Raw genomic sequence first — 144,179 nt, forward strand, 5'->3', positions numbered from 1 at the left:
GCTTTTTATTTCCATTCGTACGAGACAAGACCGGGAATATTGTGTGTTATATGAACTTATGCTACGCGAATTCCTCTGAAGAAATTCATGCCGGGCGGTCTTGCCAGTGACCCCGTTCAAATACTCACACATGTAGCCTACGCGTATAGAGTTGTGCATGTGATAGGCTATGTTTGAGAAACGCGTTTTTACCAAGTTTATTTGAAATGCGGATGAAGAAAAAAGTGAAAGGGAAATGATTTTGACCTCTCCACACTGATTGATTACTCAGTCATCCATGCAGTTTAATGGGATCCATTCAATTGGGAAGGTGGAGCACTTGGATGAATTAACATATTCCTTTCCCCCCTCAATCTGTGTTGAAGTGTCTTTGAAAGGGGCAAGGAAAGGGGGTCGTGGCTTAACATTATAAAGGAAAAAAAAAATAAGACAGCATTGCCGTCTTGGTTGGTGTTGAATACGCGTCTTGACAGGCTTTTGTAAAAGCAAAAGACCGGGAAAGATCTCCAAAGACGAGCGCTATTTAGTATTTTGAAATAATCAAATCCCCTATCCATTGACAAAAAATCTCTTCTCTCCACTTGAAAATGAAACTTTTGCCCATTTACACTTGGCTCCTATGCCTTTTGCTTTTTATCGTGTGCTTGGGATCTGAGTGTGGGACTCCACGGCGAATTGCAAGGTCTAAAAGAGACTTGGTACGCATCAGGGAAGCCAGAAGTACCTTCCCAGGAGCTTGTGCCACACGCCTGCCTCGGGGCAAACGCTCACTTCCCGGGATAGATCGGCGCTCCCCTCGCCTGTCACAGGCGGGGGAAAACAGCCCAGGTCGGCGGAGGGCTGTTTACTTTACCGGTCGAGGAGACCAACTGCGTCTGAAACCCAATGCAGAGGTGCCAAGGGGTAATTTCACCCTGGAAATGTGGATAAAACCTGAGGGTGGTCAGCGCTCTCCAGCTGTTATCGGAGGTTTGATTTGCTTAATTATGACTTGCATTATATTCACTGCAGACATCATTTCATAGTGTAAGTGTAGCATGCCTGCGCTTCATAAATCACCTCCAGCTTTCGAATAGTTGCATAAACACTTGCCACTAACACTTCTTTATATCACTTTGACTATTTATGAGCATGTAGCCTACTGAGAATAGTTCACAATAACTGACCTCTCCAAAGACGGCATATGGAGATGCGCCTTTGCTGTTGTTTACTAGCAAAAACTCTCTTGGGTTTTTGCATGCGATTGGCAGGTTATCGCCACCCAACTTTTGGTTGCATCTTGTAGTTTTAACGTTGCTGATTTAAATTGCGTTTCTTGTTATCAATCTTTGGACGGTTCGTTGTAATATCGAGAGAAGCAATTGCAATACCCCAATATGTTGGTTTGATGTTTAAGTCTGTTACGAATGGCGTTTTAAGAATTGTATTTGTTTATTTATTTTTATTTTCATTTAATTTTGATTTTTTTTTACATCTTTAAAACGACAAAGTGTCTGCGAGAAAATTGCGATAGCGGCGTAGTCTGTAGATTTTTCTCTATGATGCTGTATGATTAAATGTCTGTCTCAGAAATCGCTTAAACAAATACGTCATCCCTTTGATGCATAGGCTACTGTGCTTCTTACGTGCGCTGCTCTGCATTAAATAGGCTACTACATATACACCCTATACCAAACTGACATTACAGCGGATTCTTATTTTTCTTTAGTCATAATGTATGCTTATTCTTAATTGTGTGTTTTATTTTAAATATGTCTTTTTCAAAGTATGTATTTCCCACTAACGAAGCGCTTATAGTTTATAATCGAATAACAAAATTCGTACGTTTATTTTTCTTGAAAGATATCCACTTAAGCACATTACGCATTATTCTTATGAGGATGGAGTAGCATATGTGGGCGTGTTAGTTGCTCGGTTGTTGTTTTTTTTTTTTTTTTTTTTTTTCTTCAAACAAATCTATGTGATTTCTTTTTTCCCCCTCATCCCTTCTCCAGCCAACAGAGAGCGTAATACCCGTGGAGTCGGTTTATGAATCCCGCGTGCACCCTATGAACCTCTATAGCACGCAGTTTTGTGGGAACATAAACGAAAATGTACTGTAATGACACAAATCAAATCATTCTTATTATCTCTCTAAAATGCTTGGGGTCACTAAAAGTCTAAATAAAAAGCAAAGCCACGTGTAGTTGTTGAAAATGTATGTAAATTAATAGATTTGTTAGCTGTAATTACCAGGCTCCCTGGTCTCTAATAGTTTCTCTAAAATGCCATTAGAAATCTACAACAGAACCACAGTGCTTAGTCTGTATTTTCACAAACACCGCATGTTTATGCTTATAGAAATTACATTTAAAAAGTACATTTTTTAAAAAAACATTACAAGATTAAAATTGTATAAATAATGAAATAAATCATTCTTAATTAATGAGACATGGACATGCAATTCAGAGGTAGATTTCAAGATGTATTATTTCACTTATAAATCATAGACTCAGGACACTGAAAATGAATGTTATTGCATACAGTTGGGTACATTGTCTTTAAATAAGCTTTATATCTCCAGAGAGCTGCATGCTAATGGATTGATTGAATACATCTTGTCAGTGAGTCATCTAAAATTAGTCCACTCCTCTGTCCTCACAATGATCTTCTTAGTCACAGTAACATTAAGAAGCAACGAGGGGGCGCTGGCAGAGTTTATATAGCTTCTCCTACTGCGCATCAAATACAGATGTTCAGCAAATTTCGCTTTAAACAAAGCATTAAATGTTTGTGGTCCATGCAACTAAGTTGTGGCCATCAGATTGACTGTTAGGTTTTAACCCACAAATATGCTTTATTTGTAATCAGGAGTCTTCAGGTATAGGAATAAGAGAAGGGAATGCTTTAAGTGTCAGTCCAGATGGAGGAAGCTATAAAATTAGTGCCTTGTCCATCCTTTCTTCAAGTGGTTTTGTTATTGCTTCTTCTTGTAAAGATATTACAGTCCTTGCCACAAAACATCATGGAATAGACTCGGCAGTGCAGTCAATCAGATCCTCAGATGCAAGAACGCTGAGCACACAGAGAGGCACTGAGCCTATTCTCAGACAGATGCCTTTTTTACTAGAAGTTTTACAGCATGTCTGCTGACGTTAAGCGGCGGCAACTGTTCATCTGAAATTTTACGCAGTCTGATTTTAAATAGAAATGTTTACACTTAACTTTTTCTTTCATTGTTGTCTTTGAGGTCTTATAGTACACAGTGGGATGGGATATTTTATGGCACATTACAATAAATTAATAAGCACCTCATAAAACTGTCAATAGCACCACTTAGAGGTTTGTAATGATGGCCATAAAAATGTAAATATTCAATTATCATGTTACCAAACAGGATGATTTATGTTTGTCTTACGTTGTTGTTAAATGATGTTTTATTAACAAAGTTCTGGAGGAGCACGTTCAAATAATCAAGCAAGCAATCAATCAACTCATCAAACAATTACCATGTCTACCCTATCAGCATGAGAGGAAGCATATATATATTCACTCTGTCAACTCACCTAACTTCCTTGACAGTTTTCAGCATCCCTCCACCACCCCGACTCCTCACTCTTGGCTTGTTCTTTCACAGCCAGGAATACGGGGGGAGTACTCTGGGTTCGGGCCAAATACCGAGCCCGGAGCCCTCTCCTCGGACAGCACGCCAAATACGCATTTATTCTATCTGACTTATTTGTAAGTGTGAACTCGTGAACAGGTATTTTATGTTTCTGTAATGGTAATGGATCCTTTAGGAGATTTGTAAAGATGTGAATTAATAATATAACTGTTAATAAATAAAAACATATTATATAATAAAAAAATATATATATTTTATATATAAAATCATTCATGTGTACTGATAAATAACAGTTTGTCTTAATTATAATGCATGATGTAAAATATAATAAATAAATAAAAATACTGCAATCTATTTTGTTTATTTTACTTGAGAAGGATATACTGACCCCATAGCCAACTTAAAACTAGTCTAAAAATTAATTATAGCCTTAAATGTTTTAATAAAGGTCTATAGACAGTACAGGTGTATATAAACTTTTCTAAACAATTGCTACGCTTGTGTCTTTCATTTCGTAATGCTCACTTTGTAGTGCTCTGTCCATGGTGCTGGATACTGAGATTGAATGAATTCAAAATGGATGCTTTCATGAAATATTGGAAAGGATTACAAGGTACACCATATTCGGCACAAGGAGCCAACTGCATTCATTTCCAAAATTTAATTTTTCAATGACTGGATTGATTTCATTAAGTTAATTCGCAAAGCAAGCAACATTATATTTGTGTGCAGGACTTTTCCCCCACTCTGTTTATCATACATTAGTATTTAATGCATTATCTTTAAACTATTTAAAGCTGTGGACTGTTGTTTTTAATGACATCTCTATGGTGATCAATATAAAATTAGCATTCTCTAGAGTTTCCATCCATCCATTTATTCATTGAACCCCCATCACTCTACCTACACTGAGCCCCTTGCATGTCTAAAGTTCGGGGCTGGCAAGAATCGTACCTGTTTGTTATTTCCAACTTAGTGGTCTCATTCCAGGATTTCACAGATTGTAATTTCCTCAGTTTTATGGCACAATTTATTTTTATAGATGTTGGCAGTGGTTCTGCTGGCAGCCTAGAAGTGAGAGGGAACTACATGCTCCTGTCTGCTCTTAAGTAAGGCGCTACCGAATGAATGATCTCTTTAAAGTGGTCAATCCTAGCGGTCAAAAGATCCTCTTGCTTTCAGCTTCACTTAAGGGGTTTTAAGCAATTCCATCCAGATGCATTTCCCAGTTGCAGAGGCATGTGTAAATTTGGAGTTATGTTACATATTGTGTGTACTGAAGTAGTAATGTGGTATAGTAATATTTTCCTCTGCTACCCTGGTAACGCTTTACTGCTTATTCGCCCTAACTGAGTTTCACCAATTACCGCTAACAAACACCGCTGTGGGAGATGAGAGATTTCCTCATGCAGAAGACTTAATGAGGGTCACTAGATCTTCACTTTCTGTCTTTGACTTCAGGTTTCATTGCTCAGCAAACTTACTGGATTAAGTAAGCACTGCTGTGTGGATTTGTAGGGCTTTTTGGTTAAACTTTTAGAATATGCACTGTATCTGATTTCTGCAGTGTTGAAGTACAATGATTCAAATTAAATCCTCTTTTACGCACTCTGGATGATTATGAAGGACGCGTACCCATTAAATGTAAGAATACGTTTCCTTCTGGAGCTCAGCATATGGTTTCCAAATGAAACAGGAAGAAAGGGTTTTAGAGCCCCAATCATAATACGCACTGTGCCGAAAAAGGACCATTTCTGATTTCAAACATCCCTACTGTTGAGGCACATTTCAAGAAAATAGACTGAAAATTCAAGTAACCTTTGCTCTGTTGATACAAGACCACACTGTCTGGGCCTGATTGCTAGCAGATGCTTCCTCGTAGGCCTGTAGTCCTTGGACTGGACTGTTGCAACGATTTGATCATGGGAACCACTGTGTGTTCCCCACTTTTCTGGACAAACACATAGTTTTTCGTCACTCTCCGCATCAGGCTGCGGTAACTTACGCGTTGTTGCGTCAGTCAGTTTGCTGAATTACAACTGTGCACCTTTTATTATACTTCAGGATAAATCAATATCTGCTAATTGTGTCTCTTGACCAGTAAATATCAGTACTGATAAAATATACAAGTCTAAAAGAACATGCAATTGAAAAGCTAATTTAAATCTAAATAAAAAGTTTTAGTATTTAGGGAAATTGAAAACAAAAAAATAATAATAATGAAAAATGTTAAATATTTAAACAAATTGGAAAGACATTGATACTTTTAACGCATAAGAAACTGAGAATTACTGAGACATTCTGAAATCTTTTCCCATTTTCACTCAAATAGTTTTGCTGATAATATGTTATGAAAAAATTGCGTTAAAATAAAAAAAAAGGTTATTTTGGACCCCACTGTTCTTAATCTGCTTATTCATGAATCTACTGCATGTCATTTTATTGCAGGTCTCTATGATAAATGTTTCTACGCGTCCAGTGATAGAGGATGGTTGTTTGGCATCAAAGCAGTCAGTGACCAAGCCAACCGTGACCCTCGCTTCTTCTTCTCCCTCAAGACGGACCGAGCCCACAAGCTCACCACGATTACCTCCAATGCACCTTACACTCCCAACCAATGGTCACACGTCGCAGTGACCTACAACGGTCTCTTTATGAAGCTGTACATTAACGGGGCACAGGTTGCTGTAAGCCGAGACCAATCCGGTGAGATTTTCAGCCCACTTACCAAGAAGTGCAAGGTGCTAATGATCGGTGGCAATGCACTGAACCACAACTACAGAGGTACAATGGAACGCTTGAGCTTGTGGCATCGGGCTCTGACTCAACGTGAGATCATTAGATACATGGATCACAGTTTGGGTCAGTTTGGTGACCTCTCTCAGCTAGTCATCCATGAGAACTTTGAGAACATGTCAAGAAGGTGGCTCACGGTGAAAGATGGTAGCTTCCCCAGGTTGGAGCATTCGGACCGAAGCCTGGCGGCTGACCTCAGTGACACCGCACTGAAACCTCCACCTTGCGGACAGACTGTATGTGACAACGTGGAGGTGATTACAAACTACTACCAGCTCTGGAGCTTTCGCAAGCCCAAGACTGTGCGCTACCGAGTGATAAACGTTTACGATGATGACGGACGCTGGCCGACGATTACCGAACACCAGATCAACCTTCAGCACCAGCACTTGAACAACGCTTTCCGCATCTACAACATTTCCTGGGAACGAACCGTTCACAACGTCTACAACTCGTCATTACGTAACCGCCTAATACTGGCCAACTGTGATATCAGCAAAGTGGGCGATGAAGAGTGTGATCCAGAATGTAACCATACCCTTACGGGATTCGATGCCGGATACTGTAAGAGGCAAATTGCTCGCTGTCCCGAATACAAGCAGGGGAATGGGGTTTGTGACCCAGAGTGTAACTGGGACAATTTCTATTACGATCATGGGGACTGCTGCAACCCTAACACCACTGATGTCACGAAGACCTGCTTTAATCCTGCGTCACCCCTCAGGTAATTCACAAACTGCTATTTCAAACCTATTCAGTGACAAACACAGAATATGGCATACAGATGAATTAGTTACATAATGCATTATTCATGCAAATATTAGACTATGGGCCAGATTTACTAACAGCTCTCACACTTATTTGCCCTGTTTAATAAATATGGCCCTAAATCATGGGCAAAAATCAACCCTGTTAAGCATGACATATAAAATAATAGTCAGAAATATTTATTTATTTTCTGATTATGAAACTTTTGCAAAAAAAAAAAAAATTGTGTTGAGTCTCATATTTAGTACATAAGGCTTTTATGGCTCATATAGTTTGATTTAGGAGAATATGGAGTTATAATCGAGGAGGAAAAAATTTAAACAAATTTATTCAGAGATGAAACCAGAAAATTATGCAATTTGGAGCAGTTGCTGATATATAGCTAAAAAGTTAGATGTAATGTTGTAATGTAAATCAATGAGATCTTTATAACAGTCTTGCAGACTACTAACATAAACTGCATATAAATGTCAGTTATCACTTTATATCTCCCAATAATTTGTCTTGTTATCACTTTATATCTCCCAATAATTTGTCTTAGTAGGATGATATTTAACTGCTTACTTTTATGATCCAAGCTCTGTAGTTTTTATGCATACCATGACCAGAAGGGGGGCATTTTTAGAATTATACTAAAAGTCCTTTTACCTGCTAAAAAGTATAAAGGTCAATCAGACGACAGAAGGCATGTAGTAGATTGTGTACAACAGGGTTTTCAGCAAAGTTTTGATCCTGTTCATAATTTAGATGCTTCAGAAATTTGTGTTTCAAATTGATCCTGTAGGCTTTACAGAAGGCATTTTTCACCAGCATGTATTCATTAAAAAAACAACAACTTTAAAATGCAATTCATACATACAGTGATTACCTCTTCTATAATGAGCATGTTTTTAATTTCTGAATTTAGATTTTTTTTTCATTTTCTTTACTTTTTTTAGGCATAAAGTAAAACATTTCAGAGTGATAACTGTCCTGATATCATTATAAAGAAAAAAAAGGCCTCATTAAAATAAATAAATTGTAATTACCTTTTTATATTGTAAAATTACATGTGGTGTGACTCCTTTTACTTGAAGAATTTTTTTTAACCTTTTTGAAAATATGAATGTGTCAAATGTATTAACGCATTCTGTATTCAAGGTGTATGGAAAATGTTACTTTTTCCTTGATGGTTACACGACATGACATTTTTAGAGTCATGTAATAAATGTTATTTTCAAAATCATATGAATCCAACATGAATGGCACAACTGGATTTGTCCCTTTCTTTATCTTTAGACACTCTTATTTGTCACTGAACCTTGTACAACAGTTCTTTCTTCTTCTTTTGAAGCTCAAGGTTAGAAGTTCATACCTGTTTAAAGATTTTGGAAGGGAACTCCAGGGCACTATAATTTTCATTCCTATGTGTGAATCTTTCAGCTATTTGAATTCCGTTCCATCAATGCATTATGGCGTGACGTCTTGAAAACGTCTTACTGTTTAACCGGAGTCACGAGTTTTGGAGCATGATTCAACGTATACAGGGATGGATGCAGTTTGAGGGACAATAAAACACCATGAAGGATGAGTCTCTGTCCTATGGTTTGGTGCGCACCGTTTGGTGTGTCTGTGCTAGTGAGTTTCAGGCCTGTGCTTTTGTGTTTCATGTATCCCCAGAGTCCGTTTTGGCACTGATTCAGAGCTCAGCAACCAATCACGTTTTACTCTGTGGGTGAAATTAACTACTCTCGTGGCGACCAGATGTGAAGACTGAGGAGATTCTAGACATAGTTCTCCTTTTTTGTAAGCTTATAAAAGTTATTTGATAGAGAGTAAGTGGGAATGGAAACTATGTCCCCCTGGACAAGCAGGGGAGCCAATCACAGCTTAAAGCAGAATCTCCAACACTATTACTTACAGCATTAGAGACTCTTCTGGGAGTCCTGCTCAGGAAAAAGAACCTTCCAGAAATATGTTGAGGTTGTGGGGGCACTGGATACTGTTAGGGTAAAGCACTGTATTTGTTCTCTAGATGGTGGGACAAACCAAAGATCTCTTTTCCGCTCTTCTCCTTTCTCAGCAAAGGCTCCTGTAACTGTTTTGTGACATACATTGAGGTTTAGAAGTCTGAGACTACTATGACAATCTGGAATTCAAAATTGGATTTAAATCTGGAAATAATCAAAGCTTTAGAATTTTGAAAAAAGTGAACAAAGAAACATTATGAATAAATGTTATAGTAAATATAAATATTTAAGATTCACCACTCACCAATCAAATATGTAATTGATCATGTGACTCAAATCAGACTAGAGAACATGATCATCCGGAAGTGCTGTCAATAAAGCAAAAGGGACTATACTAAAAACCTTCTGAAATTAATGTTACTTTTTCAATACAACTTTTCACTCAAATCATGCTGATAATATACGTAATTTGTTATAAATGTAATAAATGAAGCATTTTCACAGGTGGACTCTTTTGAAACCCACTTAATGTCTGCAGCAGATTCTTGAAAGCAAAACCGCTGATTATCATTTAGTGCAGTTTAGTGTATTTAATCAGAATAAACATGGACATTTAAGGACAACTAGAGATCTGTGCCAGATTAAAAAAAAAAGAAAAAAAGAAAGAAAGTCATGTCAAGGTCCAAGTCCAAGATGAAAGTTTTATTCTCTGGAAACAGTAACTGAATAGGGTTGAATGATTGCATATTTAATATCTGTAAATTGGAACAAATTAAATATAAAAGGCATCACTTACCTTTCAGATGTTCTATAAATTAAAATAGCCTATAGGTTCCAGGTTCATAACCTCATTGCATTGTGAAACTGCTCGTAAATTACATAATCGTATTGCTTCCTGTCCGTCTGTGGTTACAGATCCTTAGTTCACTGTAGTTGTTTTTTGGTTGCTGTAATTGCAGTTTGTCCTGTTGATGTTTGTGTGTTAGATGTGACTAGAGCCTGTGGTCAAGCGGAGAGCACTCCAACTTGTTTGTTGCTTGTTTTGATTTGATTATGGTATGTCTGGAGAGCTTTGCCGAAGGCTGCATAACGAAGTGATTTGACATTCCTTTTTGATTGTACAAGAATGCATGAACAAAGAGTTGTGCAAGAACAGAACAATGAAATAAAATGCTGTGGTGAATAGGCTATGTTTTTGCCTACAAATCATGCAGATGTCAACTTTAAAATCTGCCATTTTGTCCTTTTAATTAATAAGTTTAAAAATGTCAGGGTTTTATTAATCCTGTTTTTTCATATATGTATTGTTTCTGTAATGTATGTGATATATTGGGTTTTAGCTAATAATAACTTAGTTGCTTTTATCTTAAAACAAAAAACAAAAAATTTCAGTTACAGGTTGCTATTATAACATAGTGTTAGTTGTAACCAGACTCGGACTCGAGTCGCATTTTAATAGACTTCAGACTTGACTCGGACTCGACCTGAAATTACTTCAGACTTGACATGACAAAGTCTTGAAAAAAAAAACTCAAGTCTTTTATCATTAACTACTACTACATATATATTTCCTTACGTGTCATGTAGATCGGACCCTTGTAATAGAATTTGATTACGTATGTCTATGTATTGCACGTAAACTCCAAAATGTCGACATCGTAATTTTTTATGAGACATCGTATCCACAAAGGTTAGTCACATTAACACACACACTCTCAGAAAAAAAGGCAGAAAAGCTGTCACTGGAACGGTACCCCTTAAAAGGTTCTAATATGTACCATTTAGGTACTAATATGTACACTTTTGGTACCGATATGTACATTTGAGGTACTAATATGCACTCTTTACGTACAAATGTGAACTTTTTGAAATGGTACTGCCCCAGTGACCACTTTTGCACCTTTTTTCCTGAGAGTGTAGCTAGCTATACTGTGCTGTAGCTCCATGGCTCATTTGGAAAAATCTAGCCTTTAAACCTTGCACTATGTTTTATCAATCTTTTCGTAGTATATGCATCTTTTCTCTCTCTTAATGTGTCTATGAAAGAGATAGAAAGAGGTTGTGCTGCTTAATATGTTTGTGAAAACCATGATAGATTTTTTCAGGATTCTTTGATGAATCTAAAGTTCAGAAGAACAGCATTTATTTGAAAAATAAATCTTTTTTTATATTATACATGCCTTTACCATCACTTTTGATCAATTTAATGCATCATTGCAGAATAAAAATATAAATTTCATTAAAAACAGTAGTGCCTGATTACACAACGTTGTGTGGCTGTAAACAAAAATGGATGGCAGTGGTGTAGCAAAATGGACAATTGCCGGTAAACTAGCAATGACAAAAACGCTTCAGGTTACGTACGTAACCCTGGTTCCCTGATAGGGAACGAGACGCTGCGTTTGAGACGCTGTGGGAACGCCCTGCGTAATTGTGTCGTGAAGCACGTGTATAATCAGTCCAATGGAAAGACGAGATGTCATAGGTGGGTGACATCATCGACCAGGAAACTATAAAGCACCCCTGAAACCAGACCGCGTTAGCTTCTGGTAAGCCTGAAGCAAGTCGATCAGGGCATGCAGGAAGTGTGGCAGGCGAACGCAGCATCTCGTTCCCTATCAGGGAACCAGGGTTACATACGTAACCTGAGACGTTCCCTTTCAAGGGAACTCGAGCTGCATTTAAAACGCTGTGGGAACCCCATACCCACTACGCCATAATACCAAATGCTCGTTCTGTGTGAAGTCCTTGCGCACACTAAGAAGCAAGCAACCTAGCCCCAGGAGTGGAGAGGTCTAGATCATAAAATCTGACAAATGTATGTGGTGAGGACCAGCCCGCCGCATTACAAATATCCTGAAGAGAAACTCCCGAAATTAAAGCCTTAGAGGCAGCAATACTCCTCGTAGAATGGGCCCGAACAGCCAAGGGTGAAGGCTGTTCGGCCGCTTCATAAGCAAGACAGCCTCAACTACCCACTTGCTCATTACCTGTTTAGATGCAGGGCAACCTTTCTTATGTGACCCGAAGCAGACAAATAATTGCTCTGATTTACGCCACAGGGCAGCTCTGTGAACGTAAGCATCCAAAGCCCGAACGGGACATAACAGATTAAGGTGGAGGATAAAAGTCCTGCAGCACTATTTGGCCCGCAACATTAGTAGGGACCTTAGGGATGTAACCCGGTCTAGGGTGAAGAAATGCCTTCACCATACCAGGTGCAAATTCCAAACATGAAGGAGCAACCGACAAGGCTTGCAAATCTCCAATTCTCTTGATAGAAGAAATAGCGAGAAGAAATAAAGTTTTTAGAGTGAGGAACTTTTCTGAAACCTCAATGGGCTCGAAGGGAGCCAAAGCCAGGACCTCAAGTACAATGGCCAAATACCAAGCCGGTGCTCTAGAGTGTAATGCAGGTCTCAACCTCAATGTACCACAGAGAAAACGAATAATCAGAGGATCTCTCCCAAGAGAAGTGCCCCCCAGAGGGGTGTGGTAGGCCGATATAGCTGCCACATATACCTTTAAGGTAGAAGGGGATAATCCAGCAGAGAAACGGTCTTGCAAGAAATCAAGAACTGTACCAACAGGGCAGTTAAGAGGATCTAGGTGATGTTCACCACAGCAGGCAGAGAATAATTTCTATTTCAGTGCATAAAGTTTTCTCATAGAAGGTGCTCTGGAATGGAGAATGGTCTCAATGACCTCAGTCGAGAGACCGGATTCTATAAGCCAGGCCCCCTCAGAGGCCAGGCCCACAGTTTCCACAACTCCAGATAAGGGTGAAATATTGTGCACAATAAATTCTCCCATTGAATCTCCATGGGAGAACGGTCTAGAAGGGACACAAGGTCCGAGAACCACACTCGGGCCAGCCAGTAAGGGGCTACTAATAGCAGACGGGCCCCTTCCCGGCGAACACTCTCTAGAACACCCGGAAGCATGGATATCGGGGGAAATGCGTACAGTGCGTACAATGTGTACAATCGCATCCAGTCAGAGAGGAGCTGGGTGCCCAAGGGAGAACCACATGGGACAATGGGTTGTCTCTGGTCATGCGAACAGGTCGACTTGAGCTTGACCAAATTTCTCCCAAAGGAGCTCCACCACCTTGGGGTGAAGTCTCCACTCCCTGGGCCTCAGCCCCTGCCTCGACAGGATATCCGCTCCCAGATTCTGATGCCCCGGAATATATACTGCCCTGAGTGACAGCAATTTCCCCTGGGCCCATATCTGATGGGCCTGCTTGCATAGGTGACGTGACCTCAGACCCCCCTGATGGTTGATATAGGAAACCACCGATGTGTTGTCCGTGCGGACAAGCACATGGTGACCTCTCAGGTCTGGCAGGAAATATTTGAGTGCTCGAAATACCGCCATGATTTCTAGCCGATTTATGTGCCAAGAACATTGATGGTCAAGACCTTTCACCGAGCGGCCACTCATGACCGCCCCCCATCCCGTGAGGGAAGCATCTGTCGATAGCGTTACGCGTCGACAAGAAGCCCCCAGCACTGGGCCCTGGGCGAGAAACCAAGGTTTCTTCCACATGACCAAGGCACGTAGGCATCGCCGCGTGACCTTGATCGTGTGAAACGGATTTCCCCTCTGAGAAAACCCCTTGGTCCTAAGCCACCACTGCAGAGGTCTCATGTACAGAAGGACAAAAGTGATTACGTTGGACGCAGCTGCCATGAGCCCCAACAGTCTCTGAAACTGTTTCACAGTGAGTGACTGGCCTAGTTTTACCCCCTTTACGGCTGTGAGAATCGCAGAAATACGTGCAGGAGACAGACGTGCTTGCATTGTTGTCGAATCCCATATTACTCCCAGAAAAGTGGTCCTCTGTGCTGGGAGAAGCATACTCTTTTTGGCGTTGAGCCGCAACCCCAACCTCTTTATGTGAGACAGAACGACATCTTGATGCCGAACTGCCATCTGCTCGGACTGAGCTAGAATCAACCAATCGTCGATATAATTTAATACGCGAATGCCCTGGAGTCTCAGAGGAGCCAGAGCTGCATCCACGCATTTTGGATGGATAGATACATGGAAGTACGCGTCCTTCAAGTCTATTGTGACAAACCAGTCCTCGGACTGAATCTGTGATACAATCTGTTTGAGTGTAAGAATTCTGAACTTGAGTTTCTGAACTCTGCTGTTTAATTGACGCAGATCTAGAATAGGACGCAACCCCCCATCCTTCTTTGGAACAATGAAGTAACGGCTGTAAAACCCTGACTCTCTGCTGGGAGGAGAAACCCTTTCTATAGCCCCTTTTTGTAGAAGCGTCAGTACTTCCTGCTCCATAACCAGAGCCTGCTCGAGTCCACCACTGTGGGAAGGATCCCTTGAAATCTGGGCGGACGAGAACCGAACTGAATTCTGTTACCCTTTTCTATTATATGCTAGCCTGGGTGCCAGCTCGAACCCCGCCCACAACATTTCTTGGTCGGGAAGTTCGGTCTGGACTCGATCCATTGAGGAGTAATTATGCTCGGCTCCTAGAAGGCAGAGCCAATCAAATTGCCAGGGCGGGCTTTAATCGATGATGGACAGATGGTCTGCGGTTACGTCACCAAAGAGCGCTTGATTTGAATTAGTTTACAACAAAGACGACTGCAGCTGGAGAATTGAGATTTCACGAGTTCACATTTACAAATAAGTCAGATAGAATAAATGCGTAGGCTATATGAGATGTCATGAGTTCACACAAATAAGTTAGATAGAATAAATGCGTATATGACGTGCTGTCCGAGAGGGCTGTGGACTCGGTAGCCATACTCCCCCCGTGTTCCTGGTTGTGAGAGAACAAGACAAGAGTGAGGATTCGGGGTGGTGGAGGGACCGAGGGATGCTGAAAAACTGTCAAGGAGTGTTAGGTAAGTTGACAGAGTGAATATGCTTCCTCGGTAACGTTAGACATGGTATTGTTTGATGACAAGTTGATATTGGATTGATTATTTGTACGTGCTCCTCCCGAACTTTGTTTATGAAACATCATGTGTAGATTCCGCCATCGCGTCTGTTATAGAAGATATCGACAGCACATTAATTTTAAAAGAGGAACAGAGAGCGGCGCCCGCGACATTGTGTTGGTTGAAAATATGAATGAAGGACATGCGTCATTTACTCCGTTGCTCTGATTGGTTGTAGGTCTATCCAATTGAGTGCAGAGTTGTTGTTTTTTCCTAGTTCGGTTGAGACACGCCCCATAATCAAATCTCTATGGAGCGGTATCAGACTCACATTCTGACTAGAATATGAGTATGACGAAGTCAGGCTAATTATATGCAGGACCCACTGAGAAATATTTGGTAGTAGTTTCCACTCTGCCAGAAATTGTGCTAAGGGAACCAGTCTCTCGAGACTGGCCTCTGGATTTGGTTGAACAGTCATTTCGGTGCCCTGAAGCGGCGAAGCGGCAGGGAACAACCGAACTGACCGTTCTACGACCCTCCTCTGAGGATCGTATGGGGACGCTGACACCTCGGTGCTCTGAAACGGCGAACTGGCAGGGAAAACCGAAGTGGCAGCACTGCGACTCTCCTCAGAAAACAACCTTGGCGTCAGGACTTCTTCTTAGTCCAAGCCCTCTTAGAGATGACAGTCCTCAGATCTTGCCTACCCCTAACAGGCTTAGACTGTGACCGCCACCCAGGTTCCCCAGATTGTGGAGGAGCCCGAGCGGCAATGCTCTGTTTCTGTTGCACTCTGTGCTGTGAGGAGCTCGTAGATGGCCGAGACTGCTCAGATTTAATATTCATATTTAATATTCATATATTTAATATCTCGGGGACATTGGACCGGCGAGGAAGAAACCTCTGGAACGCCGCAGATTGTTTTTTCGTTTCTTGAAACCTATCGATGGCACAATTTATAGCGTCGCCGAACAGACTTGTAGGCAAAAGAGGCACGTCCAGAAGAACAGACCTATCTCTATCTTTAATATCTGAAAGATTTAACTAAAGATGACGTTCCGTGGCCACCAGGGCTGCCATAGAACGGCCCACAGATTTGTCCGTCTCTTTGGTGGCCCGGAGAGATAGATCTGTCAGCGCTAACTTCCTCACAATCGTCCATGTCCTTCAGCAGGTCAGCCTGGTATGCTTGGAGAATAGACATGGTGTGTAAACATGTCGCGGCTTGACCTGCTGCCGAATACGCTTTACCCACCAGCGAAGATGTAGCTTTTAAAGGCTTGGTGGGTAACGTCGGGGCTTCAGTGATGACGCTGACTCGGGGGAGAGATAGCTCGCAAGCATCTCTTCCGCCCGAGGCATTGTCATATAACCATAGTGTGATATACCCTTAATATTACTATAGTTGTGGGTTATACACTCTGAAAGACACCGGTTTATTCCACGATTTTGACACCTCGGTGTGGAGATCGGTAAAAAACGGGAGTTCCCGACGAGGAGGTTGTGATCTAGATGGCAAATATCGTTCATCTAAAAGACACTTTCTAGATTCGGTTTCAGCATCATCGGCTGGCCAGTCAATATTTAATTTAGCTACAGCACGAGTAAGAGACCTCCAATATCTCCTCATCAACAGAGGTATGAGCTGGCGAAGACTCATAATCCCCTGTATCAATACTAACGACATCCAGTTCCTCAGAACTGGATAGCCACAGCATTGGTGGTTCAACCTGGGAAGGAGAAGCCGCAGAGCGGGCTCCTTCCTGGGCAGAGGCACTGGATTCAGCAGGTAAGGGCTGAGAAAGGGCGGGGCCCGTCTCAAACCCCGCTACTAAATCCATCTGCGAACCCCAAGATAAAAGCCGCCGCTGTGCCTCGGCAGCTGCGGGACCAGCACCTCGGGGAACGCGAAGCGAACCGTCCTCCTCGAAGAACGCCCGGCGGGAGTGGAGCGTCCTCACGGACAGCTTCTCGCAATGCTCACAGTCAGCCCCCTCGAGTACTGACTGGGCATGCTCCACTCCCAAACAAGCAACACAAAGCTGATGTGTGTCTCCACCCATGATGTAACGGGGGCAGGGAACAACACAACGCTTAAAATCTTGCTTGCTCGCCATTATATATGATATATTGAACTTGACAGATAACAATAAATATGACAAGGACAGATATACAGAGAGTGCTTGCTGAAGGCACAGAAGCTAACGCGGTCTGGTTTCAGGGGTGCTTTATAGTTTCCTGGTCGATGACGTCACCCGCCTATGACGTCTTGTCTTTCCATTGGACTGATTATACACGTGCTTCACAACGCAATCACGCAGGGCGTTCCCACAGCGTCTCAAACGCAGCTCGAGTTCCCTTGAAAGGGAACATCATGTTTTTAACTATGCACTTTAAGCTGATGCATATATGTATATGATATAATGTGACATGATATGGGGTCACCCTAAGACCGCTGGCCTGGTGAAAAACTATGGTAATCAAGGCGGTATAAAAAACAAGACGAGTCAAAAAAAATAAAAATGAGTCAAGTCAGTATAATTGCATGAGTCAAGACCAGTATTTGGCTCATTTTCAAGCACTTGAGACGAGCTCTCAGTGTCAAAAAGATAGTGACATCATCAGTGCTTTAATAGCTAGCTGTTAGCTACCGTATGTCGATTTTATAAAAACCGGAATGTTTCAGGAGTAAATTCAATTGATTTGTGTTTGCCACTCATATAAATAACTGAACTATCTGTGTATGGAACTGGATTAAGTGCTCAGTCTGGCAGTGATGCCAGTATTTAGCTTCAGGGCAGGGCTTTCGCGGATCACTGATGATTCAAAGGTCACGACAACTTCAAGAGAGGAAAGAAAATGCATACAGTAGCTTTCCTTACAGCATACCTCAAGTGCATACTTGTTTGTCTCAGAGTAGTCAAAGGTATGTTGTACCGCTGTGCACTCTCTTTGCCCCCTGCTTTGTCCTTGAAAAGGGGATCCAACTCAAAAAATAAGAGGATCTCTATTAGCAGTGAAACTTCATTCTGTGACATAGTCTAAGTCACTTGGCTTGTAAACTAAGCTGGCTAATAGCTGGTTACCTTATCAAGGATTTGGACGCTCTTAGCACCTTTTTTTTCCTCTAGAGGCTTGTGAAACCACAAGCCTACAGAAGTGGCAACCTAAAAAAAGAGATTGAGATCTGTCTCCCTATTCATTGCATGCAATGGCACACACACATCGGCACACAACCACAAGGTCCAACCCCTAGTGTTTAGAAGTAGGTTTGGATAAAGAGTTAAGCCCTGGGGACAGAAGGATTTCCTCTTTTTAAACTGCAGCAATTAAGTAGTCCTTTAACATGCCACTGTGAGACCAGCTGATTCATTTGTGTGAGGAGGCCTTTTCACTGGGGACTTCCACTCCACCACATTAGCATCACTGGACACACACAACCTTATTCAATTTCAAAGAGATAGTTTCAGTTGTATTTCAAACATATTTGTCTCCTAAAATAATGCGAGGCATTCATGAGAACCAAATAATGCTGATGCTTTGTTGCAGCGTCTCTGTTTGTGTGTCTGGCTGTCCGCCTCAAATGTGATGGTACACAACTTATGTTGAGTCAGCATGAATGTAGTCCTGAGGATACAGCTCTCAATGTGTTTCAGCCTTTAATAGTTGATACATATCTCTTTATTTATGTATTTGCTCTGAAATGGCTCAAAGGGCTGTTTTTTTTTTTATCAGAAGAATAATAATTTTGAAACAGCTACTGTTGCCACATACATTTGCAATGTTTAATGTATAGCACAAAATATCTGATTAAAAATAACCAAGGCATATTTTTCACATTGTATTTTTCTGAGCTTCTAAGGGGACCTTGGAGGTGGGGAAAAAATAGATGGGATGAGAAATTATATGACAGTGCTTTTGCGTTCGCTCACCAAACTTTTGCATTCTCTTGTGAAAGTGTTGCGTTCCCCAGAGAAACTTTGGGATTGTTCGCAAAAACACTAAATGCGAAAGTTTTGCGAGATAACTCAAACTAAGTATTGAGATGATTTATGGTGATTCATTACAGCGGACCTTTTGAACTGTTTCGCGGAAAATAATTTAATGTTTATTAAAGGCTCAGCAGTATTTTTTTCAAACATAATGTAAAGTTTTAGTAAAATGTAAAAAAAAAAAAAAAAAAGTAAATCTTTTGTTCATTCCAAATTAGCAATATTTCTGAGAGTGAAAAATTGTGAAAGCAATATAACAAATGACATAATCTGGAAGTAATGGAGGATTTAGGAATATATAGTTCGGAATGTATGTATATATATATATATATATATATATATATATATATATATATATATATATATATATATATATATATATATATATATATATATATATATATATATATATATATATATATATATATATATATATATATACTGTATACACATACACAGATCGTGCACACTCTAATACAGTATGTCATTGAACCAGATGTTGATCGAATTTTATTCTCCCAAAAAAATATGTTTTTAAAATACTTTGTGCAGGTGTTTCCTGTGGAAAACTGTCTCAGAGATACATAGAAATATCCAACGCTCTACATTGCGCTCATTCTTCAGCGAGGCTACAGTGTTTACTGTATTATTTTCATCCAATATTTCTTATGTTTTATCTACTTCAGTTCTCTTTTCTTCATATATAAAACAGCCCCCATTTTTGATAGACCTTGCATAAACGAGTCCTCCTCTCTTCTAGTCCCTTTTATGGTAACTGTCTGTGAATTATATTATTCCTGTAGAGGTCAGCTACAAATTATCCCACGAGCCTGTGAACTTCACGCCTGGTTGTGCATGATGCTAATTGTATAGATGATTGATCACTCCTCTTATGTACTTGGAGCTGATGAAAAGATCCCTGAAAGGCTGAGAAAATTATAGCCCTCTCAGCCAACTGGTGAACACTGCCATGCCAACCCGCCCCGAGCAGCTCTACGCAAAACCACACTCAGTACATCTGGATGTAAGGCAGTCTTTACTGATTCAGATGAATAATACATGGGTGTAAATGGATGAAGCCATAATCACGCATTTAATAGGCATTAAATATAAATGCGTCAACACACCACTTGGAGCACTCTCAGTGTAGCCAGGCGGAACTGATCAGCAGTGACTTCTGCGCTTTCTCCCCCCTTTTTTGCTCATATAATGGACAGCATTCCCATGATACAAGCCTGTACTGTACATGTTGATATGTAAATGTGAATGGACTGACCTCTTTTAAGACGTTCTGCCCTGTGAGATTGGCACCAGACTATTCTGGCATTCATGAAGGTGATCACCACTAATGTCAGCCTAGTGATTCATTATGTGGCTTCAAACGTTGTACTGCCAGTGTCACCCTCTTCCCTACTCAGCAAAAAACCCTCAAATGATCCTGAGCAGAATTGTGCAATACATGACCACTGATGCCTGCATACTTTGGCTGGACATATGCATACTTTGGCCTGCTGTTTATGTAGTAGGCCTACGTCCACATCTGATTCGTGTTGTGTTTTTGTAAGTGAGCCAGTGGATTAAACTTAATTGAACTCAGATTAGGTGGCTTTGACCTACAGTAGTGGAATTTTTATTAAAGCAGAGGCCTGCGTTTTAAAAAAACAAGCTCTTTTTGCACTTACTCTATAGCTGACTTATTCATCTCATCATGAAACTCTCTGACCCCCTTTCCCCCTTCTGTACAGCCAAAAAGCCAGCCAAATATTTTCATAGGAAATAATGAAATTCCTGAAATTATTAGGAGGGAAACCTTATATCATCTGTTCTCCTGAGCTGGCTTCCACAAGCGAACCTCTGCCGCCTTTTGATTTCTTTTTCTTTCTTGTTTATAAAGGATGATGTCATTCTATTTATTACAATATTTATATACATATACATATACATATACTGTACATGTACATACAGGCCTGGACATTAACACCTGCCAAATACGGGTGGATTTTAGCAGTGCCATGTAATGCAGTCCCTCCTACTAGCCATATATCCATATATCGATACTGAAATATCTGAATCGCTAATAATACTAATTTTCCACAGAATAGATACACGATACTCAGTGCGCTTTCTCTGTCTCTCATCTGTCTGACAGCGAGTTGACACATAAATCCACCTCCCCTCATTTTCTCAGGATGAATACAGGGCTTGAACTTCGGCGTGGGATTTTGCGTATTGCGCATAATTTTACTCATTCCCACAGATTTTGTGCTCACACCCAAAGTGCATGCACATAAAGCAGCCTCTCTGTCATGATTCTGCCTTCGTGTCCTAGATTTCTCTTGTTTTGAGGCAGAATCATGACAGACCCATGTTTTGTGTGTAAGCACATGGCCATTTGTTTGGCCATGTGCTTGCGTTGTCTCGTCATGTAACCCCGCCCCCTTGTTACCCTTGTTTAGTCATTATTGCTTTACCCATTATCACCTGTGTTCCTGATTAGTTTTCTCCCTATTTAATCCCCTCATGTTTTCTGTCCTGTGTCGGTACACTGTCTAACATGATCTACACTGTGAGTACTTTGTCAGAGACCTGTTAATTCTGTATTGAGAGTTTGTTTCCCTTTATCGTCAAGTCAGAGTTTAGTCTTTGTTTGTTATCTTGTCTTAGTCTAAGTTACCTGTCCTCAGTCCTGTTTTGCCCCCTCGTGGGTTTTGTTTTCTGTTTTTGTGTATAAATAAACCTTGAGTGTCTGCATATCTTCGTCCGCTATTGGGTTCATCCTCCACATCCCATGACACTCTCAGTGCTAAATTGAGTTCTTTTTCGCTGCTTATTGAGCTTAAGCAGTCAAATACACCCAAAATAATGTCAAAATGCTGGTCTTGGCGAGAATTCACTTAAACACAGTCAGATATGTTTTAAGTGAACGTAAACGGTTGAGGAAGAGTGTAGCAGTATAATGGATCCGTGTCAGGTCTTAAAGTTACACCAGCCTTATGTACCTGCTGGCAAATTATGAGATAATATTAATTATTAATAATAATATTATTAATAATAATAATTATATATATATATATAGCATCATTGACACTCTAATACAGAATGTCATTGAACCAAATGTTGATTGAATTTTATTCCCCCAAAAATAAATAGATATTTTGACTGAGCATATTGTGCCTGATTGGTGTTATTTTAAATGTTAAACCAACATGCTTTATAAATAGTTTTATAAAAAAGTCAAGTCAATTCACCTTCATTTATATACCACTTTTTACAATACAGATTGTTTCAAAGCAGCTTGACAGTGATAATAGGAAATTAATGCAACAAAGATTGTTTTGGCTGGACAGCAGCTCTAGAAGAAAGTCATTGACCAGCTTAAGTTAGTTTTTGATTAATTAATTTCCATTGTAAAAATCATTAGTTATTAACTAAGGGGCTGCTTACACGACACCATTTCAACTGAGATCAAAAAACTTTTAATGCATTCTGGCCATTCCTTTACACAACAACAGCGTTTTGGTGGCCTGTGAACGCAAAATTTGAAACAGGTTTTAAAATGCAAGTTTTTGAAAACGAGGTTTGAAAGCGATACTGATAATTTCTGTGTAAACTTCAAAAACGTGTGAAAACGGTGACGGCATGCACGTGCGTATTACATGTTTATGCGCAATTGAATGTTATGTGTTTGTGTTTGTTTGGAAATGTATCCAGTACTTAAACACAAAAGTGTGTTTACTAGACTTAATTTCCTTCTTTTGAACTGTCATGCCTAACAGTTTATTTTCTTTTTTTTTAATCCTTTTTTTCTAAAGGATGATGTCTATTTATTGCAATATGTAGGTTTACTCATAGGCAGAGTTTCACTTTTGTGCTTGGGGGGATTTATTATTTATTATTAAGTAATTAAATAACTAAGGATTAAATGGATTTCAAGGGAATAAATAAAAAAAGTATGGTAAAAGTAGTTATAGTTCTACTAATTCAATTGTAGTTATGAAGTAATCAATTTAAACAATTTGCAAATAATATTTTATTTTACAATGTGCACACATTCACTCTTATTCTTATGTATAATATGTAGAAAACGCAAATGTTTCTTGTCTCGTCACATTCAGTTATGAATTACATGAACCATGATAGCATATTTTCAATTCAAAACGACAAAATTTCATAGAACGCTGAGTAGATACTACATTAGATGGGCAATTACTGTCGGTCGCTGAACATTTCTATCGAAAACAGTTATCTAATACTTACATCTACTTGCATCTTTCCATGAACTCTTGTTGCATTGTGACAGTGACAGTAAGACCCGCCTTCTTTGATTTGATTGGCCATCTCGATCATTTTGAAATTGACAAACACGGTTAGACAGTTGAAGCAGAGCAGCCTAAAAATGTAATCAACCTAAAAAATTTACTTTTAAAACTTTGTCATCCTAACAACAAACAGCTTTACTCGTTCTACACTAAAATAATAAGATAAGATAAATAAAATGAGAAAATATGAATTTCTTTTTTTTTATTCATAGCTCACTAATCTAGATAAACTAGATAAACTCATTTTTCAAAAGAGGATTATCTAGATCAAGATAAACCAGTGATATACTTGTCAAATTTCTCATAAGAGAGTCAAAGTGCTCATTCTTTACCCATAACAAGTTGAAATGATTATCACAGTAATGCCCCTTGTTATGTTCTATTCTATTTTGAGTTGTTTTCTGAATGTGTGTGGAATGAGGCAGGTTATTTGAGACCTGTACCACACAAGATGTTTCCACGCTGTGCTGCATCTCATTGGCAGCTGTGTTGGCTTGTAACGTCAACACCACAACTAATCATCAATGTTCTGCCTAGAGAACATCACACTCTCAGCCTTGGTTGTTCAATTTTGTGCAACATTATCACGCCTCTGTCCTTTCCATTCACTCACACAGAAGGGGTATTAGATGGGTCAATGAAATGACCCAGATGTTGACTGAATTTTATTCCCCCCAAAATGATTAGATATGCATTAGATTGGACTGAGCATATTGTCCCTGATTGGTGTTGTCGTTTTAAAAATGGGATGTACAATAACCAACATGCTTTATAAGTAGATTTTGTTTTTGATTGAAAATATGGTCTAGTACTTAAATGCAAACGTGTTTACTAGACTTACTTTTCTTTTGAACTGTCATGAGGCTTCTAGTGTTTCTCTTTTATGACAGTGAGTGATGACTTAACAAGACATAGTGCTATGGTATAAGGCTTACGAGAAAATAAATACCAGGAAATGGTCATCCTGTCTCCTAAGCCTGTGTCTTCCTTAGAAGGTTAATACATCAAAAAGCAGTACAAAGTAATACATTAATTTTCATAATGTCTAGGCTAACCCTGGGTTTAGCAGCATGACAACAGATACTGTGTTTGATTGGTCCTCGCGGTGAACTGGCTAGCAGATGTTGATCTTAAGATGAGGAATGAGACCTGGTGGGGTCCCCCCCCCCCCATTGAATAGTGGAGGTGGGTATTTACTACATTTAAAAGTGTCAGCGGTAGGAGCTCAGGACCGCTTGTATTCATTTTTGTTCCAGCATTTTTCAAAAGAGGATTAAGCAGGCCTCCCGTAAAGACAGAGGAGGTTAACAGAGAGGCGATATGAAATACTATACGTCTGCTCAAATATGAATATATGCATGGTTACATGCTGTTGTACTTATGGAAATGTATGTCTCCAGCAAGCCAGCATTCATCACTCCAGAGAGGCTTGTCTTTGTTTGACTTGCATGACAGTTATCACTGCAGGGGAAAGGCTTGCATGGGAATAACCCAGTGTGTTTGAGGTGAAATAATAAGCATTTTAAGGGGGCCGTCTTTGGAACTATCCAAATGACACAATGCATTCCTAACTAGACAGGGCCAATGACCTCTGACCTCAGCGCTGGCTGCAGAGCGGGGATCAGGTTTCCTTCCAAATACAAACTCTGTGTGACAGCCTCACTAGGGCCATTAAATTACAGAGCACTGCTTCTCTTGACAAACATTTACACACACATGCTCTTCGTGTATTTTCTGAATGGGCTCTCCCATCTGTCCAGAGACTGTTGTATTTCATGAATAAAAAATTCCTCAAAATGTGGTAATTATATTCACCCTTTAATTGGACATTTAGATAACCAAATCCATAAATGTACCGTTTGCATATCCAGTGATGCACGAAGATATACTGCTGCTCAAAAGTTTGAGATCAGTAAAAAAATTTTGTGTTTTAAAAGTCTCTTATGCTCACCAAGGCTGCATTTATTTGATTAAAAATGGGGAAAGAAAGAAGTAATATTGTGAAATATTATTACAATTTTAAATAACTGTTTTCTTTTTGAATATATTTTAAAATGTAATTTATTCCTGTGATGGCAAAGCTGAATTTTCATTACTCCAGTCCTCAGTGTCACATGATCCTACAGAAATCATTCTAATTGGCTGATTTACTGCTCAGTAAACATTTATTATTATTATTATTATTATTTATTATCAGTGTTGAAAACAGTTGTGTACATTGTTTCAGGATGCTTTGATGAATAGAATGTTCAAAAGAACTGTATTTATTTAAAATAGAACCTTTTGTGTTGACAACCTTTATTGTCACTTTTGATCAATGTAATGCATCCTTTGCTGAATAAAAGTATACATTTATTTTAATTTCTTACTGACCCCAAACTGTTGAATTACTTATTTTCAAACTTCTTAATGAATTAAATATACACAGATTCTAATTAAAGCTACTGAAGTTTTTCTGTAAATACAGTAGCAGTAGTAGTGATTTTCTCTTTGTCTTTTGTTGTTTAATTAACATTAATGATAGATGGCAGCAGTTTAATAGGGTGCTGTCACTTCAAGACCAAATGCACGGATGTACTATACTGATACACATCTGAACTGTTATTCACCCTCATGTAGTTACAAACCTGTAAGACTTTTGTTCATCTTCGGTGAAGATCTTTTTGATCAAATCTGAGAGCTTTCTGTGCCTCCATTGACAGCTACGCAAATACCACTTTGATGCTTCAAAAAATCTAATCCATATGAATTGAGTAGTTTATCCAAATTATTATCCCCCTCGTTGAAGCCAATACCTAATTGCCTAATCCTAACCCCCCCCCCCCCACACACACACACACACACACACACACACACCTAATCCTAAACCTACCTATACTAAGGACTGTATCTGGCAGGCGATCGCCAGCAACTGATCGAATGTGTAATGTAGAAAATTATGATTGTGGAGACATTTTAATCATTCACAATCTAAAATAGTCATATCGTATCTTACTTTTTTCTGTTTTGAACAAGTGGTGTTAAAAGTCTTGTTTTTTGTTCAACAGGGCTTACATGAACGTGAAGGAGCTGAAAGAGGTTTTGAATTTGGATGGATCCACACACTTGAACATATTCTTTGCTAACTCATCTGATGAAGACGTGGCTGGTGTGGGCACTTGGCCCTGGGATAAAGAAGCTTTAACACATTTGGGTAAATAAATACATGGACCACTAAAAAATGGATAACAACAATTGGATCAGCATCATATATTTAGCATATTTTAAGCATTTTAAAGTGCCCCTATTGTGCTATATTGGTTTGGAGGACTCTTACAATTGGATTACAAACATGCATCCAAGGTCAAAAACACTTTAACTTTCACGTAATATACATTGCACATCACTTCATTTCTCAAAGAGTTTAAAAATGTTTTAGTTTTTTTTCCGAAGATTCAGTCTCTGATATGTGAAATGAACAGTGATATGAACAGTAATGATGGTGACATTTTTTCTGCATCTACTGCAGCACAAGTCCCTCATCCTTCTGAAGAGCATACAAAGTGGATTCGCTGTGCTGAAAACAGTGTCTTCTCGATATGTCAACAACCCAAACCAAACTCTTCCAGGCCTCAGCTACAACTACATTTTTTGAGGGCAGGTCAAAGTAGATGTTGTTCGCGGGCAGCCAATGATGACCATAGGCTGGAATTATGCAAATTTCTTTCATTGTTACGTACAGTGGGGAGAACAAGTATTTGATACACTGCCGATTTTGCAGGTTTTCCCACTTACAAAGCATGTAGAAGTCTGTGATTTTTATCATAGGTACTCTTCAACTGTGAGTGACGGAATCTAAAACAAAAATCCAGAAATCACATTGTATGATTTTTAAGTAATTAATTTGCATTTTATTGCATGACATAAGAATTTGATCACCTACCAACCAGTAAGAATTCCGGCTTTCACAGACCTGTTAGTTTTTCTTTAAGAAGCCCTCCTGTTCTCCCCTCATTACCTGTATTAACTGCACCTGTTTGAACTTGTTTCCTGTATAAAAGACACCTGTCCACACACTCAATCAAACAGACTCCAACCTCTCCACAATGGCCAAGACCAGAGAGCTGTGTAAGGACATCAGGGATAAAATTGTAGACCTGCACAAGGCTGGGATGGGCTACAGGACAATAGGCAAGCAGCTTGGTGAGAAGGCAACAACTGTTGGCACAATTATTAGAAAATGGAAGAAGTTCAAGATGACGGTCAATCTCCCTCGGCCTGGGGCTCCATGCAAGATCTCACCTCGTGGGGCATCAGTGATCATGAGGAAGGTGAGGGATCAGCCCAGAACTACACGGCAGGACCTGGTCAATGACCTGAAGAGAGCTGGGACCACAGTCTCAAAGAAAACCATAAGTAACACACTACGCTGTCATGAATTAAAATCCTGCAGCACACGCAAGGTTCCCCTGCGCATGTCCAGGCCCGTCTGAAGTTTGTCAATTACCATCTGGATGATCCAGAGGAGGAATGGGAGAAGGCCATGTGGTCTGATGAGACAAAAATAGAGCTTTTTGGTCTAAACTCCACTCGCCGTGTTTGGAGGAAGAAGAAGGATGAGTACAACCCCAAGAACACCATCCCAACCGTGAACCATGGAGGTGGAAACATCATTCTTTGGGGATGCTTTTCTGCAAAGGGGCAGTACGACTGCACCGTATTGAGGGGAGGATGGATGGGGCCATGTATCGCGAGATCCTGGCCAACAACCTCCTTCCCTCAGTAAGAGCATTGAAGATGGGTCGTGGCTGGGTCTTCCAGCATGACAACGACCTGAAACACACAGCCAGGGCAACTAAGGAGTGGCTCCATAAGAAGCATCTCAAGGCCCTGGAGTGGCCTAGCCAGTCTCCAGACCTGAACCCAATACAAAATCTTTGGAGGGAGCTCAAACTCTCTCGTATTGCCCAGCGACAGCCCCGAAACCTGAAGGATCTGGAGAAGGTCTGTATGGAGGAGTGGGCCAAAATCCCTGCTGCAGTGTGTGCAAACCTGGTCAAGAACTACAGGAAACATTTAGGGCCCTATTTTAACGATCTGAAACGCAAGTGTCAAAGCGCAAAGCGCAAGTAACTTTGTGGGCGGGTCTTGGCGCTGTTGCTATTTTCCCGGCGGGATAAATTACTCTTGCGCCAGGCGCAAATCTAAAATGGGTTGGTCTGAAGTAGCTTCATTATTCATAGGTGTGGTTTGGGCGTAACGTGAAATAAACCAATCAGAGAGTCATCTCACATTCCCTTTAAGAGCAGGCGCGCTTGTTCTAAAGCGGATTCCTATTATAACGGCGGATTTGCCAGGCGCGCGCCAGGAGCGGTTCACAGCCGAGGAGAGCAACGCTCTCGTCAGGGACGTTGGGGATGGAGAAACCCACCCAAATTAACTTCGGTTAAAAAGGCGTATGATAATTTGGGTAAATGTGTAAGCTAGATGTATGCTTTTATAATAAACTGTCTATCTATCTATCTATCTATCTATCTATCTATCTATCTATCTATCTATCTATCTATCTATCTATCTATCTATCTATCTATCTATCTATCTATCTATCTATCTATCTATCTATCTATCTATCGTAATAATGTATGATTTGCAAAAATGCAAACTGCTGCTTCTGTGTAGATGAGAGAATCAAAGTGTATGCGCGTTGTGCACACGCTACATTGATTATGGCCAAGCATGCGCCCTTAAAATAGCATATGAATAACATGCGCAACGCGCCACTGACTTTAAACTATTTTTTCCTGGTTAGTGGCGCAATTGTTTTCTAAACCTGCAAAATACCATGAAGGAACGTTTGCGCCGGAACATGCCTCCTTTTTTGCGCTGAACTGCCCAGCTGAACCGCCCAATGTAGTTCATTCCCTAGTTTAGCGACGTGCTTCTGTGGAGGGAAAAGCGCGCTTTGCGCGGGTGCAAAATAGGAATGATACATGCGTCAGTGTACAAAGTCAATCGCGCTGGGTACAAGATAGGGCCCATGATCTCTGTAATTGCAAACAAAGGTTTCTGTACCAAATATTAAGTTCTGCTTTTCTGATGTATCAAATACTTTTGTCATGCAATAAAATGCAAATTAATTACTTAAATATCATACAATGTGATTTTCTGGATTTTTGTTTTAGATTCCGTCACTCACAGTTGAAGAGTACCTATGATAAAATTACAGACTTCTACATGCTTTGTAAGTTGGAAAACCTGCAAAATCGGCAGTGTATGAAATACTTGTTCTCCCCAATGTAGGTATATAACATGAAGTGAGACTGGAATTGCTGACGACTTGTTTTGGCAGTTCAGAATTGATTCTTTCTTTTAGGAGACAATAACTTCATTTGTTGTGCACTTTGATCTTTTAAAGTTTGCAGACATTTTACATTCACAAGTATCTATATTACACAATGGCCCGGTTTCACAGACAGGGCTTAGACTAAGCCAGGATTAGACCATAGATCAATTAGGACATTTAAGTAATTTTTATAAACATGCTTAGAAAAAAACATTACCGATGTGCATCTTAACTAAAAAGGCACTGATATATTTTTAAGATCAGTCAGTGCAAGTTTATTTCAGTGGAAACAGCTCAGACTTACATTTTAGTCTAGGACTAGTCTTAAGCCCTGTCTGTGAAACCAGAGGAATGCATTAAAAGGTAATATTCGAAAAACCATAATAGGGGCACTTTAAAGAGCAGTGACCCAAAAAGATCAGCAAAAGATTTCAGAGCTATGGCACAGTGGTTGCACACATCGTAATGACATATAAAGGAAGCAGGTTTGAGTCTGAATTGTCATTTCCTGTCAACTTTTATTGTCATCAGAAAACGTTCCAAAATGAACAGGTACCAAAAAAAATGATGCTTATGATACCTGTTCTTGCTTTCTTTTTTGAGGTGGGATTGTATTAAACCCTTCATTTTATGGTACGTTTGGCCACACTCACACCATGATCCATGAGATTGGCCACAGCCTCGGACTGTACCATGTCTTCAGGGGAATCTCAGAGGTGGAGTCCTGTAACGATGCCTGCTTGGAGACTGAGCCCTCTCTTGAGACTGGAGATCTGTGTGCAGATACTAATCCCACACCCAAGTACAAGTACTGCAGAGATCCTGAGCCAGGCAATGATACCTGTGGCAGACGTCATTTCAAAAACACCCCTTTCAACAATTACATGAGCTATGCTGGTAAGACATATTTATCAACTCTCAGGGTCCTATCATACACCTGGTGCAATGCAGCGCCAAGCGCGACGCAAGTGTTTTTTGCTAGTTTCAGCTTGACACAGTTATCATTTTCACATCCTGCGCCACGTTGTTTAAATAGCAAATACATTTGCGACCATGTGTGCGCCCATGGGCGTGCTGGTCTAAAAAAGAGGTGTGTTCAGGCGCATTGTTGGCGCATTGCTATTTTGAGGCAACTGAAATATACTGCTTATTTTACCAAAATATTTTTTTGTTATTTAAAGAGCGCGTTAGTAATGTGCGCCTATAGGCAGGTCCACAGCGTGTGTACACTCTGCTTATTACACACACAGGGACGCCCAGCAGCACACAAACTAGACAAATATTAAAAATAAAAAGATTTCAATATAATATATAATATCAATTAATATTGTGTACATAAAGATATGGTGGAATCCTTGACCCGTAGATGGTCTGCTTGCGTGTTTTAACAGGAGCAGATCCGTTTGCGCTCTTGCAAATTCTGCCATGTAAATAGCAAATCCGCCATGGCGCGAGTGCATCTGGCTTTTAAAGGGAACGGGAAATTACACTCTGATTGTTTTTTTGCACGTTACGCCCAAAACACACCCATTACTCATTAAGAGAATATAGAAAACCCTTTTAGACCATGCTCCGGGCGCGCCGACCATTTTTCCCATCGTTTAACTAGCAAAAGTTGATTCGGACATGGCCTTAGTGCACTTGTGCCCTGCGCTTTAAGACCAAGCGCTTAGATCATTAAAATAGGCCCCTCAATGTCTGTTGAGTTGAAGATTTTCTCTATTATTATTATTATTATTATTATTATTATGATTTTTTTTGCTTTTTCTGAGCTGATTCTTACAGGAAATTTGTGAAATGGATTTAAAATTAGTGTAACATCTGTGATTTCTTTGTTTGTTTTGTTCCCATAAAGATGATGACTGCACAAATTCCTTCACGCTGAACCAGGTGGCTCGGATGCACTGTTACCTAGATCTGATCTACCAGTCTTGGAGACCTGGCAGTAAACCAGCTCCTGTTCCTCTACCACCTCGAGTAACAGCGCAGGACCAAGACTCCCTTACTCTGGAATGGTTCCCTGCTCTCACTGGCCATTACTTAGACAGGTGAAAAGAACTATTAAAACATGTATTAAAATATTAATGTATAATTTTCCCCATTATGAAAAATTTAACATTTCTTAAAATTGTGAAACCCAAGAAGTAACTTTTTTTTGGTGTAGGAACATATTGAGAAGATATAAATGTATTAAGAAAAAAATTATCCTACAAAATTTTTTTAGTAAAAGATTTGTTTTTACAACATTTAGTTCAAAACAAGCTAGCTACTACTGATTTATATCTTAATTTAGTTTAAATTTGAAAAACCTGTTACCCAGTCTGGTGTTTTCAAAAATACTTTATTATTTAATTATGTTTTTAATTTCATTTTTATATCAGCCTAATCAGTTTATTTCTAGAAAATCACACACAATTTTTTTTAACTTTATATAAAAATGTCCCAACAAAAATGTTCTCATATAAATCTCAAAGAAAATGAAAATAAATTAAAACATTTAGTTATATTGACATCCTTGAAAAACAGCATTGTATGAAGGTTAAGCACCTCCTTCCATGTACATTCATTGAAAAGGGGAAGAAAAAGAAAAAAAAGTTTCATGCCCTGTACAATAAAAAGTGCCTAATATTAAACAAATGATAATCCCTGTAGAGAGGAGAAACCTGATACAAAATGATGTACACTACAATGAGATAGTGATGTTTTGAGTGTCTCCAAGACTTGTTTCAGTTGTTAATTGTCTCAAGTTTCATTAGGTTTTATTAGTTCATTCCAGAAATTAATATATTGTGTAAGTTCCCCAATAAAAATTGTTGGACAGATGCTAAACAAGTCAAGGTCAATCATGTCAATAACGATTAAAGTTTATGTAGTGCAGTAATGTACGTGACATCAAAAGATTGAAGTTGTAGTGGGCTGATGGAGAGGTTCGAGTCATGTACCAATTTCTCTCCCATCACCATAGTATTTCTTTCAACGGTTTTATTCATTTTTAGGGTGTGTTCACACTTGGCATGTTTGGTTCGATTAAAACTAATGTTGGTGTGTTTGCTCTGTTAGTCCGGTTCATTTGAATAAGTGTGAATGCTGCCAACCGAACCCTGGTGCGCACCAAAGAAGCGGACCGAGACCGCTGAAAAGATGGGTTTCGAATGAAATATGAGTGCAACATGGACCAAAGACATGTAAACAAACCCAAAACAGGACATGGTGTCACAAGATACGACCCAAAAATGACAGAATGCTCATGAATACCTGTTTTTTGAATATGAATCATGAATACCTGATGCATATACAGTTGTGGTTAGAATTATTGGCACCCCTGGTAATATGATCAAAGCTGGCTGTAAAAATAAATCTCCTTTGTTTATCCCTTTGATCTTTTATTAAAAAAATTAGCAAAAATCTAACCTTTCATTGAAGTAAAAGAATTGAAAGTGGGGGAAATCACATTATGAAATAAATGTTTTTCTCAAACACATTGTCCACAATTATTGGCACACTTTTATTAAATAGTTTTGGCAACCTCCTTTTGCCAAGATAACAGCTCCGAGTTTTCTCCTATAATGACTGATTAGTTTGGAGAACACCTGACAAGAGATCAGAGACCATTCCTCCATACAGAATCTTTCCAGATCCTTTAGATTCCCAGCTCCATGTTGGTGCTTCTTCTCTTCAGTTCACCCCACTCATTTTCTATAGGGTTCAGGTCAGGGAACTGGGATGGCCATGGCAGAAGCTTCATTTTGTGCTCAGTGACACATTTTTGTGTTGATTTTGATGTTTGTTTTGGATCATTATCCTGATGGACGATCCAACCACGGCCCGTACAATGCAACTGGCATTTAAAGGGAATGGGAGATGAGACTATGATTGGTTTAACGCACGTAAATCCCAGAACACACCCATTACTCATTATGAGAATAGGGACAACCCTTTTAGACCAACTAGGAAAAGTGGATTGGGATACGCCCTAAGTGAACTTTTGCCATGTGCTTTAGACCATGCGCTTGGACCAATGAAATAGGGCCCTAAAGATCCAGCAGTATATTTGACTGTGGGCATGGGGTACTTGTTATCCCATCTGGTGGGTTTGCTACCAAAAAGCTTTTTTTTTTGTTTCATTTGACCATAGAGTCCGGTCCCTTTTGAAGTTCCAGTCGTGTCTGACAACCAAATATGCTGGAGTTTATTTTTTGAGGAGCGAGGAGGATTTTTCTTGAAACCTTCCCAAACAACATGTGGTGATGAAGGGGTTGTTTGTTTATTTTTTAGGCTTTCTGACCCCCAAGACTCAAGTAATTTCTTCAATTCTCCATCTATGGAGAGTCTTTGGCCACTCAAACTTTCCTCCTCACCATGCAATAAGACAATATAGACACACATCCTCTTCCAGGCAGATTTGTAACATCTTTAGTTGATTGGAACGTCTTAATTTTTGCCCTGATGGTGGAAATGGGAATTTTTAATGCTTTAAAGGAGAACTCCGGTCAGTTTTAACATTGAGCTAATTTTTTTGTACATTTGGAGTGCTGTCAGTACAGAGAACAACGACAAAAATCGGTGTTGCCTACACCGTGTTATCCTGTTTTTAAAATTTGCACCCTGTTGACTTCAATGGGGCAAGTTTTAAACCAGCTTTTAGCCCCTTAACATCCTTGATGTGTCATTACAAGTGCACAGGTCATGTGAGTGATTCCTTCGGGGTGAACACGGGTGAATCTGACTGCAGTAGATGTGAAATATATGAATAAAAATGATGTTTATTATTAGTAATCGATTGTCGAGTTCACGCGCATAGGTTTAGTTACCTATGATCACGCGCGTGAACTCAACAATCGACTAATGTGGCCTTCGACCGAAAACAGGATGAAAATACAGGTATGTGCGCTGGCTGAACAAACATCATTTTTATTCATATCTTATCTACTGCAGTCAGATTAACCCGCGTTCACCCCGAAGGAATCACTCACATGACCTGTGCACTTGTAATGACACATCAAGGATGTTAAGAGGCTAAAAGCAGGTTTAAAACTTGCCCCATTGAAGTCAACAGGGTGCAAATTTTAAAAACAGGATAACACGGTGTAGGCAACACCGATTTTTGACGTTGTTCTCTGTACTGACAGCACTCCAAATGTACAAAAAAATTAGCTCAATGTTAAAACTGACCGGAGTTCTCCTTTAACTATTTTCTTACAGCCACTTTTTTGTGAAGTTAAACAATCTTTTGCTGCACATCAGAACTATATTCTTTGGTTTTATTCATTGTGATGGATGATTAAGGAAATTTGGCCTTTGTGTTTCCTAATTTTTATACTCCTGTAAAAACAAGAAGTCATAGCTAGACAATGTCATGTTCCTAGCCAACCTTGTATGCTAGAAAATGTTAATATTAATGGGAATATACTTAAGAGATATTTTTCTCATAAAAAATTCTAGGGGTGCCAATAATTGTGGCTATGCAATGTGTTTTGGAGAAAAACATTGTTCAAAATGTGATTCCCCCCCACTTTCAATTCTTTTACTACAATGAATATTTCAAAAGGATAAAAATGCAGGTTAATTTTTATAGCCATCTTTGATCAGGGGTGCCAATAATTCTGACCAAAACTGTCCTATCATATGTACGCACATACAGCGAGCGCATTTAGCCCAGCACACAGCATTGTTTTGGATGTTCCTGTCGCAAAATGTACATCATACATTTTTTTTACTTTAGGTTCGGTGACAGTGTGAACTCTAAGCAAACCAGGACTACATGTGGTATAGTCCAAACAACAAGTGTGAACACAACCTTAAAGGCATCAAGAGGTTATAAAAAAGTTGTGGTGTTGCTGTGTCTAAGTTGCTACTTTGGCTGTCTGTTGATTTCCTAGAGAAGTGGGATCAGTTTGTGACAGATGTACTGAAGTTGGGGTGCTCCTTCAGTATGCCTCGAACTCGTCCTCTCCCAGACCCTGCGCCCCCTCCGGCCACTGGAGCCCCCGTGAAGCCGAAGGTAAGACTCAGTAATCTTTAGACTAAAATATTATCCAAAAGCCTTACAACGGATGCCTTCTTAATTTGACTGATATGCATTTTGAAATCAGATTTTTGAAAGTAGAAACCTTACAAAAAACCTTTTGACCAGTCCAGGAAGATCAAAGGTAGAATCTTTTTTTGTTTTAAGAACCAATGCTTAAGTGATTTGAACTCTATCAGGTTTTTATCATTTTATTTGAGTGCTGTCCACAAGATGCTCTGGAACAATAACAACAGCATAATACGATTTTAACGGTTGAATTTACTATGACATTAAGCCATACTAATTCACATTGCATATGATGAGACTTACAGGCCATTTAATGGTTTTGTTAGTGGCCTACTTGAATTATTTTAGGATTCCTGTTTGGATTTTAGCTGACTGCTTTGGCAAAGTGAAAGGAACCTGTTTCTATTGACACTTGGAAATTGTGTTTAATTGGTGAGTGCCGTTCAGAACCATTAATGTGCAGTTTTATTGAGTGGGATAAATGATTAAGGCATTTCACCCAATGCACGATGCCAAGTGAGGCCAATATTGGATGGAACAGCAAAGTAATCTATGAGGAGAAGAACTAAAAAGTGTGGAAAAAATTAGTCATAGGGGTTGTCATAAATTTCGATTTTCTCATGTGTTTATTTTAAGGCTAGAAAAATGTGGACATATGGAAGAATTGGTCCATAGAGCTTTGTGCACATAAATGAATGTTTTTTACCACAGGGAATGAGTCATGTTTTCCTGTGCTGTATCAATGATCTTGCCCTCGTAGTTCAACCTTTGATCCGGTATCACATAACGAAGCCAAACTGACATAGTCAGGCTATTCTTATCGGAATTCTGAGGATTTTTTTTCTTTGGTTGTTCTTTTTGTATTTTATTATAAGTATGAAATATCTCTATAACTTACCTAAGCAATCAGGAAAAGCTCTAGGGCCTAACAGCCATGACATATGCCCACTATTTTTTGCTCGAACCACAAAAACTCTTGAAAAAGTGAATTGGTCTTGACATTGAAATGTTGAAAACAACTTCAGAGACCTACATTCCAGAGGCCGGCTGTTTTTCTGTTTAATTACTTAATCACTTCATTTGGGTTACTTTTAAAAATGGGTGAGTCAGACTTGTGGCGGGTACGGCCGTAAGTGCATGCTTGTATCCCTCAAAGCCAAGTTGGCCCAGCAGTGGCTACACGCAGTCAGCTGAGAAGGCATGCCCAGGCTTGCCATGGCCACATCGCTTTAACTATGCTTTGCACTTGGATGGATTCCCTGATGTACTCTATTGCCCTTGCCATCTTTCCACTGTTTACGATCGGATAAAAAACCTGACTTTGACGACCTGCAGCTGTCTTGAACCTCTGCCTTTTACCGCTCTCAGAAAATCACCTGCCTGCATTGCACACCTCATCTAATGCATGCCCCCTGTCCTCAATTATCTAGGTTAAAAAAGCCATTTCCCCCTGTTCAAGTGTCCTTAGTTGACTCTCTGGAAACAAGCATTATGGCAGGGTTGCCCTTATCGTGTTGCTGGAATTCAAGAAAAGAACAACACTGGCACAATAAATAGATGGATGAGTGCTGTGCAAAGTCAACTCGATTTGCTACCCAAATTGTGGTTTCTAGTGCTCATGAGAAGGCTCATGAGTTGACTGAAAACATGAAGAAGAGAATGAAAGTGAGGCACAAAATTAAGGAATGCTAGGAATGACTTGTTTCTCTGTCCCACTCTTACCTCAATGCATTCATTTGTCTGCTGTGTCTCCATTGCTAAGATACTGATTATGTCGGTAAGCTTTAATGATCGGCAAATGTTTCCAGTATGTCTATCAATAATCTTCAAGTGGATGTTTTTTTATTTTTTTAAGATGATGCAAATGTTTGGTTTGTTTGATGTGAGTTAATGCAAGGCTTGTGATTTATAACTTATTGGTTTGTTTTGGAAAGTCTAGTTCTGCTTGATCGCTTGCACTATTTCTGGCTTTGTCCTTTCTCCCATTTCCATCTAATATTTCTTCTAATATTCCCTTGATCAGCAGCTGAGGTACATGGGGGACCTATGTGGGAGACATTTTGCAAAGATTTGTGCATTTGATACTATAAAAATGCATCTAGTTTCAGAACATTCCAGTTTGTTTTGGCCATCTAACTGAGCAACAAATACCCACCTTAGAAAAATGGTGATATCAGAGTCAGACGTGCGAGGGAGGTTACCTAGATGCTTGGCTGAGGTCAACCAAATAAACATTTACAAAACTTTTGCCCAACTATTTTTCCATTTGTCATTTAACTTGTAGTCAGACTACATATGTTGCTTGACTGAGGTCAACCAAAATAAACGCTAAAGAAGCTTTTACCTCACCTTTTTTCCATTCGTCATGCAACCAGTCAGATCAAAAACCAAAATTATAAAAGCAACAGTGACCCCAAAATGGGACGCTTAAGCCACACTTAAAAATCTATAAATATCATGAAATTAAATAAAATTATTAAAATATCAACGTGAAATCACAAAACAAGAAAAAAAATGTGGTTGTAGTTTTTTTTTTTTGTGAAATTTTTCTAATCACAAGATGCACAATGATAAAGATTACACTCAACTGATTACAATAGATTACGCTGACCTTAACTCTAACTGGACAGAAACAGGGAATGGTTAAACTAACTAACTAACTAACTAACTAAATAAATAAATAAAAACAGCTCAGACATAAAATACAAAGGTACATTCTGTATAATATGAGTCACTGGGCATCTTCAAAAAAAAAGCTGTTCAAAATTAGGAAAATTAGGAAAAGCTGTTTACCCTGTTCAAAATTAGGGTAAAAAAGCATTTGGAAACCTTCTGGATGTGGTTACGTTAGCCTTAGTTAATCATGTTCATATGTGAACTAAAACAACTAACCACTAAACCCGTGGTTACTCTCCTAGGAAACATGCAAACTTGAGAAGAACTAACTCCATACCTCCACTTAAATCAATGCAACACCAGTTGGTCAAAAAGGTTCAGGAAAGGCTAGCATCATTTTTATTTACATATGCCAATTGGTTTGGTATTTTCTTTTCCAATGCAACCAAATACTTTTTGAGTTTATATGCTGTTCTGATATTACACATAGCATATTTTTTTTGCCATCTTTTTAGTGGTGTTTAAAAAATCCATGGCTGCATCTGAAAGCTTAAAAATGCTGCATTAGGATAAGGCATAAAGGCACATCCGAATCCAATGTTAGGTTCTCTTCCTGATACCTTCATTTGATCAATTTTTTAAGGTAGCATAGATGTATCCTTCTCTGCCTTTGATATCCCACAATCCTGTGTGTTTCATTCTGTGATAGTTGAGCTAGAAAAATAAAGAAAGTTGTGGTTGGTGATCAGTTTGTTTGTAAATGTACATTTTTGACCAAATGTACTTTTTTGTTTTTTACCAATGTTTTCCACTTTTGATGTCATTTCTAGCGAGAAAGTACTATTGTAGTAATTAAATATTCACATGTCTCACTGATACAGCAGTAAGACAACAAGCCAGTTGCCTAGGTTTTCTGACACAACCCATGTAGGATGAAGGACCATTCTCATCTGCTTGAGTATTTAAGATGTCCTCAGTGACTTTGTTCTGCATGCCAACAAAGGTTGCTGGAATCAAATAAATAATGCTCCACAGAAACTCATCATTATAATATAAAATAATTATTAAACTTTATTATCATTTATTATTATCCACAGCAAGCGTGTAGCTGTTAGCCACTGCTGTAGGTCCCGTTTTTAAGCACATTTTCCTTCAGAGCTTCAGTGGGGCCTCCCTGTCAAGCTCACCCCCTCTCCGGTCCCCTCCCCCTTCAGATGCCTCACAATGACCTCTTGACAGTTTATAAAAAGGAAAAACTGGGCCCAGGGCCAGAATTCTCCCTATGACCTCCTGCCATCTCACCGAAGAACATCATTTGGCCGTCTTAGAAACTGTTTGTTTTTGAACTGTCATTCATTAATCCAAGAACCCAATAATCATATGTAATAACAGAACGTAGTGCAATTGATATAATTCAGGATTGCTTCTACAGTCTTTTATGTTCATCTGTAAATAATTAGCGGTGCTTGCTAAGGCAAACATCAGTATTCCTATTGGTTATTCTTAGGTTTAAGGGTTTTCAACCTCTAGCAATTCCCTGGCAAGCACGCTACAGTGTAAAAAAAAAAAAAAGAACAGTAAAATACTGTAAAATTGCTACTCTAATAGTTCCCTTATACGGTAAACACTTTTAATAGATTTAACAGGACATTTTAAGTAGATTTACAGTAAAATAATGTACAGACTTTGGAATTAAAAACAAATAATCATCTTATAATTTAGATTGAAAATCCATAACTGATTTCCCCTGCATGAGACTTTATGTTTGATTGAATATTGTTTTAATAATTATGTTTCTTGTTATTTTTTTGTTATCAGTTATGAAACATTCTAGTTTTATGTCACATCTTATGTTATTTAATTAATGTTTATTACATTATTTTAGTGTTATGTGTTGTACTGTTTTGTATTTGTGTGCATGACACTGCACCTTATTAGTGAATTACAATAGTATGTGTCTATATTACACAACCAGTTAAAAAAAAAAAAATCCACAGATTTGACTTTGAGATGAAAATTAATTTAAAAATTACTTCACAACACAAAATACACTTTTAAAAAAATAAATACACTATTCTCATCATCTGTTTTTTTACCACCTGTATTATTGAGTTGGTTATCAGTATATTGTACATGTACAAAACAGAGTGGTAGGGTGTAATTTTATAACAATTAATGATATACAGGGTTTTTACCATAAAACCTTCAGTTCCGTGAAACCTAAAATGTTGCTACCATTTTTTTTTACGGTAAAGTTCTGGCAACCACAGCTGACATTTTTTACCATAAGTTTGATGAATTTGTTTAAAGGGCAAAGAAAATGCTTTGTGTGTGTGTGTGTGTGTGTGTGTGTGTGTGTGTGTGTGTGTGTGTGTGTGTGTGTGTGTGTGTGTGTGTGTGTGTGTGTGTGTGTGTGTGTGTGTGTGTGTGTGTGTGTGTGTGTGTGTGTGTGTGTGTGTGTGTGTGTGTGTGTGTGTGTGTGTGTGTGTGTGTGTGTGTGTGTGCGTGTGCGTGTGTGTTACCAAGTTTGAGACATGTTCTTAGTTTTCATCCTTTGCTTTCGTCCTTAGGTCCACCAGATGTAGAGCAGGCCTGTGAAGCGAGTGTCAGCACTTGGAGCCCAAACGCCGGCCTAGACTCGAGTAGTATTGGCTCAGCGTCCTGCCCACCCCAAGGCTGTATGCTCCAGCTCGAGTTTGCCTATCCGCTAGTACCTGACTCCCTCATTGTTTGGGTCACCTTCTTCTCCCTGGAGGAGACTGGACTGCCTGCAATCCACGACATCCTTCTGCTGACCCTTAGTGGTTACAACATCTCGCTGGGTCCACAGTATGCGTTCTGTGACACACCATTAACACTGAAGCTAGATGTGAAGGAGGAGGTGTATGGGGTGCAGTTCTTCACCATGGAGCAGCACTTGGAAATCGACGCCACATTGCTCGCCTCAAAGCCAGACAATCCTTTGTGCCGGTCGTGTCATCCTCTACACTATAGACTGATTCGCCAGCCACCATTTACACACTCACCACACGGGCTGATCCTTCAGGAACCCACCCTGAAATATGTGGACAGGTAAGGATTAGGAGTGTGAATCTAATGTTTCATTACAATACAGTGTTATTTTAGTAATAATTATATACTATTATAGTTTTTATGGTAACACTTTACAATAAGGTTCATTAGTTAACATTAGTTAACTACCTTAGTTAACATGAACTAAGAATGATCAATACTTCTTCAGCATTTATTAATGTTAGTTAATATTAATTTCAACATTTACTAATACGTTATTAAAATCAAAGGTTGTATTTGGTTAGATTAGTTAATGCACTTTGTACTCACATGAACAAACAATGAACAGCTGTATTTTTATTAACTAAAATTAACAAAGATTAAAACATTGTAACAAATATTTTTGTCATTGTTAGTTCATGTAAGTTAATACATCAATGTTAACTAATGAACCTTATTGTAAAGTGTTACCGTTTCATATATATATATATATATATATATATATATATATATATATAGAATTAGCTTTTATTTTTATACTTTCAGTTTTCATTTTAATTTAAGCATTTGGACAGTTTTGTGTTTTAGCTTTTATTTATTTAATTTCTAGTTAATAATTTTAGTGCTTCAAATTGAGCTCCTTCAAGTTTTTCAACTCACAAATGCAACAAAAATATAATATGAACAATTCATTGAACTCTCTGAAAACTGTAAATAACTCTCTGAAAATTGTAAATCCTGCGTCCCATATACATAACATGCATCACAAAAAATACACCTTAGAAAAGTAAATTATAAAAAGGATCAAGTTGCACATTAGATCATCAATTGTTTGATGACAGCTCATCACTGGGCAGTGCAATGAGAAACGCAATGACAACAGTCAAAAAAAGCCTTTCAGTCTTCTGCGCTTCTCATGACTTGAGTTCAGAACAGAATACATTGTCTTCATTTCTTTTGGCTGCCGTTTATGACAGTGCTGCTTTGTTCCTGCATCGTGATCATTTTCCTCCTGTAGAATTTAAAAGAAAATGTGCGCTATGAAGTAAATATGTAGAATGTAAATGTCAAAAAAAGGTGTTTCTAAAGGTGTATAAAATATATATTTTTATGCATTACATCGATACATGTCGTTAGTCATTTGATTGATGTAATGATACAATTGTAATGGCAAACTTAGATGAATGAACTCTTAAAGGGGCGTTGAAAATGTTTCCTTTTTGTGTGTCAACATGACTGGCAACATAAACAAAAGAGGACTGAATGACACTACACTATTCAAGACATTTCTAGGAACACGTGGTTTCTTTGCTTAAGCCATGTGTAGATGTGCTTTGCCGTTGTGTGGACGTCTTAGGTACTTTGTGTGAGGTCTTCAGGCATAGCCTTTACTCCTTGGGCTGGGGGTTCAGGTCAGCTCAAAGAATTTCACAGCCAGCTTGTTGTCTTCTAAGAGATACATGCCGAAGTGTTCCCAGGCAGTTTAACTTCATGGGATACTCATAAATTCGAAATGTCCACAAAACAGTTGGAGAGCGTTTGAAGAGCCTCTGCCTCTTTGATGACAGCAGAAACTGGCCGACAGTTTGACAGGCTGACAGATAGATTCCACCTCAGATAGATAAAATTGATGGATGGATGGATGGATGGTGTGCAGTATGCAAGGGTATTTAGGTGGAAAGACATTTCCAAATAATTTCAATTTTTTTCTCATGTTTGTTTTTTTCTCCAAACCTTTGTTGTGAACCTCTGCAATGAATTTGGGATACTTTCTTGAAATAACTACTGTATAAACATGAAACATGGATCCAATTTCAAAGGGCTTCATAAAAGCTGTAAAAAATGCCTATTGAGCACCCATTATTTCTTTCTGGCAAACATGCCTCTTATTAACAAACTTTTATCATTTAGTAGGCAGACATTGTCTCTGTTTCCTTTTGTGCATCAATTGTGTTGGCCTTCTTCTTTGTTTCTGAATGCTGGCCTCTCCGGCAGAACAAGACCATATACTTTAGTCGGCAGGCTGGCAATAATGTACATTGGCTTTCACAAAAAATCTAATCAGTGCATATAAACAAGACCCAGTGTGAACCCGCTGAACTTCACTGTCCTAACTCTGGGCTTTTTTGGGTGTCTTTTCTTGTTTCCAAAAAGTTGGCTGACAAGTGAAACTACAGTGAATACAGTGACAGCTGCAGCAGCAGTATATTAGGGAAAGACGTGAGGTCTTCATCTTAACAAATAAATGTCTAGATATTATATATATAATATACAGAAATGAAAAGAGTCTTAACAAATCGTTGCAGGATTAGAAAAGTAGTGTTTATACTGACATATCCAAACATACATTAAAGCTGTGTTTAGTTTGTAGTTGTAGTTGGGGAGGGGTTGGGTTTGTTTTATATATTAATGCTGCACAGTATTCACCAGATGGCGTGTAAATCAGTCAGTGTATCAGCAGGCTTGTACCGCTCTGGGATCAGCTAAAAACTTGAAATTCATTAACACAAAGCAAAAGTGATGTTGAGAAAGCTGTTCTGAGGAGTAATACAGGATATTTCAGAAAGACCTTCACTTCTGCTAAAAGCCAAATTCATTATTTAGTACCAGAACAAGTGATTCCTTGAGTTCGTATAAATTCCCCTTATGGGTATGAGTTTCTTTTTTTCTTTTTTTTCTTGAGTACTGATATTTTATTGCACTGAGGCTAGTCTAAAGGAATTCACAGCAGTAGTTGGATGGTATGAACATGTAATTCAGGGCTCAACAGTAAGTTCTGTATGGACTGATGGCTTGGGGTCACTCTGAGTTGAAAAAACAGTGTTGTGCTGCTCCTAAATCTTACATTATTTGACCTTATACATGTGTTTGACTTGGTGACTTCAACTTGTCACCAAGGTGACATTATTTCCTTTACTAAGTTTTTTGTCATAACTGTGACATAATTTTCCAGAAAATGTGTCCAAATTTTAAAATGTTTGTGCTGATTTATATTTTATGATGAATAGAAAGTTCAAAACAACAGCAACTATTTGAAATAGAAACTTACTTTTGTTACATTATCAAAAGTATTAATTTCTTAAAAAAAAAAAAAAAAAAAGATCCCAAAAGGCTGAATGGTAGAAAAATTTAAATATCATTTCTTTAAATATTATTATTTCTGAAATCACATAGTAGTACATTGCTAAAAAGTTATATATCTATTTCTAGATTTCTTCTATATATAAGTACTTACTACTTCTATATAAATATTTACGGAGCCAGTAAAAATGTTGGCAGGACAAAAACAGTAGAAAAACTCATAATTACTGTCATGTTATGTACTTGAGTTGAAGGTTGGGAGATGTTTACCAAACACTTACGACAAATGTTACTAAATTAACAGTAATCATTTGATGAGGTTTGCTTGATCAGTAAACAGTTTGCTATACCTGAAATGAAAAGCATTACTACATGCATGATTCTTGTCAGTCCCCTTGTTGTTATCGTCCACTATCTGTTTTTCACCCTTCTTCTTCCTTTTTCCGCCCTCTATGTGGGTGGCCTTTGCTGAGTCCACACAGTCCTGGTCCTTCATCACTGTGTGACAATTAACTAGAGATCGTTTTCATATCGTCCAGGAAAACAAGGGCCGTAAAATGTTTTGTCAGCTCCAGAGTGGCACAAAATTACATGGCCATTTCATCCTCCAGGTGCAAGCCTAGCTTGGCTCCAATAGAGGCAGGCAATCACTCATTGTGACCAGTGAAAGCAGCCCCAATCAAAGTGGTGTCTGGCTAAAAGAGGCAGGCTTCCTAATGAGAGCTCTTCAGTGTGGCAGGGGAATGTGCTGTAATATCTGATCTCGGCCAAAGAACAGCCACTATAGATCACCGCTGCTATAGTATGGAGAGTGATTAAACAGCATGGCCTCGGAGAACCTCCATACTGTTTTCATTTTCAATTTTATCAATACGATTGTCACACAGCAACAAGACAAAGTGTTGTAAAAGAACACATGACCTAAAAACGTATGCTGCATTTCCTCAGCGTGTAGCCTACAGGATATGCAAATGTAATTGTATCTTGTGCATAATTTAAAAGCTGTTGCATGCATACATGGAGTTAGTTTCTGTTGAAAATAACCGGGCACTAAAGCAGAGACTTAAGAATAGCTATAGGGATTTTCATCAAGTATCTATTCACAAGCAGGACATTTTGTGTTAGACATCTGTTTTTGTGCGGTGTCTTGTTGTTTTCCTGTAGTAATCTGAACAGATTGTGTCTTACCTACTTGAAGGTCAATATTGCAAGAATTTCACATTTGTAGCTGTCATGGATTCCAGCAGCATGTTTCTCTTTCATTGATACACAGCGTATAGTAAGCACCACTTGACGGATCTCTTGGGTTGAGTTGCGGTATGACCAAACAGCTGTGGTTTGGTAAATTATACGATTGAGGTTGTGTTGTTGTTTTATTTAGCCATGTGAACTCTGATTTTGATTTTAAATGACAAATTATTTCCACTCCTTTGAAGTAATTAAGTTTTTAGATCAGCATTCTCCTAAACACTTCCAGCAGCGAGCAGCTGCACAGAGGGCTTAGCATTATGAGTTGCATCTCTTTGATTTCTTTTGAAGGTATACAGCGAATACTATAATATGTTTTTTTTTTCCAGCATCTGGGCTGAAAGAGAGGAGTACCTTCAGAAAGACTGGTTTCACTGAGGAGTATGTGTGTGCTCCTCTATAGAGCTCAATTACAAGCACCAGAAAAGACAGACTTATATATCTCACTCTTCTGCGTAGCTTGTTTCGAAGTCCAGCTGCACTGAAGTGCAGACCACATTGCACAAAAAATCATAACAGTTTTCATTCCATATTTTATATGCTAGATGACATTTCTTTATAGTCTGTGCAAAGACATTTTCATAATTCACACTTCAGATTAGCATGTCGAAAACAACAACACCAACTGACTTTAAAGTCAGGCTTTAATTTTGACTTTAAATAACATTAATACTCCACACCTCTCCTATGATACATGTTTTTAATTTCTGAATTCAAGTTAATTTTATGATATATATATATATATTATATTATTATAATATATTATAATATATATATTTTTTTTGGGGAGACAAAGTCAGAATGTCAAGGTGATACAACTGCTAAAATGATAAAATTATGATATAGGTAAAAAGAAGAGCAATTTGGCTTTTTTTTTAATAATTTTTTAGAAAAACATTTTAAATGCTTTACTTATTAATACTTGAAAAATGGTTGACAACCAAATAAATGCCATGTGGTACAACCAACAAACTCATACAGAAATATTCAGGAAAAAAAGCAATAAAATTACATCATAAGAGAGGACCCCTGCAGACCCTCATGACAGTGTCAATGTTTTTTGTTTTTGTTTTTAATATAAGAAATTTTGAAGGTAGTTGAAGGTATGTTATGTATATAGTTTATATATTTATATATTTTCATTTTGGTTACACTTTATTTCGATGGTTCACTTTACTAAAAGTAAAAATGTCAACTGACTCTCATTAGAGTATTAGTAGACTTTTAGGTTAGGGTAACAGTTACAAAGTTACTTATAGTTAGTAGAATGTCTAAAGTGGAGCATTGAAATAAAGTCTTTCCTTAATTTTTACTTGATTACTCCACAGGACATTTTTAAAGTCATTAAAATTGAACTTTTCAGTTAAACTTCATTTTAAGGTGTTTTTGTTTAGCTGAAATCGTTCATTTAAGTAGTGAGTAATATTAAGTAACTGCATGTACTTACTATAGGGTTAGGATTTTTGTTTGATTTGGTTTATGCATAATTTATTGTCATTATTAAAGTAACTACATGTAACATATGGAACAATGACACTGTAAAATAAAGTGATACCAACTTTTCATGAGAATAGTATAAACATGTTTCAAAACCAAAATGAAACTTTCATTAATACAAAGAGTACATTTGTAAGATCTCAAACATTTTTTTTAAAAAGAAGTAAAAAACGCGTCTCGACACTTTGCAGGTTTTGTTGTTGTTGTTGTTGTTGTTGTTGTTGTTGTTGTTGTTGTTGTTGTTGTTTCATTCCACTGCTTATGCCTGAATGTGTTCTGTGTGAATGGCCCTTTATATGTCATTAACCCATACGGTAATTAAAAAAAAAAAAAAAAACTCTGGATAAATGAAAACCTACGAGGTTAGAAACTAACCCATTATGATTTCTGGAAGTGAAACTGGTCATATTTATACCCAGAGGTTTGAGCTGCTTTAGTGTCTGGTTACTGTCTTGTTTAACTGCCAGTGTGCTTCCTGAACATTGTCAGTGTTGCACGCTCCCACCCTATTGACTTAAGAGTGAAGGGCTCGTAGCTACAGTGTTTTCCCACACTACTGTGGGGTATCCCGCATGGGAATAGCGATGATGTCATGAGCTACCACAAATTCCAGCACAGAGGCTTGAAAAATGTTGTTATCGTCCTTAAACACGACAACAGGAAGGTGCTGTGACAGATTGCAACATCTGAATTGTTTCTCTTGTGACTATGAAATTTCATTTGAACGCTGATTTCATTTCCAGCATTTCATGTACTGTCTCTTTGATATAAAACGAGTTTATTTTTAAGAATGATCTCCTCTGTGTTTTAAGTGATGCACAAAAGCTCCGGTTGCTCAAATAAATGATTATGATTTCACAAACAAACAGCCTCGCCACAAGTTCGTATTGATGGCTAAATTGATACTTGCTCGATTTAACGGGCAAAATATCCTTTCCTCGTTGTGGAAGCCGAGCCAACGGTCTACCTCAGGAGTCACTGTGGCTGTTAAGGATAGCAGCAGTACTCTTTTAGCTTTGCTCTGCCTCTCCACAACAAACATGTCTTAGAAAAACACAGCCACAAGACCACATTGCGGGCCAAGATCTTCCAGCTCCTGCCTTTGGGGGTTGGCTCAGACTCCGCATGCAGTTCTAGCAAAGTGTCCTCTGGCACTCGGCAGTTCTCACACCACTGAGGCTCTCTGACCCATATTTGACTGTTTGGGAAGTCTGCAGCTGGAGGAGCCTGTGGGGTTTTAGAGCCTCATGGTGGAGCTGATTGAGTCGAATATACCTGAACCAGCTGTGAGGCTTTCCGCACACTGCGCAATCCCTCCAAGTTTGTGTTCCTGCAGGCGGGAAGTTAAAGCGGTGTAAAGGATCTGAGAAGCATATGTGCAGACAGAGGTTTTTAGGGTTGATCTGAGTCGCGATTAAAATGTTTTCGTTAACCCGAGCCCCATAAGCGGCTGGGTCGATAGCAGGAAGATTTAAGGACTGGTAATGCAGACAGATGGGCGTATTGTCTGGAGAAAAGTACCTTACCACCCCCTCTGCCTCCCCAATTGATCATGCGCTCCCTTAACCGCCATTCTCCATTGCTCTATTCTTGGCATTTCATTGTGAGGTGAAGATAAATAAGAGAGGAAATGCATTTTACTCAATGGCCATTCCATGCATGGCCTAAAACGCAATTGCCCTCGTGCTTTACAGCAGGACAGCAATTGGAGAAATGAAATATGAAGATTGTACAAAGTAACATTTCTCTTTAACAACGCTAAATGTGACTAGCACATAGCAGGCACATAAACATACAGTAGACATCTATCGTCACATGACTATACCTGCATCATCGTATTCAAATACCTTCATTATCACAGTCCATACTACAAAGCGAAAACAACAGCATTTTATAATGTATCCACTTGGGAAAGCTTCTTCAAAACGCTCAGTATTTTCTGGACTAAAATGTCATCTCTGTGTGGACAGAAGGCCAAAATGTAGAGAAAAAGATGTTTTCAAATGTATCCGGATCAGTGTAGATCCCGGCACAGATGATGACTGGAGCTTTACTTTGCGCTGTTTCAGCTGAGTCTTGCGCTCTGAGTCTTGTACCTGAAGGGTTGTATTACAGTCATGACGAGTGCCGAGTACAGCACGCTTTGTACTCTACATAGGGTCACATTACAACAGCCATCCTTTCTTAGCATCTAATTGTTGGTGCTTGAGGATGAAAGGAGAAAGGATTTTGCACAAAATCCCTTAAATTAAATGGACTGTGTGCTTATTGCCTTATATAATGGCAAACACTAGAACTGTCCCATAAACACTCATTCAAAAGCAACTTTCCATCTCTCAGCTGTAAATATTTAAACTGTTAATATCTTAACAAACATAGGTCAAGGTAAGCAGATTGCTATTAAAGATTTGATAAAGTCATTTATTATTTAATACATTATAAATGTTTTACTGTCATTTTTTTTTTAAATCAATTTAATGTGTCCTCAACTAGCTGAGTAAACATTTTATTCAACTACATTTTTAGGAATGCAGGCTTACATAAACCACCCCATAATTTGCAAGTTTAAAAACATATTAATAGCTCTTGTTTATGTGTTCTAGGGACATAAAGTCTGATGAAACGTACACCTACCATGTGCTGACAGTATCTAGAAGAGCAGAGAGTGAACCATCTCCACCTCTCTCTCACCAGCTGGGCTCACCCTACTGTGGAGATGGACTCATCCAAAAGTCAGTTCACTCTCTTTACTCTCACTGCATATGCAGTGAACTTGAATGCAGTGCTTACACACTTTTTTTTTCCTCAAGTCTATGGAGTAACATATACATAAATTTATTTGAAACAAAACACTAGCTGCAATATACCAGTGATGTTAATTGTGTGATGTAACTCTTTAAATTACTTTAAATGTGTTTGCCTTTCAGATATCTTGGAGAGCAATGTGATGACATGAACTTCGCTAATGGAGATGGCTGCTCAAACCAGTGCAAGAAAGAGCCGTTATTCAACTGTGTTGGTATGTGACCGTCAACTATAGGTAGAAATGTTAAAGGAATAGTCCATAAACTTTGTCTTTTTTTAGCCTCTTGTCAGTCCAACTGACTAAAAATATATGTATTTTTTTTATTTCTGGGGAAAACAAAGATGCACAGCTCTTTTCTATTAAGTGAAGTTCAAAGACGTTCAGGTTTCAGTATGTATCTTAAACAAAGCTATGTTATGGCTTCAGAACACTTTTAGTTTTTTCCCCCCTTGTATTGGGAACTTGACGTGGTCAGACAGTTCTATAACTGTCATTGTATCGAAAAGAGCTGCATAACAATTCTACAAAATACCTCATTTTGTATACAGCAAAAAAAAAAAAGCATATGGGTTAAGAATGACATAAGGCTGAGTAAATAATGACAGAATTTTAATTTTGGGGTTAAATATTCTTTTAATGCTTATTTATTTATCACTATTTCAACAAGAAAGTACAATAAAGTAGATGTATAATAAAGTATATAAAGCGTAACATCAGTTTGATTGATGTTTGCCTCAGCAGCATTTAGCTGTATTGCTCATTACTTCACAGTGCTCTATTGATGTCAGTTCTACCCGGGTGTCCTGCCATCAATCTCATGGCTTTAGCCTGTCATCAGTGTCACATAGTGTCCTACACTGACAATGTGTGAAAGACCAAGAAGTTCTGTCGTACTATCTCTTTACAGCACAAAACTTGTTAGCTGGTTGTGATGTTAATGGAGTGCTTTAAGTTGTGAGCTAATCAGTTCTGTCAAAACAATTGGCCGCATAATTGGACCCTCTTACAGACATTTAAGTCCCCTCACAAAAGACTTTACTCTTTGCTGTAGAGCTCTAAGATCTGCCTAACGAGCACTAGCGGACCTTTGTGGCACTTCCTGTTAGCAGTAATGCAACAATCCCCTTTTCTTCTAAACGTGTGGACAGAAAACTGGAGTGGAATAAAAAAAGACAGAGAGAAGAAAAGAGACGGCAAAGAAGGACAGATAAGAAGGGCTTTTGAAGTTTGCTGTTGAATGTAGCTAACATTCATCTAGCTGAAGTCTTGTCTGACCTCTAGGACACCTCTATAAGTCTGAGGTTGCACTACTACCCGACAGTGCTTAATTGGCAGTTCCGGCATTTTTGTTTTTTTTGGGGGGGGGGTTGGTATGTAGGTTCAATGAGTTCGCATCTTTGGCTGCCTCAAAGAAACAGTTGACACAAAATGAAATTTTGTCATTTACATAAAAAATGCAAAAAAAAAAAAAAATAATAATAATAATAATTGTTGTTGTAGTTGTAATCTTTCAATTAATAATTGTATCCTGTTTACAAACATTGTCTGAATGATTTGTTTATAAATCAGACTGATCCGGTTCTTGAAGTCATCTCGCAACAGTTAACAGCTCACAGGATTAGGAAATATTTTGTGAATATCGACTTTTCAGTCTGTTTTAGTCTGTTCGTCACATCACATCACATTCATTTTCTATCACATGGCTTCAGAAAACTTGAAATAAAGCTCATGAGTCACACCCCTCTCCCCACCCCACTCCCGGCTGTCTTCTAAAAGCGGATCGAAAAATCGAAAATCGGATGCATGAATCTGTGCACTCTGATTGTGGAGATAGATGCTTTGAGTTTTTTTTTTTTTTTTTTACGTTACTCCAGTCGTTGCGCGGCTTTGTCCTGGAGCGCGTATTGTTTTCAGTGAAACACGTATCGTTTTCAGTGAAACACGTGATCAACGAAAAACGTAGCCTCACTTTCTTTTCAGTCACTCAAATGCTTCACTTTGCGTGTCGGATTGTTTGAACCCAGACCACTACTGGGTTTATGGAAGTTTAAGTCCATTTACTAAAAAATTGTATAAGCCTATATAACATCATCAGTAACAGTAAACAGTATAAAAACCATAAAATGACTAGAGCAAAGTTTACTTGCCTCAAACAACTCTGTTGGTAAATAGTATTATTATAATTATCGTTGCTGTTACATTTAATTTATTGCCACACTTTAATATTTGAATTATATGATCAGAAGAGCCCGATCTCACGGGAAAACGTACAAATTCTACGAGGTGGCTTATTCGTACGAATTCATACGACCTGGCTCGTACGAATTAGTACGATTTTTGCAAAATCGTACATATTTTACGAATTGGCCAATTCGTGTGAATTCATACGAATGACCTACCCCTGACCCCGCCCCTAAACCTACCCATCACGTGGGTTTAGACAAATCGTACAAATTCGTACGAGCTAGGTCGTACGAATTAGTACGAATTAGCCAACTTTTTATCATTCGTACGAATTCGTACGAATTGGTCGTGAGATAGCGTTGGATCAGAAAACTTAACATGTAGCATTGTCAGGCTTTTATTTGTGCTTAATGGATAAAACAACGGAGTTGCGCTCTTGGGTTTATGGCTGCTATAAATTTTACCTGCCACAAGATGGCACTGTTTTCGACACTCTTGATGCTTCGAATCTTTTCCCGAAACAATCAGAGAAAAGCTTAAAAGATTTAAGAGGCTTCATTTCTCCATCCCTACTCAATAGTTTTAGGACTTTTTGTAAATGTTTCAATCAAGATTAGTTGTTTTCGAGGGCGTTTACTCATTTTGAGCCTGGTTTTAAACATGAATTATCTGTAAGGTCATTTTTCATGTATTGAAAAAGCGCCAATGAAACCAAACTAAACTAGCCCATCAGATTTGTTTTCACCCATCCCCCACCCATGCACGCACATTGCACACATTTGACTTTACAACACACAAACGCACACCTTAACTTTATCCTCATTCTCTCTTGCTTTCTCAATGTCATGAATATACACAGATAGATTATTAATCAATTTAAAAAGAACGTAAAAAATAAAAACGCCATTAGTTACCGCCCTTGGTACGCACAGACGTACTGCTGCAGGTGTCACTGGGTCCAGGTTTATATTGGTTAGAGCTGGTATCGTGCTGGTCAAGCGTGATTGTGCTGTTCTCAAGCTAAACTGAGCTGGTAAAATCCCATGCTGGTCCCAGTATGCAAAACAAATCTTCTGCTGGTGACCAGCAATGCTGCATTTTTAGCAGGGCATAGATACATTTTATGACACTTTGAAGCTTGAAATCTTCAGTCTATGAAATGTGTATTGTCTATGATATTGTCGAGTTTCACTCACTTTTCAAAAATTAACAAAACCAAAAACAATTAATGATTTAATGACCCCATATATCCTGGCTGGATACTCTCGCATACTCTCTAAATGGGTACTTATTTTAAATAAGTAATTACTTCGCAACTGCTACAAAAGTACAGTCTATGTAGTATAAATGTGTGTAGTATTATGAATGTAATTAAAACATACTAAATTCTCCATGTTGTCACTGTCATGTGAACTACCAGTTGCTTCACTGCCATTCACAAATCGTCTCCCGTGGCCTCATGGGATAGTAAAGTGCCCATCGTATGAACACTTCACAGTCTTGCCCGTTAGTAGTAGGTCAACCAGTGCATTATTAAAAAAAACCTTTTGCTTTCCATTGAAAAAAAAAATGTAGCTATACATGTTTGGAACGGCATGAGGGTGAGTCAATGAAGAATTTTTGGTTTTGGCTGAACTATCACTTTAAATAATAGCCACTGACTTTCAGCACATTCTACTTGCTTTTCTACATCTTTGTGTGGAAAGTTGGAGCTCTCTATGTCACTTTCAACAACGTCTCAATTTTTGGTTGGTTGCTTTGTCCAAAATAGCAGAACGCTTGACAGAAATAAAATGTCTTATCTCAGCTTCTCAGCTAATGCGACTCGCATTTATGTTGAACGAACCCCAAGACAAACCTCTGATCAAGCAGAAGGGCAAAGATCTATGGTTACGTCAGCCTTACGCTTATATTTTCCAGCGTTGTTTTTAACGTGTCACGCGAACTGCACGCAGTAACACATTGTTATTACAGTTCTTTTTTAGTACAGGAAGTGATGTGACAAGGTGCAGCATGGATCTTACTGCCCTTTATACATAGTAGCTTCCTTTGAATGATGTACTGTGGCTGCTGTGCGCCTGAGGATGCCTATAACTTTACATAGTCTGTCCTTGTTAATATTCTTTGGAGCCTGCTGGGGAAAGAGTGTTTGATTTGATAAGTGAACATCTTGCAAACATGTTTCCTGACTGCTGTTAGCATTGATTGACACCTAGTAGCTGTTGATTACAAGGATGGCTGGACTGAACAGGTGACAGAACGGTGCAGTTAAAAGCATGTTCCCTTAGTGTCAGCTATACTCGTTCAAATTTTGCTGACACCTCTGGGCCTGGGCGAAGGCAGGGATGGGACATATCATGGGACATATCAGGGCACAAAACAAAGAACAAACAACACAAAACAATATTTTGAAAGGGTAGACCTCTTATTAAAAAGACCTTCACCTGATAATGGCAGTGGGATTTTAATTGAGTGGATCAGTTTGCTGGAAATGTGTCTCGGCTGCTGATACATGAAGTACAGTCATAAAAGATAATCAATCTGTCATCATGAATGATGATTTATGACTGTCCTTGTTTGAAAGCCAGTAAAAAATAGAGCATTTATTAACACTGTGAAGTAATGCCAAGTAAAACAATGAGTGCTCTAAACAATCTTTATGACAATCTAAAAAGAATGTCCTTTAATTAAATCAGCTGTTTTTTAATCCCAAGAGGAAAAATGTTTTAGTCCTGTTATATTATCACCTCTTTAAAGTTATTATTATTAGTATTATTATTGCAATAATTGTTTATTATCAGAATGATTTATTTATATGCATATTATTTAGATTGCTGAAGTGTCATTTATTTAGCATTCCCTTTCAAATATTCAAATTAGCTTGAAGGTTGTTACTTTTTATGACAACATGTAGGCTACAGTATGTGAGATCATTTTAAAACGTACTCGGTTACTAACGTAACCTCGGTTCTCTCTAGAAGAGGGAACGAGTACTGCGTTTTATCAAAACGCTACGGGAAAAGTCTCTTTTCACGAAACACTGAAGCAAAAAATTATCCTTTAATTTTCATATATGTAAAACGCGTTGCGGCAGCAGCAGACAGCTATGGCGAGACGGCTTGCTCGCTCATTGGCTGCTCTGCGGCAACTGCTTAAGCCAATCGAGCGAGGCCTGGGATGACATCAGGCCAATGAGGGCGCTTCGCGCCCTCCTCGCCACTTCCCGCCGAAACGGGCGTGGCTTACCTCTATAAAAGGAGCTCGAGAAGGCTGACTCACTTGATTTTGATCGCCGAAGCGAACCAGAGTGAACCGTACGCACGGCAGAGAACGCAGTACTCGTTCCCTCTTCTAGAGAGAACCGAGGTTACGTTAGTAACCGAGTACGTTCTCTTACGAGAGTCCTCTCGTACTGCGTTTTATCAAAACGCTACGGGAACCCCTTGCAAAACGCCGTGCGTGCTGGGATAAAAACACTGATCACCGGAAGCTTTTTCAGGCATACAGTGCATAATCACCAGATTGACTCACACAGAGTCAGGGAATAAGGGTGAGAGCCTTAAATCCCTATATTTTAGCGTCGTAGAAAAACATGTCCACAGACGCAAGTATAATCATCACATAGACAGGGTAGGGAACCTGAACTAATGTGGAAAATGTAGGTCTTACACAGTTCTGCCCAAGATAGTCGGTAGCGCATAGCGCATGAGTTTCAGCGGTCTGATTAGACGGCTGAACAGATTACACCGACAAAAGCTTAGCCTGCAAGGCGGGAACCTCTAGGTTATAAAACCTGATAAATGTAGACGGCGAGGCCCAACCTGCCGCCGTACATATATCCTGTAGGGAAATCCCGCTGGACCAAGCCCACGAAGAAGCAACGCTTCTCGTAGAGTGCGCTCTGACTCCCAGAGGGCATGGAATGCCCTTGGCAGTATAAGCCAGCGCTATGGCGTCAACTATCCATCTGGATAGACTTTGTTTCGAAACAGCCATTCCTTTGGAACGTCCGCTGAACGAGACAAAGAGTTGCTCTGTCTGTCTGAAGACAGCAGAGCGGGACATATAAGCTCTTAAAGCCCTAACAGGGCAAAGAAAACTCGAGTCCCCTTCCTCACTCGATGCCGGCAGGGCAGCCAGGGATATAACCTGAGCCCGAAAAGGCGTGTTGAGGGATTTCGGCACATAGCCATGCTTAGGTTTGAGTATGACTTTAGAGTCATTAGGACCAAACTCCAAGCACGCCGGGCTCACAGAGAGCGCGTGCAGGTCGCCTATGCGCTTCACTGAAGCGAGAGCCATCAAAAACACTGTTTTGAAAGACAAATGTTTGAGGCTAATAGACTGGATAGGCTCGAAAGGGGCACCTTTCATGGCCGCTAGGACCGTAGAAAGGTCCCACAAAGGAACTGAAGGAGGTCTGGGTGGATTCAGTCTCCTAGCTCCCCTGAGGAAGCGGATGACTAAATCATTCCTTCCCAGCGACTGACCCAGCGTTGAACCAAAGAACGCTGAAATAGCCGCCACATACACTTTGAGCGTGGAAGGGGATCTGCCCTTATCCAACAGCTCTTGTAGGAAGGAGAGAACCTCCGTTACCTCACATTCGAGGGGTGAAATGCTCCGAGCTGCACACCAGCCGGAGAAAACCGACCACTTCGAAGCATAAAGCCGCCGTGTCGACGGTGCTCTAGCCTGAGTGATGGTATTCACGACTCCCTCTGTGAGACCAACGGGTATCCGTTGAGCACCCACACATGAAGGGACCACAGTTCCGGGTGTGGGTGCCAAATCGAGCCCCCGGCCTGCGAGAGGAGATCTCTCCTCAACGGCAGCGGCCATGGAGCGATATCTGCCAACTGCATCAGAACTGGGAACCATGTTTGGTTCTCCCAGAACGGAGCTACAAGCAGGACTGGGCATTTCGTTTCCCTGACCCGTTCCAGCACCTGTGGCAGGAGGGAGACGGGGGGAAAAGCGTATAACGGGCAGCGCGGCCACCTCCGGGACAGCGCGCTGTCGGTCTTTGAAAAGAACGCGGGGCAGTGCGCGTTTTCGCGGGACGCGAAAAGGTCCACCTCCGCTCTGCCGAATCTCTCCCACAACAGCCGGACTGTTTGTGGGTGTAGAGACCATTCGCCCGGGGGAACATTGTTCCTGGACAGTCTGTCTGGGCCCACATTCTGAAGCCCAGGTACATGCACTGCTCTCAGCGAGCGTAAGTTGTGCTGAGCCCATAGTAGGAGGCGTTTCGCCAGCCTGTACAGGGATATGGATTTCAGACCGCCCTGGCGATTTATGTAGGACACCACAGCCATGTTGTCCGAACGGACTATGACGTGTTCGTCCTTGATGCGGGGACAAAAACGCGTCATCGCGTTGTGCACTGCCAGCATTTCTAGGCAGTTTATGTGTAGGAGCTTTTCTCGTTCCGACCACAGGCCGAAGAACGGTCTGCCCTCGAGCAGAGCTCCCCATCCCGAGGTGGATGCGTCTGTCGACACCATCCTCACTCTCGAGGAAGTCCCCAGGCTTACACCTGATTGGTACCAGTCGTCCGCCGTCCAAGGCGCCAGGGCTGAAACACAGCTCTGATCGACCTTGAGGCGTAATCGACCGGTCGCCCACGCTCCGCGCGGTACCCGCGTTTTCAACCAGAACTGCAGCGGGCGCATGCGGAGCAAGCCCAGCCGGAGAACTGACGATGCTGAAGCCATGAGACCCAGCATCTTTTGAAACTTCCTGAGCGGGGTGACAGCGCCGCGGCGGAAAGACCTCGCCGCGCGCTGAATGATCAACACGCGCTGTGGTGACAGCCGCGCTGTCATAGACTGTGAGTCCAGAACGACACCCAGGAACAAAATCGATTGACTGGGGTTCAATGAACTCTTTGTCCAGTTGACTGTGATACCAAGATTCTCGAGGTGATCGAGTAAAATGGTTCTGTGCTCCACGAGCTGTGATCGTGATTGAGCTAGGATCAACCAGTCGTCCAAATAGTTCAGCACTCGCATGCCTCTGAGTCTGAGAGGAGCGAGCGCTGCGTCCATGCATTTCGTAAATGTACGGGGTGCTAGGGACAAGCCGAATGGCAGGACTGTATACTGGTATGTCTGACCCTCGAAGGCGAATCTCAAGTATCGCCTGTGGTGTGACGCTATTTGTATTTGAAAATACGCGTCCTTCAGATCTATTGACATGAACCAGTCTTCTCGGCGAACATGCGCGAGAATTTTGCTGGTTGTGAGCATTTTGAAACTGCGTTTCACCAATACTCTGTTCAACCGTCTTAGATCCAGTATGGGTCTGATACCGCCGTCCTTTTTGGGGACTAGAAAGTATCTGCTGTATAGCCCTCCTTCGCTTAGAGCTGGGGGAACGCGCTCTATCGCCCCTTTGCTTATCAGTTTTGATATTTCGGCTCGAAGTAGGTGAGCTACTTCCAACGAGACCGTAGTTTCGACGCGCGCTATGAAGCAGGGAGGGCGTCGACAAAACTGTAGCGAGAAGCCTCTCTTTATAATGCCTAGCACCCAGTCCGAAACCCCTGGGAGCGCTGCCCATGCTTCTGCATGGCTGGCTAGGGGCTGGATACGGAGCGCGCTCTGATCGCCGTGCGACAGAGGTGCTTCGGGGGATACAAACATAGGCGTTATGCCTGTGGCATTTGAGGCGGGGCGCGCGCTTAATACAGCGGGCGAGACGCTCGTCCTCGACCTTACTACAGTGCTTGGCTGAGTGAGGGAGGACTGAGAAAGTCTCATAGGACCCATGTGAGCGAGTAGATGTGGGCTGGGAGCGGGCACATTTACTGCTTTGGGCGCGGCGTCTGCCTGAGCAGAGCGCGCGCTCACAGTTCTCGTTTTTACAGAGAGCCTGTGATGTGTTAGACATAGTGTTCGTGGGCACTGGGAAGTGGGCACTCTCACTATGCTGGAAGCGCAACCGACCTGAGTCGATTTTATGTGCGCGGGCCCTACGTGTAGGGCTGTGCTTATGTGTAGTGATGGGCACTGAGGAGTGGGCATCGAGACTACATTTATAGCACCATCGGCCGTGGCCGGGACACCAGAAAACACACTCTTTTCGAGATTTATCTGGGTAGCCGTGAGAACGGCTTTTGCGTGCAGGCAAGCGGGCGGCAGTGCAGGCTTGCTCTCTGCAGAAAACACTGGAACAGTCGCAAACCTTGGGACTGAAACAGCGGGGCGCTTGGGTGGGAGGCCGGCCGCAACGGGACTCACACACCTGCGCTTTCCCAGGCTTGCTAGGACTTCTTCGGCACTTCCGGTTTTACCACAACCCTCGATCGCGGCCCGCGCGAAGAGGGGCGCCGGGCGCTGGACCGAGAGCGGGGCCTCGAGCTGCGCTGTTGTGGCTGCTGCGAAGAGGCGGCCGAAGGCGGGGGCTGAGGCTGAGAGCTCCGCGGGGTCCGTTTGTCACGAACCGCTGCAGAACCGGAGCGCTTCGGTAGGAAGTGCTTGAAGGCTTGAGCCGCTTTCTGGGCCTCGGTAAATCTCTCCACGAACTCGGAGAGAGAAGAACCAAAAAGGCCGGTGGAAGACAGCGGGGCATCGAGAAACGCAGTGCGCTCGGAATCGGCCATCTCCGTGAGCGTCAGCCATAAGTGCCTCTCAGCGACAGTGGCGGAAGCCATACACCGTCCCATGGCTTGTGCTGCGGCTTTAGTAGCTCGGAGCGTGAGATCTGAAGCGCTCCTTAGATCCGCGATGCAGATAGCGTCAGGTCCCATCTCGTCCAGCTTACGGAGGAGATCACCCTGGTAAATCTGCAGCGTAGCCATGGTGTGTAGCGATGACGCGGCCTGCCCAGCGGCGGAGAAGATTCGCGCGAGCAGCGTCGACGTCATGCGGCAGGCTTTGGAAGGCAACACCGGTTTAGTCCGCCGTCCAGCAGAGGGCGGGCAAAGGTGGGTCGCTATCGCCTGTTCCACCGGCGGAAGAGAGAGGTAGCCTCGGTCACTGGCATTATCCAGAGAGGAAAACGCGGGTGACACAGATGAGCCCGTCCGCGCAGAGTAGGGCGCGTTCCAAGCCTTCGCAACTTCTTCGTGTAACTCAGGAAGAAAGGGAGCGGGCTTAGATTCCGGAGAAGTGCGCTCACCAGGGAGGAAACTACCATCCAGCCGGGTTCGAGAGGGGGGCTCCGGTGCAGACCACTCGAGGCCGAGGCTCGCCGCGGCCAGTGCGAGTACCCGCATGAGCTCCGTCTCAATGTTGGCTCTCGTTGAGGGCTTGCGGGTAGGGGGCGCGAGATCCTCAAAGCTCGCCCAATCCTCGCTGCCTGAAGCTAGCAGAGAGCAGGAATCCTTCTCCCCCGACGCGGCCTCTGAACCGACTTCCTCTGATGAAGCGGCGGCAGACTGCGGGCGCTGAGCATCAGGAAGTGATTCGAGAGAGGCCGGTGAAGCTGGCGGGCGAACCGGCGAGCTTGGTCGGGCTGGAGCGGGTTCCGGGACCCGCTGCGAGCGGCGCTTTTTACGGCGCGGCATCGCGGCGGTGAATGCAGGCTTGGAAAAGGATGCCAGGCGAGTCCTCAGAGTCCTCAATGAACTCTTTGTCCAGTTGACTGTGATACCAAGATTCTCGAGGTGATCGAGTAAAATGGTTCTGTGCTCCACGAGCTGTGATCGTGATTGAGCTAGGATCAACCAGTCGTCCAAATAGTTCAGCACTCGCATGCCTCTGAGTCTGAGAGGAGCGAGCGCTGCGTCCATGCATTTCGTAAATGTACGGGGTGCTAGGGACAAGCCGAATGGCAGGACTGTATACTGGTATGTCTGACCCTCGAAGGCGAATCTCAAGTATCGCCTGTGGTGTGACGCTATTTGTATTTGAAAATACGCGTCCTTCAGATCTATTGACATGAACCAGTCTTCTCGGCGAACATGCGCGAGAATTTTGCTGGTTGTGAGCATTTTGAAACTGCGTTTCACCAATACTCTGTTCAACCGTCTTAGATCCAGTATGGGTCTGATACCGCCGTCCTTTTTGGGGACTAGAAAGTATCTGCTGTATAGCCCTCCTTCGCTTAGAGCTGGGGGAACGCGCTCTATCGCCCCTTTGCTTATCAGTTTTGATATTTCGGCTCGAAGTAGGTGAGCTACTTCCAACGAGACCGTAGTTTCGACGCGCGCTATGAAGCAGGGAGGGCGTCGACAAAACTGTAGCGAGAAGCCTCTCTTTATAATGCCTAGCACCCAGTCCGAAACCCCTGGGAGCGCTGCCCATGCTTCTGCATGGCTGGCTAGGGGCTGGATACGGAGCGCGCTCTGATCGCCGTGCGACAGAGGTGCTTCGGGGGATACAAACATAGGCGTTATGCCTGTGGCATTTGAGGCGGGGCGCGCGCTTAATACAGCGGGCGAGACGCTCGTCCTCGACCTTACTACAGTGCTTGGCTGAGTGAGGGAGGACTGAGAAAGTCTCATAGGACCCATGTGAGCGAGTAGATGTGGGCTGGGAGCGGGCACATTTACTGCTTTGGGCGCGGCGTCTGCCTGAGCAGAGCGCGCGCTCACAGTTCTCGTTTTTACAGAGAGCCTGTGATGTGTTAGACATAGTGTTCGTGGGCACTGGGAAGTGGGCACTCTCACTATGCTGGAAGCGCAACCGACCTGAGTCGATTTTATGTGCGCGGGCCCTACGTGTAGGGCTGTGCTTATGTGTAGTGATGGGCACTGAGGAGTGGGCATCGAGACTACATTTATAGCACCATCGGCCGTGGCCGGGACACCAGAAAACACACTCTTTTCGAGATTTATCTGGGTAGCCGTGAGAACGGCTTTTGCGTGCAGGCAAGCGGGCGGCAGTGCAGGCTTGCTCTCTGCAGAAAACACTGGAACAGTCGCAAACCTTGGGACTGAAACAGCGGGGCGCTTGGGTGGGAGGCCGGCCGCAACGGGACTCACACACCTGCGCTTTCCCAGGCTTGCTAGGACTTCTTCGGCACTTCCGGTTTTACCACAACCCTCGATCGCGGCCCGCGCGAAGAGGGGCGCCGGGCGCTGGACCGAGAGCGGGGCCTCGAGCTGCGCTGTTGTGGCTGCTGCGAAGAGGCGGCCGAAGGCGGGGGCTGAGGCTGAGAGCTCCGCGGGGTCCGTTTGTCACGAACCGCTGCAGAACCGGAGCGCTTCGGTAGGAAGTGCTTGAAGGCTTGAGACGCTTTCTGGGCCTCGGTAAATCTCTCCACTAACTCGGAGAGAGAAGAACCAAAAAGGCCGGTGGAAGACAGCGGGGCATCGAGAAACGCAGTGCGCTCGGAATCGGCCATCTCCGTGAGCGTCAGCCATAAGTGCCTCTCAGCGACAGTGGCGGAAGCCATACACCGTCCCATGGCTTGTGCGGCGGCTTTAGTAGCTCGGAGCGTGAGATCTGAAGCGCTCCTTAGATCCGCGATGCAGATAGCGTCAGGTCCCATCTCGTCCAGCTTACGGAGGAGATCACCCTGGTAAATCTGCAGCGTAGCCATGGTGTGTAGCGATGACGCGGCCTGCCCAGCGGCGGAGAAGATTCGCGCGAGCAGCGTCGACGTCATGCGGCAGGCTTTGGAAGGCAACACCGGTTTAGTCCGCCGTCCAGCAGAGGGCGGGCAAAGGTGGGTCGCTATCGCCTGTTCCACCGGCGGAAGAGAGAGGTAGCCTCGGTCACTGGCATTATCCAGAGAGGAAAACGCGGGTGACACAGATGAGCGCGTCCGCGCAGAGTAGGGCGCGTTCCAAGCCTTCGCAACTTCTTCGTGTAACTCAGGAAGAAAGGGAGCGGGCTTAGATTCCGGAGAAGTGCGCTCACCAGGGAGGAAACTACCATCCAGCCGGGTTCGAGAGGGGGGCTCCGGTGCAGACCACTCGAGGCCGAGGCTCGCCGCGGCCAGTGCGAGTACCCGCATGAGCTCCGTCTCAATGTTGGCTCTCGTTGAGGGCTTGCGGGTAGGGGGCGCGAGATCCTCAAAGCTCGCCCAATCCTCGCTGCCTGAAGCTAGCAGAGAGCAGGAATCCTTCTCCCCCGACGCGGCCTCTGAACCGACTTCCTCTGATGAAGCGGCGGCAGACTGCGGGCGCTGAGCATCAGGAAGTGATTCGAGAGAGGCCGGTGAAGCTGGCGGGCGAACCGGCGAGCTTGGTCGGGCTGGAGCGGGTTCCGGGACCCGCTGCGAGCGGCGCTTTTTACGGCGCGGCATCGCGGCGGTGAATGCAGGCTTGGAAAAGGATGCCAGGCGAGTCCTCAGAGTCACCATCGGCAAAAGCTCGCAGTGAGGGCATCCGCCGTCAGCGAGCGCGAGCGCTGCATGGTCCTCACCCAGGCAGGAAACACAGATGACGTGCTTGTCTCCCTCGGTGAGTGGGGCTCGGCACGAGCCGCAGGAAGGCATCTTGAAAAAGACGCAGCTCTCTTAGGGGTGAGTGTTGCGAAGAACACACACACACACACACAGAAAAGCAATAATATGAAAAGGATATAGGCGTCGGAAAGCGCAGCAGGTACGGCTGTAGAAGGCGGCGTTGGCCAGCGGCTTCGAGGGCTCGTCCCGCTGATGTGCTTGCCTCAACGACGCTGCTTCCGTGATCCAGCGATGCGTGCGCTTCGCTGAAGAGATTAAAATCAAGTGAGTCAGCCTTCTCGAGCTCCTTTTATAGAGGTAAGCCACGCCCGTTTCGGCGGGAAGTGGCGAGGAGGGCGCGAAGCGCCCTCATTGGCCTGATGTCATCCCAGGCCTCGCTCGATTGGCTTAAGCAGTTGCCGCAGAGCAGCCAATGAGCGAGCAAGCCGTCTCGCCATAGCTGTCTGCTGCTGCCGCAACGCGTTTTACATATATGAAAATTAAAGGATAATTTTTTGCTTCAGTGTTTCGTGAAAAGAGACTTTTCCCGTAGCGTTTTGATAAAACGCAGTACGAGAGGACTCTCGTAAGAGAACTGCACTTTTAACATCAACATTTTTAACTGTTAAACTTACAATGCAAACTAGTTATTACTTACCCACACATGTCATGATTCTGCCTTCATGTCCCAGATCTTCTCTTGTCTTGAGGCAGGATCATGACAGACTCATGTTTTATGTGTAAGCACATGGCCATTTGTTTGGGCTGTGTGCTTGCGTTGTCTTGTCACCTTACCCCACCCCCTTGTTATCTCATCTTGTCATCGCTTACACCTGTGTTCCTGATTAGTTTGCTCCCTATTTAATCCCCTCATGTTTTCTGTCCTGTGTCGGTACATTGTCAAACATTGCGTGTTATACTTTGTGACAGTCCTGTGAGTACTTCGTCTGAATCCTGTTTAATGAGAATTGTGAGAATTGTGTTTCCTGTCAAGTCAGAATCTAGTCTTTGTTTATTATCTTGTCTTAGTCAAAGTGTTCTATCCTCAGTCCTGTTTTGCCCCCTCGTGGGTTTTGTTTTCTGTTTTGTGTCGTAATAAACCTTGAGTGTCTGCATATCATCTGCGTTTGGGTTCTCTCCTTCAACCTCATGACAACACAAGTATTTATTTAACAACATTTTTAAATTATTTATTTGCATATTATTTCAGAACCTTTTTTGGGAAAAACAATCATCCCTTAATCCAAGGAACATAACAATGAAAAATAACTAGTGACTGTAACAAATTACAGTGTTTCAAAAACAAAACAAACCAAAAAAGCGCTAGGCTATTTCAAATTAAGGTTTTTATTATTATTATTATTATTATTATTATTATTATTATTATTATGTAAAACTACAGATAATTGTTTTAAAGGTAGATGAGTAGAGGGTTTTATGTGGTCTGAAAATTTTGTTTCACAAGTCGTCCGCCACCTGAAAATGTCTGAGAACCACTGGGTTAAGGCTGAGGATGGGATTAACTGCTATACCAACTATAAGAGTCTGCTGATCTAAGCATTTGAAATGGGATTTTTATATGCAGTGGTTCAGTATTGCTCTCATACCTGTTCATCTCTGCCTCTCTCCTCTGAAGATGAGCCCAGCTTGTGTTACTTCTACGACGGTGATGGTGTGTGTGAAGACTTTGAGCGGGAGGCGAGTGTAAGGGACTGTGGTCTCTATACCCCAAGCGGCTTCCTGGATCAATGGGCCACTGAGGTGCAGGTGTCCAATGAGGAGAAGATGCACTGTCCAGCAGAGGTGGCTGTTGGATATCCTGCAGTGACGAAGGTGAGACCACATACTTACTGTGTATGCTTAAAGATACACTGACCTGGTTTCATAGACAGGGTTTAGATTAAACCAGGGTTAGGCCTGGACATTTAAATACATTTAAGTAGCTTGTATAAACATGCCTTAGATATAAACAATACTGGTGTGCATCTTGAGACAAAACAATGGCACTGACATATTTTAAGATGTCTGTGCAAGTTGCTTGCCCGGGACTAGGCTAAAGCCACGTCTGTAAACCGGGGACGAACTTTTACAAGCATACCTTCACATGTGCACATACTTTACACCCTGTAGGATGTGTTGGAGACCCAATAAAATGTTGATGGCATCAACATTTTTTCTTGTATTATGTATAGTATATAGTATGTATATTTTATATACTACTGTAGTTTTTCTTACAATTTTGAATTGACTTATTTTTAATATTTTTAATTGACTTTTTTGTCAGACAAAAAAAAAATTTTACAAACAAAATTTGTAGCTATTTTGTTTTGTTCTGTTTAAATATTACTATTTGTTTTGATATTTATTTTAGTACATCTTTAGTTTTTAATTATTTCAAATTTGTATTATCTAGTAAAAAAAATCTCATATTTAAATCTAATATTATTTAGTTTTATTTTTTTCTAGTTGCATTTCATTTAACAAGAAACTTATTATCGTTAACTAAAACAAAAAATATATATAAAAAAAACATTTTTATTAAATTCAATACAACTGGAATTAATTAAAACTAAATATTATGCATCATTTTCCACTAAACAAATGAAGAATGAGAATGTCCCAACTAATATCACCTGTAATCGACTAGCAAGAAGCAAATCATTATGCATGGCTGCAATGAAATTGAAGGATAATGGCTATTTAAAAAAAAAATCCCATTCAAACTTCCTGTTTTAATAGGAAAACACATAAACACAGGAAAGGAAACCACTTTCTAAGTCATTTTATGGGGTCTTTCAAGGAGAAATGGTGCCTTATTGAAATGACCAGTTATTATTTATGAACACAAGTGAACAGAAAAATCTCTGATCTAAAATATTGTGTTTATATTGACGATGAAGTCAGATTGAAATGTGCAGTTTTTCACAATAAATGGCTGAGAAGCACATTCTGTTAAGGAGAGATTTGAGATATTGCTCTAACCCTTCACACATGGAAGTAGTAAAGAATTGGCTCTTTCTGAAGGACGTCTAAACAACTGTGTTGTTTTACTCCCTGAATATTTCAACATGATACATTTGTAATTTTACAGTTTTATTGGCCACTTCTCCTCCTCCTCTCCCCCCTCTCGTGATGTTTGTGGAGCGCGAGTCTCCTGCGCCCGAAATCGTGCAAGCTCCTGAATTAATCATGTCACAAAACTATTCCTATCACGCTGTGCGCAACCTAAGGATTTATGGCACTGAGAAATGCCCATTTTTCACAGTTGAGCTTGAACCTCATTGTTGCTTGAAAATACGTATTGTGGCTCATAATGGGAAATGGTGGCACACAGGTTGCAATGACTTTGAATAGTTAGTTTTGCCGATAAACCTTTGTGTTGCGTTTGTACTTTCACTTCATGGTCTTGCAAGTTTTTTAAAATTAATGTAAATCCGTTCGAGTTGGAAACAGACTTGCAGCTTAAGTGAATCATTGGTGATCAATGTTAGCACCGAATCAGAATGACTAATTGATTCTCCACTTGTTGTGTGGCACAGCAGCCAACAGAGTTTTAGTACGAACTCGTCGGACTGCGTACAGTAGTGTACTTGAATCAATGGAATGGTGATGGTGGAATGGGGAACAGTGTCACTGAGGTTACTGTGGAGTGCTGAGAGAGATAGATAAAGAGAGAGAGAGGGAGAGGGAGAGAGAGTGAGAGAGAGAGAGGAATCTCAGGAGACTGGAAGAGCGAATCGAAGTGCAGAAACGAATATCCTCTCATTCTCTTTTTTGCACCTCATTTTTCCCTTTCTAAGTCTCGTTTAAGCATTACATCAGAATTCTCTAGTTTTGCAGCTAATTTTGTAACGGTTTCATTCAAATTTTATAAGGCATTTAGAGATGAAAAAGATTTTATGAATCCCCCTGCTCCAGTCAGCTCTTTCCCCGCAGAGCTGTCTTAGAGTATTGAATGAAGTGAATTGCCGGTCTCTCAATCTAATTCATGTAATATTACATCACCTCTAGATCTGTGAACTGTACGATGATTCCACTTTGAGAGACAAATTCATTTCTGTCTAGAAAGATTATGTCCATACGAAATGTAAGAACGGCTGGTGAAATGTTTTAAATTGTTAAAAAAAATTAACGATGACACTAACAAAGAATGACCTGTATTAATATTGTTTTCCTACCCTGCAAAAATCTGCAAAAGTATCTTCACTTATTTTCAGCAAAAAAAATCTATATTTACAATTTACTTGAAAATCACAAACAATCTTCAAATATATCTCTAGTTTTGAGTTTATGCTTAAAACAAGAGAAAAAAAGTTTGTTATGGGGAAAGAAAAATAATTTCTCATTTAATGAAGCAAATCAGACAAATTAATTACAGAAAATAAAAAATGTCTGCTCCCGCATGCTGTTGCACATACACAAACATCGAACACATAATTAGTGGCATTCACTCTGTGAGGAAACGTGCGGCTCACCAGTGTCACCTAGCGTTGCAACACTCAGTTGGGTTCAAGGGGTTCAGTGAGGTTCTCTGTCACATTATTCTACAGTGAAATGAAATACACTCAACATAATTCACTGTGAAACAGGGGCGAAAAGTTTAGAAGACTTCAACTAGGAATTAGCTGTTCAGTTAAAATGCCACTAGAAAGGCATTTAGATTTAGAAAATGAGCTAATAAAAAAAAAAAACAGGCTTTTACATGAAAAATGTACATCTAAATCAGGACATAATGAAAATTAGGAAGAAAAATAAATAAATTAAATGAGTCAGTAAACAAAATGTTACATAGAAGAATACCTGGTGTTTATTTCTTAAGTTTCTTTTTTTGCTCTGTCTTGAAATATATATATATATATATATATATATATATATATATATATATATATATATATATATATATATATATATTGTAAAGTCATTTTGAGCTTTTTTGTTGATATAATGTTGCCCTTAATGTCAGAAAACTGTTACCGGCAGTGTACAGAACTTTCATTTGGATCCAACATGGCCCTCCCTGTAAGCTTGTATGATTGGTGAACTTCAAAAATGTTCATGTGGGTAATTCTGAAACTCAACAGTTACTAGAGTTCTGGCCAGTTCTAATCCTATTGCGGTGTGCTTACAGTTCTCAGAAAAGAGAGTAGTAGGTCAGTTCACCCTGTTCACCCGGATTTCACTGGCTTTCAGACTGATCTGGAGTGGCACTTTAACCTGGCCACTTGAGGGACTAATTGTAAACTTCCAGATGGTCTAAATGACCTTTTCATAGAAGCAGTAGCATATAATTGTATTTATGTCATGACAACTCTCAGGAGATTGGTATCGTAATAAAGATTGGCATGGTAATGGATATGGCAATGTTAATGTATTTGGTCTTGGTGGAATAGATCTGCTACACTGCTGCTGCTGCAGAGCAAGTACCGAGGCTTGCTACTGCCAACACATTCACAGACATTGCTGTGAGCATGTAAGACATGCTACTGCTGCTGCACATGTAACATACGTGATTTAACACCCGTAGCAGATCTATACAGGTGGAGCTGGGGGAAGGTGGAGGGTTTCTGAAAGTGCGCTGCAGACTGCTAACAGCAACACTACCGGTATTTGTTTGAATGTTGAGCCACAGCTCACTGGTCATTGATACAACAACAACCAATCAACCTATGTAGATAATGATGTGATCACTACCAAATGAGTTAGACCTATCAGCCTGCGCCATCTAGAGTTGCATGCCAGAACTAGGTAATTGTTTGATCAAAAATACAGTAAAAGCAAAAATATTCTGAAATACAATTTAATACAAAAAATACAGTAAAACAAAAATATTATGAAATACAATTTTCTATTTTAATATATTGTGGTGGCAAAGCTGAATCAGCCAGAAATCATTTTAACATGCTGATTTGCTGCTGAACTAATATTTCTTATTATTATCCATGTTGAAAACAGCTAATGTTTTTGTGGAAACTGTTATACATTTTTACAGGATTCCTCTTGGAAACATGCCATTAGGACGCACATCACTTGTCCTTAGTTATTTGCCAAACGTAAAATGTTCAACAATTTAAATGCCGCATTCAATAAGAAAGATAAAAACAGTAAAAATCTCTTGTCTTTGTTCACTCAGAGCTGTCAGTCGAAGGTGTTTGACCTGTCACATGGTGTGTCTCAGTATGCTTGGTTTCCTTGTCAGCAGTCTCAGCAGCACAGCTGGACTTCACAATATTGGCTAAAGGTAAGAGATGGCTAATTGTGGTGTAATTCTGTTTTTGATTTCATTTGAAAAGATTTATGTAATATCACATCAAGTACATAAACCAGTATAATTATGTGATTTTTCTTTATTTCGCCAAGTAGTACATATTCCTGAAACAACATTCTTATAAACAAATCAGATTTTAAGGTTAGAGTTTGAAACTAATACAACATTACTATCAATCTACAGGTTTCCAATAGGAATCATGGAAAACTTTTATTTCATTTGCTAGAAATTGCTCTTTATAAGCACAATTTCTAAGAAAAAAAGAAGATTTTTAACAAATATTTATACTGTAATCACAAATGACTGGAAGAGTCATGAGGAATTCATTTCTCTCCAAATGTAAGAGTAGTTAATGGTAAGGACTAAAGGCAGTTCCCTTTTTAAGGGAATTCGTGTTGTGTCTGAAGTTAAGGCGCTAGGGGAACGTAATCAGTCCAATGGCATGGCAGGACGTCATCCCATAGCGTGTGACGTCATGACCAGGAAGCTATAAAGCACACCCGAAACCAAACAATGTCAGCTTCTGTGCCTTCAGCAAGCTCTCTTTGTTCATAATTGCATGTCTATTTGTTTTTGTTTTTCTTATAGTAATCGACATAATCGATTACGTCGACACGTCATTGCAGCCCTACAGAGGATCACTTTTCTGGGAGTGGTATGGGACTTGACGATGATGTTGGCACGACTGTCAGCTGCTCGTATCGACAAAGAGTATAGAAGCCCAAGAGGCGAAACTCAATAGAACGCTCCATAGCAACAGTTGCCCCCATGACGTGACGGCGCGGCCGCCATTATGGACTGAAAACTGAAGGAAAACGCCGAAAAATAATGGGAGTCAATGGCACTGAAAAACTTAACATAACAAAAACTTAACATAACTTAATTTTTTCTGGCCGTCATATCTCAATATGAAAACAATTTAAAATACATTAATGAGGATAACCGACGTTAAATGACGTTAAATGACAGAAAATATACGTCTATGTGTTGGTTATGCATGGCCTAATTACCCTTAGGAAAAAAGTATTTTGGGACAAAATATTACTATAGAAGTACTATAAGACTACTATAGAAATACTATAGCGGCTCTAGGATATTATAGAGGTATTACAGAACATAACATACTTCTGTGATTTTCTGTAATACCTCTATAATATTTTAAAGCTGCTACAGTATTTATATAGTAGTCTTATCGTACTTCTGTAGTATGTCCCAAATTACTATAGTATTCCTATAAGATTACTATAATATTTTGTCCCAAAATACTATAAGATTCCTATAGTACTTTTTAGTAAGGGTATGTCCCCCACCGAATCGGCTTCATTAGCCTACCACTTACGGTTTGCAAAGATACAATTATAAAATTACTGCAAAACTTTAATCTATCAATATTTATGTTCTATTATGCATTTTCCTAGTTATATGACTAACAGAAATTCATGAAATAATATAGGCTATAGGCAGACACACAGTAATAAGATATAAGTAATAAGATGTTTATTCAAATGTTGATTTTGAAATTAGTGAACATCACCATATATATGATTTGGAAAAATAAATAAATAAATAAAATTATAAATGAACATTTCTAAAGACAGTTAATATTTTACATAGAATATCACAAAAATATTAACAACTTGTTTTTTCAACATCTTCAGTGAAAGTGCACACAGTGAACGTTTCAATGGGAAGAACAAAAACAATCTGTGAATGTCCTATTACAGGCGGAAAGGTACAAAAAAGATGTGCAATCTAGCAAGTGCACACACGAACTATAAACACCTACTAAAATGGATTTTGCCATTGACTGGCGCTAACGATTTCAGCAGCTTTCAGTCCATAATGGCGGACGCGCCTCCGCAGCGCCATCTACAGACTGTTACCCATAACACAACAGAGTTTCGCCTCTTGGGCTTCTATACTCTTTGGTATCGAATCGATCCTTTTAGCCATATACGATAAAGCTAAGCAACTTAATCACAGACTGGGTGGCTCAAGACCACCATGAGGGGTTAACACATTTCGCATGATCAAGGTTACATGCAAGGGCCTGCATACCTTGGTGATGTGGAAGAAGCCTTGAGGATTGCCATCTCTCATGGCACATAAATTGCCTGGAGATGATGGCTGTTTTTCTGGCTTTGAAACATTTCCTTCCAGACCTCAGTGGTAATCATGTGCTTATCTGGACAGACAACACATCGGTGATCAGCCCTACTAGGGTTGGATGCTATGGTGCAGGTGGACGTGGCCAAGGCTGCATCTATACACCTTTTCTCTGATCGCTCTGCTCCCGGGAGTTCTAGGGAAGGTCTCCCTATAAAATTAATAGCACCATTCTGGGTGGCCTGAGTATGGTTTTTAGACCTGATGTCTCTTCTCAAATTGCGGGTTTGCCATTTAACTTTAGAGCTCCCTACACAAGGAAACTGTACACCTTCAGTGGAGAGTTCTCATTCCATGGTGTGAAAATCGTCAGTTGGACCCAGTTAACTGCGTGATTGGTTCCTCAGGGACATCCCCCTTCACTCTAAAGGTCTATGTGGAGGCCGTAGTTGCTTTGGCTGGGGAATCATTGGGGAGAATCCCATTGGTGTTACTTTTCCTTCATGGTCCTTTGAGACTGGGGCCTGTAAGCCACACGAGGGCTCTGACTTGGGATCTGGCCATTGTTGTGGAAGGCCTGTCGACGGCTCCCTTTGAGCCCATTAAAGCCGTTGCAGAGAAATTTTTAACCTCAAAAAACATTTTCTTCTGGCTATTATGTCTCTAAAGAGTGTAGGAGACCTTCAGGCCCTGTTGGTTGCCCGTTTGTGTTTGGAGTTTGCACCTGGCATGGTGAAAGTTTTTCTTCACTCTAGACCGTGCCTAAGTTCCCCACTAATGTTGCACAATCTATAGTGTTTCAGGCCTTTTGCCCTCCTTCCTTTCAGACGTCAGACCAGGAGAAGCAAAACTCGTTATGCACAGGCAGGGCATTGGATGTTTGCATCCACAGAGCTGCCCTGTAGCCATTGTAGTTACCTAGACGAGGCTCCCAGCAAAGGATGTGCAATTGGATAGTCAAGGCTATTTCTTTTGCATATGAGGCATGTGGACAGCCTTCACCTATAAAACAGGATGTAAACACAGGTATTTGCGCTGGCTTAAATAACATCATTTTTATACATATCTTTCACATCTACTGCAGTCAGATTCACTCGTGTTCACTCTGAAGGAATCACTCACATTTTCTGTGCACTTGTAATGACACATCAAGGATGTTAAGAGGCTAAAAGCAGGTTTAGTACTTGCCCCATTGAAGTCAACAGGGTGCAAATTTTAAAAATAGAATAACTCGGTGTAGGCAACACCGATTTTTGTCGTTGTTCTCTGTATTGACAGCACTCCAAATGTACAAAAAAATGAGCTCAATGTTAAAATTGACCGGAGTTCTCCTTTAAGAATAGGCTTATGACCGTTTAATCAATAAAATATGTTGATCTAGGAGTAAATGCTACTTGGTGAAGTCACAATCACCAATAAAGCAATAGAAATGACTGTCAGTGAGCATATTTTCATCTCTCAAAAGGCCTATTACGCCCATCCTATGGTGGCTGCTGCTGTCATTATCCATCTGGCCGCTGATGGAACAGCTGATATCGACCAGAGACAACATAACATTACTGTTCAGCTGGTGGACACTAAGGAGCAAACCCACCCTCTTGGTCAGTCTCACCCCATCTCAATAAAATGTTAACACTCTTTTTACTCCAAGCTGTGTGTTTCTAGAAAACAAAAGTGGAAGGTGAATTTTGTTTTGTATATTGTGAAATGGCTGGATGATTGTAGGGGACTGGAGGCTGAGCTGCCGGAACAATCCAATGGTGATTCCTGTGAGTCACGACCTAAGCGTTGCTTTCTACCGGACAAAAGCGATTATAGTGAGCTTCGGCTCTCCTCTGGTGGCCATCTCAGGTGTTGGGCTGCGCTCCTTTCAATATTTTGACCCCATCACTATCAGCGGCTGCCAGAGCAATGAAATCTATAACCCCATGGGCCAAAGGTGAGTAGATAATCTACCATTGCTCCCTCTCATGTCAGTGTTGAGAGTAAATGTTTTGCCAGACCTCAGCATATCTAATATTATATGTCTAATGCAATAGTGACAGTTTCTGAAGATATGTTGATGACACTTTTTTTTTTAATCCTCTATTACACAATGTGTGGTAATAAATAAATTTTCTTCACTTTGCAAGCACATGATGAATGAAAAATGGCAATAAAAGTATTAATAATGAAGGGATGACTTTGAACATTAAAAGCTTTTTCTTGGTCACGCTACATCCTGACAGTCATCAGCAAAGCTTTCTGTTTTCCAACCATTAAAAATATGATTCACATTTGTTAGTGAGCAAACTTTATTTAATAGTGATATAAATTATTTGTTTGGTATGCGAGATTTCAAAATGTGTTTTCTTGTTAAATAATTAATTTGTGCAACAGTGGAAGTGATACGGATGCAGTAATATAGAGTAAATGTTGCAGTTATGATAAGTTTTTTTTTTGATTGTTTCTTTTTTTTAATCTATATTATTTTATCAGTTGTAATCACAGTTAAATGGTGTACCTATTTAACATTTAAGTACAATTTTAAAACAAAAAAGCCAATTTTGTGTCATGTAATAGTTAGTAAAGCTTTCTTTGATTAATTTGATGAATTCATTTCCATTGTTGCACAGTTTTGCTTTCATAAAGGTGCGGTCACATTGGCGAAAATGTTCTGCTGTATACAGCTCACACAGTAGTCATTTTCAAACCAAGGCTGCATCCGAAATCGCATACTTCCCTACTATATAGTAGGCAGAAAAACAGCATGTGACAAAAGAAGTATGTCCGAATTCACAGTACTCATAAAAGAGTAGGCAAAAAGTACCCGGATTACCACCTACTTCCCGAGAGATTCATAAGTGTGCATACGATGGACACTTTACCCATAAGGCCACGGGAGAGGATTTATGAATGGCAGTTAAGCAACGTAACTGATGCTGGTAAGTCACATGATAAATACAACATGGCGAATGTAGTACGTCCAGATTACATTCATGCTACACAAATTCATACTATATAGAACATACTTCTTTAGCAGTTGTGAAGTAATTGCTTATTCAAAATAAGTATTTACTCAAGAGAGTATGCGATTTTTGAAGCAGTCCAAGTGTACAATTTCTTTTGAATTGACAGGATTTCCCCCACGAAAATTTGCAGAATAATGGTAAATGTGGCCGCACCTTAATAGAAGCAATAGAGGGTTAAAGTAAAATATATAATTGGTGTAAAAGGACATTTTACCCAGTAGAATTGATAAGGTCATTTAACTTCATATCATCATAATACATGGTAATTTCTGTAATCCCTCAGTTGCGTTCATTACTCGTGTGATGCCATTGAATGTCAGAAGCCGATGGTCAGTAATGCAGAGATGATATGTAACAGTCCTGGATACTTCAATGGAGCTCGCTGCACCATCACCTGCAACCGAGGATATACGCTGAAAATACACCGTGATGATGATATCATCAAAACACAGGTAATACAGTTTCGTTAATTCCTTTTTGTATATTTGTGGATGTTACAGTACACTGTGTGTGTAAGTGTGTGTTCACTCTGTGTTTTTCCTGCAAACTAAATTTTTTGAAGAGTATATTGACCAGGTTTCACAGAGAAGCACACAACACAAACATACACAGCCACAGTTGCACACACACAGCGGTTTACATTAATTTAAACAATAATCATTGACTCATGTCCTGACCACATACAGAGAAAGTAGCAGTAAAGATTTATGACTCACGTAGGGTTTGCTAACCAAACTGTGAGACGGTAAGTGAATGGTCACAATAGCTGGCGCTCAGGCCAGTGGGCTCTATGTTATTGGCTTGATGTTGTTTTTATGTCTTTCTCTCTGCCTGGAACTGCTGGATGTGTTCCCCATGTGGCTCAAATAAAAAAGAAGCTGTATGTTTTTCATAAACATTACTCTCACTATCAGTGAGTTTATCTTGCTTTTGGAAATTTCCTAACAAATTTGATTCTTCTGTTTGGTTCTTTGTAATATTACATTTACAAATAATTGTGACATTTACATATTTAAAAAGAATATATACTGTATATATTAGAAATAGTAGACATAAAAAATCTAAATATATTTACTAGTATATAATCACTTTCGATCAATGCAATGTGTTATTTTTGAATAAACACATTTGTCTATTAAATAAAATCTTAGTGACCCTAAACATTTGAACACTTGTGTATTGTAATACCAGTTTGAAAATTATTGTTAAACACAAAACTCTCAGCTCATTTTTTAGTCAAAGTGTTACTCATTGAGTTGCGGACAATCAGTTCACCAATTCAGTTTGAATTCACCCACTGAATTCAGCCATTTAATGGAGTACTGGTACAGGATTGAGATAAATCACAAAAAAAAGGTATAGGCTATTTTGCCAGACCAGATGCAGTACAACAGTTTACTAGTTAACTATTTTTGTCTTCTGATGTCATAAAAATGTCTAGCAAATCATTGGTGTCCATTCACAAGTCTCATAAGGCTCTGCCTTGTTTCTGCGAACCTGTTCATGAGGGTCTGCTTGTGTCTTGCGTGTGTGTGCCTTGCACATCTGTTAATTGAGCTTGAATTTTCTGGTTCACCGCTGTTTGAACGTGTGAAGAAAGTGTCAGAGTGTAGTCGGTCAGGATGCAATTTGTTCAAGTCTATTTGACATCAAACAGTGGAGCACCATGCTCAACCGCCACCACACTCCCCGAGGACTTTGTTTAACGCACAGCCACGGATCAGTGGCACTGCAGATCTGCCGGCCCAGTACGCCCTTGCTAAGCAACGGGCAGCGATTTCTGCAACCCGTTGACCCCGGTCCTCCAAACAAAAGGCCAGTGGTGGCAATGGCAATCCTTTACCCCACTCCACCTGGCCAAGTGTTTCGCACTGTACTAACTCCACAAGCCCCCAGCCATCTTTCACCCCACCCATTCACAAAGAAGGTTTTGGGCCATTTGCAGCTCAAGCAACTCTGTTCTGTTTTCCAGCGCTTGTTCTCTTGTGATATTGACAGAAGGAGAACAAGGGAAAGAAAGAAAAGGGAAAATACTAACGTAAAAAAAAAGACGAGAAAGTGCTGTGTGTTCTTTGTAAGCACTTGGGCTCTACTGTATGTTGGGTGGGTTTCTGCCAGCAGCCGCAGTCGACTGAGAAGCTTGGCCTGTGAGTTATTACGCATTTGGAAGGAAAGGCAGCAGGCAGTTTTTCTCTGCTTTTGGGAGGGCTCAGCTTATTTAACAGCGGTGCACATTGGGGTCCAGGGCTGGGGGCTTCAGGGGCCATTGGGGAAATGTCTAGTCCGGTTATGTAAGGTAAGAGGGGATAGTTTCCATAAAGATGGCCACGGCTGTTACAGGAACTGTAGTAGTGCTACATTTACAACACTCCCCTTTAAAATAAAAATAAAAATAAAAAGAGTTCTGAAATAACATTGCACTCCTTTCTCCATCACTTATCTATTTAAAATGCACCCATAATCCCACCCATATATTTTTTTTAAATATTTCTATTTAACTTTCATTTATTTTTATTTCAGTTTTAGTAATTTTAGTACTTAAACTTTTTTTTTCAGTTAGTTGCCAAAACAACATTTCTAAGTTTCAATTACAGTTTTTAAGTTTCCTTTCTAAGTGGAACTTTCACGTTATCATGTGACGTGGATCATGGCAGAGTTGACGAAGAAAACGGAGAAAGCGCGGTCGGAAGAGTGCAGAGACAGCTCTGCATGAGTGGTATTTACGTCAGTAACGTTAAATACAAGTACTCCACCGCGACTCAAGGGGTCGCTGTTTGAGAAAAATGGAAACTGCATAGTGTGCCTTTATTATATATACTGACATATTGCTTGAGACTTATATAAATATTCAAATATGTATATTTCTTAATATTAAGCCTATGTGTTTAATATCACTATTAGTAAGGATAGTATGATCATTGTATAATTTAAATGCAAGATTTTTAAAGTGTTCCTAAACTATAACTCATCTACTAGAGCCACTACTAGAGTGGATTGTTTAATACCATATAGAAGAAGTGCTTTTGGGCAGTCAGACTTTTCTTATAGAGTTGCACATAACTGGAATACTATACCTATAGAATTAAGAAATTCTACATCTTTGACTTCTTTTTCTGCATTGATAAAATGTGGTTATTGGATAATCAATAATTTCCTCATAATCTGGATTAGTATCTTGTTTATGTCTTATATTTAAAGTCATTTTGTATTTGTGTTAATATGCTCTTGATTATGCTTATGTTTGCTGGAATGTGTTTTTACATGATTTTTTAAAAATGTTTTATGGACTTGTGGATTTTTCTTTACCATCAACCTGCCAGGGACTACAGATGAAAATTAGCCTGGTATGGTTTTGAACACGTGGATCTAAGGCACTACCTTACACCAGAGGACTTACACAAGCTTTGTGTTATCTGTCTCTACCCGAAGCACGCACGTGCAGCTTTTGAGGGAGCTGGATGTGCCCACTTTGACAAGTTCACGGTAAAAAAGGGTTGCAATTTGAGCTGGCTGAGGAATTCGGGGAAGTAGTGAATATTTACCAATCTCATTAGGCGAGTTCAAGCTATCTTCTTGATTTAGAAGCTCGCTCAGTGGGTTCTTCTGATCATGCAGAAAGCATGTTGCTGGCGCCAGACCTTCATACTGAGGTAGAGAAGTCTTGGAAGAAACCATACTTGGCTCGTGCCTTTCCTTTCCAGGGTTGAGTTAGCCATCTTCACTTAAGGCTCCAGCCTTGCCCTCAAAGCTGTGCCAAACCACCGCATGGCTTGTATGGAAGGCGTATGTGGCCGCAGGCCAGGCTGGTGGTGCTTTGTAGAAGCATCCTCTTCAAAGGCCTAGGTGATGTTAGCTTGGGCACACCTTTACATGCCCTGCTTTCAATATGCCTTCCACAGTCAGTGTAGCATATGGCCCTACCTTTAGAGTAAGAGCAAGATAAATGAGACTAAGGCACCTTACTCCCTGAATCTTATTTATCTCTCCTCCCTATTCATTTTTTGGTCTGAAAGCAAGAGTATCTCTCTTGGGAAGCGCTCTACTCACATTTAGTTGCCAAATGAACGTGAGTAAGGTACTTTGGCTCTGAATAGGCTTTGAAGAGTCCTAACGCCCCTGTAGTTCCTGTAGGGTTAAGCCTGGGTCAAGATCTATTTACTGGTGTGCTTCTGCCTGATTGTATCTCCCTCTTTACTTATTAAAAATGGGAATGCAGTCTTCACCTTGGTTCATGGTGGTTAGCCGAAGTGAATTGGGCAAACAGTTTGAGGCCCTGCACTTATTCACCCTCCTTTCCCACGGAAGAGTAAGAAGTAGGCTTCCCCTTGTATCAGCAGCAATTGGAAGGTTGTTGCCTGGTGGCTAATTGATAAGGCTTTGGCTCCTTGTAGACTCCCTTCCTAGTCTACTCTTGAAACACCCCTTAGATTGGAGTTGGATGAACGGAACCATATTGAACTCATAGGATTCAGTTTTTTTTTTTTTCTCCAGTTATTATAAGAACTTAAGTAGGCATATGTTGGACCTAGATAGAGGTTATTTACTGATGTCAGCATTGAGCTATTCTCCCCCAGTCATGTTGGGGTCTTAAAGTAAAATATAAGCTCCCCTGTGGTCCCCTCGGGTTTTGTGATAGAGTGGTGATAGAGTTGTAGGCATACTATTAAATGCTGTACTGTTGTTTCCCTTAGGCTCCCCCTTGTTGGGCAGCAGTTGTAAGATTGTAGTCTGTAGGCTAGTTAGGAGCCTCCCTTTCTTACCCCTTAGGGTAGAGCAGGAAGAATGGATCTAGGATGGGTAACTCACATGACTTCTTAATTTATCTCCCTCTCCATTAGTTGTAGCTTTAAGAAGGGAATCCGCTTCCCTTTGGGAGGGTGTTCTTTAGGCATATTGCCTTTACCATAGGCAGGGTATGAGCTGCTCTCACCCAGTTATCTGGGGTCTTTATCGTTATCAGGGACTACAGGTGGAAATTAGCAATTGTTGCTATAACCTGGCCCAAGACATATTCTCTTGTTTAACAAGTTTAATGTTTATTTGTGCATTGTCCCTGTTTCAAATAAAACAATTTCCATGTCCATTTAAGCAGGACATGGCTCCCCTGCGGCCTCCTTGGGGTATTGAGCCTGGGTATTAAGAATAGTGAGTTAAAAAGTAAAAAAAAAGTTAAAAACTGTTACTGAAGGTTGAAAGCCTCTTAGAATCATGCTCGCTGTTGTTGCGCTGCTCTGGCGATATGCTAGAGCAGGATAAACAGAATTTTAATTAATCCAGTTCCATCTGTTCCTCCACAACAATGGTTGGGTCCTGAGGTAGGACTTTAAGCCCAAAGTGTACTTCGGCCGCCCGCATTCCGCGACGGTCCACTCTCTGTCCGTGTGACATAATTTTCGTCATCAGGAGGGTCCATGGACGTCTACACACCCTGTCCACTAGTTAATGTGTATGCGTCAAACTCGTCTTTTCGCTCTCACAGCCAAAGGAGTATACTTTGAAATGATTGCATGCTCAACTGTGCACAAGACGGAGTAAAACATGGAAGATGAAGTATACCTGGGCCTTTACGCTCCCGTACGGGTATTGCTCACGATTCTAGTCGACCTTTGCTTAGAAGACCTGGCAATTTTGGGCAGTCAGCCTATGGACTCCTGGCTTTTTATGACAGCAGTTGCTCAATTAGTGCTTGTAGGTCTCTGAGCAGGTCCACAAGACAACTTGGACAGTGTTTTGGCTTTATGGTACATAAGTAGAGATTTAGCTCCCTGCAGTTTCCTTGGGGATTGAGTTGAATTGGCAAGAGCCCTTCCTCTATGCACCTCATGTATTCTCATCCCCATTGATGAAGTGAGAGCCTTTTTCTCCCCCTGAGAAGTAGTGGTAAATCAAAGGTTGTAGTCGAGTAGTCCCTTTGGATAAGCGTTAGAGCTCTGCTCATGGTATATTTAGGTTTTACCTGCCCTGCGAGGGAGGGAGGAAGGTTATAAGGCCGGGACTTCCCTTTCAATAGTGCATGGAAGCTGAATTTTACTGATGCTAATAGAGAAAATAAAACTTAGGGAGTGGCTTCACTAAGCAGTCTATCCCCTTATTTACACTGCACACGTCTGTGACGCATTACAGCTCCAACAAGGCCACCAGAGCTGATCGTGACCACTCTAGTAAATTCTTGTGTTTATAACAGAAGCACGTTTCAGAAGCAGCCCAGAAGCGGCTCTCCCCGCTGCTTGGCTAAAGATAGGTGGATGGTCTATTTTTGACGGACGCCGCATCCAAGCCACACAGGCACTGTATGTGAAATATAGATAAAAGATATCTGAGGATGTATTTTAAAAGACTAAAACACAGCTAAAAATCTTTTATCCGTGTCGTTCATAACTGAACTGGAGTTTTAAGTGTATCAACAACAAAGTAGGAAATGGCAATAAACATAACAATAAAAACAATTAAACAGGACAAACATAACCATTTAGCCAACTTTACCATGGTAGAACCCCAAAAATTAAGAAAAAACACAAAAAAATTAAGAAAAACAACGTCAGACAGGCAAATCTCATGGTCTCAAGAATCCAGTTGTTTCACTTCTGAAATGCTCCTGGTCTGAGATGGCACCACAACAAAACCTCATCGGAGCCGTAATGCACCGCAGACATGTGCAGTATAAATAAGGTGTATGACTCGCAATTTTGCGCCTGGGGGTTGATGCGCCTTGACTATATCTGATTGACCTGTTGTGTCAAATTATTTTAATGCCCACTATGGTTTGCATACTCAGCCTATGAGGCAGGCACCTCCTCAGCATGGTGAAGTGGATATTTGTTCCCCATAGCATCAACTCCAGTTGAAATTTCCACTTCGAAAGGGAATGTCTCAGGTTACAACTGTAACCCTGGCTCCCTAAGAAGGGGATCAAGACTAGAGCCCGACCGATTTATCGGTCTGCCGATTTTTAGCGGTCTGCCGTTTTTTATTGGCCGGTATGCGCCTGTCGCAGATATATCGGTATTGGCGTATATGGCAGATATGCCGCAGATATGTTTTTTTTTTTTTCACAGAACATTTAAGCGGATAAAATGCTTGTAAATTGTGTAATTATGTAGCCTGGCTCAATCCGAGGGTCGGGATAAACGGCTGTCTTTCAAATTCACTCTGCACGCAATAGGACAGCGCTTCAACCAACCAGAGCGTTTTCCCAACAGCGGAGCTTACGTTAGTTGATAGATTCAACTTTTGAATCTGGCCGGCAAAACTACGAACACATCTTCCTTTTTTAAGAATGACTTAAGTGCCGTTCTTTGCTCTTTTCTCAAAGAAAAACTTAACTCCAAGTCCTCCAGAGTCGCGGCCAAAGCAGATTCGAAAGACTGTTCTCCAGCAGTAGCCGTCATTCTTTGTTTTCAAGTAGCAGGGAACCGTCACAACTCTGTCGTCATTATGTTAAGCCCGCCCCGCCTACTTTATACACGATGTGATTGGCCTGACCCAATTTAGGTTTTTACAGCTCCGAAAGTCAATGGAGAGTTGCTAGACTACCCTGGCTGCAAAATACATTTTGCTGCCGATAGGGTGCGTCTAGATTTCTAGGCTAGTAATTATGCAGTTTGTCCAGCAGAGCATGATCCATTGTTTGCTAATGGCGACCCATGTCACTGTAGTGACACCAGCCAACTTTCACTTGAGTTATAAGGTCTCTACCTCAGACACGGTGTAAGATGCGCACACATTAGCTTCAACTCCACTGACAAGGTATGAAACATGGCTAGCTAGCTAATGTAGCAAACGAGGATGATAAGCTTGTTGTGAGAGTAAAAGACAGGGACATTGTTTATTTCCTGTATAACATTGCGTCTCACCAGGTGACAACGTAGCGTTAAATTACCATTCAACAGACCGCACTGGTACTAATAAGCAACTTACCATTAAGACACCGCTTGTCTGCTGCTGCCTGAACAAGACACCGGACGCGAGCGGCGTGATGTGACAAAAGACAGTTGAACCCATTATAATCAGTGATGTGGTCTACACTGGATACGGCGCGACGCAAGCAACAAATCTCAAACAGTAAACTGATGCCTCGTTCTGCTTTGTAACAGACACTTTTTCGCGTCTAGGGTAAACAGCTGTTACAACGCGAGCAACAGTGGCCGCATCCGGTGTAGACACATTGTTAAAGCCCATTCTGCCTATAACGCTACGTTACAACATCAAGCAATATTCTAATAATTGATATAATTATAACACTTTATATAGGGCCATTTTGCATAAAGAGTAGCCTAGTTTCACGTTTAGTACATTTTGCTGACTACTTATTTAAAATAGTATAAAAGTACTGTACATATTTAAACACGTTTTCATTGTGGTATTATTACTTTTACTTTAGTAAAAAGATCTGAGTTCTTCCTCCACTGGTAGAGACTAGAGGAATTAAGACTAATAATAGAAGATAATAAGGTTTTGCCAGTGACACTTTTGATATATTTATTGATACAAGTTATTTTTTATATATCATGACTAAATTAAAAGACAAAGTCATTAGTGAAGATTATGCAACAGTGTTTAGAATATAATATAGAATAGGACATGCAATGAAAACTAGTTTGGTTACAGCTCAAATGTATTATTCTCATTCTATAATTCACCCTGCCTCCATTAGCCTACATATCTTTGTCACACGAGTGTTTGGTCACCACATTTGAGTGATCATTGCAAAACATGTGTTTATATATATATATATATATATATATATATATATATATATATATATATATTCTGTTTATGTATACTGTTCTATATACAGTATCAGTCAAACGTTTGTACACACGAATGGGAAAGCGTGTCCAAACTTTTGACTGGTACTGTACTATAATATACACATAAATAATATTGCTTCTGTATTATAATATACACATAAATAATATCAGCCGATATATCGATATTGGGCTTTTTTTGCTCCCTAATATCGGTATCGGCATCGGCCCCAAAAAATCCATATCGGTCAGGCTCTATTCAAGACACAGCATCAGGTTGCCTGCACGTCTGCTTCAGACAAAAGAGTTGAGATATTTTGCAGACACCCTCTTGTACTCGAGGGCAATCCGATCATGACATCATAGACTGCTGTTGGCCAATAGATTGGTGTGTTTAGTACACGTGTTCAGACACCGATCACTCTGAGGGTGTTCCTATAGCGCCAACTCCAGACGCCACATCTCATTTCCCTTCTCAGGGAACCGGGGTTACAGTCGTCTGAGACGTTTTTCATCTAATATTTATATTTTTTATTTCCGCTTAATTTCATATTTTTTTAAAAAATTTGTTTTTGTTTTAGTTGATGAAAACAACACTGATTTGATGCTTTTCTGCAGTAATGGTATAGTTTGATTGATTATTCTAGCTTACAATACTTATAGATATAGATATAAATATATACATTTATAGATCAAAAATCGTAGATATGTTGCACTAAAAATTGTACCAACAATGTCACGTTTTTATTGTGTCTTGGTTTTTGTTTAGTTTTCAATGACTCTTAGTTTGCTTCTCTTTGTTTTCCTGCTTCCTCTGTTTTGTGTTCCCAAACGTCCCGCTCATCATTTGTTGCTATGGTGATTCATTGTGTTAGTAATTAGATCACACCTGTTGGCCTTTTAGTTCATTAGCATGTGTATTTAAGTCCTTCAGGTTCCTCAGTTCTTTGTCTGGTGTTGTTTGTGCTACTCCAATTATTCTCTTTTTGATTGGTTTAATAGTTATTGTGCTGTTTACTAGCTAATCTCATCCTAGTCTTCTTCGTGGACCTGTATATGTGACAAATGTGTATATTGGTATTCATGTGTATATTGTTTAGGCTTGGTTTGTTGTTTAGGCTTGGTTTGTAGGGAATTACAAACCTGCGCACATATATTCAAACGCACATAACTATAGAACCAATTCTTAATGCGCATGTGAACGCCATCAGCGTTTCTCACAGGTTTGCGTTTAAAGTCTGTGTAGAGAGAATGGTGTCGTCTTAGCGGCCCCTAATTTAATAACTAATGATCATTGCGACGGAAGCGAATCAATCAAAACTAACTTTAGCTGGAAAATAACTTTATTAAAGAACCACTATAAAACCAAAACAATCTCTGTTACCTTAAATTATACGCTTATCTCTGTAAAGCTGCTTTGAAACAATCTACATTGTTAAAAGCGCTATATGAAGATGACTTGACTTGACAAACATTCACTGCTAAAAAAAAAAAAAAAAACCTTAGCTGAATAATTTATCCTGATTTTTTTATAATTAATAATACATTCATCACATGTATTTTTTGAAGATTAAAACAGTGTATAATGAATGAATGAATGAATGAATGAATGAATGAATGAATGAATGAATGAATGGCTTTATTTCGAACATATAAAAATACTACAATAAAAGCTAATGGACAAAGACAAAACAAATTAAAATAAACAAAAAACAAAACAATATTAACTTGTACATGTCCGAAAAGGAGTAGGAAGATGCATACGCTTATTTAATCCTACCCATTATCCACTATCAATCAATTAATCAATTTTACTACATATGTTTATCCCCACACACTAAAAAATACAAAGGAAACATACATATGTACATATGTAAAAAAAAATATATAGTAATTCTCAATTTAGTCTCTTTCAGTCAAATATATATTCTTTATTTTTATTTTTATTTTCCCTTTTAAAGAGTATTATTATTTACATTTTAGATTCAGTTTTTATATCAGATTGACTGAGCAGTGTTCTTTGAAACTTCAGTATTTTCAGTGTAATAAATAAATAAATAATATCTGGACATACTGTGTGGGTGTGCATATGAAATAATGTCTAATAGTAAATGGTCATTAAGAAAATTGTGTCATGACAGTTTCAGTGTTTACCCTACAAAATGTGACCATATTAAGCTTGCGTGTGAGCTAGAGAGATGATGACGACAAGGCAAGGGAGCCTTCGTACCTTTACAGAGCGAAAGTGCTGATCCCAGCACAGTCATTACAGCTTATCAGTCATCTCCAGGGAGCTCTTAATATGTGTTCCTAAAGGCTTCAGTCAGAGACAAATTAGCCATTTCATCATTAACCTGTTACCGTAACATCATTGAGAGGATGCCAGTATGGTCCTTGGAAAAAAAAAAGACAGACAGAGATGGATGTGTTTATAAGATTGTGAGCCAAAGCCAAGCATCAAGGGTTAAGATCTCGCAACCCATCATGAATGGAGGACAGATTTGTGAGCAGATAACTACAGCAACAACCACCACTACAATGTCATGTCTTTGTGTTAATTTCATGGCCCCTTGTTTTTGCCAAGGTGTTATTGAAAGCAGAGCATGTCCTGAAATCACTGTTAGGCAAACAACATTTCAACAGTGCAAAGGGAAATGGAGAGTTTGAGGTTTGCTTTACCCCTTCTGCGTGTCTGTGCGTATGCGTGTTTCGAGCGTGTTTGCTTACGTGTGTACTATGCATTCGTGTGTGTGCGCACGTGGAGAGAGAAACACAGGATGGGGCAGGGGTGTAGAAGAAAAGCCAACAGAGGCATCTGTGTTGAATTAGGCACAGTAGTCAGTGGTAGTTAAATACTCAGTGGAGGAGGAATCAGCAGCTGTAAAGTTTTAAAAGAAGGAAAATCCGCACGCAGACACCCCCCTCCGCAACTTGCCACCCCCCAATGTGACGGCAGTCCCCTTCCCCTATGTAAACCAGAACGGCCTGTCGTGATATAACTTCAAGCAGGAGCAACGTGTTTTTGTGTGTTTTCGTTTGTGCATGTGACACGGATTATATGCCGTACAGGTGGGCATTTAAACAGCCCCCTGCATGTGTGTGTTTCTTCAGTTCAACCACAACAGCTTATGTTTTCCTTTTCGTCCCACACAGTCCCTGCGACTGTGGTCATCTCTTTTACTGTTCCTGTAATGCAGTCAGTGTCGGCTAATAAACCTTGTGTCTAAACTGCTATTGAGCTTTGAAATGGCTTTGAGAGAGCCAGCGATGTCTGGGCAGGGAAAATTAGATGACGCTTTTATGTACTTCTGTAGCCACTCACAGGTTTTATAAAGAAGGCAGGTATGTGCACTAACACGCTCTATGGCATTATGACATAGACGGCAGCCTCTCTGACCCTAGGGGGAGATGTTGAGTAGATTGTGACTGCTGATCTGTTTGGGATTTTATTAAGCCAGTGATATGAGGTTAAAAAAAAGCATTTTATTACACTGCTGCCTTCACATGAAGAAGTGAAATGGAGACCTTTTTTTTATAAGCAGTTGTTCTGTTATCATTTATTTTGATTTGTTAGCTTTTGCTTCACTTCATTTAGTTTTGTCCTTTTTTTGTCTTTTGTCTTGTACTCGTTTAGTTTTTGTTTTAGTTTTTCTGTATTTTATTTAGTTTGTTTTTTATTGTTTACATTTTTACTTACTAACTGTTTTGCTTTGCTTCATTTTGCTTTGTTTTGCCTGCTTTTTTACTTTTATCTTTTGCTTCTGCTTCATTTTTTGTTTTTATTCTTTTTACTTAGTTTTTTACTTTTAGCTTTTGCTTCTGCTTCATTTTTTGAGTTTTGTTTTTGTTTTACTTTATTTTGCTTAGTTTAATTTTAGCTTTTGCTTCGCTTAATTTATTTTAATTTAGTTTTGTTTTTGTCTTTTATTTGTTTGTTTTTTCTTTTTCTTTTGCTTAGTTTAACTTTAGCTTTGCTTAGTTTAATTTAATCTTTGTTTTTCTTTGTTTTGTTTTGATTTGCTTAGTTTTATTTTTGTGCTTACTTTAGCTTTGTTTTTTTATCTTTTGCCCCCCTCCCCTCCCCCCTTGTTGTTTTGTTTTGTTTTGTTTTTCAGATATTCACCTCAAATATTCAAGACTCACACTTCCATGGTGAGCTGTTTTCAATAAGAGCTTCAGTGCAAAAAAAAAAAGGAAGAGGGAAAGAAGGGGGCAAAAAGTGTTTTGTAACTGTGTCTGGATTGCATTTCAAATGCTTCCCGCTGCTTTGCTCAGTTTTAGGTGCTGGTACATTTCCTGAGAGGGTACAGAACATTAGATAAGCTCACCACATTCCAGCCCATTTAAATCTGCAATTTCAAATAAAGAGAAAGGAGACGAGAGAAGAAAAGTGGCCTGGGTCACAATAAAGCAGCAACAAAAACGCTGTTCATACATCTTGATGTTTTGTTTTGTGGATGCAAGTTAAAGAGCATTTGCCACAATAATATGTGCCTTGCCAGCAAAAACTGTTTGGCTTCACAGAAATTGTTTCAATAAACATAGCTGACATCTTTTTTTTTTTTTTTTTTAAACCAACCAGCTTTCATCACTTGTCATAAACAAAAGGAAAACTCGGTGGAGAAGTGCATGTTTTACTCTGTGCTTCACTGAAACAGTCTGGACTCTATACCCACCTACAGCCTGTGTCCAATCCGCTGGGTATGGTTTATGTTAAGCAAAAACATACTTAATACCACACACAAAAAGTGCAACAAACTTATAACCCACATGTTAGATGGAAATAATATTTTTGGCTGTGAAAAGTCTGTCGTGCCATAAAAGCATAAACCCTTCTCCATGGTTCACACGTTTGAAGATTCATTGAGGAGCTAATAGAAGAATACAGTGTTTTACTCCTGGTGACAAATTCACGACTGTTATTTCTGCTTTGTACACAGTAAAGTTTGATTCGTTGGTTGTTTGCAGGCACCGTTTTGTGTTAATAAAAGCAGTGATTTATGTATTGAGTCAATAATAGGTCAGTAAATGTCCCCTCATGTTACTCAAGAGAGAAGAATAACCAAATGGTCCAAATAAACTATAGGCAGACTAGTTTTCATTGTTGGACTGCATTTGGAAATAGTAAGAGGAGATACAGTGGAATTGCCACTACAGAGAAAAGGAGAATAAGTAAGAAAGACTCACGCTTTCTAATTTTGCATAATTTTTTGCATGTTCTCATGCACCTTTTGAAATATGTGGTGTCTATTTTGGTTAGAGGAAAGTCGTACTCTCTATGCAGAATGGCTGGTTCATTTCCCATGCTGGAATAAATTAATCTATCCTGTTTGTAATAGATCAAATAAAATTGCTAGTGTATGAACAGGAGCGGGAAATACTACTACTACTACTACTAACATTACCTAAAAAACACAAGCTGGAATGTTATAAATGTTAGCGCTCAGCACAAAGGTTATTGTAATTTACCGTAAGTGTATGATCAATCATGAATTCATGACGATTTGTAACTTCACTCTCATGTGAAAACGAGGATCTGATTCGTCAGTCTCATTTTCATGGTGCTGGGCTTGGCGCACTTGGACGCACTCAGTATTTTCTCGACAGAAAATCAGTTTGAAATTACTAATGAAACATTAAAAAAGTCACGTTATGTCATGGCAGTGATCGACAGAATTTTCTGAAACCCTTTAAGTTTAATTGTTTTGTTCTTATGGTGATCCGGGATATGTGTGGTTCGTGGCTCTGCTACTAGCACAGATGTATTTGTAGACATCACACAGGTCTGACATGACTTAGTAAAACAGCAGAAATGACCTCTGACTCACCCTGCCTTCAGTTCTGACAGCTTCATATGCTATACCTGGGCTATTTATTATCACCAACTCAGACTGTTAACTTTCCACTGCTTTCTATTACCAAGAGATACATAAATATATTTAATTTAGCTGTATTATTTTGTCTCTGTATAGTTTGTAAATTGTTATTGAAACAGATGTGTATTATTTGATATGGTCTGGTCTGACGGATTGTTGAGTGAATTAACAGAGAAAACAAAATGTTATTTTCCCATGTCTAAACTCTTGCCTTAATGGCTTTTCTTCTAAACAGTCTGAATCCACGGTGACCCTCACCTGTGCGGATGGGAAATGGAACAAGCAGGTGACCTGTGAACCTGTGGACTGCGGGCGGCCTGATAAGTATCATGTGCACCCGGCTGTCTTTGAGTTCTCTGAGGGTACCACCTACGGCAAGAAGTGCACTTTTCAGTGCCGGGAGCCAGCTCAGCTTGTGGGTAGGTAGACCATGACAGGTCCTAAATCAAAAAGCCCTAGGGATTGAGAGGTCAGCTGTGTAAAATGCCAAATGTGGTTTTGACACCAACCCCCCACTTAAAAACCAATACACATTGAAAATAACAGTGCTGTATATGACATCAAATTGAAGTAGGTTGACTTTGGATCTTCACAAGTCCACTTGTCCTGTACCTTTGTCCTTTCATCTCCGCAGGCATTAATAACGTGCTGACGTGTATGGAGGATGGCATGTGGTCATTCCCCGAAGCTCTGTGTGAGCTGCGCTGTCCGATCCCTCCTCCTGTACCCAACGCTGTCCTGCAGACCAAACGCTGCAATGCAACAGGCCTCAAAGTTGGGTCTTTCTGCAAGTACAAATGCAAGCCTGGCTACCATGTGCCCCACATAGACAAGCTTAAAAGGTGAGAGACCACTAAACCAACTTGGATGCATAATTATGACTTACATTAAATAACTTACTAACGTTTCCAATAAGGTCCCATTTCATTACATAATTGAATGCATAAACTCACATTAACAATGAGCAATACATTTGTTACTGTATTTAGTAATCGTTGTTAACATTATATAACTATTCATTGTTAGTTCATGTTAGTTCAAGTCCATTAAGTAATATTAACATATACAACTTTTAATTTTAATTATGTATCAGTAAATGTTAAAATTAACATTAACTAAGATTATTTTAGAAGTACTTTTCATTGTTAGTTCATGTTAACTAATGTAGTTAACAAATATAACCTTACCGTTAAGTGTTACCATTAACTTCATTGCATTGCAGATTTAGTTAATCATGTTGTGGCAATTGAATACTCAGGGTTGTATCAATTGTTTGAAAGCTTGGATAAATGTGTAGCCATTTACCCTGTTGGTCATTTACTCCCATAGCCACGTTTAGCCAAATATTAGACTATAGTCATAAATCTGGTCCACTTTAAATGTCAAATTAAGATTATTCTGGACAAAAACAACCCATTTAGACAGGAAGCGAGTGTGTTATCAACGTGTAAAGAAACCAACCATAGTTAGTTTGGTTTTTACATGCCATTTTACTCAGAAAAATGAGTGACTTTATGATGAGAATTTCTGTCCGTTCAAAAGTAATAAATACCAAATATTTAATTCAGAAAAGAGTGCAACATACAGTCATTAAATTTTACTTTGGATATTTATGACCTGCGACACTAAATAGGATAAGATGTTTGGAAGATGAATGAATGAATGAATGAATGAATGAATGAATGAATGAATGAATGAATGAATGAATGAATGGATGGATGGATGGATGGATGGATGGATGGATGGATGGATGGATGGATGGATGGATGGATGGATGGATGGATGGATAGCAACTATATTCCTGGACAGACTGATCAAATCCTGTGGACCGTGTCTTCCACTAGTAGAAAGGCAGCCAATCAGATTTGAGCTTGTCATGTGTGTAATTTTTCTTGTCTAAATGTTATGTGCAGTATTCATCAGACGGTCAATGAACAGCCTGTGGGTGGTCCATGAACCTTTCATTCTGAGAACAGTCAATTAATAAAAGCTGTTTTATGGCTGGAATACGCTACAACAGGGTTTCTCAAATCCAGTCTTGGAGGGCCACTGCCCTGCAGAGTTTAACTCAAACCCTGATCTAACTCACCTACCTGCAATTTTCTAGTGACCCTGAAGAACTTGATTAGCTTACCTAGGTGAGTTTGATCAGGGTTGGAGCTAAACTCTGCAGTGCACTGGCCTTCCAGGGCAAGATTTGAGGAACCCTGCACTACGACTTTTAAAATCTGAAGATTTTAAAACACTAGGGCTTGGTTTCACAGACAGGGCTTAGATTAAGTTAAGATTGGACCTTAGTTCAGTTAGGACATCACAGTAGCACAATTCATATTTTTAAAAGCGCTATATGAAGGTGACCTGGTGACTTGACTTAACAGAGAAAAACTGGGCACATTTAAAAGAAACATAAACTAATACAAATCTCAAAAACATACTACTAAAATTAACATGAAAACAGAAGATATAAAAATAAAAACAAATTCAAAATAATAATAAAAAACTCTAATAGTATCTCAGTGATCCTAATATAACACTGTCACACACTACCAGACTTTCAAGTCTTCCGAACACAACAAACTCTTGCAGAAACATGTGCCCCTCACCTACAGACTGGCTATGACTTTCCGCAACTAGCGCTGACTCCTCCAGACTGCTAATGGTGGCAAAAATCTGGGCAAAAGTCTTGTAGTGTATTCCAGCTAAAACACTTTCAAAATATATGGCGCAGAATTCTGCTGAATCTATGCATCTTTGTGTTAATGAATGTGTCGCAGGTCAGTGCCTGTGACTTACCACAGACGTGCATTTAAGCGGCAGTGTACGGAGGATGGAACCTGGCAGTCGGGTGAGTGTGTGGCAGTCACATGTGAGCCACCTCCTCCCATTTTCCACGGTACCTACAAGTGCACAAACGGCTTTCAGTTCAACAGCGACTGCTGGATCGACTGCAACAGGGCTAACCACACGGTGAGACAGCACAGCCGCTGCAAGCAGGTCTGTCGTGCTCTCTCTCTCTTCTCCTCGTTTTCTCTTCTCTTCCGTCGACGTCTCAGTCCATCACCTCCCATTACTGTCTGCGGCACTTTCCATTCATCATGCGCACCCTATCAATCACTTTTAAGCATTGCAATATTTCTGTGTCGTCCCTCTGGCTGTTCATCAGCAGCATGACTGGTAGACTAACTGACAGATCTTACATTTGCTTTGTTTCATTCGTCAGTTTCACAGCTTCTAATACTTGGACAAACAAAACCGTAAGGTCATGCCTATCCTTGGCCTTCACCCTTTCATGAAACCACATATGTTTGTTGTGATGGTTAGTGAGCTTCCTTTATGATGATTAATAGAAATGTTGGTCTTTGCTACAGGGTCTTTCCACCAATGTAATCCGATGCAGAAAGGATGGGAATTGGACCGGCTCTTTCAGTTTCTGCCCCAACCTGACAGGCCAGTGTTCCCTCCCGCAGAATCTCAGCCCAAATATCGTTCTCAGCTGCAAGGATGGACACGCCATAGGTCTCTGCCTTTCTGCTTTTCACTTCTTAGGCCCAAAACAAACATTGCACACACGTATGAACTGCATTCTCAAAATTGCCACAAGGGCCACTGATTGATTTCATATGTATTTTCACATTCTCTTGTCTCTGAATCAGAAAATGGTTTAGTTAAACCCGTCTTTCACATAGTCTAGGAGAGCTGATTTTGTAATAACTTAGCTTTGACTAAATATGTATTCAATGTAAAATAGACTTTTTGGGGCATAATTATGTAACCATTAACATAAACTGCATTCTCATATAGTCAATTTCATCATTCAAGTCAGCTACTGTCTTGGATTTGTAGAGAATCTGAGCAAGTTATGTCCACATATTTGTAGCTAGCTAAAAGTTTAGGGTCAGAAAAAAAAATTGTGAAAGTAATACTTTTATTCAGCAAGGGTGCATTAAAATGATCAAAAGTGACAGTAAAGACATTTATAATGTTACAAAAGATTTCTGTGCATCTCTGTATGTAAAATGTTTCACGGTTTCCCCATATTAAGCAGCACATCTGTTTTCAGTATCAATAACAATAAGAAATGTTTCTTGAACAACAATTCAGCCTATTAGAATGATTTCTGAAGGATCATGTGACACTGAAGACATGAGTAATGGCTGCTGAAAATTCAGCGTTGCCATCACAGAAATAAACTATATTTTAAAATATATTAAATTGGAAGACAGTTATTTTAAATTGTAATATTTATAATATACTGTATTTTTCAAGACCCCAAACTTAAAAGGGTGGTGTACCTGAATAAAATGGGATAGACATTTGCAGAATTTGAAGGTTTGTTTTGATAAATAACACATCTTTGTGATGCCCATCAGGAAAGGAGTGTGAGGTGACCTGCAGTGCTGAAATTAACCGTGTGGTCCTCTTGCCCAGCAACATGAGCGTTGCAGCTGTGATGAAAGACCACTGGTGGAACCCACCCAAAGTTAAGGTGAGAGCACAGACGTTGTAAGATTTGGGTGGGCTCACTTTACTTAACTATTATAAATGTTTTTTCTTCTTAGTTTTATCTCAGATTTCAAACTTTGCCATATTTTTGATTAATGTTACACTGAATATGATTGGTAAATGTTTGAGACCTGGTCATAATAGAAGCTGAAGCTTCAAACATGTCTGTAATTCAGTAACATTATAGAATACCATGCAGTGCGGTTTAACACACGATTATAACGTAACTTCTCAGAAATAATCCGCTGTGCGAAAGGTCAGTGCAGGGTTGTAACTAACACTAAAAGTAGTCAAAATAAACACCTTAATATGTAAGCATACCAGCGTAGTTGGCAGTTGTTACTTAAAACTTTGAGATTAATGCTCAGATTGATCATTAACAACAAAAATGGGGATGATAAATTGCTCCATGCTGTTATAAAATCCAATTCATCATTATGTTTACCTAACTGAAATAGACTGGACCACACACATATGCTCATTTAAAGTGGTGACATTTGCCCTTTTCCCTGTGCCTCAGAATGCAAGGGGGTATTCCAGAAAGCAGGTCTAACTTATAATATAAACCCTGAGCTCTCAGTTGATTAACCCAAATCTTTCTTACTTTATTGGTTATCGGTTCCAAAAACATGGCCGGGAGTTAAGTTCAGTCAACTCACAGTGTTCACAGTGAACACACAAAACATATGCCATATCCAGAAATCACCATATTTATTCTTTCTTCTTCTTTGGTTTAATGGTGATTTACATTCTTAGTGCATATTGCCACCTACTGGGTGGTTGTGCAATAATATTTTTTAATCTTTTAATCTTTAATAACTATTTTTATTACAGTGAACATTAATTATATTGTTTGTTTGATTCTAAATATATAAATAATATATAAAAACGAAAGATTAATCTAACTAAAAGATTAATTATTTGCAATAATATTAATTCTTTGCAATATGATAATAGCTTTTTAGCCATTTTCCTTCCACATTTGTTTTTATTGCATATGTATTTTTATCATAGCAAATCATTATACAGAAAATGTCCCACTGCAAAGAAAAGGGCCCTTTTCAATGCAGATCCACATTTTATGAAATAAAATAAAATGATAGTAAAATAAAATAAACAGTGCTTTATGCTATAATAGTGATCTATTATTTATTATGATGAATTGCAACAGGCGTACCTGAACCTTAAAGGGACTCAACCCTCTTTTTAGTTGTATCTCAGTCTACATTACATTCACACTGGTGTTTTAGGAAGTCAAACAATTAGAATATAATAATATAAAAGTTTCCTCAGGTTTTGTAACCGAAGGTTGCATGTTACCTGATTTCTGTTACCTGACCCACATAACCTGATTTCTTGAACACAGCATGACTGGAGGAAGGAGGAAGAAATGAAAGATGGAGATTCTGCTCCAAAGCAAAAAATTGTCAAATTCACAAACAAATATCCTGTCTGTACAATAACAGCATGACCATGTGACTGCATTAATGTGTTTGGACATCACTAATACTCCGGCACTTCCCCTCAGGAAGCTTTTGTCACAAAATATGTAGTAGAGACAAACAAAAGTTTTAGACAGTTATAATGCATATTTCCTTTACTGATTTCCTGAGAGCACTGCAGACTAGACCTGAGTAAACAATGAGTATGATGAACAGGCAAACCAAATATTATTCTCCACACCTTAAACTGTGGTCAGTGGTGACCAAAAAATGCTTAACCTTTACGACATGGTGACTGTTAAAACCATTGTCATATTCCAGATGGCCGTGGGTTGTAACATTTGAATGGGTCTTTTCTTTCACCAACACTTGCTCTCACAGTCCTCCGAGTCTGTACAATGAGAAAGAAGTGATTTTATCTCAACAGTAAGGTCTTTGCTTTGTGTCCTACTGACAGACGGCGACCACAAAACAGCTTGCGACTCGTTGAAACTCTTGGAAAGAGTCAAAAGTGTGGCTTATTTTTCTATATCTTTGTGGAAACTAGTGATTTCATACGACAGTATATCAATAGCTGCGGCTAGGGTCACAGAGGCCAGACAGGTCTCAAGGAATATCCATTTCCGCGTTTACTATGTCATTCATTTATATATGGACTACTGAATGACATTTTTGGGTGACGTCATGCCCGCCAGTGGTTATGAGGTTGTCTGGATTATTCATTCCATATTTGCATTTCCTCCTTTGTACTATAGTGGACGTTCTTTGCTGTGGTCATGCTTTTCATTCTTTTTCGATGTGGTCTGTGCCATGTGGTTCTTTACTTGATTGTTTAAGCTGTAGTGGAGCTTTAGGAAGCACAAACAAATTTACCGCTCACATCCGAGAGCGCTGCTATAGCTTCCTCCAGGCCTAATCCTCCACATTATAGGTTTTCTTGAGGATAAATCAGCCTTGCAGGGGGATTGACCCGACAAGGTCTTCTGAGTTTATTCATGGAATTTGATGGAGATCGAACCTGAGCAGTTTATTTCCATCAATTTGAATATTTTTTTTTATGAGACTTGGAATAAAATCCTGATGTATGTACACATCTCGTCCTCCTAACGGCACCGATATACTCATGGCAAAGTTCTTTTTCATTCTTCACTTAGGCATAAAAATAAGTTTGAATAACCTCAGCAGCTGTATGAATAAATATGCATTTAATATAATATAATATAATATAATATAATATAATATAATATAATATAATATAATATAATATAATATAATATAATATAATATAATATAATATAATATGCATTTAGAAATGAATATGTTAATATGTGCTGCTTTCTTCTTAATAACAAAAATAACCACACAACAGAAATTACAGTATTGGGAAAACAACAGTTAAGAAAGTACCTGATCATGGAGCTCTGCAATTTGCCACTCCAGTCAAGTTGTCACGTTTATTTATTTAGCACTTTATACAATAGGTTGCTTTAATGCAAGCAACTTTACAGAATTAAACATGTCAGCATTCCAGTGTGTTAATGTTTTTATTTGCGTCTGACCTTGACGGACTGAACAGAAAAAATGAACCGGAGAAGTTTTCCACGTCAAAGAAGGTGGAGCCTCAGAACACACCTACCTATAGCGTAACTGCCACAGACCAATGGTGCTTCAAAGGTGTTTACCAGCCGAAGCAAACTTTTCTGGTAATGTCACTTTGGCAAGAGGTTTGAACTCCAAACGAACTACGATTTGGCCAGATTTTGTTTGAAATGAGGTCACACCAATGAGGTTTGCTCTTCGATTTCACTTTATGTATATTGGGGTGCAAGCTTGAGAGCCATCAGGAAATATTGCATTGACCATATAGAACAGAAAATATGAAAGGCCTGAAAAAATTCAAAGCAGTCTCTGATACAAAGTCTATTTAATAAAAGGCAGGTAGCACTCATGTAGCTTGGGCCTGTGGAGAAACTATAAAAACAAGCACAAGTTCATGAGCAGACGGTTTAAATTAAGCCTTGAGTAAACATGCTGCTTGGGTCTTTGGTGTGACACTGAATACTAAGCGTGTGTATGTGTGTGTGTGGATGGCCACAGTTGGCCAGCAGGGCGAACGCTTGCTTTCTTGGAAATGTTCTGTTTACGCTCACCCTTTCCATTCCTCATTGCATCTGGAGTTCCCCCAGACCACGTCATTTCACCTCTCCAAACATCCTCTCTACCTGTGCTGACCCAGGAGGCTGAGCTGCCGGGGTCCGCCGCCTCCCTTTTGCTCTCCTCAGCAGGAGTGGGAGCTGGGTAGCACTCATGGAGTTTAATGAGTCCCCTACTTAGCCAAACTCTTAAGACTGTAATCCTTCAAGCCGAGCTCTTTCATTGATTCCGAGCTGATTTAAGCATCACCACCGGAACACTGGGCTCATAGAGGATTTTATTTGTTTGTGTTCTGTGTGTTAGGCAAAGAAATCTGTCAACAAACAGAGCAAAGGTTCTCCACATTCAAACTGAAATCCTTGCCAGCCTGAAGGCTTATTATTGATTCTTGCTAAGGATTTGAACAAACCCCTGACCCCTGGTGTACTGATCCTTAGCGCGTAACTCATCCTGAACATGCTATAGACATCCGTGATACCTCAAAACATGAGGCTTTTTAAAGGAAGCTGTGCTGTTACTTTTCTTTCCAAAAACTTGTACATTAGATAAAATCCAATAGATGTACATTAAAATGTAGAGATTTGGAGACATGGAGGTCTGACATGCAAGTAACTCATTCTGGAATCGGATACTTAAGGTCAGGAATCGTATACTTGTTCTAAAATAAAAATTTTGATTCTGCTTATCGATGCCTGTGTGTGCATTTTAATGTGGTTTTAAACCATTAAAGTGCAAGAATACGCAAAGAGAACTCCATTCGGCACTTGCACACTGTTTTCTGTGCTGTAAACACAATTGGTTATGTCTTAAGTGAATGTAAACAGTTGAGAAAGAAAACTGTGTAACAGCATATTGGATCCGTGCATGAGGTCTTAAGGTGACAGCAGCCTAATAAGTCTGCTGCCATCTGGTTTATTACTGTTAATCAAAGAACAAAGGACAAAGAAAATCACTCACAGATAATTAGTCTAGTTTATTTGTTGTTCTTTAGGCTGCCATCTAGCTCTTGCCATCTTGTTGTAAAATATTATCTCCACATTGGGTGCTTTTTGTTTAGTTAATTCACTCTAATGTAACTAATGGATCTGAAACGGTTGAACTTTGTTAACTTTGTTATTCCGTCATTTTCTCTTCTACAGAACATTGTATGCACCATGGGACTCAAGTGGTACCCTAACCCAGAGGCTCTCCATTGCATAAAGGGATGCGAGGTAAGACCTACCTCACTTTTTTCTACATAGTTTTTTTATTATTATTTAATTTTATTAAGATGTTATTTAATATTATTGTTTATTTTCAATATTTGTATTTATTATCATTTAATTAGTATGTTTCTATTTGTTACTATATGTATTTGTTTTTAATTTATTTATTTTAATTATTAAATTAATTGTCTGTTCGCCATAGCTGAACTCTGTTGTAAGTTTGCATGACAACAACATTATGCCCATGTTAGTTATTTCAAGGTAATCTCCCAGCCACAGCTTTAAGCTCTATACAGTCACGGAGGTCTGTTCTCTGGAGCCTGGCCTTGAACAGTTGTTTCTGCCATCTTCTCACGCTCTTTGAAGTCTAATACATACATAAACATGCTGTGCTTATAGTGTCTTCCTCTCCTTTTCTCTCTGGGCCAGTCTAGTCTAATCTGAGTCAGGTTTAACAGGGCCAACAAAAACAGACAAGAGGGATTTGTTACCACCTTTGTTTTTGAGGGCAATTTGTTTTCGTTTTGCATTTTAGAAGAACCTGGAAACCTCATTTAGAGGGTATCATTTTCCCAACTTCCTCAAATCACTGAGTGAGGAAAAAAAAAAAAAAACAGCTACTTTGTCTTCTTGCTGAAAGAGCTATTGAAAATAATTTGCCATTGAAAAGAGTGAACCGAAATTTCTACATATTTGTTTGACTTTACTTGCCAAAGACTGCACTGCTACTCTGAAAGTGTTCTCCAGCTCAGTATGAAGATGTGCGATTAATCTGCACCTCACTCTCATTTATAACAAGTCTTGCTCTAATGTCGCAGTGATATGACCAGTCCATTTTTTATTCGGGTCAGAGCTGCAGACTTTTGAACCCAACTCATCCTGACCCAGTTTCAATGGGTGTTAATTAGCAGCCCCCTGAAAGCTTTTGGGTTGGGCCAGAGAGATGATTCCAAACTGGAAAAGGTCACAGGTGTGTTGGGCAACCTTTTGTGCCTGTCAAGATGGAAATGTGTAGTAACTCCCAAGGGAGACACATATAAGTTTAATAGGGCTTCAGTTTCCCCATTAAAAGTGGCCTCCACCATCCACAAGCACGGGAATACTAACTCAATTTTTCCAGGGCAACATAATTGCAACAGACTCAAGTCTGTGTGTCTATTTTTACACAGTTGTGGATGTATGCAAGTGTGAATGACTGTCTTTTTCTTTCTTTCTTTCTTTCTTTCTTTCTTTCTTTCTTTCTTTCTTTCTTTCTTTCTTTCTTTCTTTCTTTCTTTCTTTCTTTCTTTCTTTCTTTCTTTCTTTCTTTCTTTAAAGTTAATTTTATTGATGGGGGGGTGGAACAGATAATTATTTGTGGCATACCAATTGAAGAGTTTATTTATATAACATTATGTTCATCACTGATGTTATTGGTGTTTATATATTTAGTTAATTCATGTTATTAAGCAGTTTTTATCTGTTTTCCACCAGCCGTTCATTGGTGATAATTACTGCGATGCCATCAACAACCGAGCGTTTTGCAACTACGATGGTGGAGACTGCTGTCATTCTACTGTTAAAACCAAAAAGGTATGTTTTTTATTATTATTCTTAGACATTAGACATTTACTGTAATTAGTTAAATACCTTGTTTGTGCTTTAAGAACTACTGTAGTACATAAATAAGTAAAAAGTTGTAAAGTGTGTAATATGCATTGTTACATATTCAGACAGGGCAAATATGGCTTGCGTTGTAATAATTATCTCCTTGGAGGGAAAATTTTAAGGACACCCACACAAGTGCGGGAAACTCTGTGAACCCTATCCACAATGCATTGTAGACACGTGAAGCATGCACATATATGTTTGGGTGTTTTTCCAAAGCCATGGCAACAAACGGTTGTATATAGCATTTCCATATGGACGTTCACCTCACTTTCCAACAAAGACAAAGATTTGTAAGTTTAATCTCAAGGGTGGTAAATAGCCCTAGAAAGACTTTTTCTGCATGCTTGTGTACTGTTCTTTTTCCAATGAACTTGTCATCCTCTTTCACTTGATCCTCCCTTGCTTTTTCCTTGAGCAAGTTTTCCTGGCTGCCAGAGAAAGTGAACTTCTCTTTTGACAAACAAAGAATGAAGTAACTTCTCCAAAGTTACAACAGCGAACTCTGGATCGCTGTACCCACGCACAGTGCCAAAAAAAAAAAAAAAATTTGGCAAGCGTGATGACGCATTTCCCGGCAGAATACACAACTTGTTGTGAAAGGTCTAGAAACGGCAGTTGGAACTGGACTCTTGACATTTAAATACAGCTGTAAATCATATAGAAACATATAAATTCAGGGGGCCGTTTGCTTTGTCACGCCAGAGGATTACCCAAGCAAATAATAAAACAAACTGCTCATCCTCATCTTGTAGACTGAGCTGCTGACCAATACATTGTCAATCCTGAATTGTGTTAATAAGGGGCTATAAAAACGGAGTTTCATCTTCTTTGTAAGTTGAGAACAAAAGAAAAGTTTTCAATATTCTTGTATGAACTCTGAAAGGTAGCTGCCAAAAGCAAATAATTGACTAAATTGCTCCTCCACAGGGTAAGTGCTTCTACCCAGTATAATTTTTTTATTTAACGAGCCAATAAATGCATAATTTTCATCTTTGTCATGTCATTTTAAAGAGTTTTAGGGGGGGATAATGTAAATTCTTTCATTATCTGATGGCTATCACATCCATCCAGATGACCCTGCACTAAGCTCCACCTCTCTTGGCTACTGTCACTAACTCAGACAACTAACTAACTCCGCTTTTCGGAGATTTGTTAATAGCTTGATTTTCAGTAAAATGTATTTATGAAATGGTACAAATTGATTGGATATTTTTCTTTTATTATTATTATTATTGTTATTATTATTATTATTGTATTTTCATGTAAAGTTTCAAAAAAAAAAAAACATTATGCATCAGTGGTATAACCAAAAATTATTAGAATATTTCAAGGATCTGTCACTTTTCTCATTTTAAACAACCTAAGAGATAAAAAAAAAATGTATTTCAGTTAAAAAATGTGAAAAAGTAGACTGCGAGAGTTTTTGCTCTTCCAAAAATTCCAAACAAAATAAAAAATTAACAATGTGAACAACATAATTCATTGGAGTATTAGTTGTAACTTTATAGTAACAGATTATATCTTTTAATTGAAAGAATCTGGAAGAATCAAGGTGCTTACCTATATGAAATCTTTTCACATAGAAAAATGTAATGGATCAGTGTTTCATCCTTATTCCCACAAAAGGAGCAAGAATGGTCAACATCCATATATTTTGCCACAAGTATCATTCACAGGATATATTTTATCTAAGATAATATATATAAAAAAAATCATCTTATCGGGAATGCAATACTTATGAGGTAGCAACCAGGCTTCTTTCCAGTCTATAAACTCAATAAGAGATGCCCAGTAAAATTTGATTTTAGGAACAGTGTATTTTTTATTCTGAAGAATTTGTTGAATATGCTGATTAGTAATTTTTTTTGTTAAATTTACCTATTCCATCTAAGATAAAATCAGGTTCTTTGGTGTCACTCTTACTAAAATTAAATGATATTTTACAAATTTACTTAGACTAGAAAGAACTGCTTTGAGCACTGCATTATATTCTTTAAAGTGTAAGGGGAAATTATGAACAAACATTCAATTTTCATAAGACAACATTTTACCAGCTGTATCAAACATTTTAAGAATTCCTGTTATATTCCTGTTAAACCATGTAGAGAGAAAAATTGATTTATTTGTAATTATTATATCTGAGTTGTTTTCCATTGAATGGTTTTATGTGGTGAAAGATTGTGTAACATAAAGTAACTTCCAGGCAAGAAGAGCCTGCTGATGACATTTAGGCAATCTATTAGGCAAGTAATTACATTTTAGTATAAAGGGATGGCCACCTATTTTTGTGAAGATATGAGACAGTCTAAAGTCGAACACTTTAAGTCCACCTTCTTTCTGTCTATTTGAAAGGACTGTTTTTTCTTATTTTTTGAGTTTATGAAGTGTGTTTTTCCATATGAAGTCTAGACATTTTTTTGTTAATTCCTTTAGCAGTAGAGTCATTAACAAAAAGAGAAAGAGAAGGATATACAAAACAAGATAACCCTTCTGCTTTGGACAAAATAACCCTCCCATAAAGGGATAGGTCTCTTTGAAGCCAAAGGTTAACGATGCTTTGTTTTTGTTTTTTGATCCTATACCAGAAAAACTAAACTGTTGTCTAGCTGAAAAAACTTTTGTTAAATAAATACCCAGATACCTTACAGTCTCTTTCACTGAGATACCATCGATTGTAGAATCATAATTTTTATGGAGCGTCATGATTGGATATTTTTCTTATGTGAGCATAAATGAAATGTGACATTGAAAAGCATTTTTACCTGTATTTTTATTTTTTTTAAAGAAACTAGAAACTATGCAAGTAACATGATATAGCGATTGAAAATCATAACTGAGACAAATACTTCTCACAGTCAACTGAAAAGAGAAAAGACTCATTCAAAAGTTATTACTGTAAGTACACAGAACTGTTCCTAACGTTTCTACAATACCTTCACTATGGTACTGTGAACTAATTACTATTAACACTTTCTAAAGTAACATTAAATTATAAAAGAAGACATCGGAACACATCCACCCACCCAAGTCGCCAGCAAAACTCCCTGATATCAGTTGTTAACCGTCGTTAACCTCTGACGCAACTTGCGGCAATATACGAATCCCTTAATCTTATTTGGGAAAAAAACAAATCTCAGAGTCGTTCAGAATAAAATCAAACGTTTACAATTTATTGACCAGGTAATGAAGCAATAATTCAAAGTCCAATTCGCAAGAATAAAATCATCAGTTAATCATAACATAACAACAATTCAGAAATGGAATAATTTATAGAAATTATTACCTGGCAACGAAAATTACACACAGCGTTTGTGTGGGCAGTCAACCTATAGACTCCTCGAACTTTCTGCACCTTTTCCTTATATACCCAGATACATATTACATTTAATCTTGTTGTATTGCGTGAAAGGAAAGACAGTAACGCGCAGAGATACCTTCCCCGTATTATTGGAGACCTCCATTGGACCAATCAGACGGGCTTACAACTTCAATGATCTCGATCAATACATAAAAGGAAAGACGTTAATAACATTAATTTCCCTTGGAGCAAAAGTAAGAGTTCATACAGATATTCTCCGTGTTCATTTGGCAATAAAGGTGACACATATTTGAATTAGCATGAACGTCTCGGTTACATATGTAACCCTCGTTCCCTGAAAGAGGGAACGGAGACGTAGTCGACTTGTCGACTGATTGGGATCACGCTAGGGAGCCTGTCATCTTCGAGTATTGTAAAAAACGAGCCAATGGACATTGGTGTGTGTGAATCGCATCACACACCCCGCGGTGCAGGTATAAATACAGAAGTGGATGCACGCACCAGTTGTTTTTCATTCGACGTAGTCGACGTGTCGACTGAATGGGATCCCTACTAAGACGCCACTAGTGCTGCCACCTTTCAGTGCCTAGACAAGCCTCCTGGTCTTCCCAATTGGAATAGGACAGGGCTTAGGCCAGGAAGTCACTGCTGTTCCAGAGGTCCACTGGGAAAGCGTACCTTTCGTTGGAAGGCATACGCTGCGGAAGCCACATCCTGCCCGAAGGAGGTAACGTGGAAAATACACATATGGACTGAACGAACTTAGCGGGCAGTACAACATATGGTATGTCACTGAAGTGGCTCCACCCTAAAACAGTTGGGAGCGCAACAGGTCAGTGACGGCAGAGCAGGCTCTGCCAAGGAAAGACACAGGCTCGCCGCAGGAAGTCAAAACCATGGAAAAATACACATATGGGATCACAACATATGGGCCCCACCTAACACAAGTTACACAAGCATACAAGTGATAGGTCTAGCATCGGACGCTCCGCCACGTCCAACACCGACGGGGTGAGGAGGAACTCAATAGGGTTCGAAGAGGGAACACAACTGGAGCAAAAAGGCACACTTATCCAGTCCAAAGGAGGGGAATGGCGCAGCAAGCCGACACTACATACTAAGTGTAAGGCTAAGGCTAAGGTGAAGCTGGCTTCGTGTGAAGGGAGCCCACGGAAGCAACCGGCTCGACACATTGGCTAATTTCTTAGCGAATGTGCTGGTGTCGCCCAGCCCACAGCTCTTAATCTTTTAGCGAGGCACTCATGTCAACGCCCAGGAAGGAGCTACACTCTCTTTTTGGAGGAGCTCACTACCCAGGTGGGCACGGTGCACCTTGGGAATTTCACCAAGATGATGGCAACACTAATCTTTTAGTGGGCCAACCTCTGCATGGAAACTGCCTTCCCTTCTGCTGGTTTCCGAAACTGCTTAGAGTTTGGCAGCATACCAGGTGTTGTTAATACACGGAGCGTGCTGCTCTGCCACGGCCACCTAGGGACTTATGGAGGAAACCTTTTATATGTGGCTGCGTCTCACATATGCCCCAGGAGCCTCTGAAGTTTATTCAGTGGGACCCTTTCTCACCTCTAAGCACAGACCGGACACATTCCATTTGAGAAACGTGTAAACCAAGTCAACCTCTGTACTGGAAAAAATCTCCTCAGTCCATAGACGAGTCACTCTTCTCCAGTTGACCTGAAGACCCAACTGGCTATGTAGCACTCGAAGGGAGGGACTTGTACTGAGACTTCGACCCCTCAACGCAAGAAACAGGATGACCCGTGTTTACGGAGGAGTGGATATCTGAAGTACACATCCTTCAGGTCCCTCGCTGCAGACCATTCATAGGGATGAGCTTTAGTAATGCATACTGTGTAGTAACTTGAACGGTGGCTTGAAAAAGGGATCAAGCACAGATCCCTGATGGTCTAACTCACTATAGATAGATAGATAGATAGATAGATAGATAGATAGATAGATAGATAGATAGATAGATAGATAGATAGATAGATAGATAGATAGATAGATAGATAGATAGATAGATAGATAGATAGATAGATAGATAGATAGATAGATAGATAGATAGATAGATAGATAGATGCCTTAATTCATCCCCACAGGGGAAATTCAGATGTCCAGCAGCATAAAGTGTGTGTTGGCTAACTAACAAGCATTCTCACTACAATACACTCATAAAAACACAGATGATAACAATTAGTCACAGAACAAACTACTATCATTAGTAGTAAATAATTAATACACTTCAAACAGATCCATTATGCAGTCTTATGGCGGCCGGAACAAATGACCTCCTAAACCTCTCAGTCCTACAACTCATGGAGAGGAATCGGTCACTGCGGCTGCTTTGCTGGGCAACCACAGTGTCATGCAGTGGGTGGCTCCTATTTCTGAGGATGGATTTCATCATGCTCCTCATTCTTTCCTCCACCAAATCTCCTACGGAGTCCACCCTCCTCCCCAACACTGACACACACTTCCTGACCAGTTTGTCAAGTCGGTTCCCCTCCCTGGCTGTCATACAACTGCCCCAGCACACCACTGCAAAGAACACAGCACTGGCCACAACCGACTGATAGAAAAGATACAGCATCTCATTACAGACTTGGAAGGATTTTAGCTTCCTGAGAAAAAAAGAGTCTGCTCTGACCTTTCCTGTATGCTGCATTTGCATGTACTGACCAGTCCAGTTTATGGTTAAGGTGGACTCCCAGATATTTGTACGTCTGGACCACCTCAATGTCCTCCCCCTCAATTACCACAGGTAAATGATGTGACTTACGCCTCCCAAAGTCCACTATCATCTCCTTGGTTTTTGATGTATTAAGAATGAGACCATTGCACCTGTTCCAGGTCGCAAACTCTGAGATGACCCTCCTGTACTCCTCCTCGTCTCTTCCCCTCACACAAGCCGCCACCACTGTATCATCAGAATATTTTTGTATGTGGCATGATGATGTTCTGTACGAAAAGTCTGATGTGTATAGGGAGAAGAGGAAAGGGGATAGTACAGTTCCCTGAGGGGCCCCAATACTTGTTATCACAGTGTCTGAGACCGTATTCCCCAGTCTGATGTACTGTGGCCGCTCTGTCAGATAACTGATGATCCACTCGATGAGAGCAGGCTCCATGCACAGGTTCTCGAGTTTGCCTCTCAAGATCTGAGGCTGGATGGTATTGAATGCACTCGAGAAATCAAAGAACATCAGCCGCACATAGCCCCCTGTCCCATCAAGAAAAGAGAGGGCTCGATGAAGCAAGTAGAGGACAGCATCCTCCACTCCCATGTTTGCTCGATAGGCAAACTGCAGGGGGTCAAGTGCAACTGCTGTAGTTGTGGGCCCAGGAGCCGGAGAAGGAGCCTCTCGAGGGTCTTCATAATCACAGACGTCAAGGCCACTGGTCTGTAATCCTTGACCCCGGAAGGTCTCCCACCCTTAGGCACTGGCACAATGCAGGATGTCTTCCACTGCTTCGGCACCTGACTCTTCTGGAGACTCCAGTTAAAAAGTGTGTGCAGAGGAACCGTCAACTCCGCAGCACAGTCCTTCAGAAGCCTCGGTGGATTAGAAGCCTAATCTTCTAAGCTTCGTCCTCACCTCCTCCATGCTAAAATAACCACTGTTGGGTACTTTAGCTAAGCAGGAGGCAGGAGCAGAGATGGAACAGCTGCTGAGTGAAGCAGGGCCGGAGGCAGCAGCAAAGATGGAACAGCCGCTGAGTGGAGCAGGGCAGGAGGCAGCAGCAGAGGAGGAACAGCCGCTAGGTGGAGCAAGGCAGGAGACAGCAGCAAAAGTGGAACAGCTGTTGGATAGAGCAGGGCAGGAGGCAGCAGCAGAGGTGGAACAGGCGCTGGGTGGAGCAGGGCAGGAGGCAGCAGCAAAGATGGAACAGCCGCTGAGTGGAGCAGGGCAGGGGACAGCAGCAGAGGTGGAACAGCCACTGGGTGGAGCAGGGCAGGAGACAGCAGCAAAAGTGGAGGAGCTGTTGGATGGTGTAGGGCAGGAGGCAGCAGCAGAGATGGAACAGGCGCTGGGTGGAGCAGGGCAGGAGGCAGCAGCAGAGATGAAACAGCCGGTGAGTGGAGCAGGGCAGGAAGCAGCAGCAGAAATGGAAAAGCCGCTGAGCGTAACAGGGCAGGGGACAGCAGCAGAGATGGAACAGCCACTGGGTGGAGCAGGGCAAGAGGCAGCAGCAATAATGGAACAGCCGCTGGGTGGAGCAGGGCAGGAGGCAGCAGCAGTGATGGAACAGCCGCTGGGTGGAGCAGGGCAGGAGGCAGCAGCAGGGATGGAACAGCTGCTGAGCAGAGCAGGGCAGCAGGCAACAGCAGAGATGGAACAGCCAAGGCCGAGGCTACGTCTGTATGCATTTCCCCAATCACGCTGCTCCCGGGAGTTCTGGAGAGGGCCCGTCTTCAGCTAGTAGCCCTGTTCTGGCTGGCCCAATATGGTTCTTGGACCTTGTGTCTCTCCTTGATGGCTCTCCTTTCAAGATTCTGGTCAGGAGGGACCTGTTGTCCCAAGAAGGGGGCACGATCTTTCACCCTCATCTGGAGTTATAGAAACTGTGGGCCTGGCCCTGAGGGGACTCAGCTCATAGAATCAGGTCTCTTAACCAAGGTTGTTGAGACCATACTCCAATCCAGAGCTCCCTCCACAAGGAAACTGTATGCTCTGAAGTGGAGAGTGTTCACTTTATGGTGCGAAGAACGCCGGCTGGACCCATTTAACTGCCCTGTTGGTACAGTGCTGGAGTTCCTGTAGCAGCGTTTCTCAGCAGGGTTATCCCCCTCCACCTTGAAGGTGTATGTGGTGACCATAGCTGCTTACCACACTCATTTGTGTTGTGTATCTTTAGGGGGAGACCATAGACTGTAAAAAAATATGGACGTAGTGTCCGTGACGTCACCCGTAGGTTTCTGAAGACCGTTTTTGAAGCCTAAAGTGGGCGTGGCCGACCGTCGCCATCTTGGTAGTGCGTCACCCCCGAATTTATTTATTTTTACAGTCAGACAATTAGCTGAGGTAACGTGACGGCTAACAAACAGCAGACAAACAGCTAATGATGTCTAATGACCACTCCACCTGTCACTCAAAAGTGGACACCCTTAATTATGCAGAAATGTAAGGCTTAATATAATTTAAACGGATGAGTTATAAAAAAATTCACCCCTTCACAGTTGTCATGAAGGGCAAAATTAGCTGTATAGACCAAAGCCACTTTTTGCTCCAGGCTGTAAACATGTTTTTTTCTGCTGTAAAGTTGGGCATTTTAACATGGGGGAGATGCAGATTTGACTCACTTTTGCAGCCAGCCTCAAGCGGCCAGTTGATGAATTGTCGTTTAATTCACTTCCGTGTTGGTTTCAAGAGAGAGACAGGGAGGTTGCCGCTTGGGGGAGACCCACTGGTTACTTGTTTCCTCTGTGGTACGTTGAGACTGAGACCTGCCCAGTGCAAGAGAGCACCACCATGGGATCTGGCCATCGTGTTGGAAGGCCTTGCTGCTGCTCCCTTTGAGCCTATTGAAGAGGTTCCAGAAAAGTTCCTCACCCTTAAAGACGGTCTTCCTTCTCGCTATCTTGTCTCTTAAGAGAATTGGAGACCTACAGGCCCTGTCGGTAGCCCCTTCGTGCCTGGAATTTGAACCGGGCATGGTGAAAGCCTTTCTTCACCCTAGGCCGGGTTATGTTACTAAAATTCCGGGGCCCATTGTACTGCAGGCCTTCTGTCCTCCACCCTTTCAAACTTCAGACCAGGAGAAAGTTAATATGCTGTGCCCAGTCAGGGCTTTAAAGGCTTATGTCCTCAGAGCTGCCCTGTGGCGTAAGTCAGACCAATTATTCATCTGTTTTGGGTCACCCAGGAAAGGGTGCCCAGCATCTACTCAGAGCATGAGTAAATGGGTAGTCGAGGCTGTCTCACTTGCTTATGAGTCAGCCGGTCTGCCTTCACCTATTGCTATACTCCACCAGGAGTATGGTCGATTCTAAAGCTTTGCTTTCAGGAGTTTTCCTTTGTGACATTACCAACGCCATTGGACTGATTGCACACGTGCTTCAAGACATAATCACGCAGAGGCGTTCCCACAGCGTCTCGTTCCCTTTTCAGGGAACCAGGGTTTCAGTCATAACCTGAGACTTTTTCAACATTGATCATAATAAGAAATGTTTCTTAAGCAGAAAATCTGCATATCAGAATGATTTCTGAAGGATCATGTGACACTAAATACTGGGGTAATTGTTACTGAAAATTCAGATTGGCCCATACAGGAATTAATTACATTTTTAAAAATATTAAAACAGTTATTTAAATTTCACAATATTCCTGTTTTTACTGTATTTTTTTATCAAATAAATGCAGCCTTGGTGAGCATAAGAGACTTCTTTCAAAAACATTAACATATCTTACCAACCCCCACATTTTTAATAATAACGTACATTAGAAAAAGAGCTAAGTTAAGCTTGTCTGAGAAAATAGCAGATGGTTACAGTTGCTAAGGTATATTCAAAGCAATAAGCGTTGTTTAGGCTATTCTGTGCTAAAGTTACACTTTTTACACTATTAGTATACTAATAAAAATATACTTTTTATTTCCTTCTTTGGCATATACCTGTATTTTGGTTTTATTTTGTGTGGAGGCCACAGAGATATCATCTTGCACAATGACCTGAAAGAAGATCTGTAGATCTGGGGCATATCAGGTCATAACAGACAGCACTGTAATGATGTTTTAAATCCTTCCACCTTTTGGTGGTTCATTGGATTTAGAAAACAAAAACATTTGGTATGCTTACTGATGCGCTTCCACTGGAATTCTGTGTACTTGTGTCATTTTCGGGGGGCTTTGGCGGGCTGTTTTCATTGTTTTTTTGGAAGGACTGTGTGTTTTTCAATCCAGTGTTCCAATAACTAGTATACATTGCTTGTATTTGTCAGAGCTGTTGTCAGCCAATGTCTTTTCCTCCCTAATTCATCATCAATAGAGGATAACTGCCCTCACAAGCTCCACAGAGCAATTAGGAAAAACTAACCCGGGCCTCTGACGTGCTACATGCAGACAGAAAAGCAACATTGACACAAAGCATCCTATTAGTTTGTTGGACTTGAGGATGACCAGGATTTGAATCCGTGCCTTGTAATGATGAGGTCTTCCATTTTAGAGGTGAGGTCATGACAGGAGAACTAAATTTGCTCCCAGTTGATGTGTTTAGTGGAGACGCTAAACAATTTTCTACCAAAGTTCTCCAGATTTCTGTTGAACGCAGATCTAATGCATGCCCAAATATACGTAAATCCTAAACTTAACTGCGAAATTGCACCCTATGCATGAAACTACATTGCCTTACATTGTGTAAAGGGCACAGATGAGCAATATGGAAATGGAATTGTGGGAAAATTGTTGTACACTGATAAAAATGATTTTGTGCTGAAGTAAATACTACAGAAAAAAACTATGTAATTTACATGAAAAAGTTATTTCAGGCAAGAATGAAAAAAACGAAGTAAATTCTAGCTAAGTACTCAATTCAAGCGTGTAGAAATGAAAGCGTAAATATCAACGTTATAAAATTAAGTAAAATTACTCAACTTTTTTGATACTGGTGTTCCCATCATGTACTGGGCCTTGAATAATTAATGAGGTTGATTTTTCACTGTCTTCCAGCTGTATTTATACTGTTTTATCATTGCTTTTGTTGTTAGGATTAGTAACTTCATTCAACTTCAACTTCAATAACTTCACATTCAAACACAAAAACGATCCATCAAATGTTATCGTCATTGTGTATTGTCTACCAAGCATTGAGGTCTCTGCGTTCACTGTCTCACACAATATCATTTGCATTATTTACTTACTTGATTATTTATTTACTTGCATTATATACTTTTACTAAAGCATATACTTTAAAAGTGTGGTTTAATTCAATGTTATATAGTTTGAGTGAAATGTATTGCAAATGAAACTTCTTACTAAATAGATATTACTCAACCTTTTAGTAGCCAAGTTAAAATTACTTATTTGCTTTGTTACTTTCACTTAACTTAAAGTAGAGTGTACTTAATCCCATATGTGAAATTTACTTTAAAAATATGTGTGTGGAATTTACTTAAAAAGTATTCATGAGAAAACTTGCCAAAGAAAAATTAAGTAATTTTGACTTATTGTTTTTTTCAGTGTAGGTCAGTTGTAGGATCTGAACTGGTGGGTCGCAAACCCAAGTGCAGACTACATTAACTTGCTAAAAATGCTTGCTTTGTGCAGAGAAGAAATTTATAAACCAAACACTCGAACTATAAAGTCAATATCCAGTTGAATAGGAATATATTTCAGTGTTTGATTTTAAAGGGATAATTCACCCAAAAATGTTGTCATTACTTACCCACCCTCAGGTTGCTCCTCAAGTATCTTCCAAAAAAGATATTTGGTAACCAGACAGTTGACAGCACCCATTGAGTTCCATAGAAGGAAAAAAATGCTATGGAAGTCAATGGTTACTGTCAACTGTCTGGTTACCAAATATATTATTTTTCAACAGAAAAAAGAAACTCATAAAGGTTTGGAACAACATGAGAGTGAGTAGAGTAAATGATGACAATTTTTTTATTTTTGGGTGAACTATCCCTTTAAGGCCATTTTCTGTTTTCATTGTGTCTCAAACTATTTCGGTAGCACTGACGGAATTTTCCGTCTTTCTGTGTTTTCACTGTTATGCGGTAGGGTGCACTATTACACATCTTCTGAACGACTACTGAATCTCTTGATCAAAACACGTGCAGAGGTTGCAGAAACAAGCGATATCATGTGTAATCATATGCATATTATGTAAAATAACGTGATCATCAACATTAAACAGCATATAAATCCAAACTGCCGAATGTTACTGAATGAAATGTTGACCTAGGACGAGCTATAGGACTGTGCAAGCTCTGGGGGTGTTGATGGACTTGATCTACTCCATCTATGTTTTGATCATAGTTCTGAATCCGATCCAGACGTAGTCTTTGACAAAAAACGCAATTTTCTCAGCTTTTTGCTCAAAAAGTTTTTTTTTATGAAACTTACCCACACTCAAGTGTTGAGAAAAAAGACATAAAACCAGAACATATATATATATATATATATATATATATATATATATATATATATATATATATATATATATATATATATATATATATATATATATATATATATATAATATATCCTATGATATACAGTATTGCATGTTCAGATATTCATACAACAAAATATTCTGGGGGACATGACATTTTTGAGAAAATTATTAATATTCAGCCTAAAATTTTCATTTTGAAGCAAAATTAGTTGAGAACCACTGAACTTCATGGTTGTACAACCTGGCATGTTTGTGTGACCAAACAAACAAAAAAATAAGTTTTGAATGAGTCTCCTTTCATCGTGTGGGTGATGGCTCAAATCTGCTTTTATTCCTACTGAGGCTACTGGAGGAATCACAGTACCTCTACTACCGTCCCCATGACATCAATACAGAAAAGGTCAGATGTTGTGAGAACATTCAGCGGTTGCAAGGTTTGCTGAAGTAAAAGTGCACTGACAGCTCAGCTTACTGTCAAAAGCTTCCTGCAGACTTCTCAACCTCACTTCTTTCAAGCTTATGTCAGAGTTTGTCTGACTCTCGTGAAATGCTGATATTTATACTATCCAGATGTCATAGTCTCAGGGGCATGAACTGAACATTAAAAGTAAGTTTGCTTGCATTGGCGTCACCTAACATCAGTTTAGAAGTCATTTATTTGGAAGCAAACAACATAGTAACTCTAGCTGGACAAATTTGTACTCTGATACCTTCAGTATTAAACATCTGCATCCTGCACTGATTTTAAATGATGTGTGAAGTTTGTTGAGGTGTGCTATTATATTCTTTTTGTGGACTTTATACTATTATACTTATTTTTGTTTAATATTTCTATTTTAGAAATAGTGTAAAAAGAAAAATAGTTAAACAATTTAAGTTTAAGAACATATGAATAAATATTTTTCAGATATTATTTTAATTACTCATTTTGGCTTTAGTACAATGAAAATATACTGTAAAAGCTATTTTTTTATAATATTATATTAAAATTTTGTTGTATTATAATGTTGTTTTCTCAATAATGTCATGCGGAATATTTCTCATACACTATTTATAAATGAAAATATAGAGCTGCCATTCTTTTTTATGAAGGGGTTCCCTCGATAGGAATTCATAGGAAATCATATTTTGAGGTCCTTGCTGTCTTATTTTTGTATCTTTATATATATTTTGAATTAGTTTATATTTTCCATTTCATTTTCATTTTAGTTAGAATTGTAATAATGTAGTTTTATTAAAAGAAGTCTACATAATTTTTAGTAATTATTATTTTATTTTTAGTTATTTTAGTACATAAAGTTAACTAATTGAAAATGATAAATGTCACCTAAACAACTAGATTAAAAAAAAGTTCATATATATATATATATATATATATATATATATATATATATATATATATATAGTTTTAGTTTTAGTTAACCGTAATAACCCTGCTCCTTGGCATCCTCTGATCTGTAAGACACGTGATTTCAGCTATAACTCAATTCTGATGAAATGTTCAGTGACTACGTTTTGCCTTTGCACTGTAGTGTTGGTGCACAGTATTTTCACAAAAGATTTTTGTTTTGCAGTGTTTTGTTTGTTTTCCCTGGAAACAATTCAGGGATGGCGAAGGGCAACAAAAACATTTTGAAGACACATACACACGCACACTTAACAACTGGATAAGTGTTGGTTGGTTGTAATGTGGAGTGTGGCAATGGAGGGAATGTTGTCAGCCAGAGTTTGTGGGCACTATGAATGGACTAGATTTACAGTTGGGAAAATCCCCTACAGTGGATGGGGACACCAAAAGGAAAGGCCTGTGTATTTCACAGGGGCAATGAGAGGGCATTCCTTCCCTCAGTGCTCCGAACACAAGAGATCCCTTGTTCCTCTGTACGCGTATATGCTCTAGCATTTTCTCTTTTTTCACTCTGCGCTCACACGATCCAAGTGCGCTCACACTGATCTGACATATAGCTAACAGGGAATAAAAAGACTGCACTTTCTGTTTGACAGCAAGGTAAAAACAAGCTGAGATGAGCATACATTGATGTTGGTTCATGTAAAATAGAAGCTCAGGTTTGGATCAGATTCTCAAAAACGCATTTTTTGACACATGGGGTGTTCTCACTGACAAACAGGAATTACAAACTATTTGGTTAATTCTGCCCAAAAACAGTATGCTCCAGCTCCAGTGTTCCGCATCCTCTTGTTCCCAAATTTAGAACATTTAGAACTAAATAAAAGGATAGCAATGTTCTTCATAGAATGAAAACACATTGTGCTTTGTTCAGCTACAAATCATTAAACACTCGCATGCACTCAGCTTTCACTGTATCTAATTTAACAAAACTGCAAGAATAATGATGACTGATGTTTGATAGATAGCACATCTCACGACAGCATCAACCAAGGTCAAATGTAAGGAATTTTGTTACCGATTTCATTTTATGTTTGAAACAAACATAAGTTTGTTTCCATTGTTTTCGTTCTTTGAACTGTTTGTAGTCCTTGATGACATTTCCATCTACTCATTTACAGATTATTTATATAATTCTTGCTGAAAAATATTGTCATCAGAGATTTTAATGATGGTGGTGCACACTGTCAATTGGAAAAGAATGCTTTGGAATGGAGAAGATGCTTTGGTTGTAAATACAGCGTCTTAATGACTTAATAGGATAGTTAATTAGTTAATTCTCATGTAGTTCAAAACTTGTGTGACTTGTGGAACACACATACAAAATAATAACACTGTCAATGGGGACCAATGTTGTTTAGACCAAACATTCTTCAAAACATCTTTTATGTTCCATAGAAGAAAGAAAGTCATAAATGATGACAAACATGTTATTTTTTGGTGAACTATCACTTTAAAGCCAGATCAGAATCTCTGAAATTGAATGAATAAAACACTCTTGTATTATGACAAATGTGCTCATCTCAAGCTCTTGTACTAAACTCAACTCAAACTTGATATTTTGTCTGTGCCAGGTGATTCCATTTCCGATGTCATGTGACATTCGAGAAGACTGTGCATGTCGAGACCCCGATGCCCAGGAGAACAACAAAGGAGTCCGCCACCGGTATATTGGCTGAGCTTTGTACCCCCTGTGGCACCCAGGGGGCCTGCTGGGAAACCATTCTTCTCTACATGCTGCTTATAAGAGGGCCTTTCCACTCACACGCACTCCGACATGCCCTTGTTTCCTCATCAAACAACAACTTAAGAGGGTATGACACTCAAAATCAAACAACCAACCAAACACATCAACAACAGGTTTTGCAAAGGATATGAAGTGGAAGTTTTATGAATGACTTGTGGCGATAGCAACCATAGATGTTGTCAAACTAAGGCTCAAACAAGCCTGGACTGACAGTTTTGTTGTTTTATGTTTGCTTTCATTGATTATTATTCGTAAAGCGCAACCATGGCAATGTTGTTTCCATGAAGAGCCAGATGAAAAAAGGGGGAAAGGGAAAAAAATGCAGCTGTTAATGTTTGACTGTCGTCAGAATGGGATGATAAATTGAGTCAAATCAAGACCACCAAACTAAAGTGAATCGATGAACGAGAGGGCCGCTGATGTTTTCATGATGCCCCTTCATGTCTGACCTCCAAGACTGTTTCGATGACAGTTTAGCCATTCAATGTGTCCTCATATATCAAATGTTCACTGTGTTCTTATATTTATCCATTCAAATATCAAAGAGAAAATATACAAATGGACCTTAATAACAAATCCAAATTTGTCACACGGATGGCTTGAACTCCTCTGAATGTTTGAGCTGCTGTTACTCACTAATATATATAAATATATATATCTGGCTGACGACCTCAGCGCCTGCATGAAACATCGAGGGATGATGGGAATGTTTCACAGTGCATAGGAAGATGTACGAGTGCAGCTGCTGTGGCCCTAAATCACAAAATCCTGTATATCAGTAAGAAATGCACAAGTCTGATGGCGAAAAATCATCAGAGGAGGTGTTGAATCAGTGAGTTACATCCCCAGCAGAGAGTGAGAGAGAGATTGTGAAAGAAGTTGTGTTAGCACAGCTGTTGCTGCTAGTTTTGCTGCTGTGGCCGTACAAGCCAATTCTGTCTATGGACAGTTTGTAGTTTAATTTAAGTGCAGTCTGCCATAGATTTGACCTCTGGTGCAAACAGATTTATGAATGTAGATCTACTAACAGATTCCCCTCTGCATCATTTTTTTTTAATAGACATTAGGGCTGTCAAAGTTAATGCACTAAATTACATAACTGTTTCAGTCTGTTCTTTGAGATTTTCGAAAAACTTTGAATCATTCTGAGCTAATTGAAATGGATCGTGTGTTCCCAGCAGAGCATGTTTTTATCAGTAAATGATGAAAGATGTTCTTAATGGATCATTTATTTATCAATCCCGAAGGAGCGTTTAACAAATATCATTTGCGTTCTTGGTGAAATTGAACTATTAGCAAAGTGAGAAATTTATCCATTAAGATTAAGTCCATAAAGTGCTATTCAATTTTCACAGTTTTGCATTTCCTGTCTGCGCATTTACTACAGTTTGTTGAATATAATGAATATTAAACATTAGATTGAATATAGAATTTCTTTTTGAGGTGAGTAAGGAGCATGGCCGCATAAATGTAGCTCTGTCCGGTGTCATTATGTTGATATGCCATCCATATTGCCAAACTCAAATAGACATTCTTTGGAACTGAATGCTTTAATGCTATGCATTATAACTATGACACAAATAATGAGATTAATCATTTTAATAGATTGACAGCCCTACTAGAACCACAATGGCCACTGAAATGATTGACTAAAAGAGTAATACAATTATGTACAGGCTGGAATGGCACATACCAGACATAATTAATCATTCAAATAAAATGGACAGTCAGTCTGAGTTTGCTTGTTGATGAAGAACCATTCAGAAGTACTGCCAACTTAATACAATAAAAAGTTATTTATTGACACAAAGAATGTAATTTAGGCTTCATTGTTGAATATTTAGCATTTTGCATTCACAAGGTGTTTGTGCTACCTCAATCTGGTGTAGCATTATATGTGTAAAGAAAAGAGCAGTTAAGCTACAGTATGTAGAAAATATATTAATAGTCCTCCTCTGCAGTCCATTTTCATCTTGTCTTTTGTAACAGAAATCTCTCATTGGCGATTATGCCATCAGTTGCTCCCCTTTTTTGAGGTGCTCATTATTTTTGTGGGCAAAAAAACATCATTAGTGGATAATAGCGGTGTATGTAACGACTGGCTTGTAATTCAACGCAATACCAAATATGCTATTTTGTAGTAAGTGTAATAACAGTCATTGTTAAGTTTTATATTTGTATGTAAACCAGTGTAAAACTGGAGATTATAGTCCATGGTGTGGTAGTTTATGGCAGTCAGTATGACCCCATAAAACACATGATATTTTAATATCCGCAAAGTATAGCCATCTAAGAAACATCAAAATGACTTTGAAGCATTTTAGCCACCCTCACAATCTCTCTGAGCTCTTCAAAAGTACATCGAAATGGCATCTTTCTCATTACATTAGCGATGTAGCATGGAAACAACAACAACAGCAAATGTTGTGATAACTTTTAGCAGGCTACTTATCAAACCAGGATATCCCAACATGGTTGTGTCAGCCCATAATAAGAGGTTATTTCTATGGCATTAATGTCTGAAGATAAATATTATGTTTTGCAGAAGTGAAGAGTTTAGGGTAGGAAGGGCCTTGTGTGTATATTTATATGTGGTGGTTTTGTTCAACTGTATCTGTCAATTAATATGTTTGACCACAGTTGCTGCACTTGTCTTTGTACCGTTCTTTTGTAGATGAAATAGGAAAAAAAAGAAAGCAAAAAAGTTTACCATAAAAAAAGCTGCTATGGTCAGACAGGTTATTATAATTGTTCAATTAAATAGTCGTTTAGTGTATGACATCATTGAATAGTACTTTATAATGTGTATTGTTATTTTCTTCTCTTTTCACTACCTTTGGTTGAGACATTTAGAATAAAAGAGAGATGTGTGTAATCCAATTAAAAATACAGACGTTAAAAACACAGCTACCATCAAAGCATATCCAAAGGGAAAAAAAACTAACCTATGAGAGACATGGCAACAATAAACGTGATGACAGAGCAGGTCGTCACAGTCACTGATGACTTATTTATTCATGTACACGAGTAGCTCTGTTGTCATTTCTTTCGATGTAAAGATCATGTCATATTTAGTCTCTATTGACGTCTTTGTTCCTAGTATTAAACTGTATGTTATTATTGCATAGTAAATGCTAAAATACTGCTGCTTTTATTCAATTATCACTTGGAAAGAGTGCCTAGAACAAATACCAATATATGTGCAATCTTATGAACCAGTATCACGACCGGTTTCAGACATCACTGAAAATGGACCATTACTGAGCTTTACATACAGTTCTATCTTGGGGTTTTGTACACAAACAGTGATAACCTTTACTGTCCTTTTTTTTCTGGAAATGTTAAGAAAAGCTCAATGCATTCTAACATTACCTTTTTCTTCTGAAGCCATGAAAAACAAGATCAAATCAAATGAAGTTTGGTGAAACAGTCTACTGTAAACATAACAGGATTTTTTTTTTTTTTTTTTTTTTTTTTTTTGCTGTACCTCATGCCTGTAATGTTTGCTGCTTACTTATTCAGTATTTTAGTAATTTAAATCTCTTAGCAATATACAATGTTGTAAATAATATAATTATTTATTAAGAATGTTGTCTTTTTATTTATATTTACACAGTTCATCTAAGTTATTTTTGTATGTCTCCAGTGTTACTTGGTGTGATCAAAAGTCTTTTTTTCCCTTACTGTTTATTTCTCTGTCGGTTCCTCTGTTCCGGTTAGAAAGCGACGGTCTGGTGTAAGAGATGACCTGTTTTCCCAGCCACTCAATTTGTATGAGTAATAAATAAAAGTCTCTAATGCACAAGGAAAATGTTATAGAAATGTCACCTTTGGAAAATCGTACAAAGTGTTCCTTTGCCATATTGACTTCCACCCATGTTTTAGGTTCCATATGTTTGTATATTCTAGGGAAATTGGTCAGAGAGGTTCCGTTTCCAATTGCTGAGTAGATACATTGAACCGGTCTGGAGCAGCGGGGCTCGTGTGGTTTTGTGTAAATAGTAGAATAGGTGAGAGAAACTGAAAGACTGCTTGTGGTGGCTCAGCTGCTGATGTTTGGCCACGTATAGAAAGCCTCATGTATAGATTCCTTCTATAATCCTATGTGTGTCCCTACATTTTCATCCTCACCGCAGAAAGAGGCACGTCCTCATGTCCATAAATACAAAGAAAGTCGTACCTCAGCAAATTAATGTCCTGTTTTGTGATATTTCATATTTCCTATATAGTGTTGCGTTTCCTTGAAGAATAACCCGTTTTCAGTGTATATTGCATTTTATTATTTGTAGAGCAAAATCCCCCAAGGTCACTTTGCATCCTGAGATTAGCGGCTTAGACTTTTGCTGTAATTTCACTTTTCATTTTATAGCTTCTGAATGCACATTTTTGATGCCAATATTCCTCTAGTTGAGCAAGCATGTTTTTCTCAAATCTCATACCCAGTTGCATGATCAAAACCGTGTTCCCAAAGTCTGAGATGTAAAAATTTGATCGTGCGCTACTTTCATCAGAGTAGTATAGCAAAATTTAGATGTAATTATCATAAAGTTTATTGCAGTGAGAGAAATATCTTACCCCATACGTGTCATTTGAATATTCATTCTGTGTGTTTTAATTGTTCTTTTCAAAACCTACATATCTAAATCAACTATGTTACATGTTATTTGAAATATATATTTTTTTTCCTGAGAATGTTTCTTTTCAATGCCCTGCTACATATTGTGTCATTGTTTGGTCTCCAAATTTGCTAATAATTCTGCGACTGCACTGAAATAAAAATCAAGACCAGACATGATGACAAACCTGTTGTTCCTTCCTGGTGTATCTCAAATACAAACCTAAAAGGCTTGACCTCTTACACTGATGGTCTCCATATACTTAATGCACTGTTTTGGGCACTTACCACAATCTTATGTTAATAACCAACTGATTTGTACCATTTGTCATTTTTCATGATTATCTCGGATGTGAGCAGTTTGCCACTGTTGTTTTTGTTTGTTTGTTTGTTTTTATATATAATATTGTGATATTATTTGTCACAGAGCAGATTAGTGTACTGTATATTTTCATGAAATCCTCAAGCATTAATAACAGTAAGTACATCAATGTTATTTTTCCTGATATGTATTATTTAGAAAATAAACACTGGTTAATGAAATGTAATTTTTACCGCTTGTGTTTAATTGCTTTATAAACCCTGATAGCTTCTTGTCAATAATATTGCTCTTCCTGTAAGTATATTTCTGAAATATATTAATAAAAAAAAAACAATTTTAAACCTCGTAATGGAAAGAATGGGAGACCATGGTTACAGCAATTCAAGGTTACTGGGTTTTGCTTTTTTTCCAAAATATGTTTAGCATTAAAGTCATCATGATATCAAAATGTTAGCCCATTTACTTTGTTAGCGCACAATACTAGTCTTGTGGTGAACAATTAATCCGTGCAAGTTAATACAAAGAAGAAGAAAAAAAGTAACTAATTGTGTTACATAGTCAAGTCACCTTCATTTACACTCACCTAAAGGATTATTAGGAACACCATACTAATACTGTGTTTGACCCCCTTTCGCCTTCAGAACTGCCTTAATTCTACGTGGCATTGATTCAACAAGGTGCTGAAAGCATTCTTTAGAAATGTTGGCCCATACTGATAGGATAGCATTTTACAGTTGATGGAGATTTGTGGGATGCACATCCAGGGCACGAAGCTTCCGTTCCACCACATCCCAAAGATGCTCTATTGGGTTGAGATCTGGTGACTGTGGGGGCCATTTTAGTACAGTGAACTCATTGTCATGTTCAAGAAACCAATTTGAAATGATTCGAGCTTTGTGACATGGTGCATTATCCTGCTGGAAGTAGCCATCAGAGGATGGGTACATAAAGGGATGGACATGGTCAGAAACAATGCTCAGGTAGGCCGTGGCATTTAAACGATGCCCAATTGGCACTAAGGGGCCTAAAGTGTGCCAAGAAAACATCCCCCACACCATTACACCACCACCAGCAGCCTGCACAGTGGTAACAAGGCATGATGGATCCATGTTCTCATTCTGTTTACGCCAAATTCTGACTCTACCATCTGAATGTCTCAACAGAAATTGAGACTCATCAGACCAGGCAACATTTTTCCAGTCTTCAACTGTCTAATTTTGGTGAGCTCGTGCAAATTGTAGCCGCTTTTTCCTATTTGTAGTGGAGATGAGTGGTACCCGGTGGGGTCTTCTGCTGTTGTAGCCCATCCGCCTCAAGGTTGTGCCTGTTGTGGCTTCACAAATGCTTTGCTGCATACCTCGGTTGTAACGAGTGGTTATTTCAGTCAAAGTTGCTCTTCTATCAGCTTGAATCAGTCGGCCCATTCTCCTCTGACCTCTAGCATCAACAAAGGATTTTTGCCCACAGGACTGCCGCATACTAGATGTTTTTCCCTTTTCACACCATTCTTTGTAAACCCTAGAAATGGTTGTGCGTGAAAATCCCAGTAACTGAGCAGATTGTGAAATACTCAGACTGGCCCGTCTGGCACCAACAACCATGCCACGCTCAAAATTGCTTAAATCACCTTTCTTTCCCATTCTGACATTCAGTTTGGAGTTCAAGAGATTGTCTTGACCAGGACCACACTCCTAAATGCATTGAAGCAACTACCATGTGATTGGTTGATTAGATAATTGCATTAATGATAAATTGAACAGGTGTTCCTAATAATCCTTTAGGTGAGTGTATATAGTGCTTTCAACAATATAGAATTGTTTCAAAGCAGCTTTACATTGATTATATGAAATTAAAGTAACAGAGATTGTTTTGGCTTTACAGCAGCTCTAGAATAAAGTTACTGTCCAGCTAAAGTTAGTTTTAGTAGATTGATTCACTTCCATTGAAGAGATCATTAGTTATTAACTAAAAGGGGCACTTACACAACAGCATTCTAACAGAAACTCTTAATGCGCTCCGGCCCGCTCATCCGCACAACAACAGTGCCCGGCGGCTCGAGAATGCAAACCTTGAAATAGGTTCCAAGGTACAAGCGCAGAAATTTTTTGAAAAATGTTAGAATCTCTGCATAAACTTCAAAAACGGAAATTTGTGAAAACGCTGACAGCATGCACAATTTGATTACGTGTTTAGTCTTTAGGTATGCGCGTTTGAATATATATGTGCGCAGGCTGGCCTTAAAAATTCATAATACAGCTTCCGCATATCCATGTGAACTGGAATCATTTGACAATGTTTTATCTGTACAGAGGTAAAGGGAAGGGAAGGAGGCCTTCACAGGGGAGAGACTAGTTGATACTTCAGGACTGCGTTGTCGTCGTGTCCAGGCGCAGATCCTTCATCAGATCTGGATAGGGTGGACTCGGTAAACCTCTGCATAAACAGAGAGAATAACATTAGCATAGATGTCATTCTTCTTATGATGTAACGAGTACATCAGGATTTATGGGAAGTGTTCCCGGTTCCGGCTGACCTAATCTATGCAGCCTAACATTGAATTATAAAAATGTATGTGTTATGTGTATGCTAGGTCAAAGAGATGTGTTTTTAGTCTAGATTTAAACTGACAGAGTGTGTCTGATCCTTAGTATACAATCCAGATAACTTTGTCGTACTGTTTTGAAACCACCCAGAGGAAAGAAAAATCAAAAATGAGATCTCTTTAACATCTCAAACGTTTCTCCTAGACAACAATTAGGTTACTTCAATATCAAATGGAGACTTTTGCTTAAGTCTCCTGCTTCTCACACTTATCTCCTGAGACAAAAACAATAACACTCTTACAACGGTCTCCTCTTAAGTTTAGAAGAGATCTCAGCAACATCACACACTGTGCTCGTGTTTTTCTCCTTAGCTAGAGATATTGGTGGTCTCACATTTGTCTCCTCTAAAATTTAAAAGAGATCTCAACATCAAACACTGTGCTCAGATTTTTCTCCTCAGCTAGAGAAACTATAGCTCTCATATTTGTCTCTTTTAAAGTTTAGAAGAGATCTCAACATCACACACTGTACTCAGATTTTTCTCTTAAACTAAAGACCCTGGTGGTCTCATAATAGTCTCCTTCAAAGCTTCAGACCAGATCTCAACAACATTAAACATGCTGTGGGTTCAGATTTTTCTCACCTTGAGGAGCTCTCAAATTTATCTCTTTTAAAGTTTAGAAGAGACCTGAACAACTTTACAAATTGTGCACCAAGTCAAGTACTTGGGAAAAAACAAAACAAACAGAAAAACATAAATTCAAAGTTTAAGCCTATATTAAGAGTGAAGTTATTCAGAAAGAAGGTTAACGTTACTCTAAATTACTGACACACATTAAGAGAGAATATCCAGTGTCTCTAGCTAAGGAGAATATCTGAACACAGTGTGTGACTGTAACGTGTAAGCAGGGACGAGGCAGAGAGGGAATCCAGATGAAAGCACACGTTTTAATAGACAAACAAACAATAATCCAGGAACAAAGGTAAAATCCACAAAGAGAATGCTGGAGAACAGATGTTTAAATAGACTGGTTAACAAGGGGCTGATGAGGGACAGGTGTTGGTGATTGATGTCATGGGAACTAATGAGGGTAACTATGGTGACAAACAAGGTACAAGGCAAACCAGGAACCAAACACAGAAAGTGAACACAGAAACAATGGGGAACTAAGAATATACTTCAACATAAAAGTCCTACAAAACACAAGCCAGTACAGGGATCGTGACAGTGACGTTGTTGAGTTCATGTCTGAAACTTTTTAGGAGACAATTATGTGACCACCAAGGTCTTTAGTTTAAGAGAAACATCTGAGCACAGTGTGTGATGTTGTTGAGATCTCTTCTAAACTTTAAAAGAGACAAATATGAGAGCTACAGTTCCCTTTCGTTGTCACTCCGAGTTACGTCGGATGACAACGAATGGGGTTTCGCTTAGAAATCCTATCACCTTCGAGTATATAAAACGAGCCAATGGCAAAGAAATGCCATGGGTCTGCGTAATTTGCATAGCGTAATTTGCATCCGCCCCACCGCGTGGGTATATAAGGAAGTACGCCGGCAACATGCAGATATGTTTTCGCTTCGGAGCCAAGTTGATGTACTTCACTCCACAGCCAAATCCTGAGTTTCATCTCTTTACTCTTCGAGACGAGCTTCTCTCCAGGTGTTGGTGTGACAGCGAGTTCCAGCGAGTGCACATTCCCTGCTTATCTGTGCAGTGATTTGCCAGTGTTTGTGTGTTCATCTCCCTGGTCGCTTCGACACTTGTAGAGCTTCTCCTTTCACAACAGAGCTTGCGCGTGGCACGTCTTTTTAAAGATGTCTTGCCCGTGCACTTCTGGTTGCGGTCGTATTTTGTTTGACTCTGATGGGCAAAATCGCTGTCTTGCATGTCTGGGTGTTGACCACGCTAAGGCAGCGTTTGTGGATGATTCATGTTCCCATTGCGGGAACATGACCATCGCACAGTTGCGATCGAGACTCAATGCCCTCGTAAGAGGTAGAGTCCCCTCATCCGCACCCGGATCTAGCAGCTCTACGAGAGCTGGTACTTTGGCTAGCGGCCAGGGTGATCTGAGGGTTACGGTGTGGAACAAAGCGCAGACTATTCCACGCTCCACACCTCCCTCTAGCACTGTGCAACCCGCGAGTGTTCCGCATGAGCCCGCGATGCCATCAGAGGTACCACGGGTCTCGTTCGGTGCTCCAGAGGAAGACGAGATGTCGATAGCAGCATCACAAGGTGGGCAAGAGTCAGTGGGAAGTGGTGATTCGGCTGTGTTGCCACCCTCGGGCGTGCCAGCATTGTCCGAGTCAGATCCCGAACTGCTTTCCCGGGCAGCCGCGGCCATTGGGCTTGAGTGGTCCCCACCACCTGGTCCAGTGCGCTCGCAGCTGGATGACTGGTTCTTGGGAGCGGCCGCTGACCCTCGTCTGCCCCCAAACTCAATGCCTTTCTTCCCGGATGTGCATGAGGAGGTCTCGAGGTCCTGGAAGGCACCCCTGTCTTCCCATGATCGCTCGGCGACCTCCTCCTCCTTTCCGCCTCTCGACCAGGGGGCTGCCAAAGGGTACACTGGGGTTCCCCAGGGTGAGCGCTCTGTTGCCATGCAGCTATGTCCTCAGAGTGCCTCTTCCCGCGGTGACCCTAAGCACCCCTCCAAGGCCTGTAGGTTCTTCTCCACGCTTGTGGCGAAGGCCTATAGAGCTGCGGGGCAGGCAGCCTCCTCACTGCATGCCATGACTACGCTGCAGGTCTACCAGGCCCAGTTGTTACGTGACATGCACGAGGGGAGGACTGACCCAGGGCTCTTTGATGAGCTGCATGCCGCTACCGACCTCGCTCTCCGAGCGACGAAAGTGACCGCACGCTCCCTGGGTCAGGTGATGTCCACTTGCGTGGTCCAGGAGAGACACCTGTGACTTAACCTGGCTGATATGCGGGAGGTCGAGCAGACCCGGTTCCTCGACACCCCCATATCCCAGGCTGGCCTCTTCGGCGGGGCAGTTGAGGACTTTGCCCAGCAGTTCTCAGCTGCCCAGAAGCAGACTGAGGATCTCAAACATGTCCTGCCCCGACGGCCAGCTGCTGCCTCCACCCAGCCGTTAGTACAGGAGCCTCAGTCTGCTCGCGCCGAGGGCGCCCTACTACGGTCCCCCCCCCCGGGCTGCTCAGAGATGTCGTGTTCTTTCCAGGAGCCGGTAGCAGGGCCGCTCCTTCCCCCGGTGGAGGGCCGGGGGAGAATCCTTGGTTTTCCCACTCCCGCTGCTCGTCCCCGGACGGGCAGCACCCTAATGTGGTTAAGGAAAGAACTAACACCCCCATCTCTGAGTACACAGAGTTCTCCGACGACGGTGCGCGCCGCTCTCGAGCCTCGCCACACTCGTCCCCCTCTGTCGCCAGATCCCTGCCAGAGCACACCCCCGTGGGACGCTGGTCCTCCCCTGGCCTCCTCTGGCAGGACGCAGCTAATGACCGTGCCCCCGCAACGGGCCGCTATCCCACCCACGCCTGGGCCGGTCATTCCGCCTCGCTGCACCACCGAGAGTACGTCTGTGGTCAGCATGACCCCGCATGATCCCTTCGGGAACACGGGGTTCGCATCCTGAACTATCTCGACGACTGGCTGATTTTAGCTCACTCTCGAGATCAGGTTTGCGAGCACAGGGACCTAGTGCTCCGGCACCTAGCTCGTCTGGGCCTTCGGGTCAACTGGGAGAAGAGCAAACTCTGCCCCATGCAGAGGATCTCTTTTCCCGGTATGGAAATCGACTCGGTCGCCATGTGCGCGCAGCTTACGAGCGAGCGCGCGCAGTCACTGCTGACTTGTCTTCGCCAGTTCGAAGACAAGAGCGCGGTTCCACTGAAACCTTTTCAGAGGCTCCTGGGGCATATGGCATCCGCAGCTGCAGTAACGCCGCTCGGGTTGCTTCATATGAGACCGCTTCAGCTCTGGCTTTGCGATCGAGTCCCGAGGTGGGCATGGCATCACGGCACGCTCCGGGTTCCAGTAACTCCGGCCTTCCGTCGTACCTTCACCCCGTGGACGAACCTCAGCTTCCTTCGGGTAGGAGTGCCCTTGGAACGAGTTTCCCGGCATGTTGTTGTCTCAACAGATGCCTCCACCACGGGCTGGGGCGCCATGTGCAATGGACATGCTGCCGCGGGCTCCTGGACAGGACCCCAGCGCCTTTGGCATGTCAATTGCCTCGAGTTGCTGGCTGTACATCTCGCCCTGCACTGCTTCCGTGCATTGCTCAGGGGCCAGCACGTACTAGTCCGATCAGACAATACCGCGACAGTAGCGTACATCAACCATCAAGGTGGTCTGCGCTCCTGCCGTATGTCGCAACTCGCCCGCCACCTCCTCATATGGAGTCAGAAGCATCTGAAGTCATTTCGAGCCATTTACATTCCAGGAGACCTGAACCTTGCAGCCGACGAGCTGTCTCGGATTCGGCCTCTCGCTGGAGAATGGACACTCCATCCCCAGACGGTACAGCTGATTTGGGGTCAGTTCGGGGACGCTCAGGTAGACCTGTTTGCCTCCCACGACTCGTCCCACTGCGGCCTGTTTTACTCCCTGACCGAGGGCACGCTCGGCACGGATGCTCTGGCGCACAGCTGGCCGCGTGGCCTCCGCAAGTATGCGTTTCCCCCAGTGAGCCTTCTTGCGCAGACTTTGCGCAAGATCAGGGAGGACGAGGAGCAGGTAATGTTGGTTGCCCCGTACTGGCACAACCGCACTTGGTTCTCAGAACTAGTACTTCTCGCGACAGCACCTCCCTGGCCTATCCCTCTGAGGAAGGACCTGCTTTCTCAGAGACGGGGCACCCTTTGGCACCCTCGTCCCGATCTTTGGAACCTCCACGTGTGGCTCCTGGACGGGACGAGGCAGGTTTGAGTACCCTACCACCAGCGGTGGTGGCTACCATCACTTCCGCTAGAGCGTTGTCCACGAGACATGCCTATGCGTTGAAGTGGATCCTCTTCGTCAACTGGTGTTCTTCTAAACATCAAGAACCCACGAAATGCCCGATCAGTGTCATGCTTTCCTTCCTGCAAGAAGGGTTGGAGTGAAGGCTGTCTCCCTCCACCCTGAAAGTTTATGTTGCTGCACATCACGACGCAGTTGAAGGTAAGTCCATTGGAAAGCACGACCTGATCATCAGGTTCCTGAGAGGAACGAGGAGACTGAATCCTCCTCGCCCTCCTCTCGTTCCCTCTTGGGACCTCGCAGTGGTACTAACTGCCCTGCAGAGTGCTCCCTTTGAGCCTCTGCAATCAGTGGAGCTTAAGTTCCTGTCCATGAAGACAGTGCTCCTGGTTGCATTGGCCTCCATCAAGAGGGTAGGGGACCTGCAGGCATTTTCGGTTGACGAAGCGTGCCTGGAATTCGGGCCGGCTAACTCTCACGTGATCCTGAGACCCCGGCCTGGATATGTGCCCAAGGTTCCCACCACCCCTTTTCGAGACCAGGTGGTGAACCTGCAAGCGCTGCCCTCGGAGGAGGCAGACCCAGCCTTGGCACTGCTCTGTCCAGTACGCGCCCTCCGTGCTTACGTAGACAGAACGCAGTGTTTCAGGACTTCAGACCAGCTCTTTGTCTGTTATGGTGGGAAGCTGAAGGAAAAGGCTCTCTCCAAACAAAGGTTGTCTCACTGGTTAGTGGACGCCATTGCTTTGGCATACCAGCAGCAAGGTCGACCATGCCCCCTTGGTGTGACGGCCCACTCCACCAGGAGTGTGGCATCCTCTTGGGCTCTAGCGCATGGCGCCTCACTAACAGACATCTGCAGAGCTGCAGGCTGGGCGACATCTAACACATTCGCGAGATTCTACAATCTCCGAGTGGAGCCAGTTTCTTCTCATGTACTCGCTTCAACTAGCCGGTATTAGATCCTGCTCAGGTGTCTTCACTTGCTCGCCATTCCTCTCCACGGACGGGATATGTGCGATATTTTCCTCAGGTGAGCCTAATAAGCCCTGAGTCTCCTCCAGCACTGTTGACGTCAGCGCCAGAGTTTTGCCACCGGCAGCTTTCGCACTTGGCTAGGTGCCTCCATGTGCATGGTTCCCCCTCTGAGCGACCCCCACGTGTGTATTTCCACTGTAAGCCTCTCTGAGCATGTGTCTTTCCCTTGGCAAGCCACCTTGCCACCCCTGGGGTTGAAATATTCCACCTGCGGCTGGACACCCCAGTGATTCTCCATATGCAGCCCCCCGGGGTCATATGTGTATCCCAAGTCCCCCCCTTCGGGCTGGGCATGATTGCATATTTCCACTGAGATATGCTTCCCAGTGTACCTTGGTATTCCTGTGTTAAGTAGGACTCCTTCGTCCGTGCTAGTCTCACGACAGGGAGCTCAGACTTACGCAGGGCACTGGAAGACAGTCGAGAGGTGGCGTGATTTCACTGGGAACCCCATTCGTCGTCATCCGACGTAACTCGGAGTGACAACGAAAGGGAACGTCTCGGTTACGTATGTAACCCTCGTTCCCTGAGTAGGGAATGGAGACGTTACGTCTCCCTGCCACTTCCGCTGTACCGCTGGAACACCTGAGACAGTCTCGGCTCCTCAGCGAAGACATATCTGAAAGTTGCCGGCGTACTTCCTTATATACCCACGCGGTGGGGCGGAGTTGCGCTAAGCAAATTCCGCAGACCCATGGCATTTCTTTGTCATTGGCTCGTTTTATATACTCGAAGGTGATAGGATTTCTAAGCAAAACCCCATTCGTCGTCATCCGACGTAACGTCTCTGTTCCCTACTCAGGGAACGAGGGTTACATACGTAACCGAGACATTTCTCAAAATCTGAACACAGTGTGTGATGTTGTTAAGGGTCTCTTTTAAACTTTAGAGGAGACAAATGTGAGCAATCAAGTGTCTCTAGCTAAGGAGAAAATTCTGAGCATAGTGTGTTATGTTGTTGAGGTCTCTTCTGAAACTTAGGAGGAGACACATATGAGACCACTGGAGTCGTTAATTTAGGAGAGAAATCTGAGCACATCTCTTCTAAAACTGTCCCAATGTTATAAAAAATAACAACAACAAAAAGAGCAACCTTTGCAAGGCAATAAAGAGATCTCCCATGTTTCTCAAAGCACATTCTCATTTTAGACTCCTTTCTCTCAGAACTTTCTCATGTCTCATTTGTGCCTACTTTTATTTCTCCTAAGGAATATTAGGATAAATAACTGAGACACTGTTGATACTAAAATGAGAGATATTTGAGAATCACATAAGTCTCCTAAACTTAAAAAGAGCAACCTCTGAGCAATAAAATACTCCTAATGGAGTCTTGAAGGAGATTGCAGCAAGACAGTAAAGAGATGTTCTATGCTTCTTCCACCGGAGTCTCAGTTTTGACTCTTTTTCTCTCAAATATTGATCATGTCCCATTTGTGACTGTAATTTTGCAAGCTACTTAGAATAAATTCTGTGTGAATTGAGACACAGCAGCAGGTGACGAATTAGCCAGAAACAGTGGCTTAGAAGAACCGTTTACTTGCCATGGTGACGAGGATATTACATCATTGATGTGTTTTTACTGTGGCATCCATTGATCTTGTTCTGTTTTTAAAGAGTGTGTCATGCCATAATGTTCCCTTTCATCAGCCAAGCTACTGGGGTCCAAACAGAACTGATAGCAGAGTTTGTTCAGTAAGACAAACTTGAGATCAACTAAAGCTTCAGACAGAGAGAGAGAGCTGGTCCTTGTGACCTAAAAAGGCACATTTTACATTGCTCTAGAATTAACCGTCAAACTGCAACGCATCCTTTTTCAGTTAGCCGTTGTAAAGTGGGTTAAACACATTTTCCCCAGCCACACCAGCCAACTGTGTTTGTGTTTTCCTGAGATCGGAGGCTACTCTGAGTAGGCAGTAAAACTGGCTTGAACGAGACAACTGTGGCTTTGTGGTTTTAAGAGCAGCCAGTTTAGTCCCAGCCTCACAAGGTCACCCAGAGTCCCAACTGCAGAAGAGAGGACGTCTGAAATCAGAGCAGGTGTCCCTCTTTTTCACTGAGGGATTTTCCCCCGGATTCCACAAAAGAGGAAAAACTGAAGCGCAAATCAGTTTTGGAAATGCACTTAACCTCAGGCAATGGTGGTGAACAATTATACCGAGCAGTGTAGCTTGTTATTTTTCAGCTCTATTCTGGGATACACTGGAGGAACTGGTGAAATTGCATCTGCTAAAGACTGGTGGTTAGTGTGAAAATACAACTTAAACAAGCCCACAGGATATGAGAATAAGTAGCTGTTTCTTTATTTGCATCAGGTTGTTTATCAAACTGGAACCTTGTGAGGATTTTACGCCCACATTATGACTGCTGTGCGACAGTGTCATTATTTAACTTTACATACCCAGAAATGATCTTGATATCTGAATCATAAATAATCTGTTATAGACACATGGGCAGAAAAGTCCTTGCCTATAGTGAAGATGGAACCAGTATCTAAATAATCCATTATTAGATATGACTAAATGGAGAACATAAACTTATTATTATTATTATTATTTTATTAATGATCAAATGTCTTGTGTACTTTATTGTTTTTCATTTGTTTATTTGTTTTATTATTTTACAGTCTTAAAATATAAGAATTAGATGTAATTTAAAAATAAATAAATTATTTTTTATTATTTATTTATTTATTTAATTAATTCATTGCTAATTACAATTGTTCCTCAGTTCAGGCATAATTATGACCGCCGCTAGCGTAGCTAGCGAAAGCGGTCATATAGGGATTGTCAAAGTTTTTTTTTTTTTTTTTTCCCGTCACCTTACTGAATTTTTCGTCAACGATACCAGGGACACCGAAGCACCGGGGAACATGAAATTTGGTGGGCATGTAGCCCCACTAGACTTCTAAGGAAAAATTTCGTTTGGTCCCCGGGGGCCACTCCCCCCCCGCGCTGGGCCCCCCCAAACCCCAAAAAATGCAGTTTTTCCTAAATAAATACCTGAACCGTGGCACCGAGGATGAAGAAATTTTTATGGTATGTTGGTCTACTAGACTTTTACGGAAAAATTTCGTTTGGTCCCCGGGGGCCACTTCCCCCCCCGCGCTGGGGCCCCCGTAAATTTTTCGTCAACGATACCAGGGACACCGAAGCACCGGGGAACATGAAATTTGGTGGGCATGTAGCCCCACTAGAATTCTAAGGAAAAATTTCGTTTGGTCCCCGGGGGCCACTCCCCCCCCGCGCTGGGCCCCCCCAAACCCAAAAAAATGCAGTTTTTCCTAAATAACTACCTGAACCGTGGCACCGAGGATGAAGAAATTTTTATGGTATGTTGGTCTACTAGACTTTTACGGAAAAATTTCGTTTGGTCCCCGGGGGCCACTTCCCCCCCTGCGCTGGGGCCCCCGTAAATTTTTCGTCAACGATACCAGGGACAGCGAAGCACCGGGGAACATGAAATTTGGTGGGCATGTAGCCCCACTAGACTTCTAAGGAAAAATTTCGTTTGGTCCCCGGGGGCCACTCCCCCCCCGCGCTGGGCCCCCCCAAACCCAAAAAAATTCAGTTTTTCCTAAATAACTACCTGAACCGTGGCACCGAGGATGAAGAAATTTTTATGGTATGTTGGTCTACTAGACTTTTACGGAAAAATTTCGTTTGGTCCCTGGGGGCCACTTCCCCCCCCGCGCTGGGGCCCCCGTAAATTTTTCGTCAACGATACCAGGGACACCGAAGCACCGGGGAACATGAAATTTGGTGGGCATGTAGCCCCACTAGACTTCTAAGGAAAAATTTCGTTTGGTCCCCAGGGGCCACTCCCCCCCCGCGCTGGGCCCCCCCAAACCCAAAAAAATGCAGTTTTTCCTAAATAACTACCTGAACCGTGGCACCGAGGATGAAGAAATTTTTATGGTATGTTGGTCTACTAGACTTTTACGGAAAAATTTCGTTTGGTCCCCGGGGGCCACTTCCCCCCCCCCCCGCGCTGGGGCCCCCGTAAATTTTTCGTCAACGATACCAGGGACACCGAAGCACCGGGGAACATGAAATTTGGTGGGCATGCAGCCCCACTAGACTTCTAAGGAAAAATTTCGTTTGGTCCCCGGGGGCCACTCCCCCCCCGCGCTGGGCCCCCCCAAACCCAAAAAAATGCAGTTTTTCCTAAATAACTACCTGAACCGTGGCACCGAGGATGAAGAAATTTTTATGGTATGTTGGTCTACTAGACTTTTACGGAAAAATTTCGTTTGGTCCCCGGGGGCCACTTCCCCCCCCGCGCTGGGGCCCCCGTAAATTTTTCGTCAACGATACCAGGGACACCGAAGCACCGGGGAACATGAAATTTGGTGGGCATGTAGCCCCACTAGACTTCTAAGGAAAAATTTCGTTTGGTCCCCGGGGGCCACTCCCCCCCTGCGCTGGGCCCCCCCAAACCCAAAAAAATGCAGTTTTTCCTAAATAACTACCTGAACTGTGGCACCGAGGATGAAGAAATTTTTATGGTATGTTGGTCTACTAGACTTTTACGGAAAAATTTCGTTTGGTCCCCGGGGGCCACTTCCCCCCCCCCCCCCGCGCTGGGGCCCCCGTAAATTTTTCGTCAACGATACCAGGGACACCGAAGCACCGGGGAACATGAAATTTGGTGGGCATGTAGCCCCACTAGACTTCTAAGGAAAAATTTTGTTTGGTCCCCGGGGCCACTCCCCCCCCACGCTGGGCCCCCCCAAACCCCAAAAAATGCAGTTTTTCCTAAATAACTACCTGAACCGTGGCAACGAGGATGAAGAAATTTTTATGGTATGTAGGGCCCACTCTTAAGGGCCCACATCAACCTAGCCCATAATCAGTCATTTGTGATTTGCGCCCCTCCCATAAAAAATGAAAATGCAATATTATTCTGCTTTTATCGCCCCTATTTTCAGTGGAGATGTTCAGAACTGCACCATATTTCATGTGTATGATTAACTTGACATCCTCTGGGGGTATCCTCTGCTAAGTTTTGTAGAATTTCATCCATGGGGGGGGGGGGGGGTATAAAATAAATTCATTTATGTGCACATTTAGTGACTGTACACTCATCGGCCTGTAGATGGTGCTGTTGAGCGAAGGGTTGCTGGTTTAGGATGATACTGTCACACACACACATGCAGGAATACAAACAAATGCAAGCATGCACACACACTGACATCCACACGCACAGACACACACCCATACACACACATACAAATCCACATGCACAGACACACAAACACACACGCGCACACATACATACACGCACAGACACACACACAGACACACACATACACAAACACACACACACAAACACACAGACAGACATGCACATACTATTACTTTTTATAGGTATATACATAAACACGCAATACAGCCAAATTACTCCACGTCATTTATTTTTGTGGAAAGCCAGTGCAGGCCTGAGCGGCGGTCATATTTTGTACCGCGATGCGGTACATCTAGTTTACACCATGATTTTTTATTTTTTAATTATTATTTTTATTTTTTTCAGTTTGTTTTAGTTGAGTGGGTGCTCAGATTTTTTTATCCTGAAGCTGTCACCATACTGAACTTTGAACTGAAATACACCATCCAACTACAAAACATCCTTGACATGCTAGAATTATTTATGTGCAAGAACATTATGAGCACCTTAATTCATTTACCATGTATGTGCAATAACATTATGAGCACTTTATTTCATTGTTGTTGTTTTTTTGTTTTTTTGTTTTTTTATGTGCAAAAACATTATGAGCACTTTATTTCATTTACGTGCAATATGGCCTTCGTTCGTAATATGCATTTGATTATTCTTTAACTGTATTTGGCAAGTCCATAATTTTGTTTAGAAAAGATGTTTAGAAAGACTGCTTTAAGTGTAAGATGCTGAGAGAAAGCTTCAGAAATAGCATGTTAGATTCTTGTGATCCTTATACTGTATGGAAACATTAATACTTTGAGGCTGTCTCTTGAATGAATGCACAGTCACTGATGAAAATATAAACTCTAAATGTGTAATAGTTTGAGGTAATGAAGGCTGTGAAAATGAAAAGCAAGAAAAAAAACTATTGCACTAGCTCTTCCACATTTGTGAAATATAATGTTTATGGTACAAAATGTACCCAGGGCCTATATATGATAATTTTATGGGCCTGATGCTTACACCCGCAGAATTCACTGCTGCTGAAAAACAGCCCAAATACAACGCAGGTCTGCTGTGAGGACTGCAGCGGATTGTGTTACTTTCCAGAATTCTTCTGGCACTCGATGAAGACACAGGGCCATTATCCCCGCATAGTTGCTTAAATAGTTCTCCCTGTATAATTTTAGCATTAAAGTTAAAGCAAAAATGAGCCCTACCAGCTCATATTTTTCCAGCATCATGACCACCTCATCACTCGCTGCTCTCCTTAATCCCTATAGACATGTTTAGCCCTGTGAGACCCTTCAAAAAAAAAAAAGTCAAATAGTAGTAACTATCACACCCAGGCAGCGACTCTTCTCCACTGCACCACATAATAAACTCATTAAGTGCTTGACTATCATCACACTTTGAACTTGATAGCAGGGATAGGAAAACAGTGGCATCCATGTATTTAATGACATGACAATTATGCTGAGTACTTCGGCATTCGTTTGTGTAAAGTATGAAGAGAATAGATGACAGCACACAACCCTGTGGAGATCCAATAGATAAAGTGTATCTGAGAAGACTCCATTCATCTTGACCCTTTGCTGCCTATCTTTTAAAAAGGCTAAAATCCATTAAATCAGCCCGTGACTGACAGACGGGTAGAAAGAACAAGCATTTCAATATCTGATGTACATATTAAAGTGTTTAAATTCACCTGAAATGACAATTCTGTCATAATTTACTCATCCACACGCCATTCCAAATCTGTATGACTTGAGATATGAAAGCTTAAGCAGAAGTTCTGTCGGGAAGACTCAATTACTACGTCACCTATTGCCTTCACTTCTATCCAATCATATTCTTATGCTCACTGTATAAAAGCTCGGTACTTACACATGTTTGAGTTCGCAGATACTGAAGCGACGATTACCCCCATCCTCCCCACCACCACCAGGATGGTCCTGTCCATACCTCCGGCTGCGCCCCTGCCTTCGTCTTCAGGCAGGAATTGCAGATCCAATACCCTCGGATTATGCACTACGGACGGGGCCTATACGCCAAATGACTTTGTATATTATCAGCTTGCTGAGCTGTCAATAAATGCACGATTTGTTGAAATAATTCTCCCGAGTCTTTCTGGTAGTAGTTAACCAAAATGTCTGAACTGTTATCTTAGACTGAAAATGTATGTGGACCAGGGGCTGTCAAAGGACACATTTTTGGGTGTTTTTCCTTAAGCTTTACATTAATGAATCATTAAAAATTCTATGAAACTTATTAGAGCTGGTCAATAGGGATCACTTATAGCAATTCGTTTTTCCAACATCCGTTTGGCATTCTTTACACATCTTCAGAGTTTTCATATTGTAGATAAATGTCAGAGGTCTTCAATCCAGATCCTGGGGACCCACTGTCCTGCAAAGTTTATTTCCAACCTACTTCAGCACATCTGCGTTTGTGTTTTCAAGCGATCCTGAAGAGCTTGATTAGCCGTTTCAGGTGTGTTTGATTAGGGTTGGAACTACAGGGTGGGCCATTTATATGGATACACCGTAATAACATGGGAATGGTTGGTGATATTAAAGTCCTGTTTGTGGCACATTAGTATATGTGAGGGGCCAAACTCCTCAAGATGGGCGGTGACCATGGTGGCCATTTAGAAGTCGGCCATCTTGGATACAACTTTTGTTTTTTCAATAGGAAGAGGGCCATGTGACACATCAAACTTATTGGTAATGTCACAAGAAAAACAATGGTGTGCTTGGTTTCAACGTAACTTTATTCGTTCATGAGTTATTTACAAGTTTCTGACCACTTATAAAATGTGTTCAATGTGCTGCCCATTGTGTTGGATTGTCAATGCAACCCTGTTCTCCCACTCTTCACACACTGATAGCAACACAAGAAATGCCAGCACAGGCATCCAGTATCCGTAGTTTCAGGTGCTGCACATCTCGTATCTTCACATGATAGACAATTGCTTTCAGATGACCCCAAAGATAAAAGTCTAAGGGGGTCAGATCGGGAGACCTTGGGGGCCATTCAGTGTGTGAAGAGTGGGAGAACAGGGTTGCATTGACAATCCAACACAATGGGCAGCACATTGAACACATTTTATAAGTGATCAGAAACTTGTAAATAACTCATGAACGAATAAAGTTACGTTGAAACCAAGCACACCATTGTTTTTCTTGTGACATTACCGATAAGTTTGATGTGTCACATGGCCCTCTTCCTATTGAAAAAACAAAAGTTGTATCCAAGATGGCCGACTTCTAAATGGCCACCATGGTCACCATCCATCTTGAGGAGTTTGCCCCCTCACATATACTAATGTGCCACAAACAGGACTTTAATATCACCAACCATTCCCATGTTATTACGGTGTATCCATATAAATGGCCCACCCTGTATAATCTGCAGGGCAGCGAGTCCCCAGGAGCAGGGTTGAAGACCTCGGGTCTTTGTCTGTACATTAAATTACATAAAACAATTTCTACAATGTCATTTTTGATCTGTAAATTGCTGTAAAGTCACAGATTGCTTCACAGTAAACCACCCTACAGAAACTACCCTGGCTTGATTTTTCTTCTTTCCCCTGCAATGAAGTGTAATGTCTGTGTAACATAGCCACACAACTCATGCGAAGAGTGTGCATTTCACAATCGTCTTTCACTGTCTTTCCGTTGTAATATTGACACATTGACATACTCTATCTTTGGTCAGTTGGTTTTACCCCTGAGCAGAATATACTTCCATCTGATAAAAAGCAGGGGGGGAATAAAGTGTTTTTATGAGAAAGTAAAAGAAAAAACTTTCTCCTAGATTTTTTTATTTGCTATAAAATGAAATTAAATGGGCTACATGGGTTTTATTTTATTTGGTTTTATTTAAAAAAAAAATTTAAATGTGATCTGCTTTAGATTGTATTTCTAGCATATAGAATGTAATTAATTAACATTCATCTGCCCAGGAAAAGCAGATGAAAGTGAATTTTGGCTCGATCTACCACATGCATATAACAATGAAGTCCATGTACTGTATATTCTGATAAATAAATTTACAGTTTTTACATTAAGCATTTTTACATTTAAGTTTTTACAGTTTTATTTCATAAATACAAAATATGTTGTACACATATATAGATATTTACAAATATACAACAATATAAAAAAAGATAAGTATAAATATGTGCAAAAATAGATTTAACAGGACCTTAGATGAGTTAGATGACAGCATCTCTGAGCTCTTTGGTATTTGTTTGATGGTCTTAGATGAGAGGCAAATCAGGGATTGGGATGATTCTGCTGCCTTTTCTGTTTGACTTCTCACACTGATGCCCCCTCAGAGCTCTGTACTGTAATGATGGTCCTAGTTATGGCACATGAATTTTCTGCTGCCTCCACAAACTGGGCCTACATCTCTCCTCCAAAATCTGACCACAAAGGCTGAATGTTCTCTCTGAAGGTGCACTCGTGGCCGGGATGCAAAGAACAGAGAACTGAGAGGCATGAGGGTTCTGCTACTTCCACAAACTGGACTGGAACCATGGACCTCTTGGGTGAAGCCTCAGAGCTCTTTCCCTTAGGTGTGATGGTAGTAGATGGGTAAGCTGATGGCTCCTCAAAGCTCTCTGGCTCCAGTGTGATGGGCTTTGTCTATTTTGGAAGGAGGTAGGCATGAGTACTCCCTGTGTTAAAGAGGTGGGCACTGGTGCTCCCTGTAGGAAAAAGGCAGCCTGCCATTTTAGCATGAAGGCTCAATGAAGACATTTAGTTAAGGGACAATGCTTCATATTTTGAATAAATGCGAAAATAAGTTTTTTTTTTTAAAAAGAGAGAGAGATAGGAAGGACAAACCTATGCTCTTTTGCTCCATGGGCACTTCCTCTTCCAACTGGGTTGGGAGACTCGGCCAGGCTCGACCATTCCCTCAGGCAGAGGGGAAGGAACAGATGATTTCTGTGGAAAAGAGGAGGCCACTATCACCCCTTGTGTGAAAGAGGAATGAACAGGTAATGCCTGTGGTAAAGAGGCCAGAATGAGTAATTTTTGTGGGGAACACTCATGCTCCATTGTTCCCTGTGTGGCTTGATGATGTGAATGCCATTTCTGGGCATGAAGGTTCCTAATGGAAGAGACAAGTACAGATATCCCCAGAGTGAACAACTTAGGCATGGGTGCTTCATATGAAGAGCAGGCAGGCATGGGTGTTAGATGAAGGGAAGATGCTCCCTGAAGAGAAAAATCAGGCATGGGTGCTCCTGGTAAGGATAACTCATGCACAGGTGCTCCCTGTGGGGAACTCTCAAGCACCACTGCTTCCTGTGTGCTTTCGGTAAGCACAGATGCTCTCTGGGAGGAATATTCGGGCACAGGTGCTCCCTGTGGGGAACACTTGGTCATGGATGATCACTCTGAGGAATGCTTGGGCACCAGTCCTCTCTTTGGGAAACTCTCAGGCATAGATGCTCCCTGTGGGGTCTCAACAGACATGCAGACATGTGATCCTGTGGAAACTGGTGTTTCAGACAAGGAGAGGAGCACTGAGGCATGGGTTCTTCCTCTGAAGAACACCCAGGCATTGGTGCTTTTTGTGGGGAACAATCAGACACAGGTGATCTTTGTTTATGCTTGACAGGCAAGGATGTTCTCTGTCTCAAGGAGGCTTGAGACTTATGCTGTTGGCGCTGCTAAGGCTGATGTGAATACTGTTTCTTAGTATAAAGGTTCCTTGTGGAAGAAACAGGTACAGATATTTCCAGAATGAACAACTTGGGCATTGGGTGCTCCATGTGAAGAGCAGGCAGGCATGGGTGTTTTATGAAGAGAAGATTATCCCTGTGGGGAACACTTTGGTATGGTTACACTTGGACAATGGTCCTTTATCTGTATCTGAAAAACTCTCAGGCACCACGACTCCCTGTGTGCTCCCGGTGGACACAGATGCTCTCTGGGGCGAACATTCGGTCATAGGTGCTCCCTGTGGGGAACACATGGATGATCCCTCTGAGGAATGCTTGGGCATCGGTCCCCCGTCTGGGAAACTCTCAGGTACAGGTGTTCCCTGTGGGGTCTTTGCAGGCACAGTTGCTCCCTATGTGGGGACTTTAAAGGCTTGGGTGCTCTCTATATACTGTTGGCGACAACAGACAAGGCTGTGATTGCTCTTTCTGGACTTGAAGGTTTCTTGTGGAAGAGGCAGGTACAGACATTTCCAAACTGACCAATGTGGGCAAGGGAGCTCCCTGTGGGTAAAACTCAAGCACAGGTGCTGCTTCTGGAGAACACATAGGCATGAGTACTCCCTCAGAGGAACACTCAGGCACAGGTGCTCCCTGTGAGGAATAGTTGGGCAAGGGTGCTTCCAGCAGGGAACACTCAGGTATGGTTATGGGTTATGGGTCGGTTATCGGTTATGGGTACTTCCTGTTGGTTACTGACGAGAAGTAGTGCTCCCTGTGGGGTCCTGGTCTTCTCAAATGATGGGCTTGAGGGTTCTGCTGCCTCCAATGAGACAGGCTCTGTAGGGTCCCAGTGGGCAAGGGTGCAGGGATTGCAGGAGATCCGGTGAAAATTTGTTTTCTGAGAGGAACACTCAGGCACAGGTGCTCCCTGTGAGGAATACGTGGGCAAGGGTGCTTCCAGCAGGGAACACTCGGGTATGGGTGCTCCCTGAGAGGAACTTTCAGACAGGCACGGATACACCTTGTGGGGTCCTGGCAAGTGGTGGATCCTGTGGGTTCTTGGCATACATGGGTGCTTTTGTGGGGTCTCAGTAGGCATGTATATTCCTTGTGGGGATCTGGCGCAAACCTGTATTCCCTGATAAGAACACTCTGGCATGGATGCTTCCTGTGAGGAACACTCTGGCATGGGTACTCCCTGTGAGTGAAGTAGTGGTACTTTGAGTAATATTTCCTATGGGTAATTGGTGGGCACAAAGTCTCCTTGCAGGGTCCCGATGTGCATGGGTGCTTCTTGAGCGAAAGAAAGGCCCACCTGTGTGTAATAGTTGGGCCCAGCGGGTATGCGGGAACCTGGTGAGAGGAGGATGGCACACTGTGGGCATGAATAATCTCTCTGGGGTCCCAGTGGGCATTGGTGCTTCTGTGGCACGGCATGATTTTAAACAGGAGCTGTGCGTCGCCGGAGTGCGTAGTCTGTACATTCATTGAAAGCAATGTGATTTTTAATGATTTTCTTGTCTGGAGTTAACATTTATTTTATAGTGATTTTATAATAAATTGTTTTTTATTGGTTAAAAATTATAGCTAGTGCATGGACAGGAGCAAATGAAGCTGTCACTGTCCCAGCAAAGTAATGTCACAGTTACCAGCAGGTGTGCCCAGGTTGACCACCAGAGGGTACTCCTTCTCTGACCTTTGCCACTCAGCCATGAACTTCAGTTCCCATAATTCTTTGCCCTGACTTATCACTAATTATTGCATTCACCTGTGTGTCATTACATTGTTTGTCTCACCCTATTTATACCATGTTCTCTCTGCCATTTCTCATCGAGGTTTTGTAATTGTCACATGGCATTCCTGAGCACTCTCCCTTGTCTTTTGTTCTTCTGTGGATTGTTTGCAAGTGTTTTTGACCCTTTGCCTGGTATGACTACGATTCTGGATTTTCCAATAAAGCTGCGCTTGGATCTCACCTAATCTCAGAGCTATCCAAGACAATTACAGCATTGTTATGTTATTATTATTATTATTTTATTTTATTTATTTTTATTTTTTATTATTATTATGCCTATGCATAAAACTGATCACTGAACCAAAGTTAATAGACTCTAAGGGATAATAGGCTGGGTTCAAATGTGACAAGAAACATTAACAGAGCCAGTTTTGGCATATAACGTATATTTAAGAATGAATGCTTGCAGATTTTCAAATAGAAATATTCTTTCCAAAGACTTCAAATTGATTACTTTATAATGAATTCTAAAATTACTATTTTACTTTCTTTTGAACATTGCGTTATGGAGATTTTGCATTGAAACATTATGGAGCAGGTCGCATAATTAGTAGCAAATCTTTATGAGCGAGTTATTGAATCGTTCATTCAGCTGATTGATTAAAAAAACTGTACTGTATATCGCTTGGAGAAATGCAATGGCTGATTTTCTTTTGGTTTCGTTTGGAACTGCTTTAGTTGGCAGAGCACAAACAGACAAAATATCTGGCAATATTGTGTTTAATATGTAATTTAGACAATATTGACTTATTGAACTATTGTATTCGCAATATTTATAACGAGCCTGCTTTGTGTGTCTATGTATCTGTGTTTTCCTACACAAATCTGTCTTCATCTCCTAGATCACAGATGAAAGAGGGGATAGGAATTGGCAGCTTTGTTTTGCAAGTTTGCTTTCCCAGTACTTGGGCTGATTCCATTCCCCTGAGAGCACTCTGACAGAATGTGCTGCCAAAAAAGCTCTTGAATGCTGCCTGACTGTCACTCTTATCTGCAGCATGACATCACACAATAGAGAAAATATGACATGTGCAGATCTGAGGTCAGCTGGGTGAAGACTTAGCAGGGAAGTGAACTGCTCCTGCACCAGTTTCATTACTCAGTGAAGAAACAACAAAAGACTGGCTGCATAGGTAATATTTTAATCAGGTGACTCACTCAAGTAGGGCATTGGGTCAGGGCCAGTACAAAACATAGTTTTGTGAATACACGCATACTGTCAGAATCAGAGGTGTGATACACAGCTGTTTAGAATTATCATGGAATTTTGTTTGGGAGAGAAAAATGTTCTGGAAAGCAGGAAATTCTTGTTTTGCTTCTCATTAGAAACCTCAATCATGGTTATCCTCTCATGAGAAAGCTAGAGGTGACCCAAAAAACAGCTCTATGAAGCTAATATGCCATACAATACTTTTAACCAACTTTAAGTATGTACCTCTGAGCATGATAATTACTGTATGTATTAGACACATACAACATAAAAAAAAAAAAATTATAGTAAACTTTTGCTATATTTAGTGTTTGACACTAGTAATCACTGGTTAGAGAGTCAGACTTGTAACCCGAAGGTTGCAGGTTCGATTCTCAATTCCGGCAGGAAAGGGAGGAGTGAATAAACAGTGTTCTCTTCCACCTTCAATACCCACGACTGAGGTGCCCTTGAGCAAGGCACCAAACACCCAATTGCAACCATGATACAATGGTGCTATCATCCTCTCAGATATTTTGTCAAGAACTTTGAACGTTTCTCGAGCACCAAATCAACATATTAGAATGATTTCTGAAGGACCATGTGACAACAAAGACTGGAATAATGGCTGCTGAAAATTCAGTTTTGCTGTCACAGGAATAAATTACATTTTAAAATATATTAATATACAAAAGAATATATGCATTGAAAATGAAACTGGAATGCACAAATATCAGTACTCTCAATACTCCTATGCTTTCTTTGACCCAGATAACAGACATTAGAAAACAGATGTGTTTTTAGATAATGACTAATAACATCATTAAAATTATTGAGTGTAGGTA

General features: G+C 40.7%; 1 protein-coding gene across 2 annotated transcripts; it reads left to right on the forward strand.

Annotated features, from left to right (window-relative positions):
* The first annotated feature begins 458 nt into the window (after window positions 1-458).
* pappab (pregnancy-associated plasma protein A, pappalysin 1b) lies at window positions 459-121,205 on the forward strand. 2 transcript variants are annotated; one of them, XM_081367174.1, is made up of 22 exons: window positions 459-969; window positions 6,053-7,124; window positions 26,397-26,542; window positions 30,275-30,568; window positions 31,527-31,719; window positions 35,551-35,672; window positions 40,892-41,393; window positions 49,763-49,891; window positions 50,087-50,178; window positions 65,126-65,322; window positions 69,620-69,727; window positions 73,326-73,461; window positions 73,586-73,799; window positions 75,155-75,323; window positions 89,730-89,913; window positions 90,129-90,336; window positions 92,269-92,488; window positions 92,863-93,010; window positions 93,865-93,980; window positions 98,733-98,804; window positions 100,272-100,370; window positions 115,886-121,205. In XM_081367174.1, the coding sequence occupies exons 1-22, from the start codon at window positions 588-590 to the stop codon at window positions 115,988-115,990; spliced, it is 4,908 nt and encodes a 1,635-aa protein (XP_081223300.1). In that variant the 5' UTR covers window positions 459-587; the 3' UTR covers window positions 115,991-121,205. The 2 variants fall into 2 exon arrangements, with proteins under 2 accessions (XP_081223300.1, XP_081223301.1); XM_081367175.1 differs by having other exon boundaries at window positions 92,269-92,461.
* The last annotated feature ends 22,974 nt before the right edge of the window (window positions 121,206-144,179 follow it).

The sequence above is a fragment of the Scardinius erythrophthalmus genome (genome assembly GCF_964197995.2).
Source record: "Scardinius erythrophthalmus genome assembly, chromosome: 5".
Taxonomy (NCBI): domain Eukaryota; kingdom Metazoa; phylum Chordata; class Actinopteri; order Cypriniformes; family Leuciscidae; genus Scardinius; species Scardinius erythrophthalmus.

Bases quoted from the DNA above. Each gene is read 5' to 3' on its own strand.
- pappab (XM_081367174.1), top strand. From the start codon at position 588: ATGAAACTTTTGCCCATTTACACTTGGCTCCTATGCCTTTTGCTTTTT. The intron at 31,720-35,550 runs GTGAAAAGAACT...TTGATTTCCTAG, and splicing joins ACTGGCCATTACTTAGACAG to AGAAGTGGGATCAGTTTGTG. The intron at 98,805-100,271 runs GTAAGACCTACC...GTTTTCCACCAG, and splicing joins ATTGCATAAAGGGATGCGAG to CCGTTCATTGGTGATAATTA.